Source organism: Pteronotus mesoamericanus, unplaced genomic scaffold (assembly GCF_021234165.1).
Source record: "Pteronotus mesoamericanus isolate MK-2021 breed Mesoamerican mustached bat unplaced genomic scaffold, CSHL_Meso_final contig_101, whole genome shotgun sequence".
Classification (NCBI taxonomy): domain Eukaryota; kingdom Metazoa; phylum Chordata; class Mammalia; order Chiroptera; family Mormoopidae; genus Pteronotus; species Pteronotus mesoamericanus.
The window spans coordinates 26,322,916-26,462,386 of NW_026555001.1; the positions used below are offsets into that span (position 1 = coordinate 26,322,916).

At 59.5% G+C, this 139,471-nt stretch overlaps 2 protein-coding genes across 6 annotated transcripts; one reads left to right on the forward strand and one right to left on the reverse strand.

Moving 5' to 3' along the window:
• The first annotated feature begins 6,973 nt into the window (after positions 1 to 6,973).
• ODC1 (ornithine decarboxylase 1) lies at positions 6,974 to 14,469 on the forward strand. Its single transcript, XM_054569709.1, has 12 exons — positions 6,974 to 7,214; positions 9,400 to 9,517; positions 9,609 to 9,742; positions 10,028 to 10,201; positions 10,373 to 10,545; positions 10,790 to 10,924; positions 11,054 to 11,135; positions 11,301 to 11,384; positions 12,261 to 12,423; positions 12,506 to 12,618; positions 12,706 to 12,920; positions 13,425 to 14,469. Exons 3-12 carry the CDS (start codon positions 9,641 to 9,643, stop codon positions 13,567 to 13,569), a joined length of 1,386 nt encoding a protein of 461 aa, XP_054425684.1. The 5' UTR covers positions 6,974 to 7,214; positions 9,400 to 9,517; positions 9,609 to 9,640; the 3' UTR covers positions 13,570 to 14,469.
• An 18,533-nt stretch (positions 14,470 to 33,002) lies between these two features.
• On the reverse strand, positions 33,003 to 116,591 carry HPCAL1 (hippocalcin like 1). 5 transcript variants are annotated; one of them, XM_054569721.1, is made up of 5 exons: positions 116,309 to 116,590; positions 51,410 to 51,497; positions 37,451 to 37,842; positions 35,254 to 35,359; positions 33,003 to 33,862 (listed from the first exon to the last, which is right to left on the reverse strand). In XM_054569721.1, exons 3-5 carry the CDS (start codon positions 37,826 to 37,828, stop codon positions 33,765 to 33,767), a joined length of 582 nt encoding a protein of 193 aa, XP_054425696.1. In that variant the 5' UTR covers positions 37,829 to 37,842; positions 51,410 to 51,497; positions 116,309 to 116,590; the 3' UTR covers positions 33,003 to 33,764. The 5 variants fall into 5 exon arrangements, with proteins under 5 accessions (XP_054425696.1, XP_054425717.1, XP_054425711.1 ...); XM_054569742.1 differs by lacking the exon at positions 116,309 to 116,590 and adding an exon at positions 108,307 to 108,334; XM_054569736.1 differs by lacking the exon at positions 116,309 to 116,590 and adding an exon at positions 85,427 to 85,675.
• Positions 116,592 to 139,471: the final 22,880 nt, after the last annotated feature.

Genomic DNA, 139,471 nt, shown 5'->3' on the forward strand with positions numbered 1-139,471 from the left:
GTCCTGAAGAAATCCGAGCTTCTCCCCGGCCCCTTACGCCTCGCCGCTCTCCTCTTCCTTAGGGTGGTCGGACCCTGATTTTGTTCAGACAGTGCATGTGACTGCTCAGGCCGCCATAACAAAGAGCCACGGACTGGGGGCGTTTACAACACAGAAAGGTGTTCTCTCACAGCTCTAGGGGCTGGAAGCCCGAGGTCCCGGGCTGGGTCCTCCTGAGGCCCTGAGGGCGGGTCTGCTCAGGCTCCCGCCCCCAGCGGCCGCTGGTTCGCTGGCATCTTCGGGTTCCTCGGCCCCTGGAAGCGGCGCCCTGACTTCTGCTTTCCCCTGTTTCACCACCTCATCTTCCCTCCATCGGTATCTGTCTCCATGTCCAAATCCTTGCCCCCCCCCCGCCCCCCGTTTGTGAGGGACACCAGATGTGTTGGATCAGGAACCATCCTAAAGACCTCACTGAACCTGATTACCCTCGGAAAGACCGTTTCTCCAAACAGGATCACCTGCTGAGATACTGGGGGTTAAGGCCTGACTTAGGAGTTAGGGAGGGATACTTCCACCCATGACAGATAGCATCTTCCAAGTAGCCATGCTCTTCATGGGTGGTCTGAGCCCATTTCCGGTGCCAGGCAGTGAATCGTCAGCAGTTTAAGTCAATATGAAGGTCCTACCCTCCCTTCTGGGGATGGAGAAGACAAGGGACACGATAGAATCCACCCAACAAGACAGGAAGGCACGTATGCTGGGAAGAGGTAGTTCCTGGGTAAAGAGGGACACAGAGCCTTCTCTCTACCCATGTCTCCTTGACCCTTGGCCCCGTCTGTGTCTGGTGCCTGGAGCCAGGGTCGCCTTCTGGAACCACGAGTGAGGGTTCTGGGCTCTCACCCTGGACACTGGCATGAGGAAGATGGAAAGACCCGGGTCTGTGGTGGGTCTTTGGTGAGGCTCTTACAGAATGAAACTGGAGCCTCCCTTCCTTGAGACTTCTTGTTATAGGAGATGATTAATTTTCCCTGTTGCTTAAGCCAATATGAAAGTTGCTGTGTTCTCCTAACTCTTCCTCAAAAGTGCCCCACGAGTGGGCAGGAGAATGGGGCAAGCCTCTGGGAAGGAAGCTGTGCTGGTGCTCGTCCGGCCTCGGCCCACACCCCGCCCCTCCCGCCGGGCTCTGCTCTGTTCCTTGGGGTGGGGCGGAGGTGGGGGCTGGCCCTGGAGATCACATTTACCGGCTCCCTTGGCTTGCTGGTAGAAGGTTGGAGGACGGGAGAAGCTGTCTCGGCTTGACCAGAGTCCGCAGCACTGGCTGCTCCCCCCGGCGGTCACAGCCCCCTCCCGTCTGCGCCTCTGCGGCTCCCGTTCCACTGGATCACCGCTCTGCTGGGGGCGCTCGCTCCCTTGCAGGCCCATCCCTGGGAGGGGTACCCGCTTCCTGCAGCTCTTCCATATTGTTGTCCTGGAACTAGCTCCCCTCTTCCACTCCCCTCCTGAACTTTCTGCTCAGGCCCTGAGTGATACAGGGCCTGATGTACCAAAGGGGCACATTTGGTATCTGCTCATATCTCCGGGCGCTGTTGTCAGCAAGGATTGGGTTGGGCTGATGGAAATGAAGGGTGAGGCGGAGCTGAATTGTCTGCACAACAAAGGAGTGGACCCGGGGGCTGGCGGCTGCCCCCAGCGAGACCCCTCTCCCAGCCCTCAGTCAGCTCCCCCGGTGAGATGGCCATGCCGATGATCCCCTCTCTGTGCACCCATCAGATCTGTTCTTGCCGTGGGTGCTCTGGCCGCTCCCCGGCACACCCCTGGAAGAAGCTTTCTGAGGCCAGGCCTCCCCACGAGCTGGGTCTAACGGCCAGAGCAGAGCGCACGTGCCAGGGTGGCTCCCTGCGTGGCCATAGTCCTGGTGACCGGAGCACAAGCCCGGGGCTCAGCCTCCCCTTGGGACAGTGAGCTCATCTCCTTCTCCTTAGCAGCTGGAGGGACCCTGGCCTGGAACAGGCACTCACAGCCTGTGTGAAGGGAGACAGTGAGCAGCCCCTTCAGATGGAGCCCAGGTGCAGGGCCCCTGTGCCCGGGGCGCCCCGTGGCTCAGCAGGGCCTTGGGGACCGACGGCCGTGGTCCTGACGCGGCAGGAATGCGGAGCTCACCCCGCCCTGGACAGAGCACACACCTTTCAGCCGGTCCAGGTTGTGCAAGGGCCCCTCTGCACGCTACTCCCTAGCTCTTACCGATCTGGGGCTTCCCCAAGGTGGGGCCCCACTGGGGTGAGGCTCCAGCAAAAATGGGTCAGTGGCAAACCCAGCAGAGGCGCTGTGACATGTTGAGTCAGAGCCGGTCACCAGGAGCTCAGGAGAAAATAAAACAAAAGAGGCAGTTTTCATACGCGTTGGCCTTGGCAGTTCCTTGCAGCTGGAGAGGGTCCGCCCTTGCCTGGCATGGCCCTTACACAGAGGCGACAGGCAGTGTAAACACATGTCGAGTGCACAAATGACCGAAGGAAGCTACTCGGAATCTTCCATCCCTTTAATGTTAGCTAACACACAGGGAAAATTCCCGTGAGCACATCGGTCACGTAGTGACCACAGATCACAGATTTTCCAGGACTAGTTTCAGCTGAATGATGTGGATTGTGCCAGGTACAGGCCCTAGGAACTGGAGGTATGAAGGCAAGTAAATCGTGGTCTTGACTTCAAAGGGAGCGAAGGAGGAGAGGAGGGACATCCCACGGTGTCCCGGCTGTAACCCACTCCTGCTGGCAGACGGGCAGGGTCTGCAGAACAGACTAGTTTGGGAGGGCCGCGGTGGCTGCGGCCGGGGCGGGGAGGGGGCGCAGGCAGACCCTGCAGGGTCCCGAACTTCATCCTGTAGACCAAGGGCCACCAGGGAAGGATTTTAAAATGAACGAGTAAAGCCGACCCGAGGGCCGCTGTCGGCCCATGTGCTGTGTGGGCGGCACGTCTCACTGCTGGGTCCGCACACGCTCGCTGGGGCTCTGCCTTCAGTCCAATGGAAAGGCAGCCTGTGGGAGAGAAATCATCGCCAGTCAGATGAACTGCTTCTCAGGCTGTGGATGGAGGTGAACTTTGCTGTGCAATGTACTAGGTGGCCACCGACCTGCCGCAGGGCCCTGCGGGGACTCAGACGGCCCTGGCTCGTTGCTGTCAGATGGCTCAAGTCCCAGCAGCTCCCCGGGGAGCCACACCAGGGTGGGGGCCAGGTGGGGCAGTGATGCAACGGTGCTTTATAAAACAAACACCCTGGGACTTCTACTGACACACAGGTGTCTTTGGCTTCCAACAGATACCTCTGCAGATGCTCCACTCCTCTGATGACGCCCGCGTTGCTCAAGGCTGGGAGGCCCTCCCCGGAAGCTCTGGGCGCCTGGGGCTCATCATTTGGATATTGGCACAGACGGCACACTTTCCACCTTACAGGGTGGGTGGCATTTGCAGTAACGCCTAGAACGATTCAAGGGCAAGGCTTGAGTGTGGGTGAGTGACTGAGCTTCGGAACACTATTTTTAGTCAAGCATCTACCTGTGATGAAAGTGTCCCACAGCTGTTCCCTTACCCAGGGGTCCTGAGTTCTGCCACAGTCACAGGGCGGGTCCTACCTGCCCAAAGTCCCCAGGCGGCTGGAAGCCAGGAGCCTCACTCTGCAGTGAACTCTTACTACGCTGCAGGGGGGAAAATTGGTGCAAAATATGACCATACACAGAACACAAACCCATTTTCCAGAGAGTTCTCCGTGTCAAACAGTCCATTATTGAATACATGGATACCTAAATGCTTGATGTCATCATTTATGTCATTTTATGATTTTTAATATGATTCCTTGAATTTGTAATCACCATAGACCTTTTTAAGCCCTTCCGGGTAAATAATTAAAAAGCATGTCCCTTGCCAGAAGTGGGTCCTCCTTTTCGGGTCAGAAAATGTGGCTGTAGCATATTCATACAGAGCTCTCTTTGTAAAAGAAGTCAGAATTCTTAGCACATCAGACTGCTAGAGCCTCAGTTTTCAATCCAGTCTGACCAAGCCCGAGAGCATTTTACAGGAAGGCCCTGAGAGCTGGGGGGAGGGACTGCCAGGGCTTCCTAATGAGCTAGGTACGGAGAGTAATTTGAAAAAAAGAGCCCACTGGAGTTGGTCCCAGAACGTAGGTGGGGTGCCTAAGGATGCAGATCTTATTGGCAATGTCCAATGTGCATTTTACCTGTTCATTCACTTCCTTTACTGCATCTGCACCAAACACGAAAGCCTCATCTCCACATAAAGGCAACTTCTAGTGTTAGGCATCACATAGTTTACAGGGATCTGTTGCTTTCTCACTAAGGAAAAGGTAGTAAGGGAGAGGATAAGGTCTACAGAAATATGCAGAAAGGCATTAATGCCGGGCATGTGGGTAAGGCCAGGTTTAGTCACCAGAGGTTTATGTCCCAAATCCAGTTTAATAACCGGATTTAATGACTCAGGCCCTGCTGACTCCCAGCCCCAAGACCAAGGGCCTCGCCGGCAGTTCGCCTGCAGGCAGCAGGGCCAGCGGGCCAGGGAGCGGCTCTGCCTCCTTCCCGTGCCTCTGTTTCCCCATTGAGTCAGACGGGTCACCTGGCCATGGCCTGGCCTCCCCGAAGCAAAGCGCAGCATGTAGGCAGGAGTTTACATGTTCACGGTGGGTCCGACAGACTACCTAGCTCCTGAATGACTTAGCTCTACATCCCAGCTAATATTTCTAAATCTAAAATATAACTACAGAACCAAGCTGAAAGGGACCCTAGATCTGGCCCAAGCTCTTCCCTTGATGGCTGGAGAAGCAGAGGCTCACGGAACGTCAGGGAGATGGTCAAGGTCACACAGCAGCAAGCTGCTGGCAGGACAGGGGCTAGCTGTCCTCCCCTCCATGCCCAACATGCTGAGACCTCTGGTCCCCTCTGCTGGGAAGAGGCCGCGCAGCGAGAACATGCTGCCTCGCAGTGACTGCTGGATGAGCCATAGAAAGCGGCCACGCAGACAGCGCTCGCCTCTTGGCCTTGGCACTGGACATGGGAGGCTTCCAGAGTGCGAGTAAAACTCTGTCATTGGAACACAATGTTTTCCTCTTAGAAGGCGAACGAATACCAGGAGCAAACCCCAGGGTGCTCCCAGGGAGTCAAAACTGTCCCCTTGAGTGCCTGGGGCGGTAATGTCCTGGGATGCGTTTGTTAATCCCGGCCCCCTCAGGAATTAAGTGCATTAGGGCAGCGATAACTCCCCTCCCCTTCACTGGGAAATCCCAGGTTCTTGGCCTCCAGGAAGTTAGAGCATCCATTCATTCTATTCATTCAACAGCGATTCATCCACTATATCCTGGGGCTGTGCAGAAAAGCTTCTTCAAAACCTCACAGGTTTTGGTAGCTGTAAGCACCTTGGGCTTCTCAGGCCTCAGAGGCCAGGGAAGGGAGGTAATTTACTCAAGATCACCCCGCAAGTTGGGGCGAGGGCCAGGCTGCAGCACAGAGCTCCTCCAGGCTCCTCAGCGCCCACAGCTTGGCCAAGCCTAGCTTTATGTGTTCTCTAACTCGTACCCCTGGCCCTCAGGTTGGCCGCAACGCGCTCCCTAGGGTAGAATGTAATTGTTGGATTTCATCTTCAAGGGACGGAATGGAGAAATGGCAGGTGCGGGAGTGGAAGCAAGCCCTAAATTTCTTCAGCCCCTCCCTGGGGCCAGCAGTGGGGTGGTGCTCACCCAGAGAGTTGAAATCCTCCAACCATATTCCCGAACTCAAGGTGTTCACCAACTGGGGTGCCCTGTTCAAAAACGGGCAGTGGTTGTCATGAGGTGGTGTTATTTACTCACAGCAAGCAAAGCGGAAGGAGGATTCACAGCCAAAGCTTTACCTCCCTGAATGACATGTCGGTTTCTTTCTGCAGTTGGCTATGTTGGGTCCCTGTCAAATTGGTCCTATTTAAGGCTAGTCTGCAAAATACAGTGCTACATTTTAACATGTAGCAAGAATAACATTTAGTAAGAATGGCCCAGATCATGAGACTCTTGTCCTAACACTGGAGGCACTGGCTCCGCTCTTAGGGACAACCAATTTTCTACCAAGCATTTGCCTATCTATTATTCACTGCGTGGACCTTGCTGGTGTGTTGGGACTTACCTAACTCTCAAAGGTGTCAGTTGCCAGCCGCAGCTGCCCCGAATGGTGCCTAGTCACTGACGAGGGCCAGTATGGCACAGGGCAGTGGAGCCACTTGGTGGCTTGGTACCCGTTCCCCCCACCCCGTCCCCTAACGCGCTTGGACGAGTCTACTGGCCTAATAAAACCGCGCGTTGGTCCTCCGTGTCCACTGTTGGAAGGCACCGCTGTGTTCAACACGGTTCAGGGCACAGGTGACTTGCGGGGTGCTCCTCTGCACACCCCTCCCACTGTCAGCGTCTCTACTCCCCTCCTGGTAGAGCGGTGCCACAATCATTTCCAGGTCCCTTTTACAGAAATGGGGGCGCCGGGGTCCACGTGGCCCGCTCGCGCCCCTTTTCTTTCGCTGCCCAAGGACGCGCCGCACGTAATGCCAGATAGAAGAACAGTGCTGCGTGGCGCTGGTGCAGCTGGGGAGTTTGCAAATTCTGCGGCACCGGCTCGTGGCACAAGGACTAGGGATACAGCCCACAGCGGGCGCCGAGAGCCCGGGGGCCGGGACTGCCGCTTCGTGCGCGTGCGCGAGCCCGCCGCAGGGCTGGCGGCGGGAGGCCCGAGGTGGGGGAGGTGCCTGCGGCGGGCTGCGCGTGCGCGGACCTGCCGCAGGGCTGGAGGGGCGCGAGGCCGGGGGCGGACGGGCGGCGCTCGCAGGCGCTGACGTGAAGCCTCCTGCGCCCCCTGCCCCTCCCCCGGGCCCCGGTTGGCCGCCGCCGCCGCGCTCCGCCCCCTCCCTCGGAGGACGCCCGGACGGAACCGATTGCGGCTGGTTTGAGCTGGTGCGTCTCCATGACGACACGGGCGGCTCTATAAGTAGCGGAGCAGCGGCGCGTCGGGCTTTGTCAGTCCCCTCAGCCTCCGCCGCCGCCTCCCCTCTCCCAGCGCTCCGGCGCCACCTCAGGGCCGGCGGTCCTCCGCGGGAGGGAGCGAGGCGGCGGGCCGGCGGCCGGGCGGGCGCTGACGGGGTCGGTCGGCGGTCCTGTGCGCTCGGCGGCTGCGGCGCCATCTCCATGGGTTCGGCTTGAGGCGCCCCTGCGCCCGGAGGTGAGAGGGCGCGAGCGGGCGGTGGGGAGGCAGGAGCCGGGGAGGCAGGAGCCGGGATGGCCACGTGTCCCTGCGCGCCGGGCCGGAGGCCGCGGACAGACCCGCTCCTGGCGCTGCGAGGGGCGCGTGGTCGCGGAGCCGCCCGCCCGCCCGCTCGCCCCTGACCTTGGTGAGCCGCTGCCTTCGGGACGCCGGTTTCCCCAGGGAAGGCGGGGGTTGGCCCTGGGCCCTCCTCGCGGCGCGGCCCGCCCGGCCGTGGGCAGCGGGGCCCGCGCCTCGCCTGCCCGGCACCGCTGACGGCGGGCGCCGGCTGAGCCGGAAGCCGTTGGGACGGCCGGTGGCTCCTTCAACCGCAGTCTTTTTTTAAACCCACGTGGCAAGCCGGGTAGCAGGTGCAGCAGAGGCGGGACGAGCCCGTGCAGGTCGGGGGCTCCGGTCGCTCCTTCCCTGTGACAGGGCTGCGGTTGCCGTTCCGCCTCGCCGTCCTCGACGACCGCGGCCAGAGCGACGGGGCCCGCGGGAGCCGGCGGAGCCCGGAGAGCCCTGCGGCGGCTGCGCTAGTGAATGCGCGGCCCGCCCCGGCACCGCATCGCCTGCTCCGGAGTCTCTGGGAGACGCCGGGCGCGCGCCCAGCTTAGGAGCGGGGTTGGGGCCAACGCGGAGGTTTCCCGAACAGGCCGCTGGCGCCTGAGGACCCCGAGTGATTGATGGGGGCAAGTGCGGGGGGCGGCCCCCTGGAAGTGCCGGGGGAGCGGCGGCCGCGCCGGCCGGGCCCGCCGCGGAGGTCGGGCAGCTTGGTCCGCTCGTGAGACGACCCGGCCGGCGGCCGAGGCGTCCCGCAGAAAAGTGCTGTGTTGTGCTCCCATCGATCGACCCTTTTAAGTAACTTCCTGTGCGGAGCCCCGGAGGGTTCGCGGGGGACACGTCACGGTCGCGGTCGCGGGTGATCAAGGCGTCCTCGCTGAGACCGGCCGGGCGTGGCCCCGCTGCGGGGCGCCCCGCAGCCGCCGGTTCCGGGGCGGGCGGGAGGCCACCGCCCCTTGGACGCCTCTCTCCCCCTTTCTCTTCTCCTTTTTAGCAATTAAAAAAAAAAAAATTAAAGTCCTCGAATGAAGATTAAAAAAAAGGGTACAGGAAAGCAAAGTACTTCCCAGTGGTGTATTTAGGAGAAAACTCCCAGGTTAAGCTTGAGCATTGCCTTAGGGATGTTTAACAAAGGCCCTAATTAATCCCGCCTGACACTGCCTCTGCCTCGGGAGGGTTATTTCTGTGGACGGAGTGGATCTGCCGGCCTCCTCCCTGGCCTCGCCCGGGGCGCGGGCGGTCACTGAGGAGGCTGACACGGCGACAGTGGCACCGGAAGCAAGCCCCACCGCGCCCGGGTTTGGGTCTCCGGCAGGCCCGTCGCCGGGTCCTGAGGCGCCCGGAACCCTCGCCCGGCCTCTGCCCGGGCCGCCGGCGCGGACGGGGCTGCGCCGCCGAAAAGGAGGCGCGCCCGGCAGAATTCAGTAACTGGCGCTCCGCGCTGTCACGTTTTACGAAGGCCAAGGACAGTGCCTCTGATTGTTACGAGCCTTTTGCTTATTCATGAGTCATTTACACTTGCTTATTTTTCTTACCCATAAAGTATGCCAAAAATTACTCTCATTTGACTAGCGTTTATAGCTAAGCAAATGTTAGAGTGCCTGTTGGGATTCCCAGCATTGCCTGATGGAGTAGGCAGCACTGGCCCAAGAATGCTGATTTCTGATGAGGGAGAGCAAGTGTAACCCATCGTGGGGGTCTGAAGATGCCGTTTTTAAAGCTACGTGTCCAGTAGGAAAATAACAGCTCGTGAAGTTTTCGGGAAGCTTCAGAGTGCTCAGTACATTAAGAGCCCTAGACATTTCCATGATGCCTATTAGTCTCTAAAGGGAACCTGTGTAATTTAAAGTGCTTGTCGAGATGTGGAGCACCACATCCACAGTGTGTGGGACTGGAGTGTGCGGCTTTCAGAAAGATCGCAGGTGCTGAACCTCGTGTCTTCCTGATGCTGTAGAGGTTGGCAGGATTCGCACAACTTACGTTGAGAGCAGTGGGATCCCCGAACCCACAGAGTGAGCTGCACGGTGCCTGAGCAGGCGTGGAGAGGGCCGGTTCCTCCGTTGGAGGCCTTGTCCCTAAGGGAGGGCGTCTGTGTTGGCAGGCCAGTGCCAGTGCCACAGCGAGAGGACGCCCAGGTTCCGCGGGACTTGGCATTACTGGAGAGCTGCCTTTGCGAAGAGCTGGCGATAATTCCTTTAAAGCCCACCTTGGTTTTCCTTGTAAGTACTTGGGGCCATTGCACGTTAATCTTTTTAAGAATTACTAAGTATGGCTAAGGCTTGTGAGTGAATTTCTCTACCCTATTTGCAGTTTGTGGAGTCTCAGACAAACATCCAGAAACCATGAACAGCTTTAGTGGTGAAGAGTTTGGCTGTCATTTCCTTGATGAAGGCTTTACTGCCAAGGACATTCTGGACCAAAAAATTAATGAAGTTTCTTCTTCTGTAAGTGTCTTAAGGTCATGCTGGCAGGGCCACTTTGCTAGCGCCAGGCAGCTGGGTGGGGGACCTCAGTGGGGTCCGAGGACGTGGAATGGAGTTTACGGGCCCTGCTCAGGGATTGAGAATGTAACCGGCTGCAGGTTGCCAGCAGGCATAGTGATTGATGTTCCTGTCGGTGAGTGGACTGAGGGGCGTAGAACGCACTGAGAACAGTGGGGAAGAGGAGGGAGGCCGCGGCGGGACACTGTTAGGCTGCTACTGAGTGCCCTGTGACCACTCTTCCTGCAGGATGACAAGGATGCCTTCTATGTTGCGGACCTGGGAGACATTCTAAAGAAACACCTGAAGTGGTTAAAAACTCTTCCTCGGGTCACCCCTTTTTATGCCGTCAAATGCAATGACAGCAGAACCATAGTGAAGACCCTTGCTGCCATCGGGACAGGGTTTGACTGTGCCAGCAAGGTGAGCAGAAAGCCGCAGGCTTCCGTTAGACCACTGGGCAGGTCGGAGTTGTTTCCTGGGCAGTAGGTGCTGATGGGAGGAGGGGCTGCGGCTGTGATGTACAACTTCCTGTGTTTTTCTGTTTCTTCTGCTTACTAGCTACATGTGTGTGGCGTAACACCTCTTTTTCAGACTGAAATACAACTGGTGCAGAGCCTTGGGGTGCCTCCAGAGAGGATTATCTATGCAAATCCTTGTAAACAAGTGTCTCAAATTAAGTATGCTGCCAATAATGGAGTCCAGATGATGACTTTCGATAGTGAAGTCGAGTTAATGAAAGTTGCCAGGGCACATCCAAAGGCCAAGTGAGTCAGTCCTCCGTTGGAAGGCGGGGGTGGATGTGGGAGCCGCATGTTGTCAGACAGACTAAATTTCCCGTTGTGACGTTTCTGTAATTGTATGTGTGTTGGGTCAGAGGCAAAGTAGAAAACAGCTTAAATACTTCTGATTAGTAAAGCCCTATTAGACTGAAACAAGAACTCGCTTTGTATTTTAACCACGGCCATAACCTCCTGTCAGGCAAATTTGAAACACTCCTCTTGCTTCTAGGTTGGTTTTGCGGATCGCCACTGATGATTCCAAAGCGGTCTGTCGTCTCAGTGTTAAATTTGGTGCCACCCTCAAAACCAGCAGGCTTCTTCTGGAACGGGCGAAAGAGCTAAATGTCGACGTCATTGGTGTCAGGTGAGGTCTTGGTGTGGAGGTAGAGGCTCCAATAGTAACAGCGTGCAAGTTTTACAGGGCTTTTCCCCCTGTGAATAGTCATCTTCAGGAATAACCAGAAACAATGTCTTCTCTTTCTTACTGCTTCAGCTTCCATGTGGGAAGCGGCTGCACGGACCCCGAGACCTTCGTGCAGGCCATCTCTGACGCCCGCTGCGTCTTCGACATGGGAGTGAGTACACGGCGACCCCTGGGGCGGGGCGGGGGGCGGTGAGGGTAGGGCCGGCCGGCCGCTGTGGACATGGTCCCGCTGCAGAGGCTTAACCCCGCCGACTGGGTTCATTTCCCGTGACTTGTATGTCTGGCTGTTGGATCAACGTGATTTTCTTGACTCCAGGTGGAGGTTGGTTTCAACATGTATCTGCTGGACATAGGTGGCGGCTTTCCTGGGTCTGAGGACGGAAAGCTTAAATTTGAAGAGGTAATTCGTGGCAGCGCTGCACTGGAGCAGCTCTTTCAGGGGGTCGCCTAGTGGAGCATTTCCAAACCTAAGTGATGAGCTGATACCAGAAGGGACTTTACAGACATGAAAATACATGTCTTAGTGTGATCTTTTGAGTGGCTTTCATGCTGTTTAAAGTTGAATTCAATATCCTTTGGTTTCCTCAACTAAAATAGGAATCAGTTTTCCTGAAAAGTCTTGGAAAACCATTGATTCCACTAAGAAACATTGCTGTGGCGATGACCGTGCTGGCTTTACTACAGCAAGTCCTCGCCTGCTGTTGTCGGCAGGCTCCCTGACGACTTTAAGTGGAATGACTTGTAACAGAACCAGTTTTACCACAGGCTAATTGACATAAACAAGAGTTCAGTCCCTATGGCAAGGTTTGAACAAAGTGGCATAATTGGAGGACCTTCTCTACATCTTTACACCAAATGTGCTTTGTTAGAATTTGTATTTCCTCATTAAAATATTGTTTAGTCACTTAGGAAGCTAGGCTTCCTAAGCCTAGCTTAGGAAGGGTTAACTTTGACAGAATAGTTTTATCTCGTTGGCACATACTTGCTAGATAAAAATACTGCTAAGCATTTGGATGCCTCAGTTGGTGGTAATAGATTTGTCTTGTACTATGTGATACAACTGCACCCGCAGCACCTGAGGGAAGGGATAGGCAGGGTGTCCAAAGGGGAGTTGGAGCAACACCACAGGGGTGGGTGGTTTTGTGCTGTTGCTTGAGGGCAGGACATTCTGCTGGTGGCTGCTCAAATGTTCCTATCCCATCCTGTCACAGCATTGTGCCCTCCCTCTCCGTGCGGTTCCCCTTGATGGCTGACTGCTCTTCTCTGTCTCTCACAGATCGCCAGTGTCATAAACCCGGCTCTGGACAAGTATTTCCCATCCGATTCGGGAGTGACACTCATAGCAGAGCCAGGAAGATACTATGTTGCATCAGCTTTCACCCTGGCAGTTAACATCATTGCCAAAAAGTTGGTATTAAAGGAACAAACGTGCTCTGATGGTAGGTAGAAAGGATGCAGACACTGTGTGCACAACTGTAAGCTGGTACAAAAGGTGGTAATTGAGGCCAATCTGCTTTCCAGATGAAGATGAGTCGAGTGAGAAAACCTTTATGTATTACGTGAATGATGGAGTATATGGATCATTTAATTGCATCCTCTATGATCATGCGCACGTGAAGCCCGTTCTGCAGAAGGTACCTTCTAGCTATTTTTGTACTGTATGTAAGAGGTAAGGTGATGGGTTAAAAGCAGGTGTAACGAGGCCCGTTTCTCAAATGTAGAGGCCCAAACCAGATGAGAAGCATTACTCATCCAGCATATGGGGACCGACATGCGACGGCCTCGACCGCATCGTGGAGCGCTGCGCCCTTCCTGAGATGCAGGTGGGGGACTGGATGCTCTTTGAAAACATGGGCGCTTACACCGTTGCTGCTGCTTCCACTTTCAATGGATTCCAGAGGCCAACCATCTACTATGTGATGTCAGGGCCGACATGGTGAGTGCCATCGTGTGTGTGCGGCCTGATAAGAGCAGGCACCTTCTCCGTGCTCTCCCTCCCAAGAGCACGCCCACGCCTTTCCCTGCCCTCTCTGGCCTCTAAGGCCTGCGTCTCCTAAACTCCCAAGGGTCCCTGCAAGACCTGCAGCCAGGGAAGCAGTGAGCGGCGGCAGCTCGTCCTGGGCCAGCCCCCTGAGCCTTGCCTTCCCCAAGGCCTCTCTGACTTTGCAGTGAGCCCAAGCAGCCCCGCCCTTCTTTCACTGTCCCCGGCTTTAGAAAAGACTGGTTGAGGTATTTCTATGTAGTAAGACTATTTTAATGATGCAAGTGACCCGTGGTTTCCTTGTTACTGAAAAGATGATTCTGAAGACGTTCTTCAGAAATACCGAATAGCTTCCTCCTGACAGCGTAGCCAAGGAGGTAAACAGGCTTATGGGTAGGGTGCTGGAGACCGTCCAGCACGGGTGACTCGGGGTTTCTGAATATGTACCTTCTCTCTCAGGCAACTGATGCAGCAAGTCCAGAACCACAACTTCCCGCCCGCCATGGAGGAGCAGGACGTCAGCGCCCTGCCAGTGTCCTGTGCCTGGGAGAGTGGGATGGAGCGCCACCCAGCAGCCTGCACCTCGGCTCGTGTTAATGTGTAGATGCCGTTCTTGTAGCTGTCACTGCGAGGGTAGCTTGAATTACGGGATTGGAGGGGACCACCTAACTTAATTATTGCTAGTTCTGAAATGTCTTTGTAAGTAGGGTTGGCACAGGCAGAACATTATGGAAAGCTAGGAGATGGGGTCACACTTATCTGTGTTCCTATGGAAACTATTTGAATACTTGTTTTATATGGATTTTTACTCAGTTTTCAAACGCTACTACAGAGTGCCCCTCAGCCGCCAAGCAAGCGTTTGTAGCTTGTACATTGGCAAAACGGCCCAGCCAGCTCAGTGTTGTGGCCTGTTTTAAAAATAAAGGACCTTGAAAATTAGGCGTTGGGATATTTTTAGTGTGACCAGTCCACACAGCTCGCCTTGCATGTACTTTTCAAGTGGGAATTAATGTTGTATTTCCCCAAAGGCTGAGAAAATTGTCCCAGAGGACTGAGGAGTTGATGGTTTTTATTTTGAAACTCTCTGCGGACATGCCCTTTTCCTGTTGGGCATTTTTATTTGCAGTGCGTGGCTCCTGGGTAAAGCTGGCTGTGGATGGTCACGAGGAATAGACCTGGCCCTGTGTTCACGGAAGGGAAAGGATGGATGAGAAAGGGCCCTCTCCTCTGCTGCTCACGGTGGCCAGTGTCTGCTGTAGTGGCTTGGCCCCATCCAGGTGTCCGCAGAGGTGGCTGGGACTTGGCCCGGAGCCCCTGTTGACTCGCTGGCCTGCTCCCGTCACAGCCAGTGCCCAGGGAAGGTGCGCCAGGCCCTCAGGGACCTGCCTGTGGAGGCCTGGGACGCTGCCTCCCCCGCCCGGACCACACTCCCAGGACAAGCCGCATAATTCCAGCAGAGCTGGGAATGTAGTACAGCATTTGGCAGTCATTTTAATAAATTTGGCAACAGTTACTGTATGTGTAGGTCTTTGCTGCCTTCTCTGACCCCCACTCTGAAAAAGGAGCAGGCTCTCCCATACCTGACCCCTAAAACAGGCATTTTGATTCCCTGTGGTAGTGGCACAGTGAGGACAGCAGGCCACGGGGAAGCCCGGTGTCATTCCAGGAAGGCCACTCACCGAGCCGCCGGTCGGTCGCCGAGTCTGCTGTCCTGCCAGCTTCTGAGGGGCCTGCGAGGAGGGGGAGCTGTGGCTCCGCCCCTCAGGGGAGGGGAGCCTGCAGCCGCTCCACTTACAGGGGCGGGGGGTGCTGACAGCATTGCTGTGCCTCAGGCCCCCTCGTCCCGGGCTGCTCGGCCAGACGAGGGCTAGGCTCGTCAGCAGCTCTGCCCTCCTTGGACTCCAGGACAGGGCTGGCTTTGCCAGAGCGAGATAGGCTGCCAGCGGCCGCAGAGCGGAGGAGAGCGGTCACTGCCGCCTGCGCCGCCTCCTGTGAGTAAGCACATCCGTCAGGATGTGAGGCCCCCTCCCAGTGCTCACAGTAAAGGGTGGCACTGTCCCCCCAACGCGGGGGAGAGACACCAAGTCTAAAACCATGGCACGTTAGGCCTTCGGCTTGGTCATCGGGACACCTTCCAACGCAGGTGCTGGGCCTCCCCCAGGCGGGGGCGGGGGTGGGGCTGGGCACCTGGGAGCTGCCTGGAAAAACACGGGTCCCGACTCCAATACCAGTCAGTCCGGAGTGGAAGTTCGCTGTAGCAGCGAGACCACAAAACGAGCAAACACGGGCAGTCGCCGCCTCTCAGTACAGGCTGCTCCGTGCGAGCTTCGGAGGACAATGACTTCCACGTCGCGCTGGCGGCACTGGCAGTTCTCAGAGGAGACGTCTGTGAGGTGCACAGGTTCGTGACTGCCGAGCTGGCATGATTCACGTGTTTGTAAGTGGGCAGCTGTGTTGGTTTGCTCGGGCTGCTGTCAGAAAACACTACAGACGGTGACCTAACGACTCCATTTCCTCACCAGCCTGGGGGCTGGAGGTCCCAGATCCAGAGCCTGGCCGGTTGGGATTCCCAAGGCCTCTCCCAGACGGGCAGGCTGCTGTCCTCATTGTCATCTTCCCCCTGTAAGGAGACCGTGAGGGCCCCGCGGAACACACTCGTTTTCAGCCAACCACCTCTTGAAAGGCCCTATTTCCAAATAGTCACATTCCAAGGTTATGGGAGTTAGGGCTTCGACATAAATGTGGCGGCCACGGTTCAGCCCCCAACAACCCTCTTCCAATGGACACGGGAGTGGGGGAGGGGGAGGCGGAGAAAAACAAATCCAGAAACACCCAAAACTTGCAGTGGAACAATTCTTCCAGCTGCCTCCTTTGGCAAAAAATACGTCAATAGAGTGGGAAATCATCTTAAACATGCTCGAGAGAATTTCATTTTCAGGCTCCATTTCTCAATACTACAGAACAGAGATTTTGATGAGCCACTTGGGAATGGTGTATTTGTTTGCATTTTTTAGAATCTGAGCCCAACGTGAGGGGACCACACCCAAAAAAACAAATTTGTTTACTATGAGCCTTGGGGGCCCATGAGGCAGAGCAACCTGGCGTCTCTTCCTTTCCCGGAAGTCCCACTAGCGCAGGGCCCACGCGCCAACAGCCTCCTCGGACCCGAGGCTGCCCCGTGGAGAAAGGGTGGAGGGAAGAAAGGTGGCCTGTGGCTGGCGGGAAAGCTGCTCTGTTTCGGCCTGTCCTCCGGATGCAGAAACAGCGTCCCTGAGGGTTTGTGAGCGCAGGCCTGCCTTCCCAAGGGCTGTGGGTTCAAGTTCACACTGTCCGCAAATTCCTGAGAAGTCTGATGTGGAGAGGGTTTCCGGGCGCCTGTCCTGGTCTGACGGAGCACCTGTAACCTCTCTGAAAGGACGCCGCCCGTGTGCTGGGCCCACAGATGGATCCCGAAGGGATGCAAGCTGGTCATTCACGAGGAGTCAGCAGGCAGAAACAGCTTGGCTGACGAGCTTCTGAGCCCCGAGTCCCACGCCATCCCCCTTCCCTGGCCCCCAGCCTCCTTCCCAGTCCCACTCCCTCTCCGCAGACAGAAGAGGGAAGAAAGGAGATGGGGCCATCCATTCCCCCCCAGACAGCGGCGCTGCGCATCTGCCCAGGAAGCGGCCTTTTGGAAAGGATGACTTGTTTTTATGGTGTTGCTCAAAGGGTTGCACTATTTATCAGTGGTGTTTTCTTACTACATGAGCATGTGAACTGAATTTCAATCAACTCTCCAGCGGTTGCATTTTATAGAATGAGACGCGTAATAATAACTTCATAGAATAATGCTCCATAGACGAATAGCTACATAGAAACAAGAGCCCTTTATTAAGTTTATTGCATTACAAGCACTAAGCCTGAAATTCTTAAACCCTCTATTTAAATAAACCCCCTTGTCTTCAACTGTCTCAGAACTCTGAGCACTCAGAAAACTCAGTACTAACCCCCCTCTATCCGTAGGGGACACGTTCTGAGACCCCCAGAGGATGCCTGAAACCGCAGATGGTACCTGGACCCCAGGGTTGGGTTGACGCCTTAAAATTTCATTTATCAATTAGGTACAGTAAGAGATTAACAACAAGGAGTAATAATAAAACAGAGCAATTGTCGTGTAATGAAAGTTGTGAATGGCTTTGAGGCCATTATTCAATAAAAGAAAGGTTACTCGTACCCCAGCTCTGTGACACCGCGATGCCCTTTGGCTTTCTGTGGGCCTCGGTGCAGACACATGCTTGCCCCTGGCCCACCGAGCCACCACGTGGCCTGAGCTGACGGAGGAACCGGGGGCGTGCTGGCGGGCTCCCCAGCCACTCGTGAAACATTAGAACACACGTCCACTGTTAAGAGCCCAGCCAATTGCATCCGAAGGATGCCTGCAGAAGCCGTTGGGAGAACTGCGTTCCGGTGCTCCCCAGCGGTGCCCCAGCCAACTGGGCAACCTGAGCAACCCCTCCCTCATCTGTGTGATGAGGACCCTGCACTCACTGGGGAAGGGTCCAGCAAGCAGGGGGCCGGCGGGATTCCATCGCTCGGTCTGTGCAGCGGTAGCTTTGCTCAACAGCAGTTCCTCCAAGAAGACTGTGTGGCCAGAATGGTTGGCTCAGCTGTCTATGCCTGTTGCTCTCTTGTCTGTACATTTCATCATCTTGAACACCCTCCTGTGAGCGTGGGGGCCAGGGAAGGCAGACGGGTGTGAGGGCAGAGGCAGGCATGGCTGCCTCCTTTTGTAAATATATGGTGTATGACATAAATATAAAAACGTTGAAACCCCCTGGTATCACAGACGTTTGTTAGCATCACCGGGGTTCTGTGGAATACAGGTTTGGGAAATTCTGTAAGAAATACTCTCCAAGAACGACAAACCGCTGTTAAAATGGGCGAGTCCAGTGTCTGGATTTCTACATGAGAATTTTTGTAGGGGAAAAAAAAGAGTTTAATTCAAACTGAGCTGAGAGGCAGAAACAGCAACTTGACTGAGCTTACACCTCAAATGAGAAAATCTGGAACTGAGATTTTGTTCCTGGCCAGGCAAAGGGAAACTGGAAACTGAGGGGACCAGTAAAGAAAGGTCCCCTTGAGGCCTGTGGGCTGCCGTGGGGGCGAGGCGTCATACTCCTGTGTTACCTGAGATATTAGGAATAATTGTAACATGAGCTGACGCCTGCCGGCCTGAGCCGCGGGCGGCACCGAGCGCGGGCCCACCTGATCTTCCCTCCAGTCCTGGCGCGCAGGTGCCGTGACTTGCGTTTCACAGAGCAAATGGGGTTGCAGATGTGAACTCACAGAAGCGAAGTCACCGGGTAAGGTCAGGAAGCTGGCCCCTGAGGAGCGGTTTCCAAGCCAAGGGCCCCTGCTGTGGGTCTATATCCCTGACCTCTCAGCCATACTGTCCCCTAAATCCGTCACTTGGAACAAATCTCGCCTTCTACTGTAGTTAATTTCACCATGCCCTAATTGCTCAACTGCATGATAATGTTCTTCAGGGCAGAAGCATGTCTCATTTATCTTTTAACTTTTTAATGAGGTATAACTTACTATCACAAACACAAAAGATCAAGTGTGTGTGTGTGATCACCCATTAGACAAAAAGAAAGCTAATGAAACAGATGCCTAAGAGGGGAGAGTTCATGCTGACCAACTCATTTACCCAAAATGACTTTCATGCTTTGCGTAGAAATGGCCGCTGTCCCAAAGGAGATTACAGTTTAAAATCAGGTTCCTATCCTGACTGGTGTGGCTCAGTAGATGGGGCGCCAGCCCATGAACCTAAAGGTCACCTGTTCAATTCCTGGTCAGGGCACCTTCCTGGGTTGCGGGCAGGTTCCACGTTCGGGGGTGTGCAAGGGGCAACCAATCAATATTTTTCTCCCTCTCTTTCTTCATCCTGTCCCTTCTCTAAAAATAAATAAACTCTTTTTTTAAAAATAAAATCAGGTTCCTAATTGGGAGGTCTCCTTCTCTGGGCCTCAGTTCTCTGAGAGCTAAAACCGGAACGGTCTCCCAGGTGCGTCTCGTGCTGATGCCGCAGGATTTCATCTTTCTCACACAACAGCCACACAGCAAACACAGGGGTCAGCCTTACCTGTTGCCCTGCTCCTCCCCGCCCCCACTCCCAGGACCTGGGGTTCCTGACCTTCGCACGCGCCCTGCAAGGGGCCCACGAGTCTGAGCACATGCTCCTGTGCTCCCGCTTGTTTCACGGCCCCGACAGGGCCGCTGCTGGACGGCTCCCGCAGAAAATGCCCCCTCATTCAAACGCCAGGCGAGGTGGCATCCTCACCCGAGCTGCGCAGGTGGGAACCGGAGCCCCGCCGGGCGCTTGACCTGAGGGCGGGGACTCCCTGAACGCCAGGCCGCCCCCGGCGCTCTTGCCAGGGCTTCCTGTGGACCCATCCCTTTACTCCCACGACAGTCCTCCCGGGGAAGTAGCAGTTTTATTTCCCTTTACAGATGGAGGCACAGGGCGGTCAAGGAGCGCGCTCATATCACACAGCCGATCGGCCGGGGAGCCAGTGCCAGTCAGTCAGCCTAACTGGGCCGGCGCAACACCGTCCAGAAGTCCAGAAATCGCTCTGCCTGTCGCTCCCTCGCGCCACCTGATGGAACGCTATTTTCTTTAACGCTCAGCTTAATGCCCTGAATTTCGGATTGTATCAGTGCTGTGCTGGGAAACATTTAACAACCGGCTCTCCTGGGAAGAGGGCGCCGACGAGTGGCGTTTGCCAGTTTCTGTGGCGGCCATGCTCCCTCTGTGGCCGATTCCAAGCTACCAAGGACACAGCGACAAACGGGGGGCCAGGGCAGCACTCCATGCACGCGGTTTCTCTCTGCTGATGCAATAGCATAAATGGCTTCCTCGGTAACAGTGCAAATAAGTGGGAAATCAGCAGTGAAATAATTAGAAAATAGTAGTTTTGAGTATTTCTTTCCCTTATGTTTAATAAAATGTCTTCAATGGCAAGTGTAACAGCAAGCTGTAGCGTAATTCCTACAACATGTTCTTATTTTTGTAAAAATGTGAAAACTCCTCACCCCCTGTATGAATATAAGCATATATTTGACCAAAAAGCCGAGGCTGGTCGCTCCTGGGACACGAGCTGAGTCAGTCCCGCACCCCCGCCGCGCAGGGGCCTGGGAGCTGCTTGTCACCCGCTCAGGTTCACCTTCCAAACAAGAAACTGAGCTGTTAACATAGGAAATGAAGGAAACACTGAAAATGCAGAGGAAAATAGATTTATTTGCAAAGATGAATGAATTTGTCCTCCGAAATAAAATCCAGGGTACGGCGCGTTTGTGAGCCGGGGCTGCAGAGCCCTGGCCTCCGCCCACTCGACCGATTCAGATTCAGTCCCACCCTCCCCCCAGACTCCGGATGAAGCTGCCCGTGGACGGCTGCCCTCCCTCCTCACCGAACAGGGTTCCACAGTCTCTTCCCACCGCCGAGCAGCAGAGCCTGGGAGGCACTGGTTAAGACTGTGAGGACATTAAGGCAGGTCTGTCCCGGCGTCTGTGGGAGTGACCTCAGCACCAGGGTGGCAGGGAGTCCGCGGTGGCCCACGGGCTGTGCTCTGTGCGGGCCCAGGTCACCATCGGCACATCTTCTCCTGGACTCCCCACCACCTTCCACGTGCTGGAAGCTCCCGCTTCTCTCAGAATCTGGGATTCCTCTCTCCCATGCGCTGCGTTGAAGCTTCACATAAGCCCTGGGTCATTTTCAGGGCAAACTGGAAAGAGAAAAAATAAGCAGGATTTCTGTTCCCCACCCCACCCCCCGCCAAAACAAGCACAGGGCCCATTTTCCCGGGTCCTCACCAGAGAAGGGTTTTTCCTGGGCATTTTAGGAGCTTCCAACCCCCACCATGGCTGCAGCCTCGGGGCAGGAGCAGGGCCAGGAGAAGGGGGGGAAGGGTCCCCGCAGCCCCCCACCCTCTGGCTCCCACAGCCCCTGTCCCGTCCTCTCTGCATCCTTCCCGTCCTGCCTGGGGAACCAGGCTGAGACTCACCGCCTGCAGGACAGAGCTGAGGTCCCAGCGGGACCGGTCAGTCACTGCCCTGCTGCTCACACGTCCAGTCCTGACGTGCGTCCCAGCCTGCCCTCTGCGGCTTTGTTCCAGGACCCGCGGACAGCAGCGTCTCTGTTCTGTCCCGAGCTCGTGGCCGTCCTCGATGGGGGACGGTGCTGTGGGCCTGCTGCACCTTGGCGGCTCCAGAGCAACGCGCTTGCTCTAAGAAGAAAGGGGAGGGAGAGCGTGAGCCTGGGCGGCAAGGGGACTTCCCTTTAGAAATGAGGGGACAGTGTTGTCTTCACTCATGGTCCTTTGACGCGCCTCATTGGCTGGCTGACACGCCTTTATTTTCTTCTCCTCCCTGGTGTCTCTTCCTGGAGAGGTGGACAGCGTCAGCGGCACAGGTACCGGGACGGGAAGGAGGGCAGGCCGTCCCGGTGTCCAGGAGCACGGCATCCCCGCTGCTCTGCCTGTCCGAGCCCCTCGCGCCATGCGGCTCAGGTCTGGCCAGAGGCGGGACCCGGTGTCGGGGGCCCCTCCCGGGCCTTCCTGGCACTGCCCATCCGTCCGTCCGTCCGTCCGTCCGTCCTGCACGCCGCTGGCCTGTGCTCCTTGCCCACCGTGTGCCGAGGGACAGCAGGCCTCCGGGGCAGCTGGTGGGGCCCCCAGGTCCCTGAGTCACCGTATGGAGGGGACGAGCTGCAGTGGCTCCCTGGCCCACGTTGTGGGACACGAGAAGCAAGTCGATTCCACGGGGTTCAGATGCTGAGCAGCCCGTTGTGGCAGCTCAACCTTGTCGCCCTCTCGGACAGAGCCTCTGATGGGCAGTCAGGCTCTCCCTGGCGTGACCGCGGAGTAAGTGTCGGGCTTGTGAAGAGTCACTTTCTGTCCCTCACCGTCGTGTAACCCCCGGCCGTGGGGTGTGTTGATGTCACCCACCAGCACCGCGTGTCCCTCCTCGCAGCCGCACTGGGAGACCGACTGGAGCCGCCTCTGGAAGAAGAGCGCGAAGATGAGGCACCATTGTCACAACGGTTCTGAGCACCTCTGCCGAGTGCACAGAGAGAAAGTTATTCGTCACCCCTTACCTTTGACAGCACGTGAGTGTCGTTCCTGCAGTTGCCACCTGCAGGCAATTAACGAGCACACCGTGCCGCCGGTGGTGCCGCCTTCCTTCCGTCTGATCCTCGCGCCTCCTTGAGCAGCGTCCCTCGCAGGCACCATGCCTGGAGAGCCGAGGCGCGGGAAGGGCTTCTACTCGGTTAGGTTTATCCCCAGGTTGGTTGGTTGGTTTTGGTTGCAACTGTAAATGAGATTGTTCCCTCGTTTCCCTTTCTGATAGTTCGTGTTGGTCTGTAAAAATGCAACTGATTTTTGTGTCCTGCTACTTGACTGGACTCATAGGTCAGTTCTAGGAGCGTTTGGTGAAACCTTGAGCTTCTCTATGTACAGCATCTGCAAATAGTGACCGTTTTACTTCCTCCTTTCCAGCGTGGGTGCCTTTTATTTCCCTCCCCGTCCGATTGCTGGGGCCAGAACCTCCAGCCCTGGGCTGAAGGAGAGGGTGAGAACAGGCATCCCTGTTTTGGTCCTGATCTTAAGGGAAACGCTCGTAGCTGTTGCCACTGAGTTTGATGCTGGTTGTGCGCTTGCGTTACATGGCCTTTGTGTCGAGGTATATTCCCTGTATTCCCATTTTGCTGAGAGTCTTTATCATAAATGGGTGCTGGGTTTTATCAAATGCTTCTTTTTCTTCCCTGTTGATCTTGTGCTTTTCGCCCTTCATTCTGTGTCTATGGCATATCACGCTTACTGATGTGCAGATACTGCACCAGCCTCGCATCCCTGGAATAATAAAGCCTGCTTGATGGTGGTGAATAGTCTTTTCTTTTCTTTTCTTTCTTTCTTTTTTTTTTTTTTTGGCATAATATTTTAAATGTACTGCTGGATCTGGTTTGCTAAAATTTTGCTGAGGATTTTAGCATCTATGTTCCTCAGGGGTATTGCCTACAATTTGCTTTCTTTTTAGTGTCTTTCTCTGGTTTTGGAATTAGCATAATGCCAGCCTAGTGAAAGGAGTGTGGGGCGGGGGAGATCTTCCCTCCTCTGGCATTTTTTGGGACAGTTTGAGAAAGATAGGTGTCAGCTCTTCCTTGACAATTTGGTAAAAGTCACCTGTGAAGCTGTCTGGTTCAGGACTTTTGTTTCTTGGGAGCTGTTGGTTACGGCTTCAGTTTCGTTAATTGCAATCGGATTTTCATTCAGATTTCCTGCTTCTTCCTCATTGAGTCTGAAAGATCGTCTGTGTTCCTAGGACTTTATCCATTACGTCCAGATTGTCCACTGTGTTGGCACATAGTTGTTTGTGACGTTTCCTTACACTGCTTTGTGCTTCTGTGGAGTCGGTTGTTACTTCTCCTCTCATTTCTGATTTTATTTATTTGGGTTCTGTCTCTTTTTCTTTCTTTTTTTTTTAATTGATTTTTAGATAAAGGGAGAGAGAAAGAAACGTCGCTTTGTTGTTCCACTTACTGCTGCATTCACTGGCTGCTCCTGGCGTGTGCCCTGAAAGGTACCGAACGGCAGCCTGGGCGGATCAGGACGACACCCTGACCACCTGGGCCACCCAGCCAAGGCGAGGCTCCTTCGGTTCTGAAGGATGGCCTTGCTGGGTAGAGTAGTCTTGGTCGTAGGTCCTCGCTTTTCATCATTCTGATTATTTTGGGCCAATCCCTTCTTGCCTGAAATGTTTCTGGTGAGAAATCAGCTGACAGACTTATGGGAGCTCCTTTGTAGGTATAGCTGTCTTTCCTTGTTGCTATTGAGATTCTCTGTCTTTAGTCTTTGCCACGTTAAATATGATGTGTCTGGGTGTGGGCCTCTTTGCGTTCATCTTGTATGGGTTCCTCTGTGCTTCCGGACCATGTATATGTATCTTTTTCCTTCTCCAGGTTAGGGAAGATTTTTGTTTTGTTTTTTTTTTCCTCTTCTGATCGGGTATTTTCTGCCACTTTGTCTCCCAAACTGCTAATTCAATTCTCTGCTTCATCCAACCGTTTATTCCTTCTTCTGCATTCATTTCAGATACTGTATTCTTCATTTCTGACTTTTTTTTAATTGCTTCTTTGTCCTTTTCCTTGCTTACTATCTTTTTCTTGAAGTCCTCCCCAATTTCATCCACTCTTTCCCTCAGTTCCTCGAGCATCCTTATAACCGCTGCATTGGACTCTGTATCTGGTTTAGTGCTTGCCTCCGCTTCATTTAGCCTTTTTTCTGGACCTTTCTTCTTTCATTCGGGGCAGTCTGTCCCCTTCTCACGCCTCTGCCCTCCCTACCAGTCTCATTGTGGCAGCTTCTTTGAATCTTTGGTTGTAAGGTTCCCCTTCAGCTGGTCTTCGGCTCGTCATTCCGGTCGCTTGCTCTGTTTCAGTTGTAATTGCAGTTTGGTCCCGGGAGGAGGGGAGTGTAGTAGCCACTTGCTCCGTGGCCACATCGGACCTCTCATGATGCCCTTCCTTTACGGAGGGACCATGTTCCATTCCATGGATCAACCGCACGGGGCTTCCCCATTGGCCCGTCAGTGGGACACCTGGGCTGCTTCCCCGTTTCGCCATTGTGAACAACGCCGCCCGGAGCGTGGGTGTGCACGTGTCTCTCCCAGACCCACCTTCAGGTCTTTGAGCGGAGACCCAGAAGTGGGATTGCTGGAGCACATGGTAGCTCTGTTTTGGTTTGGGTTTTTTTTGTTGTTTTTCCCCAGGAACCTCCACACTGTTTCCACAGCAACTGTGGCAGCCATGGACAAGGGGCCTGGCCTGACTTTCTTTGTACGAGTGGAATTAAAAAGTCAGAACCGGCCCCATCCCAGGACTTGCGGTTCTAGGACCTGAGGTCGAGAACAGCCGAGTGAGCGGAATGCTCTGCAGAGGGTCCGTGGGTTGTCAGAGGCCGCGAGCTGCTTCCTGCTGCGGGCAACTCATGGGTCCCTGGGATGCAGCGATGGGGCGAGAGCGCGCTGGGGCCACGCAGCTGCGATCCCGTCACCGTATCGCGGACAGTTCAGTCCCCTTGTGCGCAGCTGAACCTAGCGGGTGCCTCCCTCCATTTCCTTCCTCAGAGAACAGCAGCTGTGTCCAGACATCCGACCAGAGGCACGTTCACTGGCTGCTGGACAGCACCTCCCAGCCTTTCCCCTGGGGCTGGGGAGCCAGGCTGGCTGGGGCGCACGGAGGGTCGGTGGGTGGGTGCATGAGGGTCCCTTGGGTGGGTTGAAAATGCTATGAGAACCATTAAGGTTTCTTTTTCTAATTTTTTTTTCTGCATCTGCTCCCACTCTAGCATGAAGCAGCCTGAGTAGATGCTTAGCACACGCTCAGGGAGCACAGCTCTGCCCGCACCACGGCCAGAGACCACCAGGACAGGGACGCAGGCACCGGGAGCAGGAGACAGGCCCCCTGCCCCCAGCAGCGCGGGTCCCTCCCAGCAGCGAGCCCGTCTGCACCGCTGACGGCGGCCGCAGCCAGCAAGGCGTTTGGGCGCGAGAAGGACATGATCCAATTTATAGTTTTTGAAGATCACTCTGAGTTATATTTTTATTTATTTTTAATAATTTAAAAATACTTCAATTAGAGTTGACTCTCAGTATTAGTTTGAGGGATACAGCATAGTGGTTAGACATTTTAAACTTACAAAGCGGTCTCCCCAATAAGCCTGGCAGGGGGTGTCTTTGAAAAGGGTATCCATCCCATTCACGAGGGGTCCACCTCAAAGACCCCACATTTTACTTATTTGTAATTTAATTCCTTGGGGTGACATCGATTAATACAGTTCCATGGGTTTCGGGTATTCGATTGCATAGGGCGTCACCCGTCCGCTGTGCTGTGTGTTCACCACCCCGAGTCACCGGTCAAGTCCCCTCCATCGCCACCTGTCCCCCGTACCCTCTTCGATCCGTCCCCCCCTCCGGAGATCGCTCGGTGATTTGACATTTAAGATGCTGTTTGAGCTGCGTGTTGAGGGCACAGGGTCTGGACCTGCGGTTTCCCACCGCTGGGCCGCGGCAGGCACAGCTGGCGCTACGAGAATTTCTAAAACCTGCCACGCCTGGCTATTAATTCAGAGGCACTGACCTCTTTTCAAGGCCACTGTCATTTTTTTTCTTTTTCTTCCTTTTTTTCATTTCCCCTATTTCTCTTTTCTCTGGTGCTTCTGTCTAATGAAAGGACCATTACATTTCCTTAGGTCTGAAATGGTCAACAGACATGTCTGTAGGCTCCTACTGGAAGCCACGTTGTTAGATTGTATTTGACAGTCTAAGAGGACAGGCCAGCGCCCTGACGGCAGGGTCAGGTGCTGCGCGTTCGAGGCTGCGCAGGGCACACCTGGGGGCCGCCTCTTGCCCCTGAGAAACCGCCCGTCGAGGCAGATGCGGAGGGCGAGGTGCGGTTCAGGTACTGGGGGCGGGCACGGCCGGGGGACGGGAGAGGTGGAGACCTGAGGCCCAGCACAGGGCCCTCAGAGGCCCGTGGGTGAGGGGATGGGACAGGAAACCAGGAGGCCTGGCAGGAGGGGATGCGGACCTCCCGTGGGGGGTGGGGGCAGGGCAGGGGGATGGGGATGGAGACAGGGACAGGGCAGGGTGGATAAGGGACCCCAAGAGGGACAGACCAGGGGAGACAGAGGGTGGGGGGACAGGGGATCATGGAGAGGGCTAGGGCAGGGGGAATGGGGGACCCTCCATGGAGGGGGCTGGTTGCCCTGTCTCCTGCCCCTCCTCCCTTTCCCTCCAGCCACGCCCCTTCACAGAGGGTCCCCCTCCCCCGCCCTGCCCGCTCCATGGCGGGTCCCCCGTCCCCCTACCCTGCTCCCTCCATGGCGGGTCCCCCGTCCCCCCTGCCCTGCCCCCTCCATGGCGGGTCCCCCGTCCCCCCGCCCTCTCCCCTCCATGGCGGGTCTCCTGTGTCCTTTCCCTGTGCCGTCACTCACAGGTCTCTCTGGGGCCTGTGCCGTGGTCTCTGGTCTCCACGTCTCCTGTCCCCGGGGCCGGGGGCTGTACCCACTCTCTGTACCTGAAGCACATTTCTCACCCTCTCCATCTGCCTCCATTGTACCTGTGCTCTCAAGACTCATCTCAAATATCATTTTAAATGTCAAATCACAGCGTGATCATTAAAAAATATAAATCAGATCATGCCATTCTCGTGCCTACCAGCCTTCACAGCTGTGACAGCATTTTGAACCCACCGAGGGCCGTTCATCCGCCCACGCACCCTGCCCTGCCCCGGCCAGCCGGGCTGTCCCTGCCCTGGGGACACTTGCTATCACTTTGAGGGTGGCTTCCCAGTTCTCCACGGGGCCAGCTCTGTCTCAACTGCCGAGTCTGAGTCTGAACATGACAAGGCCTTGGGGAGCCTTCCCTGACCCTGCCTGTGGGTCCCTGCAGAGGTCCCAGCCCAGCACTGTCTGGTGTCAGGTGGCCACAGGTCACAGAAGTAACACAGGTCACAATGGCAGGACGGGTCATAGAGGTATCCTGGCAACCATCCCGGGTCAGCCAGGGGGCCAGGGTAGCCAGTTGAGGCTGCATGAAGGGACCACAGGCCAAGGTCTTCCAGGGCACCTGGAAGCCAGGAGTGGCTTTGGCAGGGACACGCGATGGAACATCCTGTAAGGAGCGGATTCTGCCAGCACCCCATGAGCAGGGGACAGGGCCTCCCAGAGCCCCCGGGGCAGAGTGCAGCCTGGCGCACCCGCCTCAGCTTCCTGGCCCACAGTTCCCGTGAACGCCCCCTCTGCAGTGTGGCCGCCCCGTCTGAGGCCGTTGGTTAGGGCCTCAGTGGAAGACCAGTGTCGTCCCTATCACTCCCCAGACACACCCCCTAAGTCTGGTTTCTTCATGGCCCCTTGTATCTTCCCAAATACAGTGCCATTCTTGCTCACCTTTCTGTCCCCTGCCCTCTCAGCACCTGCAACGTGGGCTGTGTGGCCTCACCCCCGAGACCCCAGCACCGCAACGGCCATGGGACAACAGGCGGCACACACGTGTCTGATTTCATAAAATTTTATTTTTGTAATAAAACTGATTTATGAACATATCCTCCAACCTCTTTAGGACATCTCAAATAAGTAAATTCACAAATAAAAAAATCTTTATACCTTTTTGTTAAACCTGCGTCTCAGTTTTTGGTTCGGGGACGCAGGGGCCGCCCTGTGCACCGCCTCACGGAGGGGCGGGTCCTGCCTGCAGACAGGCGCTCACCGGCACGTGCCTCCTGCCCGCGGCCCCACACGCCAGCCCTTTCGCCTCTGGTGGCCAGTGGGCCCTGCTGTTGCCTCCGGCGGGGCCGGGGGACTCCCATTCCGGGGCTGTGAAGGGCCTGGTGATCTTAGGTCCTTGAGTTCTCGCTCATTTCTTAGTTGGGGACAGGAACTGCAGCCATTGGTAGTGGGGGCAGCTGGGATGCTGTGTGGCTGCACCTGCCCCTCCGCAGGGGGCAGGCGGTGGGGGGCCTCCTGAACCCCCACCAGCTGGCCCGCCGCCCAGCCACCCCCTCGACAGCAGCTCCCCTCCGGTTCTGTGTGAGATGCTCAGGGACGGCCTCAGAGACACAGTGAGGCCAGGTCACGACGGGACAGTCTGTGCACTGGCCGCAGGGGTTGCTGGGGTGGCACCTGCGTCCCAACCCTCCCAACCCTCAGCGGTGGTCCTGGAGCTGAGGGCTGAGCAGGGGGTCTGGGGGCCTCCCGGCGGGCCGAGCTCAGGGGGCTGCACCGGACCGCGGTGCCAGGTCTGCGGGTCTTCGGGCACGAGGGGCGGCTCCACCAGGGGGCCGCGTGCCCAGAGCCCGGGGCGGCCTGGGCGCTGCCCCTCTCGCTCCTGGCCCGCCCCGAGGCTGTGCAGACCCTGCGCCGTGGCTTAACAGGCAGGGCTACCAGGTGCAGCCAGTCGGACATAAACTGCTGCATGAGGCACGGGGATATGGAAAGATGACTTGTTTATCTGAAACTGAACTTCAACGGGCGCCCTATTGACAAGGCCTCCAAGTCCTGGGTACCAGAAACCCAGCTCTGACTCCAGAGTCTGGGTGGCTCAGGAAAAATAAGGTGCTCCTGAAGGCCTCGGTCTCCCCATCTGTCAGGTGGGGCGGGACAGACAGCTCCTATGTAACTGAGGCCCAAGCAGCTCTGAAACCAGCCCCCGGAGAGGAGAGGGGTCCAGCCAGCCAAGCCCGGGAAGGCCCTCCCGGCCATGGCCACCAGGGGGCAGCAGCACCCCGTGCTTGAGGCCCCTCTGCAGGGTCCAGGGACCCTGAGCAAGTTGTCAGGTCGCTCGGTCACTCCGCCAAGGCCGACAGAGCCCACTGGGACAGGAGGGATGTGGGGACGAGAGTGTGGCCTGACGCAGGGAGATCCCGGGCCTGCCACACCAGGGAACCCGGGGCTTTGAGGTGGGGCTCCCGGCAGCCTCGTTCCCGCACCAGGCTGCTCCACCTGAAACCCACCTGAGCCCCCGCAGGGGCAGCCTATCGCCAGCTCAGCCCTGCCGCTCCTGCCCCAGGCCCAGGGGGCAGCCTGTGGGTCTCTGCAGCCTGTCTCCTTGCTTCCCCCTGCTGTCGGGAGTGGGTAATGCCCCCCGCAGTCACCCGCTCAGGGGCCCCCTGGGTCCCATCTGCAGCCAGGGGCTCTGCTCACAGCCCGCCCGCCCGCCCGCCCTGGCTGTGCAGCAGGTGTGGCTGGGGGAGCAGAGGTGCTGCCCTCGCCCACCCCCCACCCCCCAGCCCCCACCCCGAGCTGGCCCTGAAGCCAGCGTCCAGGTCTTTGCTTCCACCCGCTGGTTCCAGTGCTGCTTGCTCCCCTCCTCTGCACGGCTCGGTCTGGGATCTTCCCACCCTGGCACTGCCCCGACGGGGCGCCTGGTCCCAGCCCCGGCTCTGGCCCTTCATCTAAGGGCCCAGGGGCCGCTCCCAGCGTTTGCTCTGAGCCAGAGGCAGGCAGATCTGGCCCGTGGAGGGGCCGCGCACACCCCGAGGCCCTGCATCTCCCCTCTGCGTGCTGACACGAAAGGCCAAGGTCAGTGAGCCTGGCTCTCTGAGTCCTGTCTTACTGGTTGGGACCTGGAGGGCCTCGTCCAGGGTCACGTGGGCAAGCTGGGACTTGTGCGCCAGGTCCCGTGTGGTGCACCGCAGGCTACCTCCTCGCTGAGCAGCCCGTTCTCAGCCGAGCCTGGCACTGTCTCTGGGGGCAAAGGCCAGTTCTGAGCAGAGTAGCACCAGGCGGGGGGGCTTGGGGAGTGCAGGGGGTATGCAGGGGGAGTGGGGACAGCGTCCCGAGGGAGGGACATTTGCGGGGGGGTCTTAGGCGTGGACTGGCATGTGAAAGGGGTGGGAGGAGGCAGGAGAGGGTAAAAGAGGGATAAATGGTGATGGAAGGAGGGTGACTTGGGGTGGTGAACCCCAATACAACAGACAGGTGATGGGTTATAGAATTGTATACCTGACACCTGTATAATTTTATTAACCAATGTCATCCTATTAAATTCAATAATAAAATAATTTTTAAAAAGGAATGGCCTGGAATGTGGATGAGGTGAGGTTCAAGGAGGCCGCTGCCAGCCCATAGGAGCCAGGACAGCGCAGGGGCCCCACAGAGGGAGCTGGACCCACCACCCACCGGGGCAGGTGGGTTGGGGTCTCCCACGCCTCCCACGTGGAATGAGCCTCGAGGGTTGCCACACAGCACAGCGTCACACACGTCCCCGAGAGCCATCCCCCTGCCGACAGACCTGGGCCAGATGCTCTGGGCCCTCGGCACCAGGTCTCTGCACAGCATGTGCCGGGATGTGCATCTGTGAAACCCCACACAGGACAGACACGCTTCGAGCTGGACCTGCCCGGCCGCCGCATCTGCAGACTCAGCCAGACTGGCACCCCACCAGTAGTCCTCAAACACGGACTCGCGATGCTGCAGACACACACAGACACACAACACGCCTCCCCGCCCCCCAGTGAAGGGGGTGCTGTCGGGGGTGGGGGTCAGAGGGTCTCGCAGGTTCTGACTGCCCCTGATGTCCAGGCCGAGGAGCCGAGGAGCCCCAGCGGCCTGGCTGCAGCTGGAGAGGCGTCTGCGGGCAGGTCCCTGCCCCTCCCCGCCTGCAGGTGGCGCACGTGCACTACGAAGGCCCTTGTAAACCGTAACCGGCGCCCGCAGGACAGCAGTGCCGGGGACTGTGCGCGACAGGCAGCGAGGGCACGCGCGTGTGCACGGAGTGGGCGCGCGAGCCGCGCGCACTCCCGGCTCCTCCGGCCAAGGCCAGGGAGGGCTCAGCGTGCCCTTTCAGGGTGCAGGACAGGCGGCCTGGCAGGCCCTTGGAGACGGCCGCCTCTCAGGTCTGCGCCCAGGGAGGCCCGCGCCCAGCTCAGTCCCCCAAGCTGCTGGAAAGAGCTCCCAGGAGACAAAGAGCAGAGCCCCACTCTGCCCTCGCCCCCGCTCCTCGCCCAGGCCCCTGCACTCAGCACCTGGCTCCTCCGGTCCCTGGCAGTGCCCTGCGTGGCCACGCCCCAGACCTACTCTCCAGGAAGGTTCGCTCCATCAACACCCCGCTGTCCGAGCTGGGCTCACAGCGCTGCTTCACCGCTGTGTCTCCAACGCCCCACGCCAGACTGGCACCCTACTGGTTGCTTCCCTGGAGAGCCTCACACAGGGCCACTCTTGTCCGCTCCGCTGGGCAACGTCCCCGTGCAGCAACGCCCGTTAGCCCTGGCCAGTTCTTTTGGTAAAACGCAAGCCCTTCCGTGGGAGGGCGCTATCCGTCTCCAGGCAGGGCTGTCAAAGGCCCCTCTTGCCTCTTGGGAGCAAACTGCACCCACCCCCAGGCCACCTGGCTTCCCCATCCCCCCGCCCAGTGGTGCTATTTGTTCATCAGGCTGTGGCTGCAGTAACGTCATCAGAGCTTCGCCACCGACCAGCTCCTGGGGGCGCCCCCGGCTCGGGGGACCTTGCAGGTGGGCTCATCGCTTCTATTCAGAGGCATGTCACCTTAGAAGGTAGTAAGATTACTAAAATCAACAAGACAGCCACTACCTCAGACAGCTACCTCTGTCCGGCTCCAGGCCCCGCCCCTACCGTGCTCACCTGCCTCTGGTTCTGCCCCTTCTGCAGCTGAAGCTCCGCGAGGGCCCGGGGCAGGTGGGGCAGCCGCTGTTGGTGCCCACCTGGGAAAGAGAACCCTGTCCTGTTCACCTTCGCCAGCGCCACGCCCCATGCGGGGGGCGGGCCGTCCTCGGCCAAGGGTGCATCTTGACTGGCCTGTCACGGTCACGTCACACTTCTGGCCAAGGCTTAGCCCAGGTTTTGGCCAATGAGAAGTGAGACTGCTGGGGAGGGAAAAGTCTAGAAAGTTCTCCTTAAGGAAAAACAGGAGATAGGGCAGCTTCTCTTCCTGCCTGGGGAAGGCTCCTATGTCAACAGTACCGCCCAGAACAGTGATAGCCCTATGGGAACGCAGAGAAAACTGTGGGGACAGAAGCTGTGAGCCTGGAGGGCAGGGTGGTGAGGGTCCCCGAGTTGCTGAATCAGCCAGGCCTGCAATGGGCTGCTTTGGACAAACATCTCTATGACTGAAGCAACTTCCATTGGGTTTTCTGCTGCTGGGGCCAGAAGTTATCTTGGTGGTTTGCCCCCCTCTGTCCTCACTGGCGGTATGTGCGGTCCTGCTAACTTGCCGATTAATCCCCAGGGAGGGAGGCAGAAGTGTCACAGTCAAACCTGCCAAGGACAGTCATCTTTTATTTCCTCCAATATTTCTTGGCATTAGGCAGACGCTGAGGAACAGGCTGCACAACATTTGTAGACGCAGCGATGACTACAGGGAGGCAGGAGGGGCCGAGTTTACAAACAGCGGCTGGACCCGCTAGACCCACCTTTACCGGGAGCAGCCAGGGCCACGGGCGGCAGGAAGGGGCTCTCACGGGTCAACACACGACTCAGAGAATTCTGTTTATTGGATCATTTTAATACAGGAAATGCTGGACCGATCAACAGGACAGCCCTTACACAGACGCCGCATTCACCGCGTGGACGGGAGAGTCTCCACGGCAACGGGCAGCATGCACTTCCTTTTGCAAGGGGCAGACTGAGGGCATAAATACCACAAAAGAACCAGGCTCGGAGGGGTCACAGGCCACAAGGGAACCACGCTTCAGAGGCGATCGAGGCATTAAATACGGGACCTACACGTGACACTTCACATCACCATACGTATAATTTATATATCCAGAGAAAGGAGGCCACAGTAGAAAGACGTGCGAGCGGCTTTGGTCAGAGAAAACGGACGAGCTAGGTGGTGCCATGCACAGGAAGGGCCTCCTGTCTACTCTCCCTCCGTCCTTGTCCTCACCTTTCCCACGGAGGCACCTGCAGTCACAGAATAAATTAGCCGGCCTTGGCGCCATCTTAGAAAGTCCCACAGCGTCCTGGGAGGTGTCCTCTGGGCCCCCTGCAGGCGGGGAGGCGTCTGGAAGCGAGAGCACTGAGTCCTGTGGGTAGGCATCCCCGCAAGTCACCCTGGATGGGACGAGACGGGGTCGGGGGGCAGGCGGAGGGGGAGGCGCAGCCGCTGGGCCGGGCAGGTGCCGCGCGTCACCTGGCGGGCCGGGAGGGCAGGGAAGGTTGAGGAGGCATCCACTTTTGCAAGCAAAGCTTAAATGGCGAGACAAGCCTGTGTTTCTCTGTCACCGTCCAGACGCCGGGCCCCTCAGAACTGACTTGCGCTGCTGGGGTCGCACTGGAGCAACCGGACGATGGAGGGGTCGCTCTTGGCACCTTTAATGAATTCTTCCAGGGACAGCTTGCCTGTGGGCGGAGGACAGGACTGGGGGTTAGCCAGCGCCCGCTGCTCCCTCCCTCCCAGGGCCTGGACCCGCCCGGTACCAGGACCGCCCGCTCCCGTCCCAGGCCTGAGCCTCCACGAGGCGGGGCGCTGTCCAGGCGCCTTGCTTCACGGGCTTTTCTGGAAAAACCCTTTCGGTTTCCACGGCTCGCTGCAGAGTGTCAGGGCACTTCAGAACCCGCCCCGCATGACGGCACTCTGTGGCAGGAGGACAATTTGAGCCCTTCGGAAACGCCGCGCCTTACCTAAGACAGACGCGACTCGCCCAGAAAGCACATGGCGTCAGCTGCTAACCCACAACCAGTCCAGGGCTGATGGGCCCGAGGCCGCCCAGGGCCCCTGGGTGACTGCCCACGTGTGGCGGCAGGGCCCCGCGGGGGGGGGGGTCACTCTCTGCTTCTGCACCACCTGCCCCTCGGGGCGGGGGGACGAGAGAGACTGCCCCACAGACCCCGTCACTTCAAGGATCAGGAGACAGGAGGGCAGATTTTAAAACTAAGGCGCTGCAGAAACTCGAGTTCCCGAGGAAGCTGTGCGGGAGACACCCACGTGCTCCCTTCCCCAGCAGCCCCTCTCCTGAGGCGCAGGGCTGTGTCCTGTGGCTGGCGCACAGTGGAGAGTGGCCAGCTCCCGACCTCCCCCCACCTCCCGGACTCCGGGACTCCAGCGCGACCATGAGCACGTGGCCCCAGAGGGCCGCTGGGGGGAGTCCCTGGGCGGCAGCGTTGGAGGGTCCAGCCTGGGCCCAGGCCAGAGCACAAGCTCAGCCAGTGGGCTTCTGCCAGGAGCCGGGGGCAGGCCGCAGAGCCCCGCAGCGCCTGGGAGAGGGGCGCCCCTCCTGTGGGCTGCCAGCAGGGGGCGGGCCAGCGGGCCCGTGGACTAAACAACAGTGCCCAGGCGAAGGGGTGGCCTGGGAGGGGAGGGGACAGCCACCCCCCGCCCCTCACGGAGGGAAGTTCTGGGATCCTTCGCTGATGCAGAAGGGCTCTTGGCCTGTTTCTCTCCTCCAGCTGGTGGAACTTGTAGCTGCTGCCACTCCCCAAAGCCTCAGGTGGTGGAGCTTCTGAAGGCACTGCCCCTCCTCCAGGGCCCGGCGCCACGCCCACAGGGCTGCCGGTGCCCGGCTTAGAAGCTGGGGGGCCGTGGCTCAGGGGCGCAGCCCCACGCACGGAGACAGAGCCAGGACGCACCCCCAGGTCTCCCTGAGCCTGACTCCCGGCTCTCCCATCAACACAGCGGAGGGCCGGGTGGGCTGGGGGAGGGCCTGGGAAGCTGCAGACGGGGAGGCCACTGTCCCAAACGCATCTTTGCTCCCCGCAGTGCGGCACAGACACACGGGGACCCAGCACCCTACCATCATTGTTGGTGTCCATCTGCCGGAAGATCTTGTCTGTCCTCTTCTCCGGGGTGGACTCATCCTCCGGCATCTTCATCACAGACGACACCATTTTGTAAATAGCCTGCAGAGGGGCGCGGGGAAGCATGCGCTCAGAAATTCAAGAACGTTCCTGGGTGTAAGGGGCAGGTGTGAGCTCCTATCCAGCCCACGTCACGGCACAGAGAGGGCGGGATGCTCACGGCCCTTCAGGACCTGGCCCCAGCGAGAGGAACGTCCCCTGCTGCTCCGGGCAGCTCGGGCGAACGTCGCAGGCGGGATGTCACGCAGAGAAGCCGGACGCCTGTATGGGAAGTTCAAGAGCTGGCAAAACGAGTCCATTGCAACAGTCGGGAGACAGGGGCTGCCGGTGGGGGGGGGGGTGGGCGGCGGGACCTGCCACGAAGGCGCCTGAGGGAGCCTGTGGGGGGAGGGGGGCGCTGGGTGACTCTCCGAGGGTGGTGGTGCCACAGCCTGTCCTTGTACAACGCATGGCACTGCTCACTCAGTGGCGAGCACTTCACTCTGTGATCGTCAGAAAGACTCAGGCCTTCAACCCGCAGGGAGAACCGTATACGCAGCCCGGGCGGGGCAGGCCCTCCCAGCACAGGGCTCCCCAGGAAGACGAAGAGCCATTTGCCTACAGGCACTGCCACCGGGGGCTTGCAAGAGGGTCCTGGCCCGGCGGTGCCCCCGCCCCCACACAGTGGGGGCAGGACGTGTGAGCCGGGGGAGGGTGGGGCAGGCTCACCTGGCGCTCCCACTCCTGCAACAGCGGGAGGGAGTCGGGGAGTTCTCCCACCTTGAAAGCAGAGCATTAAATAAAAAACAAACACACACACGCCGAGCAGGATGACCTTGCGGAAGGTTTCTGGAGTCTACAGTCCTTTCCCCCCTCACTGTCTCCCATGAGCCCCCGGCTCGGGCAGCAGGGGCTCCGGGGCCCGTCTGCACGGGCTGCATCTTTCTGGGCCAGACCATCCTGCCAGGCTGGGCCAGCACTGGCGCCGGCGCCAAGCCCAGCAAGACCCGCCGAAGCCTCAGGTGGGCCGGGAGGCGCGTTAGACAGAGAAAGGCGTGGGTGTGGGGTGTCCCAGCCGGCCGGCGAGGCGCCGCCCGGAGGAGCCGGGGGAGGTTCTCAGGGCGCGGGCGCTTGGCTACGGGGCGCAGCAGCCCGACCCCCTTTGCACAGGGATGGCCGCCCCTCACTGTCCCGAACGACCCGGCCAGGGTCTCTGCGGCTTGGCCAGGTCAGTGTGCCGAGCCCGCAACAGGCAGGCTTGTCTGCAGAAAGGTCAGGCTGGCACGTAGCCTCCGAGAAGTGACTCCTGGGAAGGGGAATTCCAACTTCCACCAACAGCACAGCCACCGGGAGTGACTCTGGCCGCGGAGTTCCCCAAACCCGTGTGGTTCGGTCTCACCGTGGGAAAGCCACCTTGGGAGCTGGGCCGGTCACTCCTCGGGCCGCATGCTGCTGCCTAGGAGCTCACGGGTCTGACCCCTTTGCTCACACTCAGCCCTGGGGCCTCTTGCAGGTAAAGAACACCCCTTCTGAGGACTTCGGGCCCGAACCGCACAAGGGACAGGGCACAGAGGGGACGCCAGGGAGTGAACTCGGTGGCTCTCCGCCGGCCATCACACACCTAGACAGCAAAACTGGGTTTCCTTCTGGAAAACAGCTCACCTGCCAGAGCCGCTGACAGGCACGAAGGCAGAGAGAGAGGACTCCCACGAGGGCCTGAGCTCACTCTGTGACCACACATGTTACTTTACAGCTGCACGTGCCTGGGGACAGTGCGAGCTGTTTGTGGCACTCTCAGATCTGGGGCCTCACACAGGCCCGGGCAGGTGTCAAGGGTCCCCTCCTCCATTACTGGAATTCTCAGCTCTGCTAATTCTCAGGAAATCTCTCTGAGCCTCAGAGTTTGTGAAACTCGGAAAATGACCCCCTGTGGAGCCATGAAGACCAAAGCTGGTCAATGAGTTTAAGTCAGGCCTGATGGCTGGTGAGTGGCTCTTATCCACACTGCTGGCAAGGTGACAGCGGCTCCTTTCAGAAGGGGCCGGGGGGAGGGGCAGGCGGCAACCTGGACCAAGACGACCGGGCGCCCTGGGGACACGGAGCCCTGACTCCGGGGGCGCCCCGCAGCCCGGCCACCCCTGCCCGGAGCCCTACCTGCACGATCTCCAGCATCTCGCTGCGGCTGATGTAGCCGTTGCCGTCCAGGTCATACATGCTGAAGGCCCACTTGAGCTTCTGCTCCAGCTTGCCCCGCGAGGTGACACTCAGCGCGATGATGAACTCCCGGAAGTCGATGGTGCCATCGCCGTTGGTGTCGAAGGTGCGGAAGACGTGCTCGGCGAACTTAGAGGCGTCGCCGTAGGGGAAGAAGTTGGCGTAGATCTTCTTGAACTCGTCCACGGTCAGGTGGCCGGTGGGGCAGTCCTTGAGGAAGCCCTTGTACCACTCCTGCAGCTCGTGGTCCGTGAACTCCGTGTTCTCCCGCAGGTCCTGCAGCACCTCGGGCCGCAGCTTGCTGTTCTGCTTGCCCATGGCGCGCGCGACACCTGCAAGACACAGCCTGGCTGGGGACGCTGGCGGCAGGGCCTGGCACCCCGCCGTCGGCGGCCCCTGCACAACTGAGGGATGGTCCTTGTGCGTCCTGTGCCCAGTGCTGGAGGGGCCCCCGAAGGGCCATCCACCCCGGGCACGGCTGCCTCAGCCCCTGCAGGACCCCATGGGAAGCAGGGCATCGCCTACCAGCCCTGGGTCCTTTCCTCCCCCGGCACACGGCCGGACCGCACTGCCCCAAGCCCCTTGCAACCCCGTGGGCACGGACCGTGTTCCAGCAGACGGAACGTGGAGGGAGTGATTCCACCGCTTCCAGGCGGGGCCCCCAGCAGCTCTGCTGCCCGCACGCCGGACGCAGGGCGCCCGGGGGAGGACTTGGGGGCGCCAGCGAGCGCAACCATCGCCTTTCTAGCCAGGCCTCCTCCTCGGACCACACCACCTACTCAGCCCTCCTACGGAGGGCGCATAACAATGAGCGCCGTTCTAGGTGCACCGGAGAGGCGTCCATCACTGCCTCCAGGAGCCGCCTGTCCTTTCCCGGGCCCCCGGCTACGACCGGATGCGGGCGGTGGAGCTGATGGCACGGAGGCCCCTCAGCCCCTGGGTGACTGGGCGGGGCAGCGCTCCCCTCGCCCCCGATCACGTCGCCCCGGAGCCCGATCGGGAACCACCGGGGACTGTGAGGAGCGGGGCGGCTTGGGGCTGTGCGCCAACGGTTAGCAGCCCCTCAACGACACAGCCTGGCGACTACACCCCCACACCAAAGGGAGGGCCGAACAGGGGAATGACAGGCCCAAAAAAGCGGGGTGAAGAGCCGACGCAAAGTTAAGGGGTAGCCTGGACACCAACGAGAGCTCCCAGCCTGCCCCCGCCGCCCTCTTTAGCATGGGGCCGGCCCACCTCAGCCCACAAAACTGCGGGGGTCTTTCTCTGGAGAAACTGAACCACCCCTGTGCCCCCGCAACAACACCTAACACCACTGCATTGGGGGTCTTCCCCAAAAAGCCGGCCACCCTATCAGCTGATACTATTTTTGTAGCCAAAAAACGGTAAGGTATAGTCACAGAGAACGGATATAATCCGGTGTTGACCATCTCGGCAAACCTTGAAAGAACTCTGAGCAAATATTTAATAAGAACAAATATTTGACATGAACGTATCCACTCCCACCCCGGCTGATTCGGGAGACAGAACACCGGGCAGGACCTGCGTCAGAGCCCTGAGCAGGCCGAGCACCCGAGTGAGCCCTTCGCGCTGGTCCCTCTCAGCAGCACATGAGCCACAGCAACAGCACCAACCGTGGCCACTGCTCACCGGGCACTGGTGTGTGCGGGGCCCTGGGCGGCCATGTTACACGTGGCGACACTGAGGGCCACGCGTGTCTGGGAACCCACCCAGGGCCCCGCAGCTCCTGGAGCTGGGATGTGCACACCAGCCCACCTGGGGCTCGACCGCCGCCTCTGCCACCGACCCTGACCCCTGGACGGGGCAGGGCGGCCGGGCGGCACATCCAGCCATAGGAGGAAAAGGCTGGGGACACCGAGGGATGCATCCAGCAAACAAAAGGGATAGACTTTATTTTGGAGAAAAACGATCAAGAAATGATGGACGGAAAAGCATGTTTTCCGGCCACTGCCTTGAATGTTGAAGCAGTAAAATCAGGGTGGATGGAAGCCCACGTTTTTGAGGATGAAGGTACGGGACTACATCGCTGATTTTCTAGTCTCCCACACAGAGACCCCACCGCTCTGGAGGGCCAGGGCGCCCACCGCCCACCGCCCCCCGTCTGGTATCGACCACGCCCAGCGGGCTGAACGAAAGGGCCGTAGCACACAACCAGGGACACTAAATCTACTACAGAAAGTTCAAGACAGCTGCAAGGAGGTCGAAGCCAACCTGGAGCACCAGGGGGAAATCCGGAGCTGGGGGCCGATCCGCGTCGGGCCTCCCCGAGGGCACGAGCCGCCTTAGATGGAAGGGTTCTTCCGGAGGTTGGCGGCACAATGGCGTGACTGTGCTTAATGCTACAGAACACACACCTAAAACGGGCGACTTTTATGTGGTGTATATTTCTCCACAATGGAGAAGGAAGGACGCGTGTTCCCAGGGAGCGGCGGCGGCGTGAGAGGGCCTCCCTGCAGGTCAACCGCCTTCCTCAGGCCCCGGCCCCGTCGGGGAGTACAGCCCCTGGGCCTGGAGGTCCCAGGGGAAGATTACCGTATCCCTATTTGAGGTGGGGGAGCCTCTCATCACAAGGGGAACGCAACCAAGAAAGACAGCAGAGTCCAGGCAGGTGGTTCAGCCTTTCCTGGAAGAACCTGGGAACACGCCGCCTGGAAACCCCACGTGCCTCATCACCCCCCGCAGCATGTCCTGCATCACTTTTCCGTGGGGGGACGCTTGTGCACGCATGTCCACCCGCTGGGGCTCTGTCCCCGAAAGCCTGAGCCCGGGAGCGCCAGCGTCGTCCCAGCGTGTCCTGGGGGCCGTGTCAGCTGGTTCCTGTCCGGAGCCTCCAAGGACCCAGGGACGGGGACGCGGGCCCTGGTCCTCATGGTTCTGCGCTGCTTAGGGGCAGGACGGGTTGGCGGGGCAGAAAGGGACATCAAGGAGGCTGCTCCAAGGAGGAACCATTCATCCCGACGGGGGCCTGGAGGGGCCCGCCGAGCAGGCCGGCCAGTGGGATCAGAACTGGATGAGGAGGACTTTAAAGGCTTGACCGCCACTGGCCACCTCTAGGGAGCAATGGCAGATTCCAGGCCCTGGGGTGGTCACAGGCGGGCAGGCTGGGAGGGGACAACATCACCTTGGTCTCAGGGACGGAGAACTGCGGCCATTTGGGGCACATGCTTCTTTGTGGCAGGCAGGCTGTGGCCTCCTGGGGCCTGCCCAGGGCCTGGGTCCTCAGGCAGCGTGGGAGCCACCCAGGGGCTCCCGGGAGGGGCTCTCCGCTGCTCCCCTGGCGTTAAACTTGTCCACCAGGACAGCTCTCAAGCGGGCCTTCCCCGTGACTTCCACAGAGCATGAAGTGGGGCCCGTGAATGCCAAACACAGCCCCACACAGCGCTTGGTCGGCGCCAGGTCGGCCTGCGAGCGCGTGCCAAAGGCTCGGCGAAGAGTTAATAGGGGACCTCGTTTTCACTCTCTCCTGGAGGCTCTCGCGGAAGCCGGCAGCCTGTGGGACCAGGACGGTGCAAAGTGGGCTGCTGCTGACAAGCAACCCCTCTGTTATCAATTAAGCCAATTACTCCTCGATTAAGCCAGTGAACTATCTTTATTGATGCCTGGCTGGCTGGGGAGACAGCTACAAAAAGCAAGCTCTCCCGCAGAGACAAAGCCACCATTCCCGTTTCCCAACAGAAAAGGCCCCGGGGACAAATCCTCCTCCAGGGGCGGGGCCCTGACCTGGGGAGAGGCCAGGAAGCGGGTGAGAGGCAGCTGCCTGCGGCCTTGGCTTCTGGCTCAGCTGCTCCCAGGAGGGGCTGGTCCTGTCCCAGGCCCATTCAGGAGCAGAGCCTGGGGAGGCCCCACCTCCTGGCTTCCTGACCCCGCCCCTGCCACACCCCTCCACCTGACAGCAGCCGCAGTTTCTCCATCTATAAGCTCAATTTGTCCAATACAGTAATTACCTGAATTCATACACGTCCCTTAGGAGTAAAATCCACACTGGATTTTGATGGCTTTATTTGGACAAAAAGTGAAATTTTTACTATTATGAATAATTTTTCTATCCTGATTGCATGTGAAATGAAAAACGATCCCATTTGAGATACAGTAGGGTTAATTAATCATACTGGTAACATTAACCTCATCGGTTTCTTTTTACTTTTTTAAATGTGGCTATTAAAAAAGTCAAAATTATGCAGTTAGGTGGCGTCGTATTTCTAGCGGCTGCTCAGACCCGGGTGATCCTTGGACGCTATGGATCCGTGGCCCTCCAAGAGGGACACTTCAAGTTCCTTAGCGTCCCGTTTACAGGCCCAGAGCTACCTGTAACCCAGCTGGGAGAGGGGATCTTTGTTTATTTCACTGCTTGGTGCCCTTCAGAGAAAGACAGTGGCGTCTGCATTTCACGATTGCGTGCGAGTCCCACAAGCTTCTGTGTCAGCAGCTTCACGAGCTCTGCCAAAGGCCTGCTGCTAGGAAGAGCGGCCCGATCCCAGCTACCAGGCGGCGGCTGCAGAAAGGGAATGTTCTTCCCCCGCTTGAGAGGGTGGGCGGGGACCCTGGGAGGGGGACCCAGGGAAGGAAGTAGTTAGAACGCCGGGGAGCCGACCGACGGGCACAGACGGCTGATGCGGGTCCCAACGTCCGGCGACCTGGGAGCCCGTTCCCGGACGGCTTCCTGAAACCCTGCTGCATCACCGCAGCGTTACCGGCTGGATGCGCCTGCTCCAGGCCAGGGACCTGTGGCCGAGAAATCCAACGGAAAACCTTCCCAGCCTCTGCGCCCATCCCGGCAGCTTAAAGTCCTCATGACTCCCCAAAGCTTAAGAAAATAAAATGGAGGGAGGGAAGGAGGAAGGGAGGAAGGGCTGCAGCCTGAGCAAGGCCACAGAACAACACCCCCAACTCATCTTGAACCACCCTCCTTTCCCCGCTCCTGGGGCCCAAGTGCCCTACCTGAGGCTGGGGGAAAGGAAGAGGTGGACAAAAGGAAAGGAAAACCCCTAGGAGAACGCGCGTTCCCTCACAGAAACGGCCAGTGCCACAGGAAGGGGACCCGTGGGTCATTGTTCCTGCCCACCCACGTCCCTGAACACACGGGTTTGCCCCGCCCCGTGCGGCTCCTGGCCTCAGTCGCCTGGCGAACTCCTGCTCCCCCAGCCAAGCCTAACCCAGAAACTGCTCTTCAGCTCGCATTCCCATAGCAATTTTTAGCTTGTTTCTTCTAGGACCTGAGCTTTTGTTTGTATCCTTTACTTGGGTTTTCCCTCACTAGACTGAGCTCCGTGAGGAAAGAGAATCAATTCCTCCTCCCTGCCAGGAAGAGACCCTGCTAAGCCTGTCCTCGCCCGGCCTCTCGTCTTCAGCTCCCTCGGCCCAGCCTGCTCTTCTGTCCCCTCAGGGTCTGCCGGGGACATCGCCTCAACTTCTGGTCTTGGCTGGTCTTCCTGCGGACACTCCCTCTGAGAAGCCCCCTCCAACCACATCGCGGACCTCGAGTCCCAGCCCCTCCTCACCGCATTTCCCACACTTGGCACCTGGTGGAGGCACTTGTGGACCATCTGCCTCCTCGTTCACTGTGCCCACAGTGCCCAGAGCAGGATCTGGCACCGTGAGTGCTCAGCAAAGGCAAGGGAAGCAGCAGCTATGTGTCCCCCGGGTCTGGCACGTGGCCCGAAGGCACAGAGAGGAGAGAGCGACGGGCTTCCTCTAGACCCTCCTTGCTCTAACGTTTGAGGCACTCCCAGTACCAGGGCCCCGGGAGGAACAACAGGGATCAGGACGGCGAAGGACGTTCTGTGACTGAGAGGCGGTGTTCTGGAAGGCTCCATTTGCCAGCAAGGGAACAGCTGCGCAGGGTAGAGGGCCTGGGGCGTGTCAGCCTGGGGGGATGGGGCGTCCATGCACCACCCTGGAGCCGACTCCCGCCTTCCCCGTGAACACGCACGCCCCCAGCTACAGGGACCCAGCCTGGGTGACAGAGTGGGGGGTGGGGGGTGGGGCTCACGGCCCTTGGAATCCCCCACTTGAGTGGAGCAGCCCCAACCCAGACCCAATGTCACTTGAGAGTCCCGGGGAGGAGCTTCCGGTGGGGGAGGCAGGCCAGCGAGACAGGGGCACAGAAGCCTCTGGGGAAAGAATGGGGAAGGGAAAGGAAGAGGAAATGCCTGAGAGGAGGGTCCCCTTCCTTAAGGGATCTGCCGACACAACAGGAAAAGGGCGCCAGGCGGGACCACAGCCAAGACCCATGGTTAGTCCCAAAGCCGGAGTGGCTCCGCGGGTCCATCCGTAGAGGGGGCCCATGTTTCTGCAGAGGGTGCCGGATGCCAGGCGAGAAGGCGGGGTCGGCGGGGGATGTGGGAGAGCGGGAACCCGGGCTGAGGTCCTGGCCACGGAGCCTGGGCCTCCTCTGCCCGCTCAGGGCCTTTGCGCCCTGCTTGGAAGGCGCGTTTGAGGCTCACGGTGGCGGACCTCCCAAGGCCACGCTGGGGCAGAAAGCGAAGACTCTGATTCGTTCCCTGGGCCCCCAAATGTTTCTGAGGCCCGCTCTGTGCCGGGTGTGGGAACACCTGGGCGGACAAGACACAGAGACTCTTCCCGGGCACCCACAGTCCCCCCGACCCCGCACCGCCCCCCCAAGGCTGTGAGACAAGGGGATGATACGCCCAGGCGGCTGGAGGCAGCGGCCTGTTGCGCGTCATGTTGAGAGACCTTACAGGGGAGGCCTGAGCTGGGCTTCGAGGCTCCAGGAGTGGGCCAGGCGGTTCGCATCCAGCGTGACTGTCAAGTACGCCAGGGAGGCGGCGCTGACCCCAGGAGGAAGTGGTCGAGGAAAGAGGGGACTGGAAGGCGGGGCTTGCAACGCCCCCCAGCCTGCCCACCAAAGGCCCGAGCCCCATGAACACACGCAGGGTGAACGGACCAGTCAAGACGCAGGGACCGCTGGATCACAGGTTAAAAACTCCGAAACTGAAACAAACACGTGGATCCCCCAGCATCTCCTTCTCAGGGACCACGGGGCCGACCACAAGCTAACTGAGCTTTTGAGAGAAATCGAAGCGGTCACAGCAGGCTGGACACTGTGAGTGAAGGCAGGGGCCGTGCTGGGATTTCAGACACCGTCACCAGCCCCCGCAGAGACCTGACCCGCCCCGCGGTCAGCCCCGGCACACCGGCCCCCACAGGCCGGCGCCAATTCCTCCCAGTCACGGGGGCCATCCGGCTCCGGGATAACAAGTGCCACTCGAAACTGTGGGCAAGATCCGCCCAGCAGACAGCACAGCAGGCCTGGTTCCTCTCTGACGCTCTGTCCCGGACGTGAGCCACAGCCTTTCCCCAGGACCAGGTCCTCTCCGGCAGGAAGGAGGCCGCCTAGAGAGCCCAGCGCCCCCCGGATGGGACCTAGTGGATGGGCAGCTGCGGGGGTGGCCGGGCAGGGCCCTGGAGTTGGGCGAATCTCAGTCTCAATGCTCCATCGAGACCAAGCCTCTCTGTGCTTGTCTGCAGAACACGACCAGGACGCCCAGCCCCAGGCTGCGGGCGGGAAGGCGGCCGGGCCCCTAACAGACTCGCAGGCGGCGGGCGCGCAGTTACTGCCCGGCGGGGCTCCTCCCTGCCCCGCCCCCGCCCAGCCTCAGGATCTCGGCTGTCTCTTAGCTTCTCTGCGCCCCGCTTTCCTGGATGGTGACATGGAAATGGCGGTCCCTACCTGTTGGCTTTACAGGGTGAGCCGTGAGGATAAAGAGAAAGGAAGGCTGGGCAAGGGCTCAGACACATTTAGAGCATCAGGCAAACCCACAGAGGGATCATCACAGCTTTTATGAGGCCAGAAGCCCGAGCCTGCTTAATGAGCTTCACCCCTGCGTCAGCAGCACCAGGCGGGGAGGCCCGAGCGACCCTCGCGGCGCACCCGGGTGGGCAGACAGCCTGGGACCCCAGAGGCCTGGAGGGGGCGCAGGGAGGAAATGGGGAAAGGATGGAGGAAGCCCAGGCCGGCTACCGGGGGCGGGGCCCTCAGCCGGCTCTCACTGCCCCGGCGCAAGGCCGCTGCAGCCAGAGGCCCCGGGGTGCCGCCCCCTGTTGTTGGCCAGGGAGCACCACGGGCGTCCTCGCGCCCCCGCCCCGGGTGTGTCCTGGGCAGCCTGGGGCTTCTGACTGGTGTGGGCCCACGGTGAGGGGCGCGCGGGGCCCTGTGTGCCTGCAGAGCCACGCCTCGGAGGACGGATGGGGAGCTGCAGGGGCCGGGGAGAGGTCTGGGCTGGCCCGGGGACGCGGGCGTCAGACCCCAGCGGGACAGGGCAGCTCCGGGCCGGCCTGAGGCACATGGTCGCACAGAGACACCATGCGAAGCGCACCACGCATGCCAGACGCCACACACCACACCACACCACACCACACGCACCGCACGCATACACCCGCACACACAAGCAGCCCCCTTCCCCTGCCTGGTGTGGTGCCGACCGTCCGAGAGCCCGAGGCGTCTCGGGCTCCCACTGTGGGGGAACCCACGCCTGCTGGCTGCTCTCAGGCCACAGACTCCCACCACGTGAGCGTGGGTGGTGACGGGGATCGGACTCCTAGGATTCCTCCATCCCCAGAGAAAAGAGCATGGGCCACGCTCGCCATTCGTTCCTTCGTTCCTCAGCCACTTCCCGCGCTTACGAAGCTTGCACAGACACGTCACGCACGGGGACCTGAGACGGAAAGGGGAGGCGCCGTGGGCCAGGCATGGAGAAAGGCGCAAAGGCACCCGGGCCTCCCAGGGGAACGGTCACCGGGGACAAGGGTCGGAAACGGCATTCCCGGAGGAGCCCGCCGTGCCTGGGGCAGGCGGGCCGAGGGCCACACGGCCGGGCAGGTGGCAGGGCCAGCCCCCCACTTTATCCTGGGGACGCACCTCGGCTTCCTGGCTCCCAGACCCGAGTTTCTGGGGCGACCATGACCAGCAAGCGCCTCGTCCCTGCTCCACAGCTCTGGACCCGGGGCCTCCCCAGGCACCTCCAGGCCCAGGGACGGGACTAACGATGGGACAGTACAGACCAGTGCAGATCAGTCTGGGACAAATGGACAGATCAGCAAGTGGATTACGGAGGGGCAGCAGGGCAAAGAAGGAAAAACACCATCAAACCCGAGGCATGCCGTCTAATCTCGTGAAGGACAGTGCAAATTGGTGAAGTCTTAGTCCAAAGATACCCAAGAAAAGCACCTGTGAATTCTTTCTCAGGTAAAGAGGAAGGACAAAGACGACAGGTAGGTAGATGAGTGGGCGTTTGTTGGGCACAGGTAAGAACTGGCCGTTACTAGCGTGTCTGTCATTTCCCTGACGGGGTGGAGTCGGAGGCCCGGGGGTCCCTGGACCTGCCACAGCCTCATCGCTTACTTTCCTCACCTGCACAACATGACCTTGGACACTGTGGCCCCCCAAACTGTCCCAGTGTCTCCCCGCCGGTGGCTTCCGCCGCAGCGGCGAAGTTCGCTCACTTGGCTGGAATGCACGTCCCTCCCCCAGGATCTCGGCTGGCAGATCGTGCGCCTCGCTCTTTTCCCGGTAGACGGCAGGAAGCTACGCTTCTGCCAGGTTCCTGCTTGCGCGGTGACTAAGTGTGCAATTCATGGGCCCCAAATGAATGGGGTTGGGCCACAGTCTAAGATATCGTGAATGGAAACCGTCCGTAAGCAATGTCATTATAAATGTTAGACTTTCGGTGGCCCCTGGGCTGTGTCCGCTGACAATAGGCTCCGCCCGCAGGGCACGGTCCACTCCACGGGGCAGGGGAGGTGGCTGCCTGCAGCCGAGCACTTGGAGGGAGGGCTGTGCCAAATGCCTGTCTGGCATCACTTATGGCTCCGCACACCAATCCAAAACATTTCTTTTTGTTTTTTTTACACTTGGAAGAAAACTTCCAGTGACTCATCTCATATGCTTTTTTGATTCATGTTTAATGTCTTTGGGAAGAAATAAAAACAGTCAGTCATTCTCAATAAAAATGGCATCAGCCAGGCTCAAAGGCCAGGCGCACGGACGGTCCCGTGCCAGCTGCCCCTTGGTGGCCTCGGCAGCTACAGCCGTCAGCTGCCATTAGAGGGTTCGTTTATCATCAGGAGTGAAGACAGCTCCTCAAAGCTGCTTTGCCATTTCAGAAAATCGCAACGCCAGAAGCCATAGATTCTGCAGGGACCATTGGCGCCTGTGCCCAAACACACGCCGGAAGGGTCGGCACACGCTAATGAGCACCTACTAAGCGATGTCACAGCGTGGAGTGCTGGAGCCACACAGAAGAACAGGGCGCCCTCGAGCACTTACAGCTTCGCGGGCAAGGCCAGGCACGAACTTCCTCTTCTGTGCAACGCTCAGGGCCAGGCACCGCGCTTGGGTGCTGGCTGGCAGAGCCAGCAGACCCAGCTGGGGCCGAGGTCCCCTCCTGACCCTTTTCCCCAGGGACCTAGAGCACAGTTTCAGTCACCCGGGGCCTGATGAGGAACCACCCCATGACCAATTCGCCCAGAGCCTGAAACTCACGTAGGGCCCGGTGACTGAAGACAGGGAGGAAGTCGGGAGGCGCGGGGAGGGAGGTGGGTCCGGCTGGCGTGGGGGCTCCTTCCAGACAGACCGCAGCTCCTGGGCAGGTCCGGCAGTTTCACGGTGGATGTGCGGCCCGCGGGGCCCTGTCCAGTGCGCCCTGGAGGGCCCGCCTTCCTCGCCACCCCTGCCAGGTCTCCGAATTTCCATCGGAGGCTTCCTGACCCAGGTCGTCTCTAACTTAAGTGGAACCGCACACGAGGATGTTCCCGCTGCCTAACTTCTAAGCTGAAAACTTGCGCACGGGGTCTGACAAGTCCGAGAACACTCAAGAGGTCAACAGGACAGAAGAGGTGGCATCTGGCCTGTCCTAGAAGTCTGGGCCCTGTGCCTGGGACCGTGCTGGACGCCTTGGGAAACAACGAGGACCGGGGTGGGCTCGACCTGTGGGGCCCGTGTGGCGGCAGACCTGGCTGGCGGCGCTGACCCAGCACCAACAAGCAGCTAGACCTCGGGGACGCCGCTCAGTCACGCCGTCATTCGTGGCGGAGCCTCCCTGCGCCCCCCCTGGGCACTGAGCAGAGCGGACGGGCGGGGAAGGCACCCCTCCCTCTGGCTCGACCTCTGTCGCCCAGGCGGGCCGCGAGGCCGGGCCGGGTCTCGCTCGGACGGGGCCCGCACAGCCTACGACGCAGAAAGAAACCTCCCCAGAGCGGAAGCTCGGGGATGCCACAGGGTCGTGACTCCCTTGCCCAGGGACGCGGCCCTGCAGACGGACAGGCTGGTCCCCGTGCCCCCACTGACTCCACAGCGGATGAGAATGCCAGGCCAAGTCGCCCGCGCCCACACTGGGTGCGTGTGTGCCCACGGCGTGTGCGCACGCACACGTCTGCCCCCACGCTGGTCAGGCAGGACCTGCCCTGTGGCTGAGCACTGACGGGAATGCCCACAGGAAATGACACTGCAGAGTCATCCCGAGTCCCTCTAAAAATAACCCTCAACTTCCAGTGCAGGAGGGGTTTCCCCTTTCCCCTGCCCTACCTCCAGCCACCACAGCTCACATCTGGCAGGCCGGGGTGGGGGTGGGGCGGCTCTGAGAGGCCACCTGGGATCCGCAGGCTGGCCAGCCCCTTGGGCCGCCCCCCCGCCCCCGGCACCCAGGGGAGGGGTTAGTTGGGGTCACGCCCCCAGCCTCTTCTCCACAGAGCCCGAGCTCCCCATGCCCGTTAACCTAACGCCTTCCAGAACTGCAGCTAAGCAAATCTCTTGGAGCAGCGATGACCTTCGAAATGTACGAGGAGGGGTCACTGCTCCGGGGACCCAGGAGACCCGTTGCCGGGTGCGGTTGTGGTTATGGGCTTCTCACCCATTTTCCTCGTCAGGTCAGCATTTCGAGGGTCTGCCCCGCAGGAGAGACCCTCCCGCGCACACCTGTCCGGCCCATCTCCACCCCCCTCACCCATCCCCCTGCGGTGACGATGATCCTCCTGCTGCTCCTTAGTTAGCATGTCGGGCGCCCTCTCTGCCCCCGGCCCTGTGCACGGGCTGCCACTCAGACGAAAACCACATCCTCGCCTCCTGCAGGCCTCTGCTCGAGGCGCTTCTCAGCGGGGCTGTCCTGGAGCTCTCGGTCCAAACTGGGGGCCCCGGCACAGCGCCGGACCCGCCTCTAGCTTTATCCTTCCCTAGCTTTCCTCTGTATTTGACTGAGTCCCTGGCCTCTTGCCGGCAGCTGCAATGCAAGGCCACGCTTTACTCTGGCTTGTTCCCCACAGAGCCTGGACGCCCCCCGGCACACAGAGCCCGATCACATGAACCACGACTGCGGGGGAGGGGAGGGAGGCTGGGATCCGCGGCTGGGCCGGCCGGTGCCTCCCATCCAGCGCCTAGACCAGGGGGCCTCCCATTCACTATCCCCTGACCGAGGACACCCACGTTCACGAGCCATCTGATTCCCAGAGCTCCTCGTCTCTTGGCAGTGGCGGTGGTGGGGGCAGGGAACAGTTACTGAGTGTTTGCTGTGTGCGCAATGAAGTCCCCAGGGGCCTCAATATAAGAAGAGACACCAAGGACCGCCTCCTGCGCCCCCTTTGAACCCCCCGCCTGCTCCAGCCTCAGGGGGCCCCACCTGGCCAGGCGCCTCCCTGTGCACCGGCACCTGCCCTGGACCCTCCAGGTAGCCGGGCTACATGGGTGCAGGTGATGCCCAGGGAATGCAGGCCCCGTTTTTTCCTGCCCATTCCCAGCTTCACTCAGCAGGGCTGGTGGAAGGAAATCAAGCCACGGCTAATCTTTGAACAACACGGGTTTGAACTGCATGAGTCCGTTTATACGTGGATTTTTTTTTCAATAAATACACAGTTGGCCCAACGTATCCCTGGGTTTTGCAGCCGCAGATTCAACCAACTGCAGATTCCACCAACTTCAAATTGAAAACTGTGTTTGATCTGCGGCTGGGGATCCATGGGTGCGGAGGGCCGACTCGGGGCGCCGTTGCTTTACAGAAGGATCTGGAGCATCTGCGGATTTTGGAATCCGTGGGGTGGGAGTTGGGTCCTGGAACCAATCCCCTACAGATACTGAGGAGCCACAGTTAGGTTCCGGGGGGTCAAGAGCTCTAAGCTGATTTTCGACTGCGTGAGGGTGGGAGCCCCCGACCCCACGTCGTTCGAGGGTCAACTGCAGTGAAAGCAGCGCCTTCCCCAGGAAGTTGAGTCTGTTTCCTTTGGGGACAAAAGCCACTGGTCTGTCGCCAGAGGCAGAGGCGGCTGCCTGGATCTCTGGTCCCCACCCAGCGAGCGTCTGCACAAAGGTGAGCAGGAGACGGGGACAAGGGGACAGGACAGGAATTGTGGCAGGAGAAACACCCCCCTCAGGAAGACCAAGGCGGGAGCCCCCCCCCACCATTGAGAAAGGAGGGCCCCACCCCGGGGAGGCGCTTCCTAGGGCCAGCAGCTCGCACCATGGCTCTGCTCCGCTGGGCGCCTCGGCGGGGGCTCCGCGGGTGGAACCGGCCGCCGTGGGCCATCCTCGTCCTCGCCCTGGCCGCCCCCACACACCAGCTGCCAGGCTGGGCTCCGGCAGCCTCTGAGGCTGAGGTGGTAACGCGACACTTCGGCCGGTCTCAGGGCCAGATCTCAGCCCCATGGCTGAGGGCTAAGAAGAGATTCCTTCCAGGTGGGAAGATGAGAAGAACAAAGAGGCACCCTTTGCTCCTGGGGCCTAGAAAACTCCAGAGCACCTAGGCGGGCTCTGCTGGGCTGGGCTGGGCTGGGCTGAGACCCCAACGGCCCCTCCCCCGAGCCCTCCCCCAAGGCTCCCTCCACCTACCCACCCCCATCCCCACCGGGCCTGTCAGGCCTCTCCGAGTGACTTACCCAAGGCCAAGTGAAGGCGGAGACCGAGCAGGGATCAGAACCTCCAGGGGCTGGTTCCACGACCTGGGCTGGGCCACTAGACCATGCCCTGGAAGAGAGGACCCACCGGTCACTCGGGCTGTGGACACCCCGGCCCAGAGCCCACTGCCTCTCCCTGCCAGCGGCTTCCACGTGCCTGTGGGCGGACCACCGTTTCCACAAGCCCTGCGCCAAGAGCAGACAGACCCTGGCTCCCGGCCTCCGGCCAGCCGTTTGGGGCAGCGACCACGGCGCATGCACCCCTGCACCAGGAGGGAGGGAAGGCTCCCACAGCAGCGACGTAAGTCCCCCAGTAAGATGCAGGCCACCCCTCGGGTGGGGCCGGAGCCAGAGTGAGGCAAGACCTGTGGCCTCTGGGGTCTGCAACCTGGGTTCAAGCGCTGGTGGCACCGCGGAGCCACTGCAGCCAGTCACGTCTCCGCCTGCGGCCTCCCCTAGGCCTCTGGCCCCCAGGGTCACGGTAAGGGCCGCCCGGCCCAGGGCCGCCAGCTCTCAGAGCGACCACCACCAAGCTCTGGCCCCTACATGCAACGAACAGTCAGAAGGTGTCACGGCCAACAGGCTCAGTGACCAGCTAGCTTCGTGACGGGTGCCAGCGTCTGTAGCCACGTGGCCACCTTCTATCGCAGCCCATCCCGTCTCACCGAGACGCGCGCCGCTCCTGCGGGGAAGCACGGGGTGGCGGGGACAGCGGGGGGCACTGGCCCCAGGCGTGACTCCGCCTCTGAGCGGCCCTGAGACGGGCACACCGCGCGGCCCCTGCGTTCAGCGTCCCATCCGTGACAAAGCAGGGGGGCTGCCCGCCCTGGAGACTGGGCCGGCTGCGATGCAGGCGTCCCCGCAGGAGGGGGGCCCATCTCTCCCGGGGCCCCGAAGGCGCAGCTCCTGGGCTGCTTGGGAGACCGTGTGGCTCTGTCGCTGAGCCACAGGGGCTCGCCGGCCACCGGCTGTCCTGCGACGGACGGAGACCGCAGTCATTGCTCCGGAGAGCGTCAAGGAGCAGGGTCACTCTGCAGGAGTAATTGTGCCGCGTTTTGTCTGCAGGAGCCCGGTTTCTGTCTAGCGACTGTGCTACAAAGGGCCATGGTTCTTCCTCCCTGGGACAGTAGACCGCGGAGGCCTGGGTGGTTCAGGCAGACCTGCCGGGCACCCCAGGAGGCTCTCAGTGACGACCTTTCCCCAGCACGTGGGACAGGAGAGGCAGGAGACAGGCCTGGGAGGGCCACACCCCCAAAGGCACCCAGCAGGCGCCCCTGCACCGGACCCTCCTCCCAGGCCCCGCTCACGCACCCTTTCTCCTGCGGCCCTTCCTGCACCCCGCCTCCCAGGCCATTGCGCACATTAGGCCGGAGCCTCTCCTAGGTTTGGGGTCTCTGGGCAGTGGCTTGGGCAGCGACCAGGTGTGACCCAGGCCCTCAGCAGGGCAGGGAGGGGGGCCGTGTGGCCGGGCAGCCTGGGCTCAAATCCCAGCTCAACCATGTCCTGGCTGCGGGACCCTGGCCCAGTATTTACCTTCCCAGCACATAAAACGGAGGTGATGGTCCTGCCCAGTGAGTTCTTGTTAAGACTAACTGTGTCCATGCACCAAAGCAGGCTTGGCATGTAGAACTCGATACGTGTCGCAATGGCTGAGAGCAGAGACAGGCCCTGAGAACCCGCTGGAAGGATCTAGGCCAGCTAGAGAGACACAGCCTACCGTAAAAGACGCAAGAAGAAAGAGACAGTCTGAAATAAAGATGTACAGTTGTCTCTGAACAATGCAGTTACTGGCGCGGAACCCCCGCCACAGTCAAAACCCTTGTATAATTTTGACTCCCCCAAAACTTAGTCACTAGTATCCTACGGATGATCAGAAGCCATACTGATTACATAAATAATCAGCTAACACATATTTTGTACATTATATGTATCATATACTGTATTCTTGCAATAAAGTGAAATAGAGGAAATCTTATGAAGGAAATCTTATGAAGGAAATCATAAGGAAAATCATATGCATTCCTTATGCATTTACATAAGGCTGGGACAGTAGCCTTAAATTTAAATAAGGCATTTACAGGGCTGTACAGTAGCAATACCGTAAGTTTACATCGTCGGTTTACAAGATCAGCAAGATTGCTGGGTACAAAATCAATAGACAAAAATCGACTGTATGTCCACACATTTGCAATGAAAATTCAAAAACGAAATTAAGAAAACAACTGCATTATGAAGAGCATCAAAAACAATAAAATACACAGGAATAAGTTTAACAAAAGAAGTGCAAAACTCACACTCTGAAAACTATAAAACATTGTTGAAAAATTTTTTTAAAGATCTAAATAATGCGGAAAATATCACACGTCCATGGATCAGAAGACTTAACCCTGCCAAGAGGGCGATGTTCCCGAACCAATCTACAGGTTCGATGCGCTCCCCTGCTTAGTCCCTTGTAGAAAAGGACAGGCTCACTCTAACATTCCCAGGGAACTGCAGGGAACCTAGACAACCCTGGAAAAGAATGGAAGGTGACCCACAGCTCTCAATTTCAAAACTTAGGACCAAGCAATAGTCATTAAGACAATATGGCGTTGGCACGGGACAGGTATGCAGATCAATGAAATAGATTTGAGAGTCAGAAATAAACCCATGTAGCTATGGTCAACTGATTTTCAACAAGTGTGACAAGTCCACCCAGGTGGAAAGAATATCTGCTCCACACATGGCGCTGGGACACCTGGACAGCCACGTGCAAAAGAATGAAGTGGAACCCGCACCTCATGCCATATGCAAAAATCCACTCAAAATGGATCGCAGGTCTAAATGTAAGAACTACAATGGCACAACTCTTAGAAGAAAACATAGGGGTAAATCTTCACAGTCTTGGATTTGGCCATGGGTTCTTAGGGAAGACACCAAAAGCCCAAATGACCAAAGAAAACAGAGATACATTGGACTTCATTACAATTTAAAGCTTGTCCTTCAAAAAACACAATCAAGGATATGAAAGCACAACCCACAAAATGGGTAAAAATGTATCTGATAAGGGACTCGTATCTAGAATGTATAAAGAACTCTTCCAATTCAACAGGAAGACAACCCAATTTAAAAATGATCAAATGACTTGAATAGAAATGTCTCCAAAGAAGATATACGAGGGGCCAATAAACACACGAAAAGACGCTCAACACTACTGGCTAGTACAGAGATGCGGATCAAAACCACAATGAGATACCACTTCACACCCGCTAAGATTTCTAGGATCAAAACGGCAGGCCAACACAAGCGCCGGCGCGGACAGGGTTGGGGGGAATCCGAGTCTCCCCACGCTGCTGCGGAGAATACGAATGGTGCGGCCACTTTGGAAAACAGTCTGGCAGTTCCTTCAATGATCAGACACACAGTTATCATACAGCCCAGAAATTCCCCTTCTAGGTGTATACACCCAAGAGAAATGAAAACGTATGTTCACAGAAAAACTTCCACACAATGTTCATAGCGTCATTGTTCATGAAAATCAAAGGGTGGAAACAAAGCCAATGTACATCAACAGAGGGAATGGAAAAGCAAGACGTGGCCTACGGATACCATGGAGAACTACTCAGCCATACGCAGAAACGAAGGTCTGGCCTGTGCCAAACACAGATGAGCCTTGGAAATACGAAGCGAAGAAGCCAAGCTCCAAAGGACAAATATTGTATGATTCCATTACATAAAGCATCCAGAAGAGGAACTCTAGAGACAAAAGGCAGATTAGTGGTTTCTTAGGGCTGGGGAATGGGGAGACCAGGAGGTGACGGTCCCAGGGCACGAGAGGTCCTATGGGGATGATGCAAATTATCTAAACTCGCCTGCAGTGATGCGTGCACATCTCTGCGAATATACTAAAAACCACTTGATTATGTTGAGCGACTTGTGTGGTATGTAAATTATATCTCAATAAAATTGTTTTAAAAAAAGGAATCTAAGACAATGCTCTTGAACTTCTCTCTCCCAGGGGCCAGGAGGGCAAAGAGCGGGCCACAGGTGGAGGGAGGCAAACCGCAGGGTCCCTCAGCGCCGCCCCCAGGGGCCTCCGGCCTCCGCACTCATCGCCCCGGCTGACCACTGGGGTCTGGCCGCCTGGAATCCAGGGTACGGCCCGGTGCCTGACGTGCTCTGGGTGCAGGGACAATCCGAGGAGCTCACAGCTCAGCAGGGCACCCTCAGGCGTGGGCTGAATGCTGGGGTGGGCAGCGGACGCGGGCACCGAGCTCTCTGCACTCACGGGGGTGGGGGCAGTCCCTCGGGGGAACCCTCGGTCCCGTCCGTAAGGAGCTTCGGATGACCTGTTGGCTCGGCGACCGGAAGGGCTGGGGCAGCCGCCCCAGGCCACGGCACTGGCCACCTAGGAGGTTCAGTTCTAGGGCCGTTGCTGGGGTCGGTTCCTCCTCTAGTAGCCCAGGCCTGGGCAGACTCAGTGCCCATTGTCCCAGCTGCCAGCCCTGGGGAGAAGCAGCTAAAAGTGCACCTTCTCCCAGAGCTGGGCACCCCGGGGGCCGCAGTGCGCGGGCAGACTCCAGTCTGCAGGAATCCGAATGCCTCTCCCGCCCGCTCCCACCAGGCCGCCTGTGCGCTCGGGAGATGACAGATCATTTTAATATCTCCTGAAATCCAGCTGAGCCAGGGAGCAAAGCCCCTGAGGGGGGAAAATAGAGTGGGGCCCAGGTCAGAGATGGATGGGGGATCATGACTACATCCAGGGACTGTGGTTCCAGGATGACTAATGCCCCTGCGGCCCCCGCGAGGGCGGCAGCGCGCAGAACACTGCCACGCAGACGTGGCGCGCGGTGCTCGCTCTCCACGGCGGCGCTTTCTTCCACTGCCCTGATCCAGGGCTGAGCGGGGGGCGCTGCATGTTCTGAGGATGTCACCAGCATGGGGTCCGGTCTGGGGACAGCCCCAGGACACACTGTGGATGCCAGGAAGGGCAGGTGAGCCCACGCCCACGCGGCCACGCCCACCCACAGGGCCTGGCTGCAAAGGATGGCCGGCGTGACAGCAACCTAAGCCCCGAGCCCCGCGTGACCATGACCAGGCCCAGAGCCAGCCCTCTGGTCACCTAGGGCACTGGGCGCCGGCCAAGCACACCCGTGACTTCTGGGCAGTGTGCGCATCCACTCCCCGGACCAGCATATTGGAGCTCTTGTCCCCAAACAGAGGACCGGATCGTCTCCAACCACTCTGCCGGGTGTAGTTACTAAGGATGACCACGCACACCCCATGACCCAGCAGTTCAGCTCCTCGGCCTATTCCCAACAGAAAGACAGACACCAGAGACACGTGCAGGAATGCTCATGGCTCCACGGCTGGTGACAGTCTCTGCCAGGGACTGTCCCTATGCCCATCTGCCACAGATGAACAAACTGGCTGTAGTGTGTCCACCCTATGAAGCACCGCAGAGCAATGAGGAGGAGTCTCTACAACACGCAGCGCCGGCGACACTCTGAACGCTGAGAGACGCACCCAGAGGCAGAAGGCCGCATCCTGCGCGGGGCCGTTTATGAGAAGAACGAAAATGGGCACGCGGGGTGGGCGGCGGCGGGAAGCAGTGGCTTCCTGTGCCGGGGGGAATGACCAGACAGGGTCGTGGGGGGCCTCTGGGTGCTGGTTACACCGGTTTGCTCATTTCGTGAAAATTCAACAAGCTGTAGGCGTACAACATGTGCAACTGAATGCATGCAGGTTCAATATCAATAAGAAGGAAGAGAGTGAGGCATCCCCCCGTCCCTGCCCACCCCGGGCCCGACCCAAGCTGAGGAGCTCCCGTTTTATTTTAAGCACAACTGTTGTGCAAGAATACGGAAAACCAGCGAGCGCTACATCTGGACTCCGCTGGAATGCTTCCCGCAAATTGGCCGCCTGAAAGCAGGCGTCTGGGGCCGGGGGGATAAAGGCAGGTTCTCCTGCCTGAGCCACTTATCCAGCCGCCGACAGCTTACCCAGCTGCCTATCTATGATGCAGGAATAAGTCATCTGAAAACAGAAATAAATTATTCATTCTCCACAAACAAGCAGCCCTGGGTTCCCGCACCTGTCGCTGCACTGCCAACACCCAAAGGCTCGGTGGGTCCTGTTAGCACCACCACCGGGCCAGCAGACAGCGACCCCACCGGCAGCCGGCACGTAGACAGCTCTCCTGCGACCTGCCCACACCGCTTTCCACCCTGCATCGCGAGTGAAACCCGCGCAGTGTCAAATGGAAAACCACAGCCGGCCAGCTAGCGGGAGGCAGGGCTCCGGGGCAGAGCGTGCGCCCCGAAGGAGTCAGTCCTGGGGCTGCCTTTCACCCACAGCCCCCTCCCCGCCGCCCACTGCGCGCTCCATGGTCTGAATCACCTGTCAGGTCAGAGTCAGGAGAACACAGACCCTGGGCCCCGCAGCCTCCAGGGTGCAGCCCAGCACTGCCTGTCTGGCAGGTGCCCGGAGTGGAGGCCGCCGGGCGGAAGGACTCAGGTCCCAGAACACCCCCGGATCAAGCCGGGCTCGGCTGGCCTCCCTGGGCAGGCAGCCTCCGGTCGGGTCTCAGCCTCTGGGGCCCCAGGTGCTCCGGTGGGTTTTCGATGACAAGCAGGGACACGGGCAGAGCAACTTTCCCGCAGGGGGCTCGCGGCCGAGCCGTACACAGCCTCCTGTCTCCATTCCCCCATCTTTGGTTGGTTCCAGGCGGCTTGGCTCAGCTTGCTATTGGGAGACAAGTCGGTGAGATTTTTAAGGAGCGCCAAGCTCTGGCCAACCCACGGGCCACTTCCTGTGCCCGAGGAACCTCTGTCCCTTCCTATCCCGCTCACCGCCCCACTTCGGGGCGCCCCCAAGCTCCCTGCTCCTCACCTTCCCAGCAGGGCGCTTGGCTGGGACTTGGGATTCGCAGCTGTGGCCGCTCACGGGGAGGGACAGCAGAGGGGATGGGGTCTTAACAGGAGCCCAGCTCACCCCGGGGCGCACAGCCGCAGGGCCAGGGGCGAGGGGATGGTGAGCATGTCACTGGGCACCCATCAGGCTCTGTCCTTGCAGAGCTGTCCCACGCGATGTGAGGAGGCAGGCCCTGTCCCTCTGCCCCTGTCCTTGCATGAGGGGTCTTCTGCAAGAGCGACACCCGCAGGCTTCCAGCCCCGTGCCCCCGCCCCTCTTCTGTCCCCTCACTGCGGAGGTCGGCAGCTGCTCGGCTGTCCAGCTCTGATGGGACATTTGTTTTGAAGGTGTGGGCAACAGCAGGAAGGCGACGCTGGCCACAGGGCAAGCTTGCCCACCCGGACTGCCAGCAAAGAGGCGGGAGCAGGCACGTGGGAGTGTGTGTGACGCACGCAATAGGTGATTCTCAACCGGGACGGTCTTGCCCCGCCGGGGACATTTGGCCACAACTGGGGACATTTTTGGTTATTACTACTGGGGCTGTCACCTGGCATCTAATGGGCAGAGACCAAGGATGCTACCGATCACCCTTCAGGGCACTGGACACCCTCCCACGCAACAGCCACAAAGCCCAAAACGTCAGCCACGCCGAGGAAGAGAGACCCTGGCATGAACACTTCCCCTGCGTCGCCTCTCCACTGGTGACAGAAGCCAGTGCAAGGGGACACTGAGGGAAGCACAGCCCCGTTCCCACGTAAAGGGGCACAGTCCCGGAGGGCACAGCGCCTCCCGCACAGCCGGAGTCCTGGACGTCCTGCCCAGGATGCGCGCGGCCCGTGCCTCACACAGCGAGGGGCCCTCGGAAGCTGGGCTTCGAGAAGAGTGTTGAGGGCCGGCTGGGCGGCCGGCAGGAACAGGAAGACAGGCAGCAACGGCAGGCGCACTCGGCCCGCGCAGGAGCAGGGGCCTGCGTCTCAGAAAACCCAGCCTTCGGGGTAGCATTTAGCACGAGGGCCCTTCACTTTCGAGCCCCATTTTCTCTCAGGTCCCACAGGAAGGGGTCCTTCCTGCAGACCAAAGTCTAGGATGCTCTGTCCGAGGGCTGTGGCGTTAGGTTTGGGGGCACGGGGAATGCCGGCAGGAGTTTATGGGGCGTCGGGACACCCCAAGGTGCGCAGAGGCCAGGCCGGCCGGCACATTCAGTTCTGCCCGAACCATCAGCGCCCGCACCCGAAGCCAAACCTCTGGGCAGGCGGAACGCTCACCTCCACGCCGCATGCCTTGCAGTCAGACAGCGCCACGCCACTGTCACCTACTCCGCCCTCTGTGCGGACACCCAGGCCCGAGGCTCAGGGAGGTCACCGCGTGGGGAGGCTCGCGGTCCCCGGACAACCCCGCCGGGGCTCAGCTGCGGCCGCCCGGGCTGCTGCTCAGTGCACATCAAACCCTGAAGGAACCCTTTGCGGAGCCCCTCGGCAGCTCCTTGCCCGTGGTACACCTGGCGCCTGCCAGGCGGGGCCGCCCGGCGCGCCCGGGCACTCAGACGGAGGGCAGCAGCTCTCCTGTTCTGCTCATCCGCCCCCATGAGGACTGCAGGGCCGGGGGGCTGTCCCTGTCCTGCGTGAGCAGTGATCCAGGGACCCAGGCCCACGAAGACACCCTGTGGCTCCCACATTTGACCCTATTTATGGGGGTGGGGGGCAGGTCTTTGAGCTAAAATTGAAGTCTCACTTATGTATCTTTTTCTCCTGTTCAAAACATGTTTAACTAAACTCTTAGTAGGTGCCAGCCACGGGCGAGGTGTCCCAGGTGCCCCCGCAAAGACGAATGATTCTGGCTTCCCAGGGGCTCCCACGGGCGCGCTAGGAGCTGAGAAGGCAAAGTGGCACTGCCAGGCGAGGGTGGGGGAGGGATGCTGGGCAGGGAGCACCGAGGGGCGTACAGTCCTACCCAAGGATCTGGGAAGGCTTCTTGGAGGAGGTGACATCTAAACAGGGACCTGAAGGGTAAATAAGAGTTATCCAAGCAGAGAGAGAGAGAGATGAGGAGGGATGGGGTGTAGGGAGCAGCCTTGCCAGGGGCTCCCCAAGAAGCTCCCGCACCTGGGCAAGAGCAGGCACTCCAGGGACATGCCACACAGGGGTGGGGGCCAGGGCCATCAGCAAACGCCGCCCCCGCCCCGCCCCTGGGCTTTCATGGGAAAGGTGCCCAAGGGCATCAGAGCGGGGAGACCTTCCCACAAGTACCTGCAGGCCTGGAAAAAGCCCAGGGGCTGATCAAACTAAAGATGCAAACAGCAAACACTCGCCCGCCCCTGCCGTGCCCGCGGCAGAGCCCCTGCGTCAACACTCTCCGCTTCCCAGGGCTGCGCGCCCACTAGGAGGGCACGCTGACACCGGGGCCTTTCCGCAGAACTGCCCACACGCCTCTCGCCAGCCCGGCGCGGAGGAGCCGGACGCCTCCAGACCGGACCTCATGCACTTCCTGACTGAGAGCTGGATTTTTTCGATTGCACATCTGCCGCGCCCGCTCAGGGCACTCCTACAGTTAGGCCTGCGCAGAACTTCCCGGGGTGATTACAAGTCCTGTACGTACCTCCCCGTGGGCGCAGCCAGGGAGGCCGCCTGCCCTTACCTTAAGATGGCGCCCCTAGCTCCCGGAAGCTTTGCCCCAAGGACCCGCAGCCCGGCCGCCCCAGTTCCAGTCCAGAGGCTGATCTGCACGCGCACACAAGCTCCCACTTCTGCGTCTTTCTTTCTCAAGCCCGCACACTCGTAAATGAATGAACATATCCTGACGCCCAAGTGCAAAGCTTGCCTGCAACCTGTTAGATGGCTTATTTTCAGCTCATCCTTGCAACTTCCCAGAGCTTCTGGAATTTAGTATCTGTCCGTTTCTTTTATCCTCAGCCAATCTGATACACATGCCATGGCCCAGAAAGCGGTGGGTAAAAATGCTGCCGCCGTCAGGGCCAACGACGCAGCACCTGCCCTGAGACACGTCCAGGGGCAACGGTCACCAGCACTCAAGGTCTTCGGGGTCAGCGGCTCGCCTGCCTTCGAGACCACCTCAGTACCCCTGCTCAGCTCCGGCTGCCGGAGGCTCCGCCGGACCCAGCTGCACGCGAAGGGCCGGGCGCCTGGCTCTCCTCCCGCAGCCCCACCCGCCAAGAAAGGACGCCCACCCTGGTGCCCACCGCCCCCCGCCCCGCCCCCTTCAAAATAACTCCCACAAGCAGCGCCTGGCTCATCTTCACAATCTTTCCGAGAAACACACAGAAAGGGGGAGGCCGGGTTTTGGGGAAGCGACAGTCCCTTCAAATCTGGCCTCTGGAACGACCCATTGCATGAGCTCGGGTGGACGGGCTTGCGCGATAGAGACTTGAACACACTCCCAGTTGACACAGGCCGACGGGTCGGGTGGGGAGGACATTAGGGCGGTGCCCGGTCCCAAGGATCACCTTCCATGGACAGAGAAGGCTGGGCTGAATCACGTCCGAGTCCAAAACCTTCTGTGACGAGCCGTTAAACATGGCGTTTACAAATACTATGTTAGTGACACACACAGGAAACTGGGATGATGATACGATACTAAATAGATAAGTGGGACATGAAATGGATGTGCACCGACAACAGTTCTCTGTGTCTCTCTGACCCTCTGTAAGTCGACACCACCCTGGGAGACACAGCCCCAGGTATTAGCTTCGATTTCCCCGAGCCATAGACCTGCGGACTACATTTGCTTTCTTCTTGTCGGCACTTTTCACCTGGTTGGCGACGGGCATTTTCCACGGATGACCAGCCCGAAGCTTCCCTGAAGGATGCACTCCCCCAGCACAGGGGCGCCCAGGCAGCCACCTCACCCAGGGCGCTGCGTCCTGGGCCGGGCGGGCCCTGCTCGCCCCGCACCTCGCCACGGCACGGTCTGGAAGGACCAACCGCTGAACGGCAAGGCATTCATTCGTTAAATAAATGGGAGCGCACGCCCAGGAGGGAAATACTGCCAAAGCCGGCAAAATCGGGCCACAAAGGATGGCTTTAATAAAATGGAAGAATGTATTCAATAAGTTATTATGTTAAACAGGGCGTATCAGTCTGTGAAAAACGCAGCGCACTACGGGGAACCTACATTCTGTGGCACTTGCCAGAGCAGGAGAGATAAGATGTGAAGTGGGGCTGTCCCGCCCGGCCGGGGGAGTTACTTCTTCTTTCAGACTTTTGGGCTTTCCAAAATTACACTCCCTGCCTCCCCTGGAGCCCACCTGGCCCCCACCTGGCCCTGTCTGGACCACCGTCCCCAGCAGCAGTCCCCACACTTTGGTCAAATATCACCTCCTTAAGGAGGTCCACCCCCCCCACTCCCCAGCCTCCTGCTCAAGTCCTTCCTGTGGCTCTTACCCCTAAGCACTTGTTGCCTTTTGCTTTTTATTATGTTGACCTGCCCCCCCCCCCCGACTACACATGGGCTCCTTGAGGCAGGTTTGTTATTTTGTATTTTGCAGGCCCATCCCCAGAGCCTACAACATGCCGGGCACATGGCAAGGACCCAACAGACACCTGCTAAATGAGGGATGAACACGTATAACTTTTGTAGTAAGAAAAACTTAGCAATGGCAAAATACTGTAATGCCTTTTTTTCTTCATCTGGGTCAGGTACATTTCTCCTTAATGCTAGACCTGGATATTTTCGTATGCTCTGTCGGCATGAAGAAATGGCGTCTTTTACTGTGAAGTGCTTTAAGGTATAATTTACGCACAATAGAAGTCATTCATTGACATACATAGTTCAGCGAGTTTTGACAACTGCGTACACACCATTGTGTGGCCATCTACCTAACATTTTCGGCACCAGACTGCGATCTTTGAAAATTACATGTTAGTAAGTGGCCGTGGCTAATGTGAATACTTAGCTTCTCTCCAACCACTCTCCGGATTGTTTTATTAATGGATAGTTTTCTTTCCAGATACACCCACTGGGCGCCCACACGGGTAAGGCTCTGTCTGAGAGGCTCTGGGGTCTCGTTCTGTCCTCCAACCCCCGGAGGGAGGTGCTGTCCCCACCCTACGCGTGAGCGAACTCCAGTCTGGAGGTCAGCTGGCTTGCCCAGGGTCACGCGGCTGCTAAAAGGAAGACCTGGGGCCCTGACCAGTGTGGCTCCGTGGGTTGGGCGTTGCCCTGCAAACTGAAAGGCCGTTGGTTCGATTCCCAGTCAGGGCACGTGCCTGGGTTGCGAGTTCCATCCCTGGGGAGGGTGCATGTGACAGGCAACCGATCCATGTTTCTCTCATGCATCAATATTTCTTGCCCTCCCTTCCCCTCTGTAAAAACTAAAGTAAAAAATTTAAAAGGAAGATGTGGGGCTTAAATCCAGGTCACTTCTGACTTCAGAATTCATATTCACCCCAAAGAAAAATGATGTAGCTCATGTACTAACTGTGAGTGATGGTATAGTCGTTGAAATCTGTGTTCTTCTGAGCCTGGTCTGACAGCTTTGCCTTGCGTTTCCTAATCGATAGGAAGCAGAAGCCGCAGCCTTTCGCCTTCCCTGTGCCCACTTTGCTTCCTTTTTCCCTTCCTTTCTCACCTAGACCGCCGACACACAACTCCAGGCCTGAGGAAAGCCCCCGACAGGCCCAGCCCAGGACGCGCAGCCGAGGCTCCAGGCAGAAGAGGCGCCTGGCTGTGGCCGCCCCGCCTGGTGCGCGCGCGGCCGAAGAACAAGAGCTGCCAAAGAATCGCATCCCGTGCAGGGGCGGCCTGGGGCACAGCACGCACCCAAACGGTACCTCCTGTGCTGGGATTAGGGGTAGCAATTCTTCCTTCCTCTCCCCCCCGCCTCTGATCTTAGACGATTTTCTAGTTTTTCTTCCCAAAGACAGAGACCCCAGGCCTCCCTGGGGGCTCAGACCCCCACCCTTCAGCTGCCAGCCCGTGGAGCCCCACCCTTACACGGACACCCGTCTCTCCCCCCGGTCCTCCTCCCTCCCTCCACCCACCACCCTCAGGGCATCTCTTCTGTGCGGGTGAATAAGGCCAAGGAAGTCCCCATCCCCACGGGTGCCCCCCACCAGGGCCGGAGATGTACCATCAACGGATCACAGGCTGATAAACAAGGTACCGCGGTCCAGCCGGGGAGGACACGCCTCTGCGCCCAGGGGAGACTCCTCTGCCGCCTCCTCTCCGTCCAAACCCTCCCACACTCACATCCAGCTCAGCCCTCGGGCCCTTCGCGGACCCGCACAGGCAGAGGCGTTCCCTCCCTTCCCCCCAGCATCCCCGCCCCAGCAGCCCGCTCCTGCCCCTGTGAGAGCCCCGTCACACGCTTGGTTCTGAATCGAATACCTGCGCGGTCTCCCGGCACAATCCGCGAGGGCGGATCGGCTCCCAGCCACGCCCCCCTGAGCCCCGCCCGCCGGCGGGAGCGGGCGCCCGGACTGCTCAGCCCAGCCCGCGCGTCCCCTCCCGACGGTCAGCCCCGCGAGGCAGAACAGGTCGCTGCTCTGCGTCCGGGGCGCCATACAGAGGTGGAGAAACGGTCCCTCCCACAGCCCTTAAAGACGACCAGAACCGCCAGGTGTGTGTGTGGTGGGGGAAGGGCCCTGCATGGCAACGGAGACACAGGCCGGAGGAAGCACATGGGGCCAAGGGGCCTGCGTCACGCAGCCGCATTCAGCAATTTTTTTCTTTTTGCCTTGTATTTTGCCGACTTTCTGATATGACGTTACATAACTCTTCTAATTACAGTAAGTGTTTTAACAGCCCCCCCGCCCCCCCCCCGGGCTCTGGCGTTCTGCCCCACTGACCCAGAGGACATGGCCCAGCAGCTCAGGGCAAGATCCAGGGCACCCTCCAGGCAGGAAAGAGGGCGTGGAGCTGCCGGCGAGGCTGCTGAGCCCGCTGAGCCCGCCCAGCGCGCCCAGCGCGGGGCCCCAAGCTCCTAGAACAGCTGGTCAGGGGCCTGGGACTTGAGGACTTGTCCAGGCAGGATTCTCCTAGAGGCTCAAACGCATTAGAAAATCAGCTCGGCAGGAGCCCAGTGAGACCGGGAGGGGGTGGGTAGACTGGAACTGTGAAGGGTCAACCCAGACAAGCTCCTTGGGGACAAAACGGAGGGGGTCCCAAGTGCTGGGGCTGGGCCTCCCGTGGAGCGAAGGCACCACAGACCTGCAGGGCAGCGCTGCTGGGCCAGGCCGGGCGAGTCCAAGGACCTAGCAGGGAGGACGGCCTGGTTCCCGGGGGCTGAGGGCCAGGTGGGAGGAAAGTCTGCACCTCAAAGCTGGTGGGGGGATTTTTTTTTAGATTTTATTTCTTTATTTTTAGAGAGCGTGGAAGGGAGGGAGACAGAGAGGGAGAGAAACATCCATGTGTGGTTGATTCTCACATGTCCCCAACTGGGGACCTGGCCCGCAACCCAGGCAGGTGCCTTGGCTGGGAGTTGAACCGGCGACCCTTGGGTTTGCAGGCTGGCGCTCAGTCCACGGAACCACACCAGCCAGGGCCCGGTGGAAGGATGAGTGAGAAGGGGGCTTCAGGTCCTGGGGCGTCTGCGCCCCAGCAGGGGCAGGAGCCCACCCGGGGTGGCAGAGTCTTCACCCAAAACAGGCTGAGCGGTGGGACCCAGCCTTGAGCCCAGGACACGGAGGAGCACTGAGAGCCCCCCAGTGCCGCAGGAATAAAGGAACCCTTTGCCCTCGGCTTAGAAGCCTGAAATGCGGAAGATCCACCAACTCTGGAGGGTTCAGCGTCTGACAGCATCTATCCTGAGCTCTGCCCCATCACCCGATCTCTGGTTTCTGGGGACATTTCTGCCACTCGTCACTTCAGATCACTTTAAATTTTAATTTTTCTATTATCAAGGCAGATGACAACGACACTAGAAGGCCTCCACTGCCTCATGTCTTATTCATGCCGAGTGGCAGGGCGCACGGAGGAGCCCTGGGGGTCGCCCGGGTCTGCCCCGCCTAGACGGGCCCCTCCGTCCAGGCCTCGGGTTCCTGGACTCCCGTTCCTGTGGCGGAGGCGGGGGGAGGGGGGAGTCTACCCACAGGTCCTCCCTCCCCCAGCATCCTCGGGGCTCAGGCCCGCTGTCCTCACGGCCTGGCACGTGGCTGTCCCTCTGAGCTGCCCGAGCCACACCTGTGCAAGACCTTCTTCCCTCGAGGGTAAGGACAGCTTCGGGGGCAGCAGCGACCCCTCCCTTTTGGAGGGTCCCCGCAGTGCTGGTCCGTTCCCTCGGGAGGGCACTGAGGGGATGGGGAGGGAAGGGGGCCCCCACACACCTGAGGGGCGACACCCAGGGCCCGGCCACGGGCACTCCCTGGGCAGGGTGAGGTCAGGCGTCTCACCTGTGCCCGCTGCGCTCTGCGAGCTGAGCAGAGCAACCCAAGAGGGACACGGAGAACTCTGAACGCAGAGGCCGCGGGAAAGCCTGCGCAGGAGAGCCTGTGCGGGAGATGAGGCTGGTGCCCACCGTCCTGGGAGGACAGGCGCGGCCTCTCCACGGCCCCCTCTCCCCGCGGACCCCTCTCCACCGCAACAGGATGTGCCCGGGGCCACCCCAGCGGCTCCCTGGGGCTTCAAAACCCCAGTGACACTCTGCATTCAGAGGACACAAAGAGCCAGCCCGTGACCAAGGTGGACGGCTTGCTAAGAAAAGCTCTTGGCAGAGGAGAGCCGTAAACCGGGTCAAACACGGGGCAGGCATGGGCGCAGCTCCGCCCAGCCGCCCAGCTCAGGGCCGACGGACACTCACACCGGCTTTCCCTTCCAACCCTGCGGCAGGCCAGGCTCGCCACCCCAGGCTGCAAACCGCGGGGCCGCACACACCGCACGCCGGCATCGGAAGCGCCTCGCCGCCTCAGCCCCTCCACGGCCCTGCGTCCCACCTTGCCTGTCGGTGGGCTCACACCTGCACCTCACGGCAGGCAAGGGGGGCAGCCGCACCACGCGTCCAGTGCCAACTTGGTGACAGCCTCAGATGGGGGTGCTCGGGCCTGCAGGGATGGAGACCAGCCAGGAGCTGGTGACAAGGTGGGAACTGGAACCCAGGTCGTCCCACGACAGGGCTGCTGCCTGTGAGCCCACGAAATGCCCCAGAACGGGGCGCCACCCGAAGAAGGAACGCACCCTGGGATCGTTCAACATGAGAGGGTCCTGCTGCCACTTTTTGGGTGGGCCTGGTCACACCCCCTGGCAGGCTCTGCCACAGGCTAGCGCTCGTGTGCCCCCCCGCCACTGTCCAGGGCCTGATCTTAGTGCCCGGGTGTCCCAGGGTGGCCTGTCCGAGCGTTGGCACCCCCCCTGCTCCTGGGAGCCTCTTCCTGCCCAGGAGGAAATAGCTTCCACAGAGACAGCCCAGCTCTGCACGCGAGGGCCACAGGTGGGGACAGAGACACAAAACGGGCCAGCGCGGAGCCAGCCACGATCCCCACCCCAAGTCCCCCGCTGCCCTCCCCAGTTCTGTAGAGGCACCGTGGGCCCACACAGACGCGCACACGTGCTCAGCCCACGCCCCTCCCCGCTCGAGGCCTGCTGGGACTGAGGCTGGAAGGAAACGAAACCAGAGGCACCTCCGTGACAGGAAAGCAGCCCCGGCCAAGGGAGGGAGAAACCCACGAGCGAGCGGGCGCAGCAGGTGGCCCCTGGGCGTGCCGAGCTGTCTCCCGTGGGGACCGCCCCCCAACGACGGCGTCCGGGTTGCATTTGGGCAGAAGGTGGAACACGGTCCGGCATGCCCAGCGCCCCGGGGCCCCGCCCAGTAGTTCCCTGAAGAGAAGCAGACGGTGCACGTCTGCCCGGCAAGATCAGGGCCGCATGCAGCACGAGAAAGGTGTTTTTCCCACCATGTCAGGAAGCACATTTCAGGGCGTGAAAAAAATGCAGGGACACTCTGGGGGTGGCCTCACAGGGCCCCAGCCTTTTCCTTTATCAAAGTCCTAAGTTGAACTTCTTGAAGGGCGACTAATTCTGGTCTGGTTGAAGTCGGCTTCCTGCAGCCCACGTTCGGCCTTTCCTGGTGTGCCCAGATGCGACACAGGCATTACCCTTTGATGAAGAGGGAACCAGTGAGAATATCCAGCCAAGTCAGCTTGCTCCACCGCCGCCGCCTCCAAGAAGGCCTCTGGACCCGCTCCCAGGGCTCCCGCTACACCAGCTGTCATCCCAGCCCTATCAGAGCCCCCAGGAGAACCTCTCCTCCTACCTGGGAGCCTGGGGTGGGGGGGGTCCCCCAGTTCTCGAACTTGCCCCTGGCACCAGGCAGGTGGTTATAACGCGCATCAAACAGAACGGAACTGTGAGGCAACAGGAGGCCCACAGGCACTGGTATCTAGACCTACTCATTAAACAACCACAGACAAAAGCACGTTTGATGAACGAACTACCTGACTCCTGCGTTGGCCCGATTCTCACTTCCTAGGCAGAAGCAGGGTCACCCTCCCACAGCCCGCGCCCGGCATCAGGTGGGAGACAAAAGCGGGGGCCCAGCCACAGCCCGGGGCTCCTGCAGCAGCTTCGCCCTTCCCGTGAGATCACCCCAGAGCGGGAGTGCCGCTGACTTCCTCGCTTGGCAAGCAAGGCAGAGGGCGGGCTGTGCTGGGGCAGGGCCGCAGAGGCTGACGGCTGTCTTTCTGCGTCAGGAGGCACACTAGGGCCTCAGCCTGCACCTGTCTCATTGCTGGGAGGGGAAGCTCGGCTCCCGCGGCTCCGTGCTCGCACCCCAGCCGCTCCACGCAGAGCCAAAGGACGCACAGGGCAAGCGCTGCGGGCCCCGGGCCCTGGCCCCTGCCTCCGGCCATGCAACAGCTACGGACTCGGAAGGCAGGAAGGCAGTGCCCCTGCAGGGCTAAGAAGGGCCTCCTGCGACCCCCAGGATCCTCTCTGGGCTGAGGAAACCCGGAGAGAATTCCCCAAGGGGCGGAGGAAAGAGCAGCCAGCGCCATGGCTGCTGAGGCGAGGGCGCGGCGTGACCCCAAGGAAGCAACCCCTGCCAGGCAAGACGCCCGGGGACCAGGCACCGGAGGCAGGGGGTGTCCTGCGGCTGAAGGAGTCGGCTCCCTCTTCCCGGCCCCGGGCGGCTGGAGGGAAGGACCCTCAGCAGCAGCTGCCACCGCCGCCGCCCCCCCCCCGCCCCGCGACATCGTCAGGGCAGGTGCGCTGGCCAGGTGTGCGGGGCAGGGGCCGCCCCAGGAGTCAGGAGGGTGGCAGGCAGCGCGGCGGGGCCCTGCAGGAGGCAGCATCCAGCCCTTGGGCCCCTCCGTCCAGGGAAAAGCCGCGGGCCGCTGCCAGCTCAGCAGCCATGCTCCGGGGACAGGCCAGTCAGCAGACCTTGCTCTGCCGCCTCCCCTCGCGGGATGGATGCTGGCTAAGGAAGCAAAGCCGGTCGTGGCAATGACTCCAACAGATATAATCAAATTATCTGTTTCTGAATTGTGCAAGTACTGAAACGCTGTAATTCGATTCCTGAAATGTCATTTGGAGCTGCCGGTGCAGGCGGGGGAGACGCTCCGTAAACACATCCTCATTCAGACCCAAACACACCCGCTGACCTTGAACCCGGTGCCCGCACGGTGCCGGAGGCCAGCTCCAGGGGACGCCCCAGCCCGGCCGTTTGGAGGGAGCAGCACAGACCGGACCCAAGTAAGTACTGGCAAGACCTCGAAAGGGTGCAGCGGGGTAAGCGCTGAGGACACCTGGAGTCCAGGGGAAGGGCTCCCTGCGTCCGAGCGGAGCTCCCAGGGAGGCCACAGGCTGTCGCAAAAGGGCACTGATCCCTGGATGAAAGGTCAGGCCCGCACTAAGCACTGGGGATAGCGGCGAGAGGGACCCACCCTGTCCTCAGGGGGCTCCAATCCAGTGAATGTGCACGTGAGGGCAGGCACACGCCGACACGCATTTCTGTGTGCACACAGAAACGTGTGCTCACACACACATGGGCATCGTGCACACACATGCACACATGCTCCCAGTCACACACGTGCGCACACCCAGGAGCGCTCACCGAGTCCCAGGGCAGGCAGGGCGAGGGCCACAGGGAGCAGCGCGAGGGTCCGGGCAGAGCAGCAGAGGGCTGCCGGGCCCCGCCGCCGCCCGCCCCACCCCCCGCCCCCAGCAGGAAGGAGATCCCTTCAGCACAGATAAGCGTCTGGGGTGGCTAGGTCCCTGGTCGGGCTGCCAACTGGCAGAACGTTACGAGAGAACACTGTGGAGGCCGGGGCCTCCTTCCACCCCGCGGCTCACCTTGCTTTCCCGAAGGAACGAGGGCTCCTCAAAACAAGGAAACGGGCACGCAGAAACGTCCCCATTCTCTCCCCAACTAGAGGCCGGCCCTGCGCACTCCCCGGGGCCTCTCCGCAGAAGCAAGCCTCCCAGAACCCTGGTCTGGCCCCTCTGGGAGCAAGACCCAGAGGTATCCAAAGCTCTGCTGGTTGTCACACTACCCCCGACCCCGCAGGTGCCGTCCCCACCTGACGGGCAGAAGTGCCTGCGCGTAGACCTCCACAGCTCCTCCCCTGCCCGGGGCCTCCCTGTCCGCAGCGCCCCCCTCTCCCCTCCGGGCCACGGCTGGAGCACCGACTGCCCAGCCTGCTCTCCTCCACGGGAGCACACGGCATGTGCTCAGTACAGACTCACTGGGCGAGCACCCGAAGCCAGTGGCAGGGGAGCCACGTTGCCCCGCCCCAGGCTCTGACCTGCCCCAGACTGGCTGTGGGGCCTTGAGCACCTTACGCAACCTCTCTGGGCCTCGGTTTCCTCGGCACAAAAGAGAGGTGGTAGCTCTGGTTCGCAGGGTTATTGTGAGACGCCAACGAGCTCATGAAAGCATTTGGCAAGAGCTGGGAAAGGTTAACATTGTTGTCACAGGTAACAGTCACCACACGAGACACGCTGAGCTGCCGGTGTGACAGAGCAGCAGTTCCACCGCGGAAGGGGCTTTGAGCGCGATGGTAAGAACGGTGGGCTGAGCTGAGGAGACCGGCTCCAGGTAACGGGTGGCTCAGTCGCTCATCTCAAGTCCCCAGACAGGACCGGCTTCACAGCACCAGCGAGGACTGGGGCCCGAGGCCCCAGCAGACGGGGCCGGTCGCCGTCCTTCGTTGGGAGCTCTCCCCGCCCAGTCGCCGGAGGGCAACTGGGGTGGCGCTCACACCTGAGACACAACAGCGCCCTGGGGGCCCACGCCCTGGACGCTCCAGGGCAGCCCCCCCACCCTGAGCGTCACGGGGCAGAGTCCCCGGCCATCACGAAGGAGGGCCCGCACCCGGCCCCGGTCCCGGTGTGCTGCCGCACCCGGCCCACCAGGGCACGCGGGGAGGCCTACCGTCCTGGGCAGTGCACTTACAGACGCTCGAGGGAATGAAGACAGGCAGGAAGGGAGGAGGGAAGAGGAGAGGATCCCAAGGAACCTTCTGGAACACGCTCAGGGCTGGGCCCTTGTACTGGGAAGATGGCTGGTTTCCTGTCACTGGGGACTTGTTTTCCAAAGGAAAGCTTGACAGGAGCCCACGCTGTGTCTGGTTTTGCTTTCCATTCCTCAGCCTCCCGTTGCCGACCCCTCAGGAACCCGGCGCAGGAAGTCTCCCGCGAAGCAGGCGGTCCGGTCGCCTCCCAGCCCCGGCTCCCCCTTGCCAGGAGTCCTGGCACCAACGGCTCGGGGTCTCGCTTTGAGGCTTCATGTGCCCGGAACCCTGTTCTCGCCCAGCCCCTTCCAGGGACCGCTCCCCACCCTCTCCCACCCCCTGGGGTGGGGGTGTCAGGGGCTCCCCAGATCTGGCGAGTGTCACAGGATGAAATGAACAAACATGTAAAGAGTGAGTGACAGCGCCGCTCAGCTCCCAAGTCACACGGGGGCGATGAGGACGCAAGAAAAGAGCAAGTGCAGGGCCCCCCGAGCTGCGGGAAGACAGCGAGCAACCCAGCTTCTCTGGGAAGGGGTATCCTGTGTGTGTTAACACCTCTGCAAACACGGGGATCAAACTGTCGCTTAGGCCGGGGTCCGGCGCGGCGGCCACGCACTCCTGGAGATGGGGGGGGGGGGCACCTTACTCAGAGGGGAGCAGCCGGCCTGACCGCCGCCCACCGGGCCGCAAATGGCTGGAGTGCCTCACTCCTGTCCAGGGAGGAAGGGAAGTGAGGGCTGGGTGTGTGGGGGGTGGGGAGGTTGGGGGGGCCTGGCGGCCGGGGGCATGCTCCTGGTTTGGGGACGTGGCTTCCGTCCGCCTGGGGCCTGGGGCTCCAGCTGGGAGGCTCCACCGAGGGAGAGGGCCAGGGAGATGAGCCCACTGGCGGGGCTCAGGGGCTCCCCCGGTGCAGACGGCAGAACGGTCCTGTGCTGACTCTCCGGCCTCACTGCTGCCACGAAGGCCAAAGGACAGGCAGGAGCGGGACATCTGGGAACACAGGCGTCTCCGTCAGCTTGGCCACCGCCCGAGTGACCTCACCTGCAGGGGCCGTGCAGGCGCAGGCACCTCTGCAGGAGGCGCAGCGATGCCCAGATGGCCCCGGGGACCCAGCTCCACCCTGGGGCTGCGTGCCGCTGGCCGCCTGCAGCTCTGCCACGGCGCGGCCCCTCTCCCCGTCGCCGGGGTGTTGGAGACAGCGGAGAAGGCTCTTTCAACGGTTGCTGCTGGCTCGCTCCTGCGTTTCTCCTCACACTTTCTGTTCAAAAAGTAGGGCTCGACCTCTGCCGTGCGGCAGCCTGACATTCCGCCTGTCCTCCGTCTACAAAGGGACCCGAGTCACCGCAATCAAGGCCTTGTGGCACCGGAAACTGAAGCCACGCACGCGTCTTTCTTCCAGCCAGTCCCTGGGGCCTATGAGGAAGGCCCCCTTCGCCCAGAGGCACACGGCTAGCCACCGAGAGGTGGCCTGTGTTTGAAACAGGAGAAGGGGAGGGTCTGGGGAAGGGGACGGGCAGGTCCACGGTCAAGGGCACAGCGAGCTCTTCCGAGGGGCAGGAGTCCTGGGACGGCGGGCCAGGCGAGGCGGCCAGCGGCTGTCCCTGTCTACCACGCACAGCCACGCTCATCCGCCTGCGGAAATCACTGCTGCTCCCCAACAGGAAGACAGTCTCATTCTTATTGCTGGGTGGGGGGGCTGTGTAGGGGAGAAAACCATGATTTTCTGATTTTCTGCCCTACACGGCAGGTGGGGACACAGCAAAAGCAAACGCCGTTGTTCTGCAAACAGCTCGTGGGGAGGGCAGGCCGTGATGTTTACAAGAGCGCCCTGGCTCCGTGCGTCTCGGTGGAGGGTGAGCTAATAAGGATGCGGGCGGCCTTCCTGCTCTCTCGGGGGCAGGCCCTGGAGGAAGCACCGCGTCCCAGCAGCTGACTCCGCCGCGGAGCCCCACGCGTCTGCTGCCCCCGCCCTGCCCTGCCGCACCTCCACAGGGCCCGCGCCTCTGCCACAGAGGGCCTCACAGCGCACAGCTCATACCCTGATGAAGTAAGAGATGGGAAACGCCGCAAAACCGTAAGGACAACGCGTGGAGGAGAAAGAACGAAACCTGAGACTGTGCAATGTGGCCCTGAGCTGTGGCCCATCCTGGGCTGGCCCTGCCTGGCGCTCCGTCCGGTCCCCTCTCCCCAGCTGCCTGGCCCCCGTGTACCCCGCACGCCTCCTCCATCCCACTGGGCCACCCTCCGGGCGAGGTCCCCGATCGATGGCGCAGGCGCTCAGAGGGGCAGGAGGAGCTGTCGAGAGCATCACTGTTTCAAACAGCTTCACAGACCAGGACACACACCCTGTTCTGTGGGACGGTGGCAGTGACCGGGCGGCCCCTGAGCACGGCCGGGCCGGAGGGCCGTGCGGAGGAGCCCACCAGAGCACAGGGCAGGGGCTGGGCCTGGGGGAGGGGGAGGGCTGACACCCGGAGCGGCGCTGGGAGAGGGCGAGGGCTCTTCAGGGCGCGTGCCCCTCGCTCCATGCCACCAACCTGTGCCGGCCAAGCCCCGGGTTCCCGGGCACAAACTTGCTAAAGAGCCAGATGGACCCAGGCCCCTTCGACCTTTAACGTTTGGACCAGTTACTGAGCCTCTCTGAGTATCTGCAGCACCGAGGGGACAGTGTATGACAGCCCTCCTCTGTCCCCACTATCCCGGCGCATGCCCACCCTACCTCAGGCTCTTCCCCAGCCTGTCCTTGGAGACCTCGTTCAAAGCCACCCCACGAATCCTGCAGGCGAGAAGGGGTCTCCTCCCACCATGGACTTCTGAGCCGTACGTCCTTAGGCAAGTTGCCTAACCTTGCTGGGCGCCAACCTATGCATGGAAGAGAGACAATACTACCTGTCTCACAGGGCCGTTGCTAGAATCAGAAGAGCAAGTGAATGAATACGCAAACAAACAAACAAGTAACCAGAAAGGCCGGCAGAGTGAACCTGTCAGGGGTCAGCGGTTACTGGTCTGCACCTGTCACCAGCGGGGGGCACGCAGAGGGCCAAGCACCCACCGCGTGGGAGCACAGCATGCGTCTGAGTCCACAGCGCCTGCCACGGGGTTTGGTGCCGGACAGACGCTCAGCAGTGGTGGGAGGGCGGGGGAGGGGGCGCTCCGCCACCCGACCGAACAAATGCTGGGAGTAGGAGGCTGGCTTCCACCAGCCTTGGCCAAAACTGACATCCCAAAGAGAGAACAGGGCCAGGTACGCGAGTGACTCCAAGGCGCTGGCCTCGCTGGCCTGCGATGCTCCCCACCCCCTTCGCTGCCTGTGCTTTGCTGTCCCCCGCTCTCGGTGCCTCTGTCCCCACCGTGTCTTCACATGTCTCTCTTCTCTGTCTGTGTGTGTCTCCCTCTCACCTCTCTCTGAGCCTCGTGCGTGTGTGTGTGTGTGTGTGTGTCCCTCTCTTTCCCTCCCTCCCACCCGCTTGCTCTGTCTCTCTGCTGGTCTCTCCCCCTGCCAAGCTCTCTCCGTGCCTCTCTCCCCCGCACCGGGAGAGTGGGAGAGCGGGGGGGGGGGACGGGGCAGGACTCCGGCCATGGGTCAGACTTCTTACGGAACGTTCTTCAGGCTGGTTCTCTTGCCCAAAAGCCTACAAATCAATACCATCCCACGCTGTGCAGTTCCTGAGGTCAATTACTGACTCATGACTCATGTTCCCAGGAAGAGAACGCACCCCCCCACAGCGGACCCCAGCGCCCCAGCAGGGCCTCCCCCTCCAAATAAGAGACCCACATAGCATGCTCTGTGGGCCCCCTACACGGAGCCAAACGACACCTTCCACAGCCACTGTTCTCTGTTTAGAAAAACCGTCCGTCTGTTGTGGAGTATAACCTTCCAATGTCTTCCCAAAACTAGCTCCTTGATCTCCCCGAGCCCAGGGCAGGGGGCTGACGACAAATGGAGCGAGGGCGGCTGATTTTCCCAGCCACCCCCGGGCGTCCCCGCACCAGCTAACAAAGTCGCGGCCAGTCTCCAGGAAAAGCTGCCATGACTAAGCACCCATCGCTGCTCCTCGCCGTCCTTTCAGCATCAGCTAATTGTGGGGCTCTCCTGGCAAACTCTTAGGCATCCTTCAAAGCGCTCGTCAAAGGCTCTCTCTCCGCCACCGCCGACCCCAGGAAGGCCCCGCCCCTTGTTCCCTCGGCCCCGAGACGCTGGGTGCACATGCCAGTTTCGCTCCCGACCCGCCGGCCTGTGAGCTCCTGGGCACAGGGACACTGCCGTCCTTATCTTGTCTGCCCCGCGCCTCACACAGCTCCCGGTACGTGGGGCTCCTCGGTTGGAGGGCTGTAAGCGGGTGACCACAGTTTGCAAACAGAGGTGGCATTGTCGGTTCTCAGGGGGCTGCACATTTAGGACCAGGCGCGCGTAAAAACCTGGGGCGCTCGCACGGTAAGCCCCTGTCCATGGCGCCTGTGCAGAGTCCGGAAAGGCGCCCCCACACGAGCTTTGAGTAGTTAGAACCCCGGTCCCTGTCTTGACGGTGGGTGAGGGACCACGGAGACAATGAGCGACGTGCAGTGAGGAGGCCTGGCTGTGCGTCCCCACCCTGGGAGCCTCGGGTCCCTCCCCTGGACCAGCAGGACACGGTGCCTCCACAGCAACTCGGCAAGTGAGCCGCGAAGGCGGTGGGCCCGGGCCCTGCCTCCGCCGGGCGGGTCGGCCCCGGTTCCGGCCCGGTTCTGCTCCAGCGAGCGGTGAAGTGGCCACGTACACTGAAGGGGACAACAAAGGCACCGAGAGGCTCCCAGGAGGCCTTTTAACTGCCTGGCAGGTAGAGGCAGAAAACATTTGCGGAATGAAGAGGGAGTGGGTGAGCCACGGCTGGAGGGCTGGACAGGGAGCCTTGTGAGCTGAGGCGTCAGGGAGGGCCGGCTGAGGAGTGATTGAGCAACAGCGTTGCGCAATGTTGGGACATGCTGACGCTGGAGGAGTGAGCGCCCCGTCACGGGAGGAATGCAAGCCCAGGGCAGAGGAGTGATCACGTCACAAAAACCACAGTAAAAAGGACCCAAGCATTGGGGGCGGGGTGGGGGCGCGGTACTCAGAATGAACACTCTTACAAAGATTCCCTTTTCCACCTGGGTTTCAGCGTTCACAGTCTAGGTCAGGGGTCAACAAACTCCTATAAAGGGCCAGAGAGGAAATACTCTGGGCTTTGCAGGCCACATGATCTGTGTCTCAACTCCTCGACTCTGCCTGCCAAGTGGCAGCAGCCAAAGACAGTGGCGTTCAGGATGAACCAATGCGGCTATTTCAATAAAACTTTATTTGCCAAACAAGCAAGGGTCCGGGTTTGGCCCACGGGCCCCTCGTTCTAGACGGTGGTCTCACCAGGTGAGGCTGTAGGTAGTTACCGGTGTCAGCTTCACCGTCCACTAAACGTCTAGCAGGCGATGAGCCCATGTCTCTGCCTTTAGGCTCAATTCAAAGCACCCCCCACCCCAATTCCTTTAAACTTCCACCGTTCATTTTCCTATTCGTGTTTGTATATGTTTGAAACTTCCTACAAGAAAAAATTAAAAAAAGAAACCTTCCTAGGTTGTGGACCTACTTGGAAAGCCATCCCCTCCACCCTGGCTTCTCCCACCCGCACGAGCCCCTGGGCCCACAACCAGCTCGGGGCCCGAGGGTCCCCGCACACCCGCCCCGGGGCTGGACACAGCAAAGAGAGAAGTAATGACAACGGGGGGCGGGGTCCAGGGGACACTCTCTTCTTCTGAGATTACACTCTTCCTTATCATTGTTGCTATGAAAATGTCCCTTCAATTATAAAAGAATACTAATAGTAGATGAGAATGTTTTACAACCTTATTTGGCAAAATGTAAAGTTAGCAACCTTATATTGGTCCTAATTTTTTTTTCTTTTTATATTTCAAGCAGTTCACAGAATCGGGAAGTCTGGGAGCCACTGCCCCCTCCGTGGGTCCCAGAAACTGACATCCCTCAGGCTGCCCCAACCTCCCGCGTGACGCAGATGGTGACGCCCGCCAGCCCCAGGGGCGAAGCTGAGGTGTCCGCAGCCGTGGGAGGCCGTGGCAGCGGCGAGCGTGCGCAGGGGCCTCCTCGCCAGGGGTCCCGCCCTGACCCCGCAGCCCTACGCCCAGCAGGGCAGAAATACGCCCCTCTGACAGACGAGGACACCGCGGTGCAGGAGGGCAACGTGAGCTTTCTAAGGTCCCCCCGCCAGTCGACAGCAAGGCAGAGAGAGCCACACGGTCGCTGATGGCCACCGCCCAGGGCAAGGGGGTCACCTCTGCCCTCAGCCAAGTGCCCTTTCTCTGCAGAACCGACAGAGCACCATGGTCAGGGAAACGAGTCCTCCTTTTCAACGATCAGTTCAAATCAGGAAGCAGCAAGTGTGTAACCTGGTCAGAATGTTGTTTTTTTTAAATCCTCGCCCTAGGGTATGTTTATCGATTTTAGAGAGAGAGGAAGGGGGACAGAGAAAGAAACATTGATGTGTTGCCCGACCGGGAATTGACCCCACAACCTCGGAATGTGCCCTGATGGGAATCGAACCGGCAATCTCTCGGTGCACCAGAGGACACTCCAACCAGCCGAGACACTCCAACCAGTGGAGACACACCAGCCAGGGCCAGGATGTGTTTTTTTTAATGTCAAGAATGGTCTGGGCCTTGAAAGAGACGACGCGCTGTCAGAAAGACAGGAGGATTCCTTCTACTCTGCTACAGGGAGTACAGAGGGCCGGGACCCTCCCCCCGGGCCGTTCCCGCAGTCCTGGGGAGGCCGGAGCTGGGTGCTGCGGGCTCGCTTGACCCCTGGGCAACGAGACCCTCCCAGACGGCCCCAGAGAGCGACGGAGGAAGGGACAGGCCTGGGTCTTGCCCCAGCACGCATGAGCTACGCCAGTGGAGCCAGCTGACAGAGGATGAAGCCAATGACACGAATCTACTGGGAAATCAGCCCACTACGATGGAGAAGGAGATCCGAGACGGCAACAGAAAAGTCTGAGCGATATGTGGATGCGGGTCACGGTGTGTTCTACATCCTCAGAAGGAGTTGAAAATGGCAGCTTTATGGAGATACAATTCGCATACCACACAACTCACAGCCCTGAAGTGTGTAACTCAGTAGCTGCAGGGGGTCGTGCAACCATCACCACAACCAATTCTACAATATTTTCTTCTCCCCCAAGAGAAACCCCAAACCTGTTTGCAGTCACTCTCCATTTCCCCCCCAGCCCCACCCCTAGGCAGCCAGAACATACCTCCTGTCTCCATAGATTTGCCACTCTGGGCATTTCATACAAATGCAATCACACAATACGTGGTCTTTCGTGACTCCCTTTATCCACTCAGCATGTTGTTTTTAAGCTTCGTCCATGTTGTAGCAGGTGTCAGTACTTAATTCCTTTTTATTACCAAATAGTCCGTGGATATGTCACTTTTTTTTATGGACATATGGGTTACTTCCACTTTTATGTGCACGTTTCCATAACATTTCATTTCTGTTGGGTGTATCATACGGTAACTCTCTGTTTAACCGCATGAGAAACAACCAGGCTGTTTTCCAAAGCAGCTGCACCATTTCCATTCCCATCAACAGCATGTGAGGGATCCAACTTGTCCAAATCCTTGCCAACACTTATATTTATCTGACTTTTTGACTCTCAAAATCTCAGTGGAAAGTGGTATTTTATTGTGGCTTTGATTTGCATTTCATTGACGACTAGTGATGTCGAGTATCAGTCCGTGTGCTTATTGGCCCCTCGTGTATCTTCTTCGGAGAAGTGCGTGCTTGTTCAAGGCCATTGCCCAGTTTTTAATTAGTCTGTCTTTTACTATTGAGTTGTAGGAGTTCTTTATACAGTCTAGTTACAAGTCTAGAATATATATGATTTGAAAACATTTTGTTCCATTTCGTGGGTTGTCTTTTCACTTTCTTGATAATGTCCTTTGAAACATAAAAGTTTTTAATATTGGGGTGGAGGGCAGTGAAGGGGTAAAAACTAAGACAATTATAATAGAATAAACATGATTTATAAATTTTTTAAAAAGTTTTTAATATTGATGAAGTCCAATTTAACTATTTTTTACCTTGGTCATTAAGGCTTTTGGTATTAAGACACAATTGCCTTAATTCGAGGTCAAGAAGATTTACACCTGTTTTTCTTCTAAGAATTTTATAGTTTTAGCTCTTACATTTAGGTCTTTGATCCATTTTGAATTAATATTTTTAAAGGGTATGAGGTGTGGTCCAAATTCATTTTTTTGTGTATGGCTATCCAGTTGAACCGGCACCATTTGTTGTAAAGACTGTTCTTTCCCTACTGAATTATTTGCTACCTTTGAAAATCAACTAACTGTAAAGGTGAGGGTTTATTTCGGAACTTCCGGTTCTTTCCCATTGATCCGTAGGTCTATCCTCGCGCCAGCACCCTACTGTCTTTGTAATTGATTACTGCTGCTTTGTAGTAAGTTTTGAAATTAGGAAGTGGGAACCTTCCTCCTACTTAGCTCTTTTTCAAGACTGTTTTGGCTATTCTGGGTTCCTTGAGTTTCATATGAATTTTCAAATCAGCTTGTCAATTTCTGCCAAGAATCCAGCTGGAACTTTCATAGGGGGTTGAGTCGCATCTGTAGATTGATTTGGGAACCATGCCGTCTTACCAATATTAAGCTTTCGGATCCATGAACATGGGATGCCTTTACATTTACTTAGGTTTTTCTTTTTTTTTTTTAGGTTTCATTTTTTTATTTTTATTTTTATTTTTTTATTTATTTACTTTTTAAATACATTTGTCTCTGCCTTCCCCCCACCTCTTTCCCTTGCCCCCTCCCACCTTCCCTCCCTCAGCTCTTCCCCTTTGGTTTTGTCCATGAGTCCTTGCTATATGTTCCTTGACTTTCCCCTTGATTTCTTCCCCTTGATTACTTAGGTCTTGATTTCTTTCAAAATATTGTGTTGTTTTCAGAGTGTAAGTCTTGCACATCTTTTGTCAAATTTATTCCTAAGCATTCTGTTCTTTTTGGTGTTATTAGAAATAGAATTATAGTCATAATCTATCTTTCAGATTGTTCACTGCAAGCATTTAAAAATGCAACTAATTTTTCCTATATTGGTCTTACCCTGTATAACCCTGCTGAACTCATTGATGAGCTCTCTTGGTTTTTTTCCAGTGGATTCTTTAGGATTTTCTGCATACAAAGTCATCTCATCTGCTACCAGTGGACTTCTTACACCCCACTCTAGCTGTCTTTTACTTCTTTCCCTCCCTAACTGCTGGGGCCAGCACCTCCAGTGCGGGGCTGAGCAGAAAAGCACCCTTGCCCCGCCCCCGACGTTCGAGAGAAAGCTTTCAGCCTCTCGCCATTTGGTGTGATGTCGGCTGTTGCGTGTTTTAAGTTTAAAAACTCTAGCCTGGAATTGGTAACATTAGGAGATTTCTCCAAGTAGTTTAGAGAGGAAAAGCACACAAAATGTTCTCTATATAAAAATGAGCATAGATAGAAAGCACACACACAGACACACCACGAAATGGAGCTTCCTTCACGGCCTGTCCTGAGCCGCCCCTGGACCAGGGGACCCGCTTGGCACCCGCAAGGCCTGCCAGACTGTCGGGGTGTGGGGCTCTCTGAGCGCACCCAGGCTCAGATGTGCTTTTCATCAAACCTGCTTATACCATTGTATTTAGGTAATTACACAGCTCAATTAAATTTTTATGTAAACCATTGGAATAGGAGTTAAAAAGGAATTATTTTCATGAAGCAAGAGTAAAATGTTTGGGGGCAATCACTGTTAAATGAGGCATGCACAAAATAACTGCACAATAGTAGGGATGTAGGAAAATCTGCACATGTTGGGCACTCGATTCCTACTCACTTGATAGAAACAGAAACTAAGACTCACAGAAAATGTGTTAAAGGGTGATACAAAAAAGATCATGTGGACATCACCCAATGGACCCACAACCCAAGAAAGGCCTTGGCCCTAAATCAGAAGATGGGGGAATGAATGCATATTTTACGTTAAAATGAAATGTTCTATATGAAAAGAAAATGCTCAAGGCACACCCGCATTCTTTTTATGATCCCCTCTTTAATGATCTTTCTCAATTACACAACTCACTGCCAGGGCTGAGGGTACCCGACCAGGGCTTCTTCTGGACACACACAGAATGGTGGTTACCTGGGCACATATGACATGATGTCATTTTTTTCTACCTCCTTTTACCAGTTGGCATTTCAAGACGTTCTAATGAGTAGATACTGTTTTCACAGAACAGAAAATGTGTGATAAAATTTCTCTTTTAAGATTCAGATGCCATTCCTTCCTTCCCATAACAACGGGAAGGAGTTGAGAAAGGCTGCCTCGCACCAGCCCGTGTTGTCCCTGGAGCCACCCAAGTGCCCCAGTGCCACACGGGTAAACAAGGAGGGAACACGCACAAGGAACAACACGCAACAACTAACTGACCGGACGCCCTGACTCCAGTGGACGGCGACCTTCCCTGAGAGCCACTAAACACGGACACAGAGTCTTTAGTTCGGTTGAGACCAAGCCCGGCCCCGCCCCGAGCTCCTGGCGCAGCCCCGCGAGGCAGGCGCGGTCCCGGAAACGAGGCCGTGCTGCTGGACCTCACGGGCGCGCGGAACATCCCACCACGCGGGCCTGGACTTCCTGGGAGGAGGCCAGCACTCGGAGTATTTTGAAATAAACGCACAAAAAGTTGCTGCTTTGACAGATGCGACCTAAGAGGGTTAAGAGGCCCGTCTCTCTGTGCCTAAGTCCCTCCGCCCCCGGTCACCGGCCTGGCTTCTGCGCCCCCTCACCACTGGGGTTCACAGTGGGTGGCAATGAACGGGACGGCAGGATGACCGAGGCACGGCCTTCCCCTGGAGGCCAGGGCTCCGGAGAGGGCGGGGGCCACGTCTCGGGTCCACCCGCCACACCCCCTGCCCCCACACACATTCTCGTCATTACACTTTTGTCTGACACGCAGTTCACTAGGCCAGACTCCTGTCTGAACCAGGGAGAACACAGGAGCAGGGATGGGGGAGCTGAAGGAAAGTGGCTGGGGCCTGCGCTTGGGGCCAGGCCCACACAGGGGCCTCCGGGAAACCCCAAACGCACACCCAGGCATGAATAAACACCACGGTGCCAAGGAAAGAGGCGGAAATCAAGGCGTGTTCAAACCTGTAGGGGAAGCCGGGCCAGCAGAAGGTCCCAGAGTGTATGAGCTGGGCTTGCAGGAAGGGAAGGCTATTTGGGATGGACACCGCCCCCCCCGCCCCCCCCCGCCATCAGACCCTAGAATCCCAGGGCAGCCAGAGGCACTTCCCGTGAGGGCGGCGAGCATGGCCGTCTGAAGCCAGTTTCCTTCTCCCCCCCGCCCCCCCCTTCCCGCCTCTCCAGCAGGTGGATGGACCTTAAGGTGGGTGAGCACACTTTGCACCTAACATGAGATCGTTGTGACCTGAGCCACCACCAGCTCGGGAGGGAGATTTCCTTGGACGCCCTGTCCCTGTCCCGTGTGGTCCGGATCTGGCTGAGCCTGGCGCGGAGGAGGGGCTCAGAGAACGGGGCGACCAAGCCAGTGACCACATGAGCAAGTCCTACTAAATATCAGGGCGCACCGCCGGGACCCCAGCGCCCACCTGGCTGGACACATGCCCCGCCTCGAGGTTGGCCTGCTTGTCCCCTAAATAAATGGCTTCCACCCCAGCCAGCACCGGCAGCAGGGGTTCTAGAGGTTTCTGGAAGTGAATTCCAGTATCGCAATACTTAGCCTCATCGATGAACAAACGCTCCGTGCATCTGGGGATGAAAACAGTTTGCACAGCTCCACAGGCAGAGAGAAATCCCTTAGAAACCAGTCTGGGCTGGTGGGGTGCGGGGGGGCAGGACGTGGAGCCGGAGAGAGGAACAAATGTTTAAAATGGAACGCTGGCGGGTCATCAGAACAGTACTGACCCTAAGAGAGGCCGGGGGGGGGGGGGAGCCAGCGTCTGTAAACACGTGGCGGGGTGAGGGGCTACGAGAGACACAGCAGCGAAAGGGGAGGGGGGGCATGTAGAAAACACAGCACATGCAGTTCTGCTTGGTGACAAGGACGCTCGCTGAACCCTTTCTAGCACCCAATCAATATAAACAAACACCCGTCAGGTGGGCCTCTGGTTCTCAGCTACCTGCCCAGTCACCCCAACGGGGGACACACACCCACTGGCTCAGACGTAAGACACAGGCACCCTCAAGGGTACCTGGGGGTTTCTGTTGTCTGACGGCCTCTAGAAAACAGGGCTGCCCCCGATCCAAAAAGGAAAAACAGGCCGCAGGGGCGCAGTGAGGTGCGGGGCCAGGGTGCAAAGCCGGCGTCTGGGGATGAGGGAGCAGCTCCTCGCAGACTCCAAAGGTGGGCCCTGACCCGGGCGTGCGGGCTGTGGGGCTGCCGACGGGCGGCCTGCGTCCCGTCCGCCTCCTGGGAGGATTCCTCGCCCCCTCCCAGAGCTTCCGGGCCTGGTGCCGTCTCCGCCGTGCCTGCCCCCGGTCTGCAGCGCCGCTCAGAGAGACCCCGGGGAGGCCCGCCACGTCCCCCCCACGTCCCCTGCACCACCTGCACCCCCACTTCCTCTGGGAAGAAGGCACAACGGGAACCGAGCTGGGGCTCTGCCCAGGGCGCTGTGGCCCCTGCTCTGGCCGCGGGAGGTCTCAGGACCCCACGGCCTCCCGCCCGTGCACACACGCCCCTCAGGCGCACACTGAGACGTGGCGCAGCCTCGCACCTCCGTTTCCGTTCTCATCCCTCCCCTGGCCGGGGCACAGGGACCATCTGCGTGCGCAGGCTCCCAAAGGCGGCCAAACGTCCTCAGGGGCTGCCCCCCGGGCAGAGGGGGTGGTACAGATTAGCAATCTGTTTTCTGGTCTCCTGCTTTCTAAATGTTCTACGGTCAACATGCACGTAGCAGAAAAAGGTCAAGTGTACAGTTTTTTTTTTAGTCTAAGACAAGTCGTAAGGGGTGACAGAGAGAGGGACACACATACGAACCTCATTGGATTCACAGAACAGCGCTGAGCACTAGAGCCTCCCGGTCACAAAGGAACCAACCAAGGATGAAGACGACGGAGCTGCCCAAAGTCACCAGCCAGACGTGCCCCAAACCCAGAGCACAGTATCTTCACTCCTGGGAAACGGCTTCTCTGATGTTTCCCAGAGAGAGAGAGAGAGAGAGAGAGAGAGAGAGAGAGAGCGAGCTGGGAGAAGAGGGAAGAGGGGGAGCCGCGTTTGCGCGGCGTGCGAGAAGCCTGTCTTACTCATTTGATTATAAAATATTTCTGAGCCACCAGATGGTACAATAGCGGTTGCAGATGCCCCGATAGCTTTTCTTAATTTCTTTGCACAGGGCTCCATTTCACGGGCCTGACGAGTGACATCCAAGAAGCTGGTCGGGAGTTCCATGAAGACAATAACTACGATTTAAGAAACGCCGTGCGCGGCGCCCGCTCAGCAGATGTGCGTTCGTTCGCGCTTCCCAGACGAGCAGGCCTTCGGCTAATCCACGGCAGCGGGAAGCGGAGGGGCCGTGGGCAGGAGCCTCCCAGGCCCCTTCCCGGCAGCCGCCCGCCCGCCCGCCCGCCCAGAGACCCGGGCTCTGTTACATAATTAATCCCTGACTCAGAGGCACGGCGCTCCCTTCACAGACTCACCCAGGGATGGGGGTGCAGGGAGCGAACATCAAAGACCGTGTCTTCCTGGTCCTGCAAGATCAAAGCCGCGGGGTTGATGAGTTCACCACAGCACTCAGTCTTCTGCATGGCTTGTTCGGCCTTTTTGGGTTTTGTTTAGTTTTTAATAAGGGACCCTCCGTGCCTGGTCATCTGCAGCTCAATGACCTGGTAACAAGGCAACAACACGTCGGCCTCTCTCTGTGCCAGAGCACTAGCCGGCCCTCTGCTGTGCGCGGGGTCTGCTCTTCACCGACCCGGGGCTCTGATGTCCTCCGCAACCCGCGGGGCTTCCTGGACGCCCTGGCTGGCGGAGGCTGGAATTCCAGGCTCGCTCTGGAAGGACTTGCTTAGGAAGGGCGCGGCCGTGGGCCGGCCGTCGGGCCGGTACTGGCAGCGCGGAGACACTCTGTTCTGTCTTCTCGGGTCACTCCTCTGTCTTCGTACCACCCAGCCACTCCCTCCACCCCCAAAAGAGGGCAGCAGAAAGACCTGACATGCCATCGGGGGCCAACCTAAGTGTCCCTCTGCAAGGACAAGTTTTGTTTCTGGCCTCAAACTTAGTGTTCGTTGGTTCCAGCCAGACCTCTCCGAGCCGGCAGTGGCCACGCAGTTAGTGGCAGCTGACACACCCGTTCACCAGAGGCTGCAGCCAAAGCTACTCCTCGCCCTGAAAATGCTTCCAGAAACCTCCAACATCAGAAGCAGAAGACAGGACAACCCAGAGAGCAGCTGAAATAGCTTGCGTGGGAGTCTGCAGGCAGGTGCCAGGCCGGCCCACCTGTTGGCCTGGTGGCCCACCACCCAGAGACCCGGGGGAGAGTCCATCAGTCAGTCCTTCACACACTAGTGTGAATTACCACCAGGCTGCATCCCCCTGCACAGAAGAGAGCCAGCGCTCCAGATGGGCCTTTTTAGGAGGGGCCGGGAGGCAGGGATAAGAGAGGAGTGTGGTGGGTTTCGGGGGCTGGGACAGGCCTCCGTGGGTGCTGCGGTGGGCACCTCCGGGGCCAATGCCCTGGCAGGATGGGCATCCTGGGGAGCGGGGCGTAAAGAGGAATGAAAAGGAGCAAGTGCTTCCCTCGTCCTAAAACTCTGCCACCCACACCCCCGACTCACAGTTGGGGAGAAGGAGGGAGAAGGAATCTGGTCCTCGCCCCCTCCTGTCCCCCGCGGGACCCTGATGGGGAGCTGCCTGTCTTACAGCCCACGTTGCAGCTGCGTGGCTCAGCCACACCGGGCTGGGGCATCAGCCTGCCCAGAAGAGGGACGGGGAAGGTGGGTGGGAAGAGACGCCAAGGGCCATTTACACACCACGGCCTTGGACTCGGGCCAGGGGACAGGCAGGCTGAGAGACCCCTCGGAGGCTGGCCAGGCCGGAAAGTTCTGGCCAGCCTCCGGAGGATGGTGGCCCAGGCCAGGACAGAGTGTGCCTCCCCTTGCCCAGTGACAAATGAAACTCAGCTACAGAGAGAACGAGAGGCGTAGAAAGGGGCTTAGCACACGGCTGAAAGAGCCCAGAGGCCTTAGCACAGGCTGCTCCTTACACCTGGCATGTATAACGTGTTTCCTCCCACACCGAAAGCCTAGCGTCCTAACAGCCCAAGCGAGTGCAGCTGCCAGGCTGGGGTCACTGGTGCCCCCGGAACTGCCTGGGCGCCGGTCCCATGGTCTCAGACATCTATGCTCGCCCGCCCCCACCCGGCTGTGGGCAGCGACGGTGGCTGGCCCACTCCCAGGACCCCTACTTTCTGGCCGCACTCAGGAGGCAGGGCCGGAGCGTTCCCGTGGTGCCTCCCAGGGAAGGCAGCGCACACCCTGGAACGGACCGGCACGGGCACACGGCCCCACGCTCGCCCGGGGCGGGCGGTGGTCACTGACTCCTCACCAGCAGTAAAAGTTCCGTCTCGGATCTTACAAACCTCCTTCTAAACGAAACAGATGGCATAGCTGGGAAATGAAGGACCCCTTAAACTCGAAGCTTCCGGATCTTCTCAAAATGTTAACGTTCCCCAGGGTCATCCCCGATGTCACCTGACAGTGGCCTCCTTCAGGAAGCGCTGGGCCAGGCCAGCCCCTCCCAGCCCCCTCGGGCACTCCTGCCACGCCAAGCCAACCGCTCGGTTAGGTTCCCGCTTCCCCGTGTCTAGGAGAGCGTGTCAGTCCCCACACGCCCCACACGCCCCCACCCCCGGTCGCAGCAGGAAGGCCGACGGCACCCCTGGAGAAAGCCTCTGGCAGAAATCCCATGTAAATCTAGTCCCTCGGACAGTGAAACCAGGCTCTGAGAAACACTGCCCGGACGGCCAGGAGACAGCAAAGCTGCTGAAAACCTGCCTCCGGTGCACGCACAAGCTCGGCGGAGCGGCCGTCCAGTGAACTTTGTTTGCAATTTATTACATATTCAGTGCAGCATCTAGAATGTCTAACAGATGGGGGTGACGGGGGGCAATGATTTAGCCCAGCGAAGAGAAGTCGAGTGTTACTTCAATGAACTCCTCAGGATTATAAAAGCTCCTTCTTCCCCAGAGGCACACTGATAGGCCGGGGCTGCAGGTAGAGGGGAGGGTTCCCAGCTCCGGCGCCAGCGAGGCAGGGCCGTGTGCCCGTCCAGGGGCCACAGAAGGTCCTTCGATACCAGACTGTCCAAAGGGGCCCGTCCGACACCTGAAGCAAAGCTCTGGGAGGGACAGGCTTGGGGCCGGAGCCCAGCTCGGCCACAGACAGGCTGTGGCGTGGTCCCCAAGCTCAGTCCCCTCTGAGCCTGCATCCCCAGCAAACAAATGGGTGCCACCCCCTCCAAGGGTGCTCCCAGGCCCATGTACAGGTGGCCTCTCAATGTCCCCTCCTCCATTACTGTAAGCGACATTCTGTGTCACCCAACATTAAAGACACATCAGTAGAACGCTTCTCTGCCAACACCTTCAAAACATCGCCCTTGCCAAGCCCAGGCTCCGGTTCCGCCCCGGGCCCTACGGTGTGATAGCCAAGCGTCCCGGGGGGCGGAGCAGCCTGCAGACCCCCGCAAGGAGTCCAGGAACCCATAAAGGAGGCGTCACCGTCCTTCCCGGGCAGGCGAGGAAACTGGGCTCAGAGAGGTTAAACGACTTCTCCAAAGCCACACAGCTGGTTGGGGGCAAAATGTCACACACAGACCTATGTGTTACTTCTGCTGGGAGGCCGGGGCTGGGGGGGCTGACGGGGGAGAAAGCAGAGCAGGTGCACACACCCCCATGTTTGATCCTGAACCGTTTGAAGGTCATAGTGTGAGAATCAAAGTGATGCCCCGTGCCCACAGCTTCTACCAGACCAACCTAACGGAGCGAAAGAACCCCGTCCTGGCGCCACGGAGCCCAGGTTATCCAAGAATCGCCTGCACTTAGGGACGGAAGGAAAATGTGTTCCCTCTCTGATCCCCAGCCTTTAATCTCCCCGTGTCGAGCCTGCATCTCTTAGGACAGAGAGAGAGGGGAGCCCGCCAGCCACGGTGGGGCGACGGGCAGTCCTCGCCCCGTTTCGCCGGCCGGGCCGCTCAGCCCCTCCATCCACAGGGTGCAGCGAAAAAACTCCAGTACACGCACACACGGAGAGACGGGGGCGATGGCGGACGGGCGCCCAGCGTCAGCGTCCCCCGGCCCGTCCCCCGTGCCGCACTCGCGGCCCCGCCCCGGGCCTCCCTGGAACTCCAGCGCGCCATCAGGCGCCTCCGAGAGGCGGCACAGGAAGGCGCTTAGACACCAGCAGCCGGCACACGGTGAGCGCTCACCAGACAAGAGACTCCTCTTTGCCGCTGCTGAATAAATGAGCCAACATGATCCCTTCTGCAACCGGCACCACACTGGGCTGGGTACAGGGGAGGCGGCCGAACGTGTGCGGCCACCGCTCCGCGAGCCCCACCGGCGCCCAGGACACGAGCCTCAGCTACCGGAGCCTGCGCTCCGCTCCGACAAAGCGGGAAGTATCCCCACTTTACAGGCGGGGACACCGAGGCTCGAAAAGATCACGCAATCTATTTGTTAAAATGTGCGAATATCCAAGCCTGTTCCAAAGTTCACACTCTGTGCTCTTCTGTTGCCTGCCAAAAATTGGGCAAAATATTGTCCACTATGATTTGGTGCTTTTTGGTTTTTAAGTATGCAATCCAGTGGTTTCTAGTATATTCGCGAGGCTGTACAATCATCTCCACTAATTCAGGGCATTTCCTCATCCCCAAAAGAAATGCCACGCCCTTGAGCAGGTGCCCCCGCCCCTCCCTCACCGCCATCCCTGGCAGCCAAGAACCTCCTTCCTGTCCCTTCAGACTTGCCCGGTCCAGCCACTGCCTGTCAGTGGACTCATGCACTGGGTGGCCTTCTGTGACCAACTGGCTTCTCTCACTTAGCACCCCATTTTCAAGGTCCACCCACGCTGCAGCCTGGGCCAGAACCTCCACCCGTTTCGTGGGTGAATGACATTCCACCGGACGGCCTGGCCACATGCTGTTTCCCATTTGCCCACTGAGAGGCACCTGGGTTATTTCCACTTTTTGCCTATTATGCACAACGCTCCTATGAACATCTGTGAACAAGGTTTTTTCAAGATTTTAGTTTTAGAGAGAAGGGATGGGAGGGAGAAAGAGAGGGAGAGAAACATCGATGTGTGAGAGAAACACCCATCGATCAGCTGCCTCTTTTAGGCGCCCCCAACCGGGAACCAAACCCACAACCCAGGCACGTGCCCATTGGTTTGCTCGGGAATCAAACCAATGACCTTTCACTTTGCGGAAAGATGCCTGACCGACTAAGCCGCACCGGTCAGGGCTGTGAACAGGTTTTTGTGTGGACGTGTTTTCTGTTCCCTTGGGGATACACCTGGCGGTGAAGCTGCGGAGTCGTGTTGTAACTTTATGTGTAATTGTCTAAGGAACTGCCAGGCTGGTCTTCCAGAGCGGCCGCACCATTTTGCATCCCCCCGGAAGTGCACCTCAGTCCTGATTTCTCCGCGTCCTCACCGACACTTGTCCCTGTCCCTCCTTTTCACCCTGCCCCCACCGCGGGTGGGGTGCATCCACTTACAGGGTGCACTTACGGCTCACACCCTCCTTCTGTGGAATCCCACGGGCTCCTCGCAGCCTTTCACAGATGAGCGCACCGGAGGCGCAGAGGAGACAAGCCACCTGACGGAGGTGGCAGGATGTCACCTCAACCACAAAGAAATCAAAGCACAAGGTCTTGTCCTGGCTCAAATCCTCCTCTGGCCGCGGAGGATGGACCGGCCGCTGGGCGTTCTGCGAGGCCTGAGGCAGGGACCCTGGCCTTTCACTTGGCCCACGGCGCAGTGCACAGACTTGAGCACTTACACAAACGTCTCTCACGCCAGCCTCCTCGGTCTCAGATGCTCCTGAGAAAAAGGCACCCCCCCCCCCCCCCCAAGAGACCGTTCCGTCTCTCCTGCCCTGCTGGCTAACGGGATTAACAAGGCTCCCTTAGCTCTTCCTAAGAATAGTACTTCCCCTCCCCCCACCCCGTCCAAGGATGGTCAGCGACACCCTAATACAGACTGAGCTGTGGCAGCCGTGGCTGGCCTGTCCCCAGGGACACCACCGACGGGACCTTCCTGAGCACAGCCTGACTGGCACTGGGCTCAACTGGAAATGCACCAGGAGGGGACATTTTAGTCACAGCTTCCAGAGGCCGGATGGCAGCAAAAGAGCCTCAGAGCCAGGCCTCCCCTCCCCCCAGCTCTGCAGACTAAGCAAACTGCTCAGCCTCTCAAAGCCTCGGGCCTCTGTACAAGAGCGAAGAAACACCTGCCACGCCAGACCCCGCGAGGCGGCTGGGAGAAGGAAACAGAACATGAAAGCCATCCTAAAACGATCGCGCTAGAGAGGTTGATCCGGTCTTGGGGGGCAGGGGAGGTAGCGGAGTATTTCACTGTGACAGCATTTTTGTCCTTTAAAAATGACCATCAGGCCTAATACTTACATACAATTTCATACTAAGCAGCAAGATCTTACAGATGTGCATATTCCTAACCTATCAGCAACTCTAAGAATTTGCCCTGAGGCAAAATCGCACAGCTGGGGGTGGGTATGAGAATGTTCATAAACTGTAGGGCTCAAAATATTCACCGTCCCTGGGGCTGGACACGGGTCCCACCCCGCTGAGGGCAGGCCGGGCCACAGGTTGGCTTGAGCCGATGAAATTCGAGGGGACGGACCGTGGTGCCGTCAACTCCCGCCCCTGAGCCAAAGCGGAAAGAACCATCCTGTTGTGGGGCCATCTTTTCTCTTTCTGCCATGAGACCAGCAACGTTACCAGAGCTACTGTCAGCCTGGATCCCAGAAGGACAGGGGCATAGAGCAGGGTGTCAGCCAGCAGCCAGTGGTCCCGTAACTTGAGTGAGAAAGAAACCTACGATGTTGCAGACCATGAAGGGGGGGCAGGGGGGCGGCATCATTTGTTCCTGGAGTGTAGAGTAGTGGACCAATAGGCGGCCATGTCCCTCCTCATGCAAACCTGCAAACAACCTGCACAGTCAGCTGAATAAATGACATATATATGTATCTATGTGTATACACTCACATACATAGGATTATATATGATATAATACACACGGATATATAATTTATCTCTACAATAAAATGTATACATTGGCATAGAAAAATATTCTCAATATGCTGTTACCTTTAAAAAGCAGAGTGAAAAATAGTATTGCTGACAAAGGATTAGTCTCCGGAACATTTTTTATAATTATATAAATCAATAAGAAAAAGATAATCTACCCCCCACCAAGGGCAACGGAAATGAACTTGCAGTTCACAGCAGAGGAAACCAGAAGACAATAGCACGGACCGTGGTCAACCTGGCTAGAACCCAGGAAAGGACAAAGTGAAACCACCCGGAGACACAACTTTACACTCATCAAGTAAATGAGGTACAACGGTAACGTCTGACCCTGTAAGTGCCACAGAAATGAGGGGCAAAGGAACCGGCTTGTCCTTGGAGCAGGGAGAACAAACACAGCAATCTACCTAGTAACCAATAGAAACGGCGAGCATGCCTTAGGATTTGGCAATGCCGCTGCTGGATTGTCACGTCATCCCAGGGGGCTCTCAAGGTGCACTTGCGCCGGCTCTCTGAGGTCGTGTGAAGCAGCAAACATCACTATTGCGCAGGTGCTTGGGGCCCTGCATCCAGGTGCAGCTTAGCAGGTGCCCCAGGCTCAGGGATCCTCACGAGGTTCTGGGTGGGCTGCTGCCCAGGGCTGTGGCCTCATCTGAAGGTTCGCCTGGGGTGCGTGCAGACATCTGCTCCCACGGTCACTCACAGGGCTGTTGGCAGCCACCCCGCAGGGCTGCCTGACCGCATGGCAGCTGGCATCCTCCAGGACAAGTGACCCAAGAGACAGCAAGAGACAGCACCCAAGATGGAAGCCACAGCCTTTTCATAACCGAACGTCAAAGTGATAGCCCATCCTTCTGCTGTCTCCTCAGTCAATGAGCCCAGGCCACACAGAGGGGCGGGGATCACCAAGGATGCAGACACCAGCAGGCAGGGATCAGGCGCACCGTCTCCCCATCTCCATTCCCAGGCTGCCTTGCATGTGCTGGAGCAGGATCCACGTTCATGGCAGTGTCTCGTTATGCCAAAACACGGGAACCACCCGGCTGACTGCACAGAACCCAGGAAATGGGGACCTGGCGGCTGACGTAGTGAAACGCCATACCGCAGTTAATACAGAAGAGAGAAGCGAGGACCACGACCCATATCTACTCATCAACGCAGTTAAGCTCAAACACCGTGTTGAACAAGGTTGAACAAGATGTCAAAGGCAAACTACAAAACAATGTGAATAGCAAGCATAATCACAGCTTACGAGGACATCAAACACGTGGAAACGAATGTTTTGTTCCGGGCCATGCGCACATGTGGGGAGACCACAGGGCCCGTGGGTGGGGCCCCCACTCCCTGGGTGGAGGGACAGCGCAGAGAGGAGGAGAGGCGGGGCTTTGCCTGGCTCTGCCAGGCTGACACGTGTTTATAGAACAATCGATCCAAACCGAATGAAAATGTGGTTTTATTTTTGCAAAGCGGCCACATTTCTACTCGATGTACCTACAGGGCACCTCTAAGGCCTGGACACGGAGCACCGCCTTTCATTCCCTGGCAGGCCAAAGACGCTCGGGACGGCACTGGGTCTGTCCGCCCACGAGTCCGGGTTTCACGGACCCCCGTGTGTAGAGCGCAGTGGGTCTTCAGGGGCATACAACGGAAGGCTAGCAAGAGATACATGGCAGGCGCGGAGGGGAGTGAGAGGGCATTTTTTTCTTCTTCTCTGCTTTTCTGTGTTTTTCAATCTTACCCAAATGACACAGAATTTTTGTGTAAAAAAGGAATGAATTTGTTCAAAAACTAAGTCAAGCCCAAAAGCGGACTGGGCATGGCTGAACACCAGGGAGAGTTCGGGGGGAGGGAAAACACCGCCTCCTTGAGCGACAAGACGCAGGGCTCTGGGTATCCCGAGAGACTCCTCTGCCCATGCGTGTGGCCTGGCGGAGGGGCACCTGCATCCGGCTCCTGGGGAGCGGCCTGGGAGGCGGCGGCCAGCCCACCGCCTGGAGGGACGGGCTTCCTGCGGCCTGAGCTGGTGGGAGGAGGCTGCTGAGACCCAGGCGCTGGCTCCCTGGACCCGCAGCACAGGCGAATTTCCAAAGGGCCGGGGTCGGAAGGAGAAGCGCCACCGTGGCTCCCACAGCACAGGCCCAAGCGTCCACAACGAACTGTGACCGCGTGACCTGGGCTCCTCTCTCCCGCCCAACTGAGACACGTTGCTGTTACCACAGGAGATCAAGGGAACGGTAAAGAGAAGTATCTGTGTCCACATCCACAACGTCCACGCCCAGCGGGACCCGGCCCAAACAGGGCCCCGAGCGCCCGCACGTCCAGCTGCCGCGCGGCCTCACACAGAGCCCTCCTCCCCGCCAGGCCCGGACCTCCGCCTCGCTCCTGGCTTCAGCCTGCCCAGCCCGGTCAGTTTAGCAAGAACCTTCTACCCTGATGTCTGAATCCCCCCAGTACCCGATCCCCTCCCACCCGCCACCTCTGGTGCCGAAGTCCTGGACCTGCCTTAGCAGCTGTCCTATTGGGCAGGTTTAGCACAACCCCCTAACCTCAATGGCCTTCTCAGCACCTGATTTTGCCGTGTATAATGTGCGCTTTTTTGCCCAATTTTTTGAGGGAAAAATAAGGATGTGCATGATACACAGGCGGCGCCTGAAATACTTTGTATCTGTGCTTCTGATTTGTAATTATTTGTTACATAAAATTTCTTGTACCATAATATGTTCAAAAATAATTGCTAAAATTCCTTTATACCACCAAAGACAAGTGTCTAAATATGTATTAATTAATTAAAAAATCAAAATGAAAGAATTTTTTTTCCTGAAAGGCTGGGCCACAAACGTGGGTGTGCCTGATACACAGAGAAATGCGGTGATTTCCCACCCACCAACCCCCCATTCTGCGCCTCAGCTGTGAACCTCGACTCGACCTGCCGCACCCCCCTCCTGTCTCAGTCCTCCTGCGTGAGGTCTCCCCACGGCTGACCAAGTGTCAGGGTCGCTGTCCTTTAACTGCCCGCAGCCTGGGGCGGGGTACAGGGGCCACTGCACCTCCACCTCGGCGCCACCTGCCCGCCCGGCAGGAGCACCTGAGGAAGGGGGGCGGGAAATGCAGAGAAGCCTCGGGTGGTGGGGGGCGGACAGGGGCCGGAGGGCGGAGGGCGGCTGCAGGGAAACAGAAACTGCAGGGCAGACGGGACTTCAACCTGCTTTTAAACACAGGCCCGAGAACCGGGCGAGTCCGCGCCCCCAGCGAAGCCTTGGATGGAAGGAGAGGGTGAGCGCGCGCAGCAGGGCAGGAGCAGAGGGAAGCCGGGAGGGCAGGCCAGCTGGTGGGGGCGTGGGGAAGGGCAGGAGGTGGCCTGGGCTCCGGCGCTGTGACCTCGGGCAGGTCCCTTTCCTGGAACCGCCCTTGTCATCCTTCCCAGAAGTGAGGGCAGAGCACGGAGACGCGATAAGGAGCCGGTCTCGGGCTCCAAAGGAAAACCCACATGCCACAGCCTGGCCCCGTGCACACGGGGGCCAGTCCACAGGCGGTTTTCGACTTCGGGCCCTTTTCTTAGAAAGCCCGTTGGCCGGCTGCGATTCATCTCGGGGTTGGTCCACGGGATGACGGCACATCCCGCTCTCCCACGGGTGTCCTTGCTGACGGCCGATCGAACCCCACGGAGCCTCAGGCTCCGCAACTGCTCTCTCCCGTCAGCTCGGGAGTGGACCCCCACACGTCCCCTTGCTCCCCAACGCCGCGGTCATGCCCCCGAAGCTTAGTCCTGGGGCTTATGTCCACCGGGCTGCAGGGCGAGGACAGCTGGAACCCAAGGCTCAGCCGTGTGGCCTGGAGCACGTCTCAGAGCCCCCAGCCTGCCACCTCAGTCTTCCAAGGAGGATGCTGCAGCCATTCAAGGCCAGGGCAAATGCCGGTCCCCTCGTCACACCGGGGTGCCCTGCCTGCCACCCCCAAAGCTGCCTTCCCTCTCAGCCACGCTCACGGTCCTTCCCGGGAGGCCAGGACAGCTCTTCGGGACAGCGGGGACAGGTCCACCGGACCTTCAGGGCCCCTAACAGACATGTCTAAAGTTATGAAGGGGTTGGTTTTATGAGCCAAAGAAAGTTAGCGCTGGAGGGCCCTTAGAGATGGTCTAGGTCAGTGTTCTCACACTTTGACAAAGGATTTTAAAACGAAACCTTGCCCAGATCCGCAATAAAATGTAGACATGGAGGCTGTGGGCAGGCAGAGCCTGCTCAGTTACCCCCAGCCACTCCCAGCCTCCTGGCCTCTCCCGTCCCCGCCGCCCCTCCACAGAGCGTTGACCGGAGGGCTCAGCCCAGCCTGGGCCCGCCCGGAGGGAGAGGAGCGCGTGCCGGGAGCCCGCACGGCCACGAGCCAAGGGCGTGAGGCACAATAGGTGAGAGCACACCTGCAAAGATGACGTCCCCTCCGCTTGGCCGCTGGTGGTGACGCAGCCTTGGAAAAGGTGCTGGGAGCGCGGGTTCCTGGCCGGAAAATTGCTTCTGCGTCCTTTCAGCCAACAAAGATTTCCTGGGTGTGTCCCGGGTTCGGAAACGGGGCGCAGCACCGGGGGCCCAGCCCTGCGCTCGAGGACGTGGGCAGGAGGGAAGGCAGCGGGAGGGGCGCCCGCCGGGGCCTTGGGCAGGGTCCTGGGCAGCGGCAGGGCGTGGGCAGCGCTGAGGAGGCCGGGGGACTGGCCCTCCACGGCTGGGGCCAGGGACACATGGAGAGCAGCCGGAGGGGCGGGCGGGAGCCCCAGGTCCTGGAGGCCGGGCTGAGGCGCCTGCTGCCGGCTCCGGGCACATCCCCGAAGCGTGAAGCAAGAGGGAGGCGCAGTCATGTGTCTCAGAGAAGCTACTCCTGCGGCTGGGAGAACAGACTGGGGGCCCGAGGCAGGAATGGGGCCGACCAGAGAGGCGGCCCACGCAGTCCACGGGAGCCGGGCGAGGAACGGACCGAGGTCACACAACAGCAGGCGTGGGGAGAGTGCATGGGGATGTGCCACCGAGGTGCAACGGGCCAGGTTTTCGACTGCGGGTCTCAAATGGCGCTTAGTATGCTTGGAATCCTTACTTAAAGTGCAAACATCCAGGCCCCGACCCGGCAGAGTCTGACCTCAAAAGCTCGGGTAAGCGGTCAGTCCGGGTCCACACTTTGAGAAAATCGACACAGAGAGCGACTGTCGTGCGCGTTGAGTGAAGTGGCATCTATGGAGAACCCAGTCCGGCCTATAAGAGGCACTCCAGAAAAATTCCTCTTCCTCTTCTGTCTCTTGAGTAGGCTAAGGAAGCACTTACATACGTCATCATTTACACTAACCCCTTACAACCTCGCTAGGTGAGCACTCTCCTCCCCACGGGCCACGGGCTGACCTGTTTCCCCCCAAAGTCACAGTCTGACATCCTTCCTAACCCCCAGGACTCAGGGCATGACTGCATTTGGAAGCAGGCTCTTCATGGAGGTGATGAAGGTAAAACAAGATCACGTGGGTGGGCCTGATCTAATCTGACTGGTGTCTCTGCGAGGGATCAGGACACAGGCACACACAGAGGGACAACTGTGAGGACACAGCAAGGAGGCGGCGCCTACGAGCCAAGGAGAGAGCCCTCAGAAGCACCCAGCCCGGCCGAAGCCCCGATCGCAAACATCCAGCCTCCAGGACTGTGAGAAGAAAAATTTCTGTTGTTTAAGCTGCCAAGTCAGGAGAAACAAAGAACAGTGTAGTTAAGTAACCTACCCGGCAAGAGGTGGGGAAGGTCAGCGTGGGATCCAAGTCCCCCAGCCCCTCCAGAGCCAATGCTCCCCATCACTTTCTCCTTAAAAGACTGAACAAGATCATTCCTGTGAAATTATTCTGTAAGGGTAAGCGTCCCCCCCAAGTTCAGGGCTGATCACCTCCCCTCCTCATCAGCAGTATCTAGAGACCTCAGGAAGGCCTCGCCGCTCCCCGCCCCCCGTGGCCCACACAAGACCCTCAGCACATGCGGGCCCCTCCGAGAAAGAAAGTGCCTCCCGCTCAGGTGCTGCACAAAGTCACGCCTTTGATTCAAAGGGAGAAAAATCAAAAGGACAAAGGTTTAAATAACAGGAAGTGTTTTTGAGGGTTGCTGGGCATGCGGGCCAGGGAGGGAGGGCGCCCGCCGCTTCCGCGCCTCTCCTGGGGCCCCATGTTTGAGGTGCCCTGCCCCCCCCCAAACTACAGGGCCTGTCGCCGCCACTTTGCGGGGAAAAGACACAGCAGGTGTGAGGCCAAGCTGATGGGCCAGCGTCAAACGCAGTGAAGAGCAGATGTTAACTCAAGAGTTCCCGCAGCCGGGAATCTGGCCGAGGTGGCAATGGGACCAATGGCCAGAAGCGTGGGAAGGGGGGATGTGCCGGAGGGAAAACATGAAGTGCCAAGGAAGAGACTGGCTCACCGGGGGCGGGGGGAAGGTGTCCCAGGGCCGCCTCCACCTCCTTGCCTTGTCCCGCGTCTACCGCCCGCCCGCACCTGTTGGCTCGTGGCCCCTTCCTCCACCTGCCAGGCCAGCAGCAGGGATGCATCCCTCGCCCACTCTCAAGTCTCAATGCCATGAGACTCACACAATCGCATCGGCTCCACCCAAATAATCCAGCATCCTCTCCCCACGTCAAGCTCCTCAATCTTACATCGCAAAGCCCTTTATCGCCTGCAGTAACACCATTCTAGGATCCAGGGAGTAGGACACGGACCCTTTTCGGAGGCCATTAACCTGCCTGCCACACGACAGTCATGGACAGAGACGCAGTCCCCAAAGCCAGGATGGTGGCTTTCGACCTCCTGGGCGCATAAAGCCCCGGGTGGCTCACAGGCCTTCTGAGGCTCGCCCTCGCATCCCCGGTGCAGGAGGCGCGGAAGGGACCCGGAAGGTGCATTTAATCGTCTTCCCACCAACCTCCGCACGGACTCAACCGACTGGGGCACAGAGCGTTCAAGTCGGGGACAAACCTTACTGAGCAGCCTGTTCCAGGCCGGAGGCGGACACTCCGCGTTCCAACAGTGGCTGTCCTTTCGGAGCGGTGGCCCCTCGGAGAAGCCACTCAGCCATCCCCTCCCCCTGGCACACCAGGCTGGGCTGCGGGAGGAGCTCAGGGACAGCAATGGCCTCCACACGCGTCTTTTTATACTCCCTAAATCTAACAGGCCATTACGAATGAAGCTTCTGAGACATCAGTCAGGAAATGAAAAGTTATGGGTCTGGTGTTAACCATAAATCACCCACTTGCGATATAAATATAGTAAGTCATTAGCGTTTGCGCCATCTGCAGAGAAGGCTGCCCGAGAACCCAGCCTGGCTTCGAGCAACGCCATCTCTACCAGAGCGAGACGGGGAGCTGGGCCAAAATCCAGTCCTGGCTAAAGGTGAGCACGCTTACACCTCCAGATGACTCTGGTAGACTGGTTCCTACACAGTCTTAAAATAAAGATGAATCAGGGGAAAAACAACAATTGAGCCCCAACATTAACAAAATAACTAACACGAATAAAGCGCTTGAATATACAGGAGCTCCTACCATCCTCGTGACAGCTTCACCAGGCCAGTGTACCAGACACGCGAGAAAACTGGAAATCCGAGGAGTTAAGGGCCGTGGTAAGCGTGGCTGTGCCACGGAGCGGACAGCCAGGCCCGGCCCCCCGGCCGGCCACTGCGCAGGACTCGAAGAGGCAGCCTCGCTTTGAGGGTAACAGACCTAATACCCACAAAATGCACACTCTGAAACCTTGTAACATGGTCAGGAACAATGCAAAATACTTCTCCAACTCTGAGCCACGGCTCCAGTCCAGAGGGGGACGGTGGGCTCCAGGCCGACTCAGGGGACGGCCGCCTTCCGCAGGCTGGACGGGGTCCCGGGGGCCACCGGGAAGACATGACCGGCTCGGGCCTGGACGGGCTCCCCTCCTTGGGAGATGCTGCACCCAAGAGGCCCAAGTGCCACATCTCCCTCTAAGATGCGGGGTCCACGGGGAAAGCCGGGGTCAGCACCATGTGCTCTGGCTGCAAGGACCAGGAGCTCTCACTGCGGCCTGGCAAAGGCGGGCTCCCAGAGCAGCTGAGCCCTGGGGCTGCGCCAGAGGGACAGCTGGGGCGGAGAGCTGGAGGCCGGAAAATGCCCCATGCGTTTGGGGGGTGGCGGCGGTCCAACCCAGCCGGAACAAAGGATGGATACGGGGCGGCAGGCCACGGGGGCCTGCAGCCCAGGCCGGGAGCCTGGAGCAGCTGTCGGCCGCGCCAGCCAATTTCAAAGTGCACGGGGAGGGGGAGGGGCAAGTGCTCTGTAAATGACCAAATCTGTGTCAAGTGACACTGCCCCAGTTGTCCCCAAAGGAAGCTGTGCGGCTGGCTTCTGTATCAGAGCCGCTGCCGGGAGGACTGTGAGCCCCTCACGCAGGCCCGGCCCATCCTCTCCCGGTTCCCTCCTTGGATCCACCCCGACCCAGGAAGCTCGCCTGCGGCGGCCTCGCCTCCCTTCCCAGGTGAGGACCTGACTCCAAGGCTCGGCCTCCTGTGGAGGCGGAAGGCAGGCGGGCCCCACACACCCGCTAACGCTCAGCCCCGGGGGCCACCCAAGCCTGCCTGACCCCGACTCCCATCCCCACCCCCACAGGGTGACCAGTCAAGGCTTTCAAAGTGGGATCCACACAGGGGTCCCACCCTGCTTAAGAGTCTGAGGATGACGGGGATGACATCAGCGTCCTTCAACACACGCTGCCACCAACGTCCCAGCTCCCCAGTGCCGTGCGGGAGCGGCCCCGCCAGCACTCACTTGTGACCCCTGGGCCAGTGGCCCCGTGAGGCAGGGACATGCCCCGTGAGGCGAGGACGTGCCCTCTGCGCTTGCTTTGGAAGCAGCCCCAAGAGGACACGGCTGAGCGATAACCTTTCCAGCCCCGCACGTGACCGCAGTCCAGGGCGAACCGCCGCCCTCTGGGTGGATTCTGTCCACGATATACCCAGTGAGCACCTAGCGGGGAACAGGCACCAGGACGGAGTCTCGCCACTGCCGAGAGCGCACAGGTGACGGCCCGTGGCAAACAACCCGTCTGTGATCCCAGGGCGCTGCATGCTCCTGGGCCTCACACTCAGGAGAACACCCAGGCTGCTCTGCAGCGGGTTAAAGGCTGGGGCAACAACCTATTCCCTGCAGAGTTCTAAAACTCCTCGACTGCTTCGCCACGCCCCAGCGCCTCCCCCCGCAGGGCGGGTCTCATTCAGCGAGAGCCCCACGCGCAGCCCCACACAGGCCCCTATCAGCCCCTATTCGGTGGGCCCACAGGCACGGCCAGGGATCAGCCAGGCGGCACCTGAGCAGACGGTCCTGGGCCCCCTCCCAGCTGGGAGGGCAGACGCAAACCAGGCACTTGCAACTCCAGCTCTTGCCCTCCTCAAATCGTGTGTTAGGGTGGGAAGCGTCTCTGCCAGGGCCTCCCGGAAGAAACGCCACAGCAGCACCGGGCTGGCGCTGGAAACAGAGGCCCGCTTGGCCAGACGCTGGCATGGAGGCTCTCGGACCTGCTCCGAGCGGCCCGCGAGGAAGCGGGTGCAGGGAAAGCCACCCCAGCCTGGCGCTCAGGGGCCTGCACCCGTCCTGGGGCAGCCACCTTCAAGGCCGAGACCTTGGCCAGGTCGCAGCCTGAAATCCAGTGTCCTCAGCTGTAAAACAGTCATGGCCCAGAGAAAAACCCTGAGAAAAAGTGATGATGGCAGGTAATGGGTTAAAAATGCTCAGAGTTTAACCTAACACCTCCCTCTACACACACACACACACACACACACACACACACACACAGCCCCCCCACAAACAAAACAAACATGAACTGGGCGGTCATTCACTGATCATTAGCCAGGATGATAGAGAGAGAACGTTGTCATCAAAGGTCCGCGGAGACAGGTAAGGCAAGACCAGCAGGCCCATCGGCAATCCCAGAACCCCAGGGCGGCGATTTCTGAGGAGAGCTGAGTGGCTGTGTTACACTCACAGCGGCAGAGTGGCCGTCCCCGGAGCAAGGAAACTGAGGCAGGAAGATCAGGGACGCTTCTGAACCCAGGCCAGACTCCGGAGAGGTCTACCCCTGCCGAGAAACGCAGCCGGAGCTGGAGCCAAGCCCAGGAGGGATTTCTGAATAACAGACCACTCACAGATAGTACCGTCGTCATGGCAACCAAAGTCTTAACAACTTTGGCATTTCCACAACCTTGAATTGATCCAGTTTTCAAAATTAACATTACAATGAAACGGTATTTGCATTTAATTTATTTTAATTTGCTTTTACATAACAACAGGGTGAGTGACTTATTCAGAGTAGGACCCTTAAAACGGCAAGAGGAAAGCTAATAATTTAAAATTTTCGTGTTGGGAAGAATCCCTCCCTGACTTTCTGGAAGTGCGTTTTGCTTCTTTCTTTTTCCTGCGAAGACAGCAAGACCCTTGGCCCGTTGAGAGCCGTCGTTTAGACTTTGTGCATCGCATTTTAAAAGTAAAGATGACAATGGTTGGGGTCCACAAGCGCAAGGCGTCCGAAGCAGCCGCCGTGGACGCGCTTGAGCGCCAGGGGGACACAAGTTTTGTGGGGGGGGTTGCTGTCCACCGACACTTCCCCGTGTCTAGAAGGAGCCCTGGCAGAGAGGCACTCGGTACCGATCTGCGGGAGGAATCAGCGAGGGCCCTTTCTCCTCTCAGCCCTAGCGCCAGTCACTGCAGTCGGGGTGGCGGGCGGATCTCACCTGGGAACCAAGGCCCGCACCCGCCTCCGTCACCGGCGCCCTCCCCAGTTGCAGGGAAGACCCACCTCCTTCCTGCGAGGGCCAGTTATAGTCCTGAGGCAAAGCCCAACACCCAACGGAGGGATGAGCGGGCGCACGTCTGGTCTCTGTCCACCGGGAACAGAGGAGTATTTTTTTAAACTCCATTCCCCCTGGGAGGCGCTCTGACGCTGATGGTCAAGTACAGGTGCTCAGGGCACAGGCTGGGAAAAGGGGTCAACCAACCGGCAGGAGAAGCCCGTCTTGCTTCCAGAAGGATGGGTGGGCCCGGGGGCGGATTTCAGCGATTCCCAGCCAAAGGAACAGCGCGCACAACGGCCTAGAGGAGTCAGAGGGTGGCAGGGAACTGCCCGTCAGCAGAGCTCCAGAGGTCAGCGGGGGTGATGAGCCGGACGAGGAGCGAGGGAGGGTCACATGGAGGGCCCTGCCGGCCGTGCTCACACTGGACTTCGCGCTGGCAAGCGCGGGTTCGAGAGCATTGAGCGGCGTGAGCGCGAAGGCTCGTGCTGGGTCTGCGTGGGGAATGGGTCTGGGGGACAGGGGGCCACAGACCCTGGGAACTGACAATATCGCAGGCGGGTGGCACTGAGTGCAGCTCAGGGAAGCGGGGAGAGCTGGGGTCGGTCTGGGGGTCTTGATCTCCGTGGCTAACTCGGAGGCCAGCACGATGGGCCACAGGGAAAGGAGAGAAAGCTGAGAAGGGGCTGGAATGTCTGCCAGGCTTGCCCGTGTGTGCGAGCAGGCAGGGGTCTGTCGCGGGGGCTGGAGGGTACGTAGGCTGTTTGGTTCGGATATTCCTTCAACATAAGGCCCAACAAGAGTGGCTTAGACAAGATAGGGTTTTCTTGGGGCTTGGAGCTCGGGCAGCGGTTCAAGAATGCCACCAGAAACCCAGTCTTCTTTCGCTCCCTCGCCCTTCCCATGTGACTTTCAGCCTCACGGTCACAGGCTGGCTGCCCCGCTTCCAGAAATTAGATCTGCGTTCTGGGCAGGAGGAAGGTGAATGGGCCTAATGTCTTCTGTCTGGGCACCTGGGCTTTTTGTTCAAGGGGGCTCGGGCGGGCGGGCACGCCGGCCGCCCCGAACTCACTGGGGGGGCGGTGAAGCCTGCAGATGTCCGGCCTCGGAGTACAGGGGCCCTGGGGCTGCTCCCCGCCTGCCCAGCTTCCAGGCGGCTGACTCCCCCGCTTCTTCCTGGACTTTGCGCAAACGTCACCATCCCACGAGGCTTTCTCTGACCACCTCGTGTAGCGTTCCATGCTCACCCACCCCCTACCTAACACCCTTCACTATTTTTTCCACAGTCTTATCACCTTCTAGGTATTACTATATGGTACCCCCTGACTTGCTGAGTTTACTGTCTGTTGATCCCAGCTGTGGAGAAGGCAGGATTTCCGCCTGGATCATTCTTAGCACAGAGGCACGCGGGGAGCTTCGTGAGCGGACGGATGGATGGACGAGAGCAGCTCTCCCAGCCCAGGGGTTCTCCTCCCAGTCTCAGCTTCTGCTTTCACAGAGGCTGTGCAATGCAGAGTCACCGCCCATGGGGGTCCCGGGCTGGGAGGATGGGTGAGACCGTGTTTGGGAGCCGGGGCAGCCGCGTACCAGGAAAAGCAGGCCCAGGAGGCTTCTCGGTGGAGGTGACCCCTGAGCAGGGCTGGGCGCTGTGAGGGAGACCTGGGGAGAGGTGGGGGCCAGAAGGCTCAGCGCATGTCCCTCTCCTCAAAGGATGGCGCCGAGGGCCACGAGGCTTCTCTTTCCCGCATAACCCAAGCCCGAGGCCACGGGAAGCGCTCCGCCGTCCGTCCGGGACCAGCGCCCTTGGCAAGGCACGGTCAGACGTGAACAAGTCCCTGGGGGTCCTGTGCCCTGAGCCCCCACCCCAGCCCACCCCTCTGTCCCTTGGTCCCGACAAAGGTGACCCTGCCGCCGGCTGTCATCCAGGAAGCAGTTTAGGGGAGCTGCTTGCTGGGTGTAGGCTCTGATCTGAGCCAAGCTGGCTGTATCAGGAGTATTTTCAATCCAAGCCGTGAGTTCCCAGGCCGCCCAGCGCCCAAATACCTCACCTGGGAGATAGGCGGGGTGGGCGGGCTGGCCGTCAGGGGGCGGGGAGCGGGGAGTGCGCATGTGAATGTTGACCCATCTCCTTTGTGGGGCCAGGACAATCCGTTATCCCAGCCTCTTGGAAGGGCTGACCCCAGACCAGAAAAAGGGAAAGGGAAACCGGGGACCCGCTTTCCTTGAGGGAGCGCCAACGACCCGGCAGGGAACCTGCTGCTTCAGGCCACGTGTCAGGAGCAGCGGGATGTGTCTATGAACAGCCTGATGACGCAGGGGCCGGTCCGTACATCCCCACAGCGTTTCAGGGTCCCCGGGAGGTCCGACGGCTGCTTTACAGCAGTCCTGGGAGGGGGTGTGTGACCCCCATCGGATGCTCCGGGGCGCTGACCCCGGGGACCTGCCAGGAGAAGGCGACGGCGCCTTCGTCCTCTAGGAAGAACAGTCTGTTCCAGTGCATCAGCCGGCCAGCCCGACAGCCCAGCACCGGGAAGGGACCTCCCCCGTCGGCGGCTGGAGCCCAAGGAGGCAGGACGTGTCCACGCGCGGGAGGCCGAGGCTTGTGTCCCTGTTTGGTCACGGCCTCCTCTGCAGCTGGAAGGCCAGGCCCACCTGTCGGGTCCGTGTGCACCCGCAGGGTCTTCCCCCTTCTCATGTCGCCAACATCCAGCACAGCCACCAGCCCTGCTCCACGCCCACGTGCAGCCGCCTCCGGCCGTTAGGAGCCCGCCCGGGGTCCCCCGTGAGCAAGCGTGTGCAGCACGGCCGTCCGGCAGAGGGGCTGCGGGAGGCCTTTGCTTGTGGCAAACGGCAGAAGGAAGGGAAAAGAGTGGACGTGCCTTTTGCTGATGAACAGGCTGCAAAGGAGCCCAGCGCAGGAGAGGGGGGGGGCCCACCACAGCCCCCAGCAGCTGGTGCTGCGGACGCTGCGTCTCCGTGGGCCGGGGCTGCAGAAACCCAGCGGGATGAACGGAGAAAGGAAACTGCCAGGTGTTGGACAAGACTCCGAGCACAAAGAGCTTGCGACACAGTGAACCCTCAAGTGATCGCCTCCGGGAGCCACGAGATGGGGCGGGGCCCGAGAACAGGCCTGGAGAGGGTTTTCTTCATGTATGGATTTAAGAGAGGCAGACTTCAGAGAGCACCGCTCTGTCCACTGGAAAATGTGAGTTAGGACAGAGCCAACAAAACAGCCGGTGTCGCACCCCTCGGACAAGGCCCCGCCCGCTCCCCCGGGACAGCGCCGAAGTTCACGGCCTCAGGGTGGCTGGGGGCAGACCAGCCCCCGGCCCCTCCTTGGGTCCTGCTGTCGGGCTTGGGCCACACCCATAGTATGAGCTCCACTAGGCCGGGGCCCCCAATGTTCTTGTTCGCCGTGGACCCCAGGCTCCAGGGCAGGCGTGGCAGACACCTCCCGATCGCTGAATTATGCAGCTGATCGTTTAGTGTGTACTAAAGAAAGCAGTAGTCCCGGCTTTATTAAAATAGTTTGTTCCGCTTGTTGTTTCAGATAGGCGTTCCCCCGCTGCATGTAAGTGTTCTGGCAAGAAAGGCGGGTTACGTTAATAATTAAGCAAACAGAGCAGAGGGCAAAACTATGTCGGAAATCACTCTAAGTCAACTCCAACATCTGACCTTTGTTTAGAAAAATTTAACTCATGCCTAAGTTCAGCCCTGCCCCATAAAGGGAGGCATATCCCTTTTCTAAGACAACTGGGGGACCCAGGCACCTGCAGGGGAACCACAGACTCCAGGGCAGCCCACCGGCTGCCAGCGGCAGAGCCCCCTTCCTGCTTCCACGAGGAATCCTCCAGTAACCTGAGGACCCGGCTTCTGAAAATAATTTCTAAACACCGGAGCCACACAGATTTTTTTAAAATATGGCTTCCTTATGATGAAGATCCTGAAATAATTCACCAGATGTATATGGAATTTTGCTGACCAGTGTATTTCTCTCTTAAGATCATAAATATGGACAGCAGACTATAAAGATGTGTTGTTGTTGTTTTTTAAATGTCTAATCCAAGAAACTATAAGCAATCATTGACCTAGTAGCAGAAGCAACCCCTGGCTTTTCATATTTTGTGGCAATATTATTTGCCTGGAGAGACGGCCCAGTCCCCAAGCATCTCTCTCCTTCATTTACCCTGAAATTAATCTTTCATATTAGCCAATTTCTCTGATGGCTGGCCTCATTTTCATAACTTTCCGCTGCTGACTCAATATCCTGGACTCAGATTAAACCTCTGAAAAACGACGGGCACAACGGCCTGAGGAGTCTCTGGAGGGAAGCCCCGAGGGTCAGGAATGGCCCCCACGAGAGAGCTCAGGCGGCCCTGCTTAGCAGCCAGGAAACAGTCCGTGGGCCCCAGCGTCGGCCCCAGGTGCCCCCTGGGGCAGCCCACGGCCAGCCCCACGGCCAGCCCCACAGCCAGCCCCACGGCCAGCTCCGTGTCGGTCCGATGCCAGCCCCAAGTCAGCAGCAGGAACGCACGGAGACGGGACAGACCCCCGCCGGGGCCCTGCAACCCACGGGAGCGAAGACAGCAGCCTCGCTCTCGGGAGGTCACGGAGGAAGGGCAGGGACGGGGAACAGAAGTTACGTTCACAAGGGCGCTGAGAATCATGGCCCGAAGGACAAACCGTAAGGAGGTTACTCCTGGAATCGGGCCACTGCGAGAACAGGGGCGATGACAAAAGGTGAAAGCAGGGGGCCCCTGGGACAAGGACAGCCAGTCACCTCGCGAAAATACCCCAGGCTGCCCTGGCTGGTGTGGCTCCGGGGACTGAGCGCCGGCCTGTGACCCAAAGGGTGGCTGTTCCGTTCCCAGTCGAGGCACAGGCCTGGTTGCGGGGCCGGGTCCCCCGTAGGGGGCGCGCAAGAGGCCACCACACATGGATGCTTCTCTCCCTCTCTTTCTCCCTCCCTTCCTGTCTAAAAATAAATAAATAAAATTTTAAAAAACAAAATAAAATACCCATGGTTAACACGGCATGAGCCACAAAGGCTCCTTCCAGGTCAAGAAACAAGGAAAATGCCCAAATTCAAGCGCAAAAAAAAGAAACACCGTCCAGGCCACACACGAACTCTAGCCTCTGCCACGTTGAAACGGGGAATTTCTCGGAAGACAGAGGACATTTTTCTCTATATCCCTGTTAATAGAGTTACTCAGTATTGAATTTAGAGGAGATTAACAAATTCTAATGATGCCAAAAAAATTCTAATGATGCATTATGAGAAATTTCCATTCATTCAAATCATCACAAGTATGGAATTCGTGGGTTCCAGCCAGTCTGACGATAGCAAGACTTTGTTAGGCAAATAGAGAGGGTAAACAAGGTTATCAGAGGAATGTGTTCTTGGGTTCCTTTTAAAAGCTTTCCCCCCCGCAATTGCTCAAGTCATACGTACCCACTGGTGAAAATTTAGAATGTAGAAAAATGCGAAAAAGCAGGAAAGAGGAACCACAGTCCCATCAGAATCAACGGCCGCCAGCCGTTCGGTGCACTTCCTTTCCATCCATCCCGCGCCCCCGCCCCCGGCCCCGCCCCCCCGGCCCCGCCCCCGCCCCCGCCAAAGCGGAATGAACCCATGCAGCCCTGCACCTCGCTTCTCAGCCCCATCGTGAGGAGGGGCGTTCTTGTTGCATGTTTTCAGCTCCTTTAGAGAATGCCTGCCACCTACGAGCCTACCACGCCAAACGTGCCCATTTCAAAAACTCCTTGGTCACTCATGAAAAAGACCCATTTGAGGTGAAATCTGGTCAGGAGTTCGCAGGAAGACATGCGCTGTTGTCTGAAGATAATACAGTGAATACTCCCTCATCCTGGCTCTCCTCGAATTCCCAAAGAGTCAAAACAAGAAGTTGAGGCCGCCGGTTTCGGAGGTCACGCGCGGCTAAGACCTCCCAGAAGGAGCAGAATTGCATCATCACCGCCGTTCAGAGCAGCGCCCTCTGCACGGGTTTGTCCGGCTAGTGTCCTCTTAAAGGAGCCGCAAGCAGCTTCTGCACAGAGCACGGGGCCTCAGGTCTCAGAGGCCGGCTCAACCGCCAGCCTCCTTCCGCGCTGCCCCGGTGCCTCGCCACGCACAGCACTCAGCCCACTGGGCCACAAGCCCGTCTTTCCGGTCCCCAATTCCTTAGCGCACAGCGCCATTCCCAGCCCAGAACATGATGCAACAGCGCTGCGTGGACAGGCGGGGGGATGAGACACCCCGAGCTCGCCCCCGCTCGCTTCAGTACCCTCTGCCTCTGCCCCTTCCGTCTAATCGGAGCTCCACAAACTTGTTCCTCAATATTATCAGTTTCTTCTGAATTATGATGTCAGCTCCTAAGATGGCAGTTGCTAAAGTGTCCGTGTTTTCGAAGAGGTTCATTTGATTTTATTTTATTTTTTGCAACCCGTTCAGCTTCGAAAATTCTCTCTCTGCTGTAGGTTGGCTGCGCCCTATGACTCGAGTGTACACTTTTAAACATTTGTGCTGAATTGTTGATGACAGAAAGTGGAGCTAACCCAGCCCTGAGCTCCCTTTGACGAATGAGGAAGCTGAGACGTGGAGATAAAAAGCCACCCACGCCACGCTAAGCCAGACATTAATAACGGGATGGGGGTCAGTCCACCAGCCCCTCGAGCCCCGCCGGCTGCCGGGCCGCGCCCAGCAGCTTTAATGCTCGGGTGACACAGCTGCCAATCAGCCGTGCGCGGAGCAGCCCTCACGCACTGGCCTGTGCCACACACCCCCGCCCCCTGCCCTGCACATTCGGGCCAGCAAAGCAAGCCCCTCAGCACAGACGTCCAGGCTCAAGCAGACAGAGCGAAGTCCTGCTTCCTCTGTCCCTGCGTCCTGCTCAGGCCCTCGACAGATCAGAGGATGCCCACCCGCACTGGTAAGCGTGGCCTTCCGTACTCAGTCTACTGCTCCAAGTGCTAACCTCTTCCAGACACACCCAGAACTAACGTTTTGCCAGCTCTCTGGGCGTCCCTTAGCCCAGTAAAGTTGACAGATAAAATTAACCACCGCAGCTGGGATTTTCCTAGAACCTTCCAGATCATTCCCAAGAGGCCACGTTCAGAGGAACATCATCCTCCCGTTTGGGTTCCCTCATTCTACCTGTCACTCTATCCTAACTCCCCTCCTGACCCCCTAACAGGAGTGCCTGCCCCCCCGCCGCCCCACCCCTGGAGATTCAGTAGAACGGGCTATGGGACGCGGTGGCCCAAGGGTGCGAAGCTATGCCGAGACTTGGTGGCACTGATGGTGATGGCTAGGGCGGGGGACACAGTTGTTGGCGAAGATGAGGATGAGGATGGTGATGGTGACGATGAGGATGAGGATGAAGATAAGGGTGTGGTTGCACAGGGAAGCCAGCAACCGGCACAGGACGAGACACAGGGGGAAGGAGCTACGGGGCCACGGTGAGACCTTTGCTCTGTCTCGGGTCCCTCCACCGAGAGCACCTGGGATTCCTTACCGTGCTACCTCTCCCCTCCCCCGACTCCCAACAAAACAGTGAAAATAATTCCCAAAGGCATAAGCAGTCACCTCACAGGCGCTCTGAGGACCATCAGCCCGGCCGTATTACTTTCAGGTCAGGCGAGCGCACGTTGCCAAGCACACATGCCAATAGAAGCAGCAATTCCGTTCTGGCCTTCAGACAGAAAGGAGGAAAAGCACTCCCCCGGGAATAAGGAGGGATCGGACATGCGAAAGGTCCCAGCCTGAGCATCTGTCTGGGGCCTGTTTCCACCTTTACTTACTGGGCAGAAGAAAGACACCAAGAAGAGAGAAGAGAAAGCGGCCGCTACGTTTGTCTCCCGCCCCTGGCCGCGGAGCCCGACTGTCCAGGCTGCGTCACCAGGCATGGGACTGGCACTGCCCGGCTGAAGGATTTTTAATAAAGTCTGGTTCCTGCCATGGCCACCCCACGCTTTGTTGAGGGGAGAGGGAGACAGGGAGATGGGGAGCAGGAGAGGGAGAGGGAGAGGGAAGGGAAGGAGAGGGGGCGAGGGAGCGAGACGGCAGCCCTGCCCGCCCACGGCCTGCCTGGGCGTCTCTGGACATCCCACACTTGCTCTGCCGGGGGTGGCTTTCCAGCCACACACATAAATACAGAAAACGGTACAAGGTTGAAAATGACTTCTCTAAACCCTAGTGATTGATTTTGAGAGGTTCTCACTTCCCTCCAAAAACAGATTACAGTGCAGCAAAATGAAAGGACAGGAGTGACAGGGAGGGGGGAGGGCGCAGTCGTCAATTCCATTTTCTGGAAGCGTCTGTTGAATGCACAGGAAGGAAGCAGAGACCTGAGCATTTGGCCACCGGGGGCGTGGGGACCTCTGCGGTCACACCCCGCGGCACAGGACCGGCGTCCTGCCCATGTTCCCGGGAGTCCCCACGGCCCGCCGGCGGGCACACACCCAAACTCAGTGAACGCTTTCCAAGCGCTGGGGAGGGCAGGGCAGCGAGGGGCCTGGGCCTCCTTGTCTTGTGCAGCTCCCCCAAGGTCAGGGTCACTGTGTTGAGGACCGCGAGAGACGCTTCTCAGAAGACAGGAGCTGTGACAACCCAAGCCGGCAGCCCAAGCCGGCAACCCCCAACTCCACGTGGCGCCCCTTCCTGGCCGCCTTCCAGGCGCCTTCACACACACACTCACAGGCTCTCACATCAGATGCCTCGCTACTACAGTCTGGGTCAAAATATGCCTACAAGTCCCTGAATGTGAAAAGAAATACTTAGGAACAGAGGACGCACTGCCCCCCCACCAAAGAAAAAAACAAACAGCCAATAACAGCCACCACCCTTTGCTGCTGCTGCAGCCGCGTGAGCAGCCAGATGTTCCGCCTCCAGGTCTCAGGTGGGTGACCGACGTGGGCCCAGAACCAGCCCTCTCTGTGGGGGCTGCAGGTGGGACTGCCTGTCTTCTCTTCCCGCTCGCTCGGACTTCCTTCCATGGCCCCCTCCCAGACACCTGCACCCATCCCGGGTGTTGGTGTGGCGACATCCCTCCCCAAAGGCCCCGCCCCAGCTGGGCTGGGCCCCCTCCCCATCCCCCTGCAGTGCCCGCCATGCTGGATGGACCGGTCCCCTCCCACGGGAGGAGGCCAGGGTCCAGCTTTCCAAGGAGCAAGGCACACAGCCAGAGGAGGATGGACGGAGGGGGGCGGATAGAGTGAGACTACGGCCCTGTTTCAAACACTGAGGACAGCGTGAATGGAAGAGGAGGCGTTGGGGTGGGTGGAGCAGCGACAGGGAAGAGGGAGACCACGGACCCATTAGTTGGGGGCATGAAAAGGGGGAAAGAGCACAGAAACGCTCCTGAGACCTCTGGCTGTAACAAGCGAGCAGAGGGAGTCGCCCACCCCAGAGGGCCGAAGAAGGGCGCTCAGTGTTGGGGGGACTCTGGGGTTCCCCCTTGGTGTGCACCCTGGAGGACTGCGCGAGGCGGGGGCGAGCGTGGGGGCAGCTCAGGTCCGCTCACCTGAGCACTCGGCGCCTTGCGGGACAGGACACAGGCGCGCCTCCCTCGCTACAGGGCACACAAAGCAAGGGAGGGCTCCGGCCAGGGCAGCAGGGTGCAGGGGCAATCAGGGGAGACCTCCAGGAGGGGATACAAGGGCTGATAAAGGGGCACAAAAAAAGCCCCGGGAAGGGCCCTTTGCTGCCCTGATGTAGGGAGGGAAGGGCTGCAACAGGAAGAGAGCCTGCGATCTCTTGGAAGGTGTCTTTAGTTAGTCATGCCTCATAAATGCGGAGATATGAAGCTCTGCCTCAGAAATTCAATTATACTTGAAAGGACAGCGCCAAGGCAGGGCTCTCGTAAAGGATTTACTGTGCTTTTCAGATGATTAAAAAAAAATTCTTTAGACCTGCACCTTGCTCTCCTGTGCCTAAGAAATGTTCCACCTGCCAAACAGTATTGATTACCGAAAGTTACGTTAAACCCCAAGCCATTCCTTTCCAACCGTTTTTTCTGTTGTTGTTTTGGTGGAAAGTGATTTGAAAGAAACCGTTTTTTCCCAAGGGGCAGGCGGCACAGAGAGTACCCCTAAGCCTGCTCCGTGATCCCCATATACGATTAGAAACTCAACCCAAAGGGCCACACGAGATGCACAGATGTGCAGCCCTCGGTGCGGGCATGGAAACACTAAAGAAACGCAGTGAGAGGGTGCTGAATAGTGAGTCCCCAGGAAAAGCACAACTGAAGTCTACAGTGCCCTCCTTCCCAAACACAATGACATCAGGTGCTGCAAACGACACACATTCCCCCATCAAGTCCGGGCTGGCAACTCATAAATTGGTAGCATTATCCCACAACAAACAAGCATGACTTAGGACTGGCTGGAATGCTGAGTTCTAACATAAACCTGATCCCAATCTAGATAACATTTCAGCCGCCAACTAGCTTACTCCTTGGTGCCAAATAAACTCGGAGGCTCCTTATTAGTATCCTGGATTATCACTGGTTTGTAAGTCGGTGCTATGAGCTTGGCACTTCGCCACTTAGAGGGGGCAAGACAAGGCCTCAGAATAAGGTTGGGGGGAGGACCATGGGAGTCATGGGGAGACAGGCTGCCCAGATGCCAGGCACTCAACACGGTATTTTCTGTGAATGGCAACCTTGGAACTGCGCATGCGAGGCCCCGGAGGCAGGGCACGCAGCCCTGGGAGATAACACTACGGCCTCACCTGAGGAAGCTGCACAGCAGCCCCAGGTAGAAATGCACCCGGGTTTGTGCACCAGGGGCACCGTCCACTCCTGGTCCCTCTTGTGTTTCTCATTTGGCAAAGCCGTCTGGCCAGAAGGGGGCATTAGGTAAATTCTGGAGGACTCTGTCCAAGCTTTTATTTCTCTTAGGAATCTCTCCCTAGGAGGGATTGTGGGGAATGAATGGATCGCTGGCTGGAGTTTGGGCAAATCTCTGTTCTTCTGGGGTTTTGAATTATTCCTGTTCTCCAGTCGAATGACCTTCCGGGCACCTGATCGCCAGCGCCAAGCCTCCCAAATTATTACCGCACGTTGCCATCTATTGCCCACTTACAGGAAGCGTAAGAGTGGAATGTAAAGGGCAGGCCAGGCTAGCGCGCAGCCCTACCCCCCGCGGCGGGGGGGAGAGAGGCAGAACCCCTGGGCCTTCTCTCCGGCACATTATCCAATAAAGCCTCAAGAGCTCAGTAATTACAGGCACTTTCAAAAGTGAAACAGAAATAGAGCTAGGGCCAAAACACTGGTTTGCTTGAGACCAAGGGCTGGTTTTAACTAGCGGGAAAATAACCCGGCTCTTGGTCTCTCTTCTGAGAAAGCCAGGGAGATTTTTTAAAAAATATATTACTATGGAATCCGATTACAGGGAAGAGAGTGGGGTTCAGATCAAAAGCCCCTTCTCTTCTAGGATATAAAGTCACTTTACGAAACAGGTTGCACCCTAAGTGTGCCGCTGGCATCGAGCAGGACGAAACCTTCGTTTATTCCCTTCCTCCCGCTGTGCCATCCTGGCTGAGGTCCTGGTGGAAAACGGACCAGAGGAACGGAACCAGAGCTTTCTGCGACTGTGTCAGAAAAGCCTGCGCAGTGTCCCGGCTTCCCCGGGAACGCCAGTGGGAGCACCTGACCCTGGGCAACGCAGCCCGTAGGCAAAGGCAGCCCTGGCTGCTGTCCCCACGCCCCTGCCCGTTCCATGCAGGCTCCATTTCAAGAGCCTCTGGCGTGGCGAGGTCGGCTGCTCCCTTGGTGAGGGGTTATTTGTTGTTCAGACTCGGTAGGGTCCTGAGAAGAAGGAACCAGGAAGAGGGAGGCAAGGAGTCACCGGCCCTGGCAGGAGGCAGCTGCCAGATGGCCCTGCGGGGTCTGAGCCAGCGCCGCCGTGCTGTTGGCAGGGCTCTCCCTGAGAGCACATCGCGGTTAGAGCAGTGGCTACACTCACTGCAGTGCAATGTTATCAGTAGCAGGATTCCAAACGAAATATTTTTAAAATTAGGGTGTGGCGCTAGGATGCAGGATCCCACGCGGACCCTTGGCCTCCTGTGGGAGCGGGTTGGGGGCAGAGGGGGCCCCGAGGGTGTCCAGCGGGGAGGCCCAAGGCAGGACTCGGCATCCTGGCAAACGCTCTCCTCCAGGGGGAACCAGGCGCGGCCAGGATGCCCTGGGAGCCCGAGATCCGGCCCCGAGGGGAGCGCCACTTCCATCCCATGGTTCTCCGATGCCACGAGCTGCACGCACCAGGCACCTGTTGAACAAAAGGGCTCCGGACCCTCGCGGCCGCTGCTTGGCCAGAGGCCGGCCCGCCCGCCCCCCCACCCCCGCGCCGCCGCTCGGGCGCCGGAGCCTCGGTGGCTGGAGATGGACCGGCGCCGCGCGCTGCGCGCCCCTGCACACCCGGGGCGCCACCGTCCGTCGGGGAGGTGCGACAAGGGGGAGGCGGCGCCTCCCCGCCGAAACTTTCTCGAATCTCGGTGCTCCACGGTTAAGTTACGGCCGTGAGAGAGGAGCAAAACACGCGCAGGAGGGGAAATGTAAGAGCCCCACCCACGATAAGGAATAGGAAAGATTTTATTTTGAAGTGACTCCAATCCAATGAACATAGCACCTACTATGCACCAGGCACTTAGCCAAGAGCTATCTTGAGTGCGTTCTCATTTTAACTGTCACGACAGACCCCGAGGGAGGAACTGTCCCCATTTGATAGTGAAGCAAATTTTAACCCAGGAGGGTGGCGTGTCTGACCCAGGTCGCAGTGCAGGTCACGGCGGCACCAGGGCTAACTCGGGAACAGGGGCTCTGTCCGTCGCCCCTCCACCAGGGAAAAAGGAAGCGGATGGCCCACATGCCCCCTCCCCCAGTCAGAGCGCAAAGGCGACCCACGTGGGCCGCGTGGACCTGCCTCCCGGCGGGGCTAATACAAGCTGCCCCGAAGCCCGCGCTAGCCCCTGGGGATCCCAGCTGTCCCCGCGGGCTCCAGAACCCCGCACTGCACGGGCCGGCGAGGACGGGGCTCGGAGCATTGGGCTGGACCGCCCACGCCTACCCCGCCACTCCCGCCCCACGCACAGCCTCTCACACTGCACGCCCACCCCGCACCGGTCCTCCCGCCCGGCAACTGTCCCTGACACACAATTCCTCAAACGCAATCCAAAATGTGCACGCACGGATCCCCACGAGGACACGCCATTCCAGGGACACACCGGCATCCTGTTACCCACAACTCCACCACCCAGAGAAACACGGGCACCCCCCCACACACACACAAACGCGCGCGCGCGCGCGCACTCACACACACGCACACACACACACACACACACGGAGAGCCGGGTCGCAGCGGAGGCCAGCACACACGCCCGCACTCCCGCAGCCCGCAGCCCGCAGCCCGCTGCCCGCTGCCCGCTGCCCGCTGCCCGCTGCCCGCCCCTTCCCTACCTGCTCCAACGCAGGACGCAGTCCGCCGGCTTCCCGATCCCAAGTTCGGCGCCGCCGCGCTGGGGCAGGCGCTGGCCGCTGCCTGGGACTAGCGCGCCGAGGCCGGGAAGGGTGGCTAGGAGCGCGGGCCTCCTTGCGCCCGCAGCCGCCGCACCGGCCCTGTGCTCATCGCCGTCCAGAAAAACAAAAGGAAGCCGGCAGCGAGGGAGGGATCGAGCCGGTCCGCCCGTCCGCCGCCTGCAGACGCAGAGGCCCGCCTGCCGGCCCCGGGAAGGAAGGGACGGGAAGGCGGGGCCCAGAGGGGGCCGGGGGCGGGGCGCGCGGCCCGGGGCGGGCGCTCAAGTTTCCTGCGGACCCGCCTCCGCCTCGACCACGCCCCCACATTCGCCCGGGCCGTCGCCCCGGCCACGCCCCCGCCGGTTCCTTGGCTCAGGACCCCTATACCTTTCCACAGTGTCCCCTAGCTCCTTTAGGCGCACTCTAGGCGGAGCAGGGACCCCGACCCAGTCCCAGCACCGCCCGGATTTCGGGTGAGGGAAGCCCTGGTTCCGCCTCCCAAACCTTTGGCCTCTGGCCCGCGGGTGTGGAAGAGGCCGGGAGGCGGCGCCCAAGAAGAGCCGGCCCCGCGCCAGATTCCCCCGCCTCCCGAGATCTCTGCAGGAAGTGCAGCTCGGGTGGCCCAGAAGGGGAACAGGCCGAGTCGCCCCAGGCCGCCTCTCAGGCCCCTGTGGCCGCCCCAACCTCCCCACCCCCTGCCGCCCGTCCGGTGAGCAGATACCACCAATCTTCCCGTGCCTCCTGCAGGGCAGGAGCCCGGGGCCCGGAGGAGGGGCCCTGCGCTAACTCCAGGCCGTTGGGCAGGCCGCCTGGGCGCCCCGGCCTCTGCTCCCCTCCTATAAAATGGACCGGAGGAGGACCGAGCTCCTTCAGGCCCTTCCCTCCCTGACGCACTGTGGGTCTTCAGTCTCCGCCGAGGACGGGGCTGGGTTGACATCTCAGCCCCAGGGACAGACGGACTCTGGGGTCTCAGGGAGGGGCAGACCTTGTTCCCTCGAACTTCCTCCACCCCTGCCCATGGCACCTGCGTCAGAGGGCAGGAATCAGGGACTTCTCACCCAGCAGCTCCTGAAAATCGGGGCCTTGGAAGAGCTAATATCCACCCACACCCACCACTACCACCACCACCCACCCCAAACATCCCTGAAGAAAGGTAACCACAGAAACAGCCGTAAATGTGGAGCTGGGCCTTAGTGGGAGGCCGAGACAAACTGTCTTGCTAGCCTCTCCAGGGGAAAACTCAAATCCTCCTCCACAATCACACGGTGGTGACCTCCCACCACCCAGGAGGCTGTGGTGGGGGACCGCGTGGGCAGGTGGGTGACTTCCAGGGGGATAGGGTGGGGCCTGGAAACCAGGTGGTCTGAGCCCAGACCCCTCCCTCCTCGGGCAGAGGGCGGAACTCCCGGGTAAGCTGGTCTCCTAGTCCGTGTAGCTGCCATGAGCACTGAGGACTAGGCAATCACAACAGAGCATCAGCAGGACCCGCAGCCCTGATGCCCACCGCCCAGAGCCTGGGTCACCATTTTTCCTTCTCAGCAGGGACCAGAGGTCAAGGTCTTTGTGGAGGCTTCCTGTAATGTATCCACGACGAGGGTAGCGCTCCAGGCGAGGGGCCCTGGGTCAGGTGCCCAGACCAGGCCCGTCGGCCGGGTGGCCGCAGACGGTTAGCAGGGCTGGCTATCTGTGTTCTGCTGGGGTCAACATACCTGATCCCACTCCAGGGCAGGTTGGCGGGCATGGGGAAGACCACAGCGGTGCTGAGGAGTCCCAGCGTCTTCCATACAGAGGTCCCACCACCCTCCTTCTGAACCTCCACAGGCCCCTCGCCTTTCGGCCGGCTCCCAGAGGAGGGAGAGCTCTGGCCGGTCTCGGGTTCTCGGGGGTCATTAGGAGCCAGGCCCGAATGGGGCGCGCATCACTTCTGCCCGCATTCACTGACAGAGTCAGTCGCAGGGTCCCTGGCTGCCAGGGGCCTGGGAACTGCACCCTCCCGCGTGCCCAGAAGCCGACAGCCGCTTTGGTGAGCACCGGAACCACAGCGGTGGAATCTCTGCCACAGGAACGGGGCCCCTTCTTCCACGCACAGTCCCACAGCTACAAGTGTCCTCACAAAGCTTGATACCTCTGGTCCCTGAGGCCTGAGCTCTGACCACCTGCAAATGCAGCGCATAGGAAGAGGAGCAGGAGAGGCTCCTGGAGCAGGTGGCCATTTATTTCCCTGGGCCTTCAACGCCACGGAGGCCCTGGCTGATGCAGCTCAGTTGGTTAGAGCATCATCCTGTACACTGAAAGGTCGCGGGTTGGATTCCCAGTCTGGGGCACATGCCTGTTGCGGGTTCAATCCCTGGTCAGGGCTCATACAAGAGGCAACTGATCGATGTTTCTCTCTCACATCAATGTTTCTCTCCCTCTCTCTCTCCCCCTCCCTTCCCCTCTCTCTAAAATCAATAGGCATGTTCTCAGATGAAGTTTTTTTTTTTAAAGCCAAGGAGGAGGGTAGATGGTGGTGGGTGCAGGCGGGAGGCGGGGTGGACGGTGAGGAAGCTCGGTGAGAGTGCGGAGGCGGTCGGAGCGTGCTCCTGGCCTGCGCCGCCCCCGCGGACCCCGCACCTGGCCTGGGGGCTGTCCTCTCACCTGGAGAGCCTTCCTCTCTCTCCCTGGCAGTCGGGAACAATCTTATCCCTCAGGGCTCAGCTCAGCTCTCACCTTGCCCCCGGCCTCCCAGCTCGCGTATCCCTCGCCCTTCTCTGAACTTCTGAAGAGGGCGTGTGTCTCCCTCGGGTGAGACACAACCTGATCCTTTCCTTTTTGTGTCCTCCGGGCCTTCAGGGCCAGGACCGCAGGCCCCTCGTGAAGCCTCGTGGAGGGAGGGCGCGCAGGAGTCACTCAGTAAGGACCTTGGCGTTTCATAAACTGGAGCAAGTAAGAAAGCCAAGTCAGGGTAAGGTGGTGTACCGGTTTCCTGGGGCTGCCGGGAACTAGTACCACCGACTGGGCGGCTTAAGTGACAAACATTTACTATCTCAGATTCTGGAGGCTGGAAGTCCAACATGCAGGTGTCGGCAGGGCCAGTTCCTTCTGAGGACCCTAAGGAAGAGTCTGTTCCAGCCCCTCCGCCCCCCGCTGTCAGTAGCCTCGGGGTTTCTTGGGATGTCAAGGTTGTCTCTGCCCTGTCTCTTCACAGTGTCTTCCCCCTGCGTGTGTCTGTCTCTCTTCAAATTCCCCTTTTTATAAGGCCACCAGTTGCATTGTGTTGGAGCCCTCCCCTGCCCCGCCCCGCCCGGTCCCCCAAGCAGCGACCTACCTCTTTCTTAACTGGATCATCTGTATTTCCAAATAAGGTTACTTCCATAGGTACCAGGGAGCAGGTCTTCAACATCTTTATGGGGGAACAATTTGACGCATAATGGACGCAGTACTACTATACACGGTCTGTAGTGCATACAATTTGTCTTCCATACAATGGCTATAGAAACTTAAAGGCAGGAATGACTGATTGTTCTTAATAATAATAATACCTGCCTTAGTTTTATGATGTTATCCTTGAAGCACTTTGACAAATGCCACCTCCACCATTCTTGAAATCTTCCCCACGTTTTACAGACAAGAACGCCTACGCTTGGAGACGTGCCATGTCCAGGGTCGTGTATTGGAATCTACGACAGCCAGGTCTAAAAGCCAAACTCAGTGTCGCTGCGCTGGGCCCACATGGGCTTTGGAAAAGATACTATTCAAAAAAAATGTGTCAGAAGTGCTGTGATGCACGTGAGCGTGTGCCCCGCTAGGGAGGTTCTTTCAAATCCACGTCGGCCTGGCTCGCAAACGCCCGCTCCCGTGTTTGAGGAAGCGGGTGCGTCCAGGTCCTCTTCTGATCTCTCACAGTTTCAGGTGCAATGACCGAGGGGAGAAGTGCGGCTGCCGGAAGAGAGTAGGCGATATCCCCTTGGGCTGGAAGTGGCACCTCCGGCTGCCTGCCCTTCCCCTGACCCCAGAAGCTCAAAGCAGAGGAACCAGGCAGAGAACGTGCTGGAAAGAATCACTGGATTTGGCCTTGAGTCAGCAGGTGCGTCAGAAGTGGGGAAATTGGATCCTCGGGGCATCTTGCTGATAGTTGAGGTCTGCCCGTGTTCACGCCCCATGGGTCACCCAGGAAGTGTGACTCAGAGGCACATCCGGAGGGATCCCCTTCCCTCTTCATCCTTACACGCTCCGGGAGGTCAAGATGAACCGGAGCGTGGCTTCTTCTAGAGTGACGGCCCTGCTACGGACTGAAGCGTGCCCCCCACAAAGCCATCCGTTGAAGCCCTCACCCTCCATGTGCCTGTGAGGACTTCTAGGAGAAGACGCGCATCGAACGCATTCGTAAGGGCACAGTCAGTCCTGACCCGTCAGGATCGGAGGCCTTATGAGAGGAAGAAGCGAGTAAGACCCCTCTTTCCACAAAGGCCCTGCGAGGACAGACAGAGAAGGCGCCATCTGCAAGCTGGGAAGAGAGTCCTCCCCCGATTCCAAGTCAGTGGGCACCTTGATCTCGGACTTCCTGCTGCCGAAGCTGCGAGAAATAAATGTCTGTTACTTACGCCCCCCGCCCCAAGGTGTTCCGTCGTGGCAGCCCAGCGGACTAAGACGAGCCCTGCCCATCTTCTCACGCTCCGCTGCCCCCCGTCTGCCCTGCTGCCCCTCTCTAACCTCGGGGCGGGGGTCCCTGAGCCCCTCTCCTCACGGCCAGAGGCTTTAGGGCTTCGTTCGGCGCCTTCAGCAACGCACTGCGCTCTTGCCCCTGCTCCCGGACCCTCTCCCCGACCTTGGCCTCTAGGGAACAGGGTGGGAGTGTGGAAGGGGGGCTGGCCTGCCGGGGGTGCTCAGGGCCGCACCCCTCTCATCGCCAGAGGAAGGGGAGCGGGGAGCGGGGAGCGGGGATCCGGGTCGGGCAGACCCGGGGGCGCGTTCCAGCTCCTGTGTTCGGTCGCATGGGGACCTGGCAGGCCCCTTAAACTCACTTGGGCCTCTGAGGCTACCTCGTGGGCTAGTCGGGGCCTTCAGCGAGCAACACTGGACGCCCTCAAACTCTCCCTCTCCTTTGGCAAGCCCGGAACATTCTCTTCAGCAGCTTCAGTCAAGCCCGAAGCCAGGGTTCGGATTTCCTAATATGTAAAATCTGGATATTACTGTTTCCTTTGGACTAAAAGAGGCAATCGACGTATGTGAAGGGCCTATGGCATGACAGATGCTCGATAAATGATAGGTCCATCGCCTTCATCTTCATCAAAGGCCGACTGACTGGCGCAAACGTATAAAGAAAACCATCCAGTGAATCTGTCAGGAGACTCGGGGTCTCATCCCAGCCCTGACACGTTCTAGCTGTGGTACCCGAACCAGACACCTAACCTCTCGGAGCTGTTTCCTCTTGAATGTGCTGTGTGCAGGGGACTGGGATGGGGGGGGGGGGCAGAGGGGCTGAGGAAAGGGAGGTGGCTTTGTGCACCATCGAAGCGCTCGCCCGGGACTGCGAGTGTGGAAGGGGTCTCTTCACGTTGACCGGCCGGCGTCGGTTGGGCTAGGCCCCCCCAGGGCAGATGTGCATCGCTGGTTGGCACAGCTGGGTGGATGAGGGCCTGTGCCCACACCCTACACGAGCTGTGCATCACATGGTTGCCCAGTGCAAGAGGGGGCGCCTCGTCAGCAGCCTGCCCCGCACGTGAGCCCCCAGCTCGGGGCCTGACGCCCCTCCCTGCTGCTGAACCAGGAGGGGCGCAGCCTGGAGGCCATCTGGCTGCCTATCGCTCACACTGAGTCACAAAACCCGAAGCCAAACGCAAGCAGCCGCTTGGACCACTGCTGCAAACCAGTTCAAACCAGAAAATGCCGCTTGCCTTTCCAGCTCTGCTCCTGACAGGCTTCTCTCCTGGAAAACAGAGCTCCAGTGCCTGAGAAATTGGTCCGTGCCCTGAGCAGGGCAAAGGTGAGTGTCTGCTTAAAACACATCCAGGACTAATGGGGGGCGGGAGTGTCCCCCACAGCCCTGCCCGCGCATCTCTCATTCATCCCCCAGCCAGCACCGTCCAAATTCCAGCGGGCAGAAACTGCCACCCACAGACGGAGGCCCGTTTTTTTAAAGTAAAAAGACACAGGTGGAATTAATTGCAATGATACATTTTACTTAATCCAATATATAGAAAATATTAGAACGTGTCAACGTGTAATCAGTCTAAAAATTACACATGAGGTATTTTGTTATCTTTTCATTCTAAGCCTTTGAAACTGAAAGTGTGCTCTGTGCTCACAGCACCTCTCACCTTGGACTAGTTGAAGTTCAGGTGCTTAACAGGCGCACGTGGCCACTGCTACCTCCTGGGCGGTACAGACGTGGGCCTGTTGGTCCCAAACTTCCGTGTACAGCAGAATTCCCGGAAGGGCTCCTAACAACCCGGATTGCTAGGCCCCACCCCCAAGCCCAGGGTGTTGCCTGAGAATGTGCATTTCTAACAGGTCCCCGGGGACGCTGACTGCTGGCCGGGAGACCACACTCTGAGGACCGCTGGCCTCGCCAGGCTTCTGGGGCCAGCAAGCAGCTTGCTTGCTGATTTACAGCTGGGAAAACTGCGTCGTGGCTGCAAAGCTACGGCCATCAACACGGGGTGGTCCTGGCATAAAGATACATCCAGAGACGAATGGAATCAAAGTGAAAGTCCAGAAATAAACCCTCACACGTATGATCAGGTGCTTCGGACGAGGGTGCCAAGACTGAAAAAGAACAGCCTGTCCACAAGCAGCTTCCCCTGGGAGGGCACGGGGTCAAACTGCAGGCACACGCCTGCATCCACGCTGCTGAGCCAGGTCAGGATCTGCAAGGATCGAACATCCTGTGTAAAAGTCACTTTATTTTCTTAATGTGTTTCTGGTTTCCTGGGGCTGGAGGCAGTGATCGGAGGGAAATGGGGTGGGGGGTATCTCCCATAAGATACAAGGTTCCTTTTGGGGTCGATGGAAATGCTCTACAACTGACCACAGTGCTGGTTGCTCAGCTCTGTGACTACACTAGAAAGACCACTGAACTGTGCGCTTTCAGTGGGTGAATCGCACAATATGTGGATTATAGCTCAACAATAAAGATTTCATTTGCCTGTATCTTCTTTTGGGGGGGGGTCCATGGAATAGCGTTCCTGCGTCCGGGCCTTGCCCCCACCAACACCCCCCCATGCCCTCTGCCCAAAATGCTCATCCCCGCCCCTTTCTCACCTGGAAACCCACCAGATGCTCCTCGGAAGCCCCAAAACAGTAACTGGTTCTCTGCCTGCACCCCACCCTCATCCTGAGGTGGAGGGCCCTGGCCCAGCAAACACTCAGTGGGAGCGGAGGGTCTGTGGTGGTCTGTGGGTTGGCTTGTCTGCAGCTGGGCAGGACCTGAGGGGCTGCTGGGAGCCTTGGGGAGCGGAGGGCCCAGCGGTCACTGCAGCCTGCCCACACCAGCCAGGGGTCAGGGTGACTTGGCACTGGACACAGGCTTCCTGCTGAGAGCACTGCCACTTCCACCGGCCAGGAGCTCCCATGCCTTCTAGGGCCTGGGCCCGAGTTCTGGAGCCGCCTTCCCTAAACCGGGCACCAGGCCTTCAGACTGGAGCTTCCGATACGCCATCTGCAGCTGTGCGGCCTTGGGTGCGGTGCACAACCCCTCTGAGCCTGGGTTTCTTCACAGCCGAGTAGTGGGGGTTGGAACTCGGTGACCCTCCCAGAACGTCTTGTCCCTGGTCTGCCGGCGCCAGGCTCCCTCCCACACCTCTCCAGGCAGCCCGTCCCCTCCGATCCTGAGGAGGACCCCCCCCAGCTCAGCTGTCCCTCGGGGTCCCCAGGAGGCGGACACGAACTCTCAGCGCACTGCACCCCTCTTCGCCACAGCACTTAAGGGACCGCATGGTGGCTCTCCGCCTGCTAGTTCCACTTCTGTCCTGCAAGGTCTTTGCAGAGTCCCCATGAAGGGCCCAGGGGAGGCACCGGTGAGTTTCCCTTTTGCAGGAGGAGGGGCAGGTGGCGGTGAAGGGAAAGCAACGCAGAGAGGCTCCAGGCTAATCGTGGAACCACCGGCGGCCCTTCCTGCACCGCAGAGCCCTTCCTCCAGGCAGGGCACCCTCTGCGTTGGACTAGCCGGGCGCCCGCTCCCTTCATTCCCCACGGATGTTCCTTTTCGAAGACGCGGGTCCATTTTGTAGCGGGGAGAAAACAAAGGGCCTGGGGGGTAAACGGTGCAGGGTCCACTTTTGTCCTGCTGCTGCTCAGGACTGTGTTTCTGTGAGGAGGTGCCCCTGTTAAAACTAGAAAAGAAAAGAAAAGCAGCAGACTGGACTGGTCTGCAGGCTCCTGCCGCTGCGCCTTACGTGGCTGCGGCTTCGGAAGGTGCCTGTCCGGGCTTCGCTCACTCACATGTTGGGGGGGAGGAGGAGCACACCTGTAGGAGGTGCTCTGTCAGCTGGAAGCTTCCGACGGTCCGTGCAGTTGGGATGTTGGGATGGGACAGGTCGTGGAGGTCCCAGCAATCTGCTTCCTGGGGCACAAGCTGGCCTGGCATCTGTGGCCATATTTTTCAAACCGGGAACCAGGCCGCCCCGGGCTGGCAGTTCTAGAGAATCTGGGTTCCAAGGCTCTGCCTCAGCTGTGTCTGCCAGGTGTGCAGGCAGGGCGGGAGCGCAGGTCTTCGGGGTGGGGGGCGGGGACGCTTTGCAGCCCCCGACAGAGCTGGCAGAGTCACAGGTCTGCTGGGTGCCCGGTCCTCTCGGGTCTGCACTGGTTTTCGGCCGGCTGCGCGGGATCCGTTGGCGCCTGCAAGAGGGCTGGGTGTGGCTTCTGCACCCAGCTCTCACCTCCTGCAGCCTCACAGCAGAAGGGCCGGGGGCATGCGGATGGGGGTCTCCATTCAGGCCCCCACTGCCGTGTCTCGGAGCTCCAGAGGCACGGGGGCCCAGGATTTTCCTGAAGGGGAGGCGGAGGGGGCCCCTTCAGTCGACAAGCTCGCCCTTCCCCCTGGAAAGCTGAAGCCCTCTGCCTCGCGCCCCAGGGCCCGGGAAGCTGCCCCCACCCCCTCACCGTCCTGCTGGGCAGCTGATGCGCTGGTCCCAGAGTCACTGGGGCCCTGAGCCACCTTTAGCCGGCACTGCCTCTGCTCTGTGACGCTGGTCTTCGCTCAGGCTCCATCCACCTGGCGAGAGCTGAGGGCAGGAACCAGTCTTACCCTCTCTGTACCCTTGGCCCAGGCAGCGAATGTCTGAGTGACATGAGACAGGAAACAAGCCCACAACCCGGTTTGACAGGGGAACCACAGAAATTTTCCCTCTTCCTTTTCTTTGCTGCATAACAAGGACGCAACCTCTTTCAGAGGCAAAGGCACCTCCCGGGAGAAAATGCAAGTATTGCCCTTTCCATCCAGGAAGTGTCTGGAGACGAAGCCAGCCTCGCCTTGCAGACGGTACACCTAGACCCTCAGGGTCTCCCTGAAAGGACAGGGCAGCATCGGGCTTGGGAAGGAGAGAGAGGATGAGGATGAGGAGAGACGGTGCGGTATCCCCAGCTCCCCAGGCTGGGAGCTGGTCCTGTCAGGGAGGAGGTGCTTGCAGCGGCTGCCAGGGGAACTACCCAGGGGGCCGAAATCGGGGGATCCAGCAGCTGGCCCTGGAGCCAACCCCGAGGAACACACCCCTCCCTGTCACGAGCCGACACCTGCCCCAGAGGCCCAGGATTCCAGCCGCCTGGGAGAAGCCTCCCAGCTGAGCAGTGCTCGCTGGCCTCCCATTATAAGCGGGTCCACAGAGGAGTGGTAGTGTAGGGGGACGTGGTGGCCCTTGGAAGGCAGGCCATGACTCTGTTTGCTCCGAGGCCACGGCAGGGACACCCTGCCTTTTCCCCATCTTCCCTAGATCCCACACCCCACTCACCTCTGGGCCCAAGGGCCTCCTCCACACGATGTGCTGGTTGAGAGCTCAGAGAGGCGGGCGGTCACGAACCGGCCCTGTGCACAGTGGGCTAACGCTGGGACCGCACGCGTCCACCCTGTCCTTGGGGCGCCCACACAGTGGGCCCTGGGGCCAGGGTCGCAGTCAGGGGCTGTGCAGGAAGCAGAAGGGAACTTGACTCACCACTCGTGGCGTTGGGCACACACCTGGTCTGTTCGGCTGCCCAGCCAGTGCCTCAGAAGAAGTCCTCCCAGAATCCTCTGTACCCCAAACGTATTGGTTTTCCCCACGCCATGCAATTTCTACAACGGGGTGCCCTGCTGTCGACCTCAGTTCTGACACTCCCCACCTGGGGATAGCGTGGCACCCCCAGGTTAGGGCTCCTCTCGCCAGGCTCCCCCCAAGCCCCTCAGACACCAGTTACCAGGCTGGGCTGTCACCTGTGGTCTGAGCCCCCAGCCCTGGACAGGGGCTTCCCCTCCACGCGCTGGAGCCGCTCACAGACGCCAGCAAGCAGTTCCTTTCTGATCGCCAGCTTACTAGAAAAGGGTGCAACCCAGAAACGCCAGGTGCCCAGAAACGCTAGATGGAAGGGCCGCAAAGGGCAAGGTGAGGGGGCAGAGCCGAAGCCTGGGCCCCCCGGGGGCACCGCCCCCCGTGCCTCCCCGTGTTTGCCCACCTGGAAGCCCTCCCGGGCTTTCAGGTTTTGTGGGGGATGCTGTCACGCTAGGCACGGTTGGTTCACTGGCTGCTGGGACTGAATTCAGTCTCCAGTCCCCTTCCTCTCCCGAGGCCGAGGCCGGGTAGGACTGAAAGCTACCCTCCAGTCACGTGTTTGGTTTTCCTACCAAAAGTCACCTCATTGACAAACACGGGTGTGGTTGAAAGGGGCTTGTTATGAATAACAAAAGATATCGTTATCTCCTTTATTGCTTAGGAAATTCCAAGGGTTTTTAGTAGCTCTGTGCCAGGAAGTGGGGGTGGGGGAAATATGCATGTATGCATGGGGGAAATACATACAAATGCATATATTTCTTATTTTAAAAAATCATAACGTCGCAGGTTGCTGTAACAAAACGCCACAAACCAGTGGCTTAAATGACAGGTGTGATTTCCCGCAGTTCTGGGGCCTGGAAGCCTGAGATCAGGGAGCTCTCCCGGGCCTTCAGAAGGCTGCCAGGGAGACAGACAGACAGACAGACAGACAGGAAGCTCTCTGTATCTCTGTCTTATAAGGTCTCCAGGCCTGCTGGGTCAGGGTACCACCCTTATGACGACACTGAGCCCTGATTACCTCCATAAAGGCCCCACCCCCAAACACAATCACCCTGGAAGCTGGGCTTCTACAAATCAATGTGGGGGGACACGCGCACTCAGTCCTTGATGCCGCGGCACTCTGAGGTCCCCAGCCACCTGCTCTCTCTCTCTGACGGGCCCCTCTCCGTGCTGGGTCCCCCGCCCCGAGGGACCGGCTGAAGCCAGGCCGCTGTCCCACCTCTGCTGTGGCCACAGAGACCAGGCTGCCCCTTCCTGAGGCCCAGGGTCGGGAGGGCACGCAGGAGACTCGCCAGACAGGGTGGCAGACATGAGGGAATCCCCGCTTCCCCACCCTGGACCCGCCAACCTCCACGCTTCCTTGCTGCCTAAACAACCTCTTGGGAGTCAGAGACCCTGTAGCTGTTGGCTGGACTATCAAGCTCAGGCTGCTGTAACAACATGCCCCCGACCGGGGGTTCCAACGACAGATACTTGCTTCTTGCAGTTCTGCAGGCCGGGGAGCCCGAGGTCGTGGCACGGGCAGACGCGGCTGCAGGTGAGGCTTCCAGGTGGCCAGCCACCTTCTCACCAGGTCCTCACACGGGCACTTACCCCTCCACGTGGGCTCCACCCTCACGACCTAATCACCTCCCCAAGGCCCTGTCACATCTGGGGTTAGCGCTTCAGCATGCGGGTCTGGGAGACACAGGCCTTGAGTCCGTATCAGGCCCACAGTCCAACCCGATCGCCACTGACGCCCGCCCACCCTCTGTTACCCACCCTCTGAGAAACGATAACCCAGACCCTTCCCAGAATCCCATGCTCCTTTCCATTTATTGCCCTGTCTTTCTCTTCTGTTACTTTTTTTAAACCTTACCTGAGGACATTTTTTTTTTTCATTGCTTTTTAGAGAGAGAGGGAGGGAGAGAGAGAAACGTCGATGGGGTGCCTCCTGCACACGCCCCGACCGGGGATCGCACGCTTCCCTGACTGGGAGTTGAACTCACAACCGCTCCCTTACGGGACAAGGCTCTCCCCAGCCGAGCCACACCGGCCAGGGCCCTCCTCTGCTACTTTCTTCGGTGTCTTATAGTGTTCGAGGGCTCATGGTCCCACTCACACCCGCTTCCCTCCGGGTCCACTGGTGCTGACCTCCCACGGAGGCCCCACGCCAGGAGTAGCCATCGTCTGTGACCCACGCCCCCCTCCTCTCCTCCATTTAATCCACCACCGAGTCCCCACGGCCTAGCTTCCGGAACAGTCCTTGCGCCCATCTGTTTCTGTCCGTCTCTGAGGCCCCTGCACCGCGCCCTTGGTCATCAGGGAGGGCCTCTCTCTGGCTCTGATTCCCAGTCTTTCCTCCCCGCCCTGCAGAGCAAAGCAGCTCTCAGATCACGAGCAGATCCCGTCTCTCTCTGCTTGACAGTCCTCAGAGCTACCCATCGCTCTCAGAAACGCGGCATGGCCTGCAAGGCCAGACCCGGACGCCACCATGACTCCCCTCCCTTCCCTCCTCACAAGGCGGAGACCACGGCGGCCTCTTCCCGCGCCTCTGGCACCCCGCACACAGCCTCGGGCGGCCTGCCTGCCCCGTGCTCTCTGCCGAAAGGCTCAGGACCCCTCCCCTGCTGAACCGCCCCCCCACTCCTTCCTCAGGTCTCCTTCTATGTGTCACTTCTCTTCTCGGCAACTGGCCTGGAGCCCCCTCCAGGGGGCACGGTCTTGCCTTTCACATGCTAAAAGCACCCCTGCAATTGTGATCAGTTAACCAGGTTTGTGATTCTCTCCTTATTACCCACCTCCTCCACCAGGTGACACCTACTGGGACTGGGACAAAGCCTGGAACAACGCTGGGCACACAGCAGGTGCTTAACGTTGCTGAATGCATGGACGCGTTCTTCCACATGGCGAAATGGAGGGTCAGGGGAAGGGGTCCCCTGAGGTCCCACAGCTGGCGCCCAGCGGGGCAGGGGTGGCGATCCAGGTCTCATGGCACCGAGGCTGCCACCCTTGGTGGGTCCTTGGCGCACAAAGGCAGAAAGAGAGAAGGGAGGGTGGACAGGGGATCTAAGGACCATGCCCTGGCGGGAGGGGAGGCAGCAGGAGCGAGAAGGGCCGAGAAGGCCAGGCCCCGGCTCGGAGCTCGGGTGGCCGTGTCTCCGTCCGCTGGAGAGGGTTCCGGGTAAGGAGGAGGGCTGGGTCAGGGGCAGAGGAACGTCGTGGCAGCTGTGGACATCTGCAAGACACCGCCCGGGGGCCGGATGCACGAGAGCCGGCCAGGGGGAGGGGCGTGCGGGGCGGCAGCCAGGAGGAGGTGGCTGAGCCCGGCTGAGGAGCAGGGGAGGACAGGGTGAAGCAGGCTGAGCCTTGAGGCTGTGAAGCCAGCGACAGCGGCTGGCCTTCCCGGAGCGGCCAGGCCTGTTTTCAGCTCCCTCCGAGACACCCGCAGAGCCTTGTCGAAGGGCAGGCGGGGACAGCGGGACCACAGAAAGCAGCTCTGGCTGGCGCGCTCTGATTTCTGGTCGAGTTTCCTCAGGAGGTGACCCTTTGAAGGCCACCTCTAGACCCAAACCCAGATTAGGTCCGGGGACTATTGCGGGCCCTTCTGTGCGGGGCTCTCCCATGGGACGTGCGCAGCAGAACGCGGGCGTTTAGGGTTTGACTGACTCTCGGTCTTCCGGGTCACGGCCCCCGGGGCCATCCACTCGTGCGTGCGTCCAGAACCCCCCGGGAGCTGTCCTTTCCCACACTGTCAGGACCGGCCGTTTATTTCATCCAAAAGTTGGTTCAAGTGGAAAATCATTTTAAAAAATTCAAGCGCGTTTTCAACTTCTTATTTGTCACTTAAATCACATAAAAGTACATTTGCCAATCAGCTCGGAGGCAGGGGAGGCTCTTGGCCCGGGGTCCAGGGCATGTGGCCGGGACACCCGACCGGGGTGCGCGGTGACCTTCCTGCATCGCAGCGCCCACGCTATCCGGGTGCAGCCCCGTTGATATTTTTATCGCTTTTTCTACGATCCGTTCACAAAAGGTCTTCCCAAGGGTGCCACAAATCGCCCCAGCACTCTTCAGGCAGCAAGAACCGAGCCCTGTCTGTCCCTGCGTGCGCCCAGGAATGCGGCCCCCGGGGCGGCTCAGGGTCCCTCAGGAGCCGGCATCCGGGGCTGGCGGGGCCGCTCTCACGCCGAGGATCGTGGCGGCTGCCGCACCCCCCTCCGCCTCTGCTCCCTCCCATGGCCGCGGCGCCGGGGGAGGGATGACTCAGCAACTCTCCACGTGGGCCTCCCCGAGAGGCGTGTGTGTCCCAGGAGGACGGTTTCCTCCCGGGCAGCTACGCAAGAGGGCCAGGCAGAAGCGGCCATGCCTTTCCGGCTGCCCCTCAGAAGCCATCGGGTACCACGCCCCCAGGTTCCCCCGGGGCTCCCGGCCAGCCGTGGTTTGGTGACAGGGAGGGCCCCACAAAGGTGTGAGCGCCCAGAGGCCGCCGTCACGGGGACCCCCGGGGCATCATGGACACTGGCCATGGCCCCAAGCTTCGTTCAGCAGCAATGTTTCTAAAGCAACTCACCTTCCATGAGTTTTTATTCAAAGCGTTTAGTTTCGTGGTCATAGAAAAACGCCCCCTTTGAATTCATGTTTTATCATTCCTGTACATTTCATGACACCATGTCAGCGTAATAACAAGCGTAACTAACCTGGATCAGGGAACATAGCAGATGGCCCAGTGAACAGGCACCACCAGACGTACCCAAGGACGTGGGCACACAGGGCGATCGACGGCTGCGGCCAGGAACAGGGGGCACCCTGTGGACATTGTCAGGGGCTGCAGGCGTTCGTTAAGCGGAGCCCAAGCCCCTGGGTGCCCGGGACCCTCGGGAGGGCTGAATGAAGGACGCGTGTCAGGGCCGAGGCTAGTTCAGTTCACTCTGACGCGCGTTTCCTAGACACCTGACGACCAGGCCCCGAAGGGGTGGAGATGAATCCTTCCCCAGGGAGGTCGCCGTGTTGGGGCTACGTACCCAGGCCTGGGGGGTTAAACATTGATTCCCTCCCAGTTCCGGAGGCCAGAGGGCCGAGGCCAGGGAGTCGGTGGGGGGGGTTTCTGCAGAGGCCTCTCTCCTCAGCGGGCAGAGGGCTGTCTTCTCCCTGTGTCCCTCACGTGGTTGTCCCTCTTGAAGTCTATTCTTGTCCCAGTCTCCTCTTCTCCGAAGGACGCCCGTGGTGCTGGGTTAGAGCCCATTCATATGACCTCATTTTACCCTAATTACCTCTCGAAGGCCTGTCCTCAAATACAGTCGCACTGTGAACTGCTGAGGATTGGATTTCCACGGCCTGAAGTGGGGCAGCCCGAGCATCCTCTCCCAGGCTCCGGCCTCGGGGGGCTCCGGAGCAGGCCCTGGCCCCGGCTGACTGCCAGCAGGTGACCAGGAGTTTTCTGGGCGAAGGGAGGGGGGTGTGGGCAGATGTGGTCCGTGTGGAGAGCAGCCGGAGAAGCGAGGGCCACAGCCACTCGGCGTGGGACGTGGGGGAAACAGGGACCCTCCTCCTTTGCAGAGGGTCCCGGGGTCCCCCCGCACCCAACCCTGCCTTCTCTCTCTCACGGCCTCAGCCCCCACTTCCAGGAACAGAAGGGTGGGGAGGTCCCGCTCTCAGAACTCAAGGCGTCGCCAGGGCGGGAGCTGATGTGGGTGCCGCTGAGGGGGAGGGGTGGTTGGCATACAGTTTGGCCTTGAGCATGGAAAGTTCAATCAGCTGGAAAGAGTAAAAGGAAGTGGGGAAAAAATTCTACCCCAGCCCCAACCGCAGAAGTGATAGAGACTTGCTGAGGTCACTGGGCCCCCTGGAAAAAGTGAATTGGCCCGAGGGAGGAAAAAGAGAGAGCAGGGCCCGTGAGCCCCTCTCTGGCCGGGGACGTGTGTGGAGGGACGGATGTGGGGTCTGGCCCCAGCGGACAGGGTCCGCCTCTGAGCCAGCCTTCTACCTGAGGACAGCTGTCTCTTCCCCTCGGCTTTGCTCAGGGCGTTTGACCCCAATTCCTTGGAAGGAAAAGGCAGGTTGTAAGGCGATCCTTCTCATGATCTACGCCTCGAAACGGAAGCACTCACAGGAAGTAGGGGGAGTGAGTGTACACACACGCGCACGCACACGCACACACGCACACACAGACTTCCCACGCAGCCTGAGATGCTAGGCGTGCAGAGCCCAGGCAGGCATGTGCTGGGCTGAGCTCGGGCCTTGGCACCGGGTGGGGCCAGCCGCACTATCGCCCACCAGGGGGCGCCAGGCAGCCCCTGGAGAAGCACCTAGAAACCTGGGCGATGCCCCCACGGAAGGCTCCCGGCCACAGCGGACAGGCAGAGGCCCTGCAGAAGAACGTGCCCAAGGTCGCTCGGCCAGTCAGCGGAAGCTCCTTCCTCTCTGCGCCCATGTGCCCAGCCTGGGGTGCCCAAGGCCCTGGAGCACAGGGGCCGCCACGGCGGGGACGGGGGGTAGGGGGGCCCTCCTCACTGCCAGGCCCCTGGCCTGTCGCAGCTCCAGCAGGCTGGGAACGTTCACAGGACTGGGGACCAGGCAAGACCTGCCCTCTGTCCTCCCTCCCTGCCCAGCTTTTGACGTCAGAACACCTGGCTCACCTGGCTTCTGCCGGAGCCCAGGGCCAGGCCAGCACCTGAGCAGCCTCCCACAATGCGGGGTGTGGGGGGGTGTACAAGGCCACTCCTGCCTGCCATTTGCGCAGCTCCTCCTTGGCCACAGGCTCCTGATAACTGGGGAAGTGCGAAGATCAGCGGGAAAAGTGATAAAGCCATTTATTTGCACAGAGCTCATAGTTTCAAAGCCACACTTCCCTCCTCCCCACGCTTGGCATTGACCTGGATCCTGTCTGGGGTCTGGAGTGGAATTAGCACCCCCCTCCCCCCACCCCCTGGCAGAGGGGGAGACAAGGCCCAGAGAAATGGCAGCTGCACCCCTGCCCCTGGACACAAGTGTAAGTGAAGTCCTAATGCATTTTGCAATTGCAATTAGTTGGTCTGCTGCCCGCCGCCCCCCCGCCCCGCCCCCAGTGTTCTTTCGCCATCAATTACAAGTGTATCCTTCAGTGGGTGGCTCCCTGGACTCAGGGACGCTGTATTACAACCATTGTCTGAGGATTCTGCTCTCAGCGCAAGACCCTGCACACATTAGCTCGACCCGAAAGGGAGCCACACTGGGGCGCAGGCCCTGGGCAGGCGTGGCGAGGGGCCCGGACCAGGCCAGCACGCAGCCGCAGCCGCAGCCGGCAGGAGGCGCCGTCCAGCTCGGCCTGGCTCACCATCTCCCCGGGCAGCCCTCCCCGCCCCACAGCTTCTCCTGGGGGTCTCCCTGCCTCCTGCTCTGGGCTGTGCCTGCCCAGGCGCAAGCTGTTGCACACGATCAGTCTCTGGGTCAGCCTCCCCGCCTGGCTGCGGCCACCTAGAGGGACAAAGAACATCTTTTCCATTCTTACAGCCCTGTCCCCGGGCCCGGGACCTGGCTCGCAGCCGACTCTCAGAGGCAGGCACGAGGAAACCTTAGCTCCCACAGGCCCAGACCCAGAGCAGGTGGAGGGCAGAGCCAGGCGAGGGGCGCGCCCCGCAGCGCAGCTGTCGGGCGGCAAAGCCAAGGCGAAACCCGACACAGGGAAGTCCGCTCGGGCAGCGTGACAGGCCTCTAAAGATAAGCCGTGCGGTGCCAGCAGGCGGGGAGCCTCCCTCGCCTTGTCCACAAGCGGTGCCTCTGGAAACCCTCCCAGTAAAGCCAGCCTGGAAGATCGTGGCGGGGCGGGGCGGGGGCGGGGGCGGGGGGGGGCGGGGGATGTCCTCCGCTCAGCCACGCCCCTCAGGTGGCCCTGACCTCGACACAGCCCCCCCCCCCCCACGACCGGTGGCTGGGGAGTGTTTCTCAGGCTCCTTATCTCGGGGCCCCCAGCACGGTGCTCCTCACAGCCCTGGCACCCGGGAATGGTGTGGGGAACGGACTGTTTCAAGGGCATCGGGAAACGTGTATCGACCGGAACCACAAGGTGATTCAGCTGCCATGCACGGTTTCCATCTGTACGGAGAATGTGGGCCTTCACTGCCTTGTGGGTTTTTCGACAGGGTGCTTGTCACTGAGGAGGCCGGAATGATCTGGAAGTCTCAGCCGATCTGGGTAGGATGTCTTCAGAGGGGATGAGCTGGAGTCTTCCTCCCGAGGAAGGGACCCGCTGAGGACACCCAGCGGGACAAGCACCTGAGCAAAGCTCTGTCCAGCGGCTGTGCAGGGGGCTTGGGGCAGCCCTTTGGGGGTTTCCTCCTCGAGAAGCCAGCTGTGAGTTGGAAAATTCTAGAAAGCTCACAGGCCTCTCCCTGAAAGGTGAAAGGCTGGAGAGCCAGACACCGGGGCAGCCTCCACCTGGGAGATTCTAAATGGCCCAGGCCGAGCCCGGTAGCTCAGTCGATCACAGAGCCGTCCCTCTACGGCCAGGTTTCAGGTTCAGCCCCGGGTCAGGGCGCACGCAAGAATCAGCTGATAAATGTGTAAATAAGTGGGACAACAAATTGATGTCTCTGTCTCTCTCTCTCTCAGAAAGATAATCAATAAAAACATTAAACTGCTCAGACCCCAGCACGGGAAGGGGTCTGCTTCAGAGGCTGGGGTCTCCGTCCTCACGCCAGGCAAGGCTGAGGGTGTGGAGGGTGGAGGAGGGAGGTGATGCGAGGGGCGCCCAAAACAGGCCCCCCCACGCACACATGTTTTTCTACCACAACCCTGAAATAGTTTCTAAAAGCCCCGTATTAATGACTCACTTTGTCAGGGGGGAGGGGGTGTTGCAGATCTGTTTTACAAAGGACATGGCATCTGAGAAGCCCAGCGTCAGCGGCTTTGTGGGTGGGCCGTGGGGTGTCGGGAACACACAGGCCACCTGCTAGATGCCAGGTTGTCTTGGGGCACCCTTTGCCTACAGACTGGGCAGGGAGGCATGATTTTTATGTTAAAACGAATATGGATTTCTCGTGGAAGGGAGTACCAGAAGGTATGCGTGTGCGGGTATCATCTTGGAGCCAGCTGGCGGGCAGCCCCGAGACGCATGAAGACACCCACCCTCCAGGAAAGTTGCCCTCACACTCTCGCTGTCGGGGGCTCCTGCGTGGAAACATTGAGAGGGCATTTTGATACGTCACCGAAAGCCAAGGACTCGTTCCCGCTCAGTGCTTGATGGAGTGTAGAGCTGGCCGGGCACAGGCCCCGGGGCCTGGCTCATGTGGGAGCCCATCCTCTTGCAGCAGGAAGGAGCCTGAGCTCCCGGAGACAGGGCAGCAGCTTGCCCTGAGTCGGCGGGCTCCACCCGGGCCCTCGCCTTGGGCTGCCGGGGCAGGGAGCGAGGTCCCGGCCTGGCCGCCAGGACAGGCACAGCTGGTGTTGAAGATTCAGGCCCTGTCCTGGAAGACTCCGGAACAACCCTGCTTAGGAGCTCAGAGGAGGCGGAGAGGAGGGCCTGTGTCTGAGTCCCATGCCTGCGTTTGGGACGCGGAGTTGCAGGTGCGGGGGGGCCTCCGGCCAGACGTAGGGGTCTGAGGTCACGTCTGACCCGCCGCCCTTTTCCAGCCAGGGGCCTGTGCCCTTGTTCCCCACAGTCCAGGTGGTTCTCAGGGGCAACTGCGGGGTCCAGCTCTCAAGGTGCTTCTCCTCCCCTGGGTCCCGAGCTTGCCAAGGCTGATGGCGCAGCTCAGTCCTCCGTGTATCTCCAAAGCGGAACACAGCACCGCCGCCGCAGGCCTTGGGCTCCCCCGGCGTGTGTGTGAACTCCAGGTCCTTCGATTGAGGGCGGAAGGGCACGTTGCTAGAGAAATCCGGGACCCAGAAGGTGGGTGGAGGCCAGGCTTGGGTCTCCAGGTTCCATTCCAGTCCAATTTGCTTTCTATTGTGCCGCCTGCTGTCTGGATCCATAGCCTGCCACTCAGCATCACCGGCCAGGGTCCTGGGTCCCTGAGGCTTCACTACAAAACTAGCAAAAATGCCCCAAGGCGACTGGAAGGTGGAGAAAACAACCAAGGCAGGAGGGGCGGCGGGGGGGGGGGGGGCGCGAGGAAACCGGGCCGGGGTGGGCGGCAGGGCGCCGCGCAGGGCTTGGCGGGAACGCAGGGCTGTCTCGAAGGCAGCCATTGTTCAGCTCCGCCTCCGGCCGTGGGAGGCTCTCTGTGTCCTCGAGGAAGTCAACAGAGCAGTGGCAGTTTCCATGACACCCCTCCCGAGACTGTCACCTCACCTCTGGGTGCCAGATGCCAGGGCGTTCCCCCCAAAATGGGCATCAGGCGTCCTCCTGGAGCGTGGCTGTGAGCCCAAGCTCGGGGGGCTCCCTTTCACTTTCCCTGTACGTCCTCACAGGTGATGTCCCTGGGTTGGGTAAACTGAGGCAGGGCACACCCCCCCCCACACACACACACTCCACAGCACCCCACACAGCCCAGCAAATGGCTCCCTCCTGGCGAATTTTTCAAGGGGAACTGGGTAGCTGCGCGCTCTGCGCTCTGGGCCGGCTGCGTGCCCCCAGCCCATCTGGCACGAGGGCCGTTCCGGTGGCCTCCCGCCCTCTGGGCTGTGAGTCATCCAGTTGCCTTCGGCAGCAGCCCTGCCAATTAAGGGAGAGGAAAGCCGTCCTGGAGTGGAGGCAGCAGAGGAGCGAGGAGTGCGCTCGGCTGAGGCCGGGGGCGGGGATGTGGAGAGGCCCCTCTGAGCTCTGCCCCTGCCCAGGGAGGTGACACTGGGCAAGGCCAGCCACGTGCTCATCAGCATTCAGAGGCTCCGCTGACACCTGGCGGAGCGGGGAAAGCGCCCAGATGGCACTGGTTCGGAAGCGGCCCCAGGCCAGAGGAGGGAGGCTCCCTTCAGCCCAGGGCGCTCACCTGAGGGCCATCGGCGGTGCTGGGACCGCGGTCCGGCCGAGCAAGAGCCACGGCCAGATCGCAGCCGGGCACGGAGGCGGGCGGCGGGGAGGAGGCCTGGCCTTCGCCGGGCACTGCATGCTGACCTCACTTCTCCCAGGGGCACTTGCCCCTCGGCTGCCTAGGGCAGCGAAGACTGCAGCCCCGGGGCCGGGCCAGTCCAGCCTGGCCCTCGCTGGACCGCTTCCTCCCGGGGACTCGGGGTCCACGCGCCCACTGTGTCCTGGTCTCGGGCTACGGGCGACACAGGCCCAGGGGCCGCCGCCGCTCCCACAGCCCCGGCGACACTTCCTTCCTTTTCTAGATGCCACCTTCTCAGGAGGGCTTTCCTGACACCCCCCCAACCACCCCCACCTACTCTGCGTCACACGGCCCTGCTCACAGCCCGCAGTCAAGGGCACCGTCATTACCTGTGTGCCGTGCCTGTCGTCTGGCCGAGCAAGAGGCTGACTAGCAGGCCCTCAGTCAACCTCGGTGGGGAAAAACGAACAAACACGAAGGAAGGAGAGAGACCACCTGTGGCCGGAAGCTCCGAGGACTCCTGAACCGCATCTGGTCACAGGTCAGGGAGACACACTCCTTCTCGTGCAGCCCGAGCCTGCGGCCCAGAGGTGGGTGGCTGCAGGGCACTGTCACCCGCGTGGAGGGGACGGGGAGCCAGGCTGAGGTGTGGACAGACTGTGACAATTCTCACTCGGAGCGAGCGGCCTTCTTCCCTGCTAACAGGCGCTGCCCCATCCCCACCTGCCCTCGGCCGGCCCCCCGGGCCCAGCGAGGAGGGTCGGCCGGAGCACCCCGAGCACCTCGCCGTCTCCCGCCCCGTAAAGGGCACCCAGGGCTGAGGGGAGGGCTGACAAGATGGAACATCAGAAGCCGGAGCGAGCTCACTAACGGGCAAGGCAGGTCTTGTTCCTTGTCTGCCTAAAACCCTCCGCCTTGCTCGGAGCCAGCCCCCTGCCATGGTCCACACAGCCTGGCACCACCTGGCCGCAGCTCGCCCGCTCCGGCCTCCCTGTCCCTTGACCGCTGTGCTCACCTCCTGCCGTCCTGGCCTGCGAGGTCCGCGGCTCGGCCTCTCCCCCATGGGCCCACGTTATTCCCTCCTTCGCCCTCAACAGCCTGACAGGTTCTGTCTGTGCTTGTGTAGTTACTTCTCGCCCCTCCTTCAAGTGCGAGTGCTGAGAGGGCAGGGCTCCCGCTCGGTTCGCTCCCTGCTGAGTCCCCGTCTCCCTCCAGAACGGCCGCGACGTGGACTAGGCGCCCGCGATATCTATTCACGGGACAGAGAGCGGAGTTGCAGGTGTCTGCTCAGCAGCGTCCTGGGCTCCTGACAGGCGCGCACGGCCGTCCCGGCCAGTCCCGTGCCCGTGGGGCTGCCAGAATCAGCCAAACTATGGACGTCCACGCCGTATTTGGGGCACACACAGAACAATGGCTCGGCGTCTACCTGAGATTCACGTTCCGCTGGGCACCCTCTGTTTTATCTGTCCTACCCATGCAGGCCCTGCTGTGACCTCTGGCTTCTCCCCTCGCCCCCCGCCCCCGCCCCCCCAGGGACGCAGCGGCCGTGACCCAGCGCGGGGGTGTGCGTTTCCGCACAGACAACCTCGGAGGAAGAGCCGTGCTTGCTGGGCCGGCCCTCGGCAGCCTGCACGCGTCACAGCAACCTGTCCCCTGGCCCGGGGGGCCCTGTGGCTGTGCCCCGTGTCGTCACTCTACCTGGAAGGTGGGAGGCAAGGCGCGCGCGCTGGGAGGCTGCGAGGGCCGAGGCTGACACAGACTCTGCGCTTGTAGGAACACCCTGGAGGTCGGAGGTCAGCCCCACAGCTCCCCTCCCCAGGCGAGCCGGACGCGCGGCCGGGCTGGAGCCGAGGCCTCTGAGGGGCTGTCCCCAGCACCCCGCTCTCCCTGCCCCGTTCTCACTCCCAGCAGGGGCTGAGGTCTCCCCGCCACCCGAGTGA

Coding starts and splice junctions, on each gene's coding strand:
- ODC1 (XM_054569709.1), top strand. CDS start 9,641: ATGAACAGCTTTAGTGGTGAAGAGTTTGGCTGTCATTTCCTTGATGAA. Junction 10,546..10,789: donor AGGGCACATCCAAAGGCCAA/GTGAGTCAGTCC, acceptor TCTTGCTTCTAG/GTTGGTTTTGCGGATCGCCA. Junction 11,136..11,300: donor GCTGCGTCTTCGACATGGGA/GTGAGTACACGG, acceptor TCTTGACTCCAG/GTGGAGGTTGGTTTCAACAT.
- HPCAL1 (XM_054569752.1), bottom strand. CDS start 37,828: ATGGGCAAGCAGAACAGCAAGCTGCGGCCCGAGGTGCTGCAGGACCTG. Junction 35,360..37,450: donor AGATGCTGGAGATCGTGCAG/GTAGGGCTCCGG, acceptor GCCCCTCTGCAG/GCTATTTACAAAATGGTGTC. Junction 33,863..35,253: donor GATGGACACCAACAATGATG/GTAGGGTGCTGG, acceptor CTCCGCCCACAG/GCAAGCTGTCCCTGGAAGAA.